At 37.6% G+C, this 133,581-nt stretch overlaps 1 protein-coding gene across 3 annotated transcripts; it reads right to left on the reverse strand.

Annotated features, from left to right (window-relative positions):
- Positions 1–51,228: 51,228 nt before the first annotated feature.
- Positions 51,229–91,073, reverse strand: Ftcdnl1 (formiminotransferase cyclodeaminase N-terminal like). Of its 3 annotated transcripts, none has more exons than XM_042667005.1 (6): positions 91,020–91,073; positions 88,395–88,516; positions 83,960–84,055; positions 82,596–82,748; positions 64,476–64,661; positions 51,229–51,958 (listed from the first exon to the last, which is right to left on the reverse strand). In XM_042667005.1, exons 2-6 carry the CDS (start codon positions 88,507–88,509, stop codon positions 51,522–51,524), a joined length of 987 nt encoding a protein of 328 aa, XP_042522939.1. In that variant the 5' UTR covers positions 88,510–88,516; positions 91,020–91,073; the 3' UTR covers positions 51,229–51,521. The 3 variants fall into 3 exon arrangements, with proteins under 3 accessions (XP_042522939.1, XP_042522940.1, XP_042522941.1); XM_042667006.1 differs by lacking the exon at positions 91,020–91,073 and adding an exon at positions 90,911–90,987; XM_042667007.1 differs by lacking the exon at positions 64,476–64,661.
- Between the last annotated feature and the right edge of the window lie 42,508 nt (positions 91,074–133,581).

Genomic DNA, 133,581 nt, shown 5'->3' on the forward strand with positions numbered 1-133,581 from the left:
GCAGGAGTCCATTCTCATTAGTGCCTTATTTGGAGCTGGACGGGTTGAAAGGACAGGTTAGGCCTCTGACAGCTTTGCTGAATGCAGACTCACCCCTGCTCCGCCTGCCTGCCCTTTCCAGACTTTTGTAGGGTGGCTCAAGCATTGTCTTCATCCCTTCTCCCTCCCTTGCAACTATAGGTACCTGGCTCCACCCCCACCCCTTAGTTAAGAGTTCACAAACTGTTCCTGCTAGTTTAGGCAAAAAATGTTCCGGGAGGGAGGTAACGGGCCACGGTAATTAATTTTGCTCCTTGACTGGAAGGTGAAAAGCTTTTTATTATGTAAATTATAAATGTCCTGAAGGGAAACTTTAGCTCTGCTCTCACCAATGAGCCCATCAGGCTGCCTGAATCAGGATTTTTTTTTTTTAATGTTTATTAGTCTAGAGGGGCCAGTTAGGATGTTTCATAGCTTCTAAGTGCTGACATTTATCTATTGCTTCCAAATAAACCTAGTGGCAGGGAGCCATGGGTGGATCGCTAAAGATGGAGGAAGGGTGAAGGGGAGGGGCCAGCACAGACAGCCAGACAGCAAAGGGGAGCAGCTCTGAACCCAAGGCCGTGTGGGACCCTGCAGTCACCCACTCCTCCATCTTTCCCCACGGTGATTCCTTCTCACCTCTTCCCACTAAGCCTTTCCTAGGACATCCTCCAGTTCTCTACACAGCTAGCCCTCCCCTTCCTCCTACCTCAACCCATCAACATTCTCTGTCATAATACCGAACTTCATTCTTGTTTCCAAAAGAGCACTGGACTTTTTCTTCCCCTGCAGAGAAAGCTTGTACATAATGATAGCTACTTTTATGTTTCTACCTGACGAGGCCAGATATCCAGATATGTGGTCAGACATTGTTGTGGATGTATCTGTGAGCATGTCTTGGGCATGAGATTCACATTCAGATTGATTGACTTTGAGTAAAGCCATCCCTAGAAGATTGCTCCCTGCCACCCCTGGTAAATTCTGCCAGCAGAGAACCTTCAGACTTCAATTAAAGCATGGATTCTACTCAGCCTGCAAACTCATTCTGCAGAGTTTGAACTTCACAGCCTCTTTAATCTGTGAGCCAGTTTCTTGAAACTAATCTCTATCTCTCTCTCCTCAATTTTCACACACACACAAAGGAAGGGGGGGTACAGGTTCTGTTTCACTGGAGAGTCCTGACTGACACACCAGAAACAAACACAATTCAATCCGGGGCCTTAAAAATTTGTCATTCTCTCCCATCTTACAGGTGTGGATGGAAGAGAAGTAGATTCTGTCTACATCCTGTTCACAGGTTGAATCCCAGGATTGTGCCCATGGTTTACAGATAGTGATTGGCATTCCATACCTTTTGTCATCATCTCCTCAGCTGCCATTTAAAAAAGAATCAATGCATATACAAAAAACTGTATTTATCTATTTTTTCTTTTTAAATAACTGTTTCAACACATTTGGGGTAGAAATGTCTAGCCAAGCATTGGAAATCTCTGCAAAAGGCATTTCTAACAAGTGGAAACTGTGAAATCCATCACACAGTGTGATTACTGAGAAAAGGACCTAAGTTTTACTACCAGCCCCACAAGTAGCATCAGAGGCTCTTTACCATGCTGAACTTCTATTTCCAGAGGAAGGATGACTACAGTTCTCCTAAGGAACCTTATGAGGACTGTGGCCTCTTAGTAGCTTAAGCAAGAAGGGCCATTCTGAACAACTGGTCCAAATTCCCATCGCATGCTTTTATTCCCTGCCTTGCTTCCTTGATTAGTACGTTTTTGTTTATTCTTCATGGAATTTATGTCTCCAGTGGTAGAGACTTGACTGTTACACTACTTAGTGTATCTGATGCATAAAGCAGTGAAGACTGGCTCAGCTAAAAATGATGCCCTTCCTCTGTCACATTGCTTTATTATGGAGGTGACATGAGGGGTGGGTAGCGTAGCAAGGGACTCTGGAGTCAGACGCATTGGGCCTTGAATTCCAGGATCACCATTTATCTGACCTTAGACCAGTGCCTTCATTCCCCCACCTGGAAATGATGGATGATAAAAACACATTGCTTGTTTTCTGTGAGAATGAAGCACATGAAAAGATGGAAGCATTTTGAACACACCTTTGTTAAGAGTAAGGTTTAAATCGTACCTTCCATTATTACCAAAGAGTACTACTTCATAATAACTTACTAAATAAAAGAGCTTGTTAGCCAAGGAGCAAACTAAACATTTGATATGTTCAAACATTTGACATGATAGGACTGACTTAGAAAAAACAAAATCAACTGTCACCTGCTTGATAAAATGGAAAAGCTCCTGCATGTGACCATTGGCTACAATGATGAAAAGATATAACTCTTTTGCTTTTCCTTCAGAAGAAACCTGCTTTTCTTGCAGTTCTTTCTCTTTTTTTCCGTACTGGGAATGGACCTCAGGGCCTAGCACTTACTAGGCAAGTGCTCTATCATTTGAACCATGACCCTAAGTCTTTCTCTAGGTTTTCACTTGGGTGATATTAGATGTCCTTGACTGGAAGCAGCAATCTAGAGAATGGGATGCAATCTGAGCAAATGAAAGTGTAGTAGGTTTCAGATTTTGACAAATATTTTATATAACAGAAAATTTTATTGAAGATTAGGGATGGGGTAAAGCTCAGTGGTAAAGCATTTGGCAGTGAGAAATCTTTAGCAGTGCAAAAGAGAAAGAAAGAAGAGGGAGGAGAAAGCAGAGGAACAAAGAGGAGCAGGCAGAGAATCTTGTCTTTACTCCAATTTTACCTAAACTGAAAACCTCAGACCAAAGAGTTAGAACACAGCAGAAAAGATTGGGACTCAGTGTACTCCAGTCTGGACCGTGTCTTCCCATCAACTAACTTGCTGATTTAAGAGTATAACTTCACAGCTATAACCCTCACTTTTCCTCAGTGCAGAATAAGGTGGTTTATTATCACTAAGAGCTATATACTTCCTTACATTCTAAGATCCTTTCTTAATTTAGATTTTATGCACATTAGCAGGCAACCAGCACTACCTACGTTTAACAATACCTTTTCTGGATTTTTACCTCCCACTTATTTTTTGCTATTAGACTATTTTATGGTAAGAACTTGCAAATGAAAGGATATTGCCTGCATCACAATATGTTCAGTTATCCTGCAGTAACAAATAATCCAACTATCACAGGGGCTTTCAACAAGTTGGTCTTACTTTAAGCAACAGTGCATGTCTATCAACATCAGGTGTAGCTTTAAACTATGTTCTCTCGATCCCAGGACCCAAGCTGACAGAGCTATCTGCACCTACCTACTGCTATTCTTCTGGCCGAGACATTTCAAATCACCATCCGCCTCTGCTAACTGCTGTGTGGAAGTCACATATATCACCTCTAATGGTCAAAATGAGTCACATGACTTCTGACTTCAACAGGAGGAGATAAATAATCAGTCCTCCCATCAAGGGAAGCATGAGAGGGAAAAGAGAATGGGATATTTAGCGAACAGTCTTACAATCTACCACAGATGTCAAGGGAGAATTTATCTCCCAATCTGGAGAAAAGAATCCCCTTTGCCAATGATGCACATCCCATAGGGATGCTTGGAACCCAGGGACACAATTTATAAGAACACTTCTAGGAAAATGTTCTCAGAGGAAGCAGTTTCTCTTTGCTATTTTGTGAGGGGGGAAAAATGTCAAACAAATAAGAAAAAAAATCCAAAGAGATAGGTGCCATTAGGATGTTGAGAGCGATTTAAAGCTGGGGAAACCCAGTCTTGGAGAGATGACACCATTTTCTTCAGCTCCAGGCGGTTCCAGCTAATGACTGTGTGCAAGCAGAATGCCAAGGATGCCAGCAAGTACATAAAAGGCAGAGGAAGAAGGATCAACATGTTTTGCTGCCATTTCCAGGAAAGGGATGGTGTCCCCAGCAGCCTCCCACAGTGGATGACCAGAAAAAAAAAGCAAAAAAAAAAAAAAAGCAAACACAAATAACACCATTGAAAAATCCACATCCTGACTACTGTGTTTCACAGTACATCTTCCCTCAAATCCTGGCTACAAACCAGCCCAGCCACTTGAAGCAGCGTTGGCAGCTTTCTCTCTCTTGGCACTGAGAATACATGGCAGCTGGATGGCTTGTAGTCGGCGTAGTTTTGCAGCTGTTGGTGGTAGCAATTGGCAAAAATGAACTGTCCAGATGGGCATTAAATTTTCTTTAATGTTTATAATATGTCAAAAGAGAATAATCCTATGTCAAAGTGGCTTAGAAGAACTTTTCCCCGAGAGCTTACAGAAATTCCATATTGACAAGGTAGCGGCTTCTTTATTTCACTACATATGTGGGCTGTATTCCTCTAAATTAGTTTGGAGTGCCCCTCCACAAAGGAATACCCTTTGGTCAAAGGGAGCTTCTCCAACATATTCCCCATTGCAGGTTCAGAAGTTCAGGCACAGGATTTGAAATAAGGTTCCAGAAGATAAAAGGAATGCTTTATTCTGGGATGGTAGCATGCAGGTGATAGTTAAAAGTTAGGAGTAAAGTAATAACTGTGTTATATAAGGGAAAGAACTGAAAAAATTCAGATTTATGAAACAGTAAGCAATTAATTTCCAAAATATATTTTTAAGTTGATATGAGTCACTGAGAAAAACTTATTTTTTAAATATGCTTAGGATGTAAACATGCAGTTTATAAAAGAGGAGAGTCAAAGGGCCTGTATAATTATGAGATGACAATGAGCTCCATTAGTAATTGGGAAAAAGAAAGAGGGGATAGTATAGCTATTTTGGAAGATAATTTCCCAGCATCTATGAACATGTGCTATGACCTAGAAAGTCCTTTGCAGTGGGGATATTCAAAATTATATATGTATGTAAATATAAATATTATATAAATCTAGGCACTGATATTCATTACAGCAATACTACTCAAAGTACAGCCGTTGACAATGAGATTAATAGTCCTGAAAGCTTGTGAGAAATATCAGAAATGGAGGGGAGGCTCCAGTGAAAATGTTTGGATTGGCATAGTGGTTCAGGAAGACTGTAGCTTTTTCTTTATCATTTGGTTGTTTTTAACAAGAACAAGTATCTTTCTCCATTAAAAAAAAAGAGGAACAGAACTACTAAGAGTAAGTGACTGGCGTCTAGACCATTGAGCTGGCTGTTCACAGACAAGTATCTATTTTCTGGCAATCACCTTCATCACCTGCTGAACAGGGTGAGATACAGTTAGTCACATCAGAGATTCTTGCTAGAGCCATACCATTGAGAACACTAGTTTGCTTACTTGCCTTCCTTCCTTCCTTTCTTTTTTCAATATTGGTGTTTTAAACTCAAGGCCTCATACTTGCTACTGGGAGCTCTTCTATATGAGTCACTTCACTAGCTGTGTATTTGTTTTTCGAAATGGGGGGTCTCACTTTTATCCTTGGATGCTGTCCTATTTATGCTTTCCTGTGTTGCTTGGATGACAGGTCCTTGCCACAACATCCAGCCATTGTTAGAGATGGCAAACCCTTTTGCTTGGGCTGACCTTGAACCACAGTCCTCTGATCTCCATCTCCCAAGTAGCTAAGCTTACAGGCCATGCCACCACACTTAGCTGAAAACTAGGTTTCCTAAAATATCTTGACAAGAGAAATAAGCAGATATATCTGTGCCCTGGAGAAACCAATAAAATAATTTATTCTACACATCAGTATGGGACAAATGACTTGCATGAGGTTTTCTGTTATTATTAAATATTGTTATTATTGAATATGAGAAGCTCTTTATTATTTTAAAGTAAAAGTTTCAAGTCCTGAGTTTTTAAAACATTCCACACATTTTCCAGGAGTTTCCATCTAAGTGACTCTAGGTCCCTGGTTTCAGTAGCATCATGTGTGAGCATGATGTGAACACAGATAATACCCCTGTCATTGCAGAATGCACTGGTACAGAGAATAGTCATATACAGGATAATAGCACAAGCATTTGGTCCAAGAACTATGGCAATGGCATTATGTTTTGACTCTTTGAAAAAGTAGCAATGAATATAATCTACAAATTCACTACAATCACCATCAACATTCCAATTTAATTCTTGATAGGAGTAGAAAAATCTATCCTAAAAAGTTATTTGGAAGTACAGAAGACACCAAATACCCAAAGAAATCTTAGGCAAGAAGAGCAATGCTGCTACAGAGCCATATTAACAAAAACAGCATTGTTCTTGCACACACACACACACACACACACACACACACACACACACACTCACCAATAGAACAGAATAAACAATCTAGAAATAATGCCATACAGTCACATCTGACTTTTTATAAAGGTTTCAAAAAACACACTTTATGTTCAATATGGTTTTGGAAAACTGGAAATCCACATGCAGAAGACTAAAACCCGACTCTTAACTCTCACTGTGTGCAAAAATTAAATACAAACGGAGTAAAGATCTTAATGTACGATTAGAAACTTTAAAACTACTAAGAGAAAACATAGGGAAAACACTTGAAAATATGGCATTGGTAACATTTGGCTGAATAGAATTCCAATTGCTCAGAAAATAAGAACTAGAATTGAAAAATGAAATAGCATCAAATTAAAAAGCTTCTGCACAGCAAATTCCAGAATCCAAAGGAAGCCTACAGAATGGGAGAAAATCTTTACAGGTATTCAGTGGATAACAGGTTGGTATCCAGAACATATAAAGACCACCAAAAAAATTAAGATCAAAAGAACAAATGATCCTATTGAAAGATAGGCAAATGAATTTGCAAGGTTTTGGAAGAAGTACAAATGGCCAAGATGTTTAACATCTTTAGTCATAAACAAAATTCAATTAAAAATATCACTGAGATTCCATCTCACCCTAGTCAGAATGGCCATCATCATGAAAACAACAAATACTGGTGAGAATTTGGAAGGAAAGAGACCTTTAATAAACTGTAAATTTAGTGTATCCACAAAAGAAAAACAGTATAGAGGTCCATTAAAAATACATATAGGATAATCTTACCAGATGAGCTGAAAAGCTCAAAAGCCATGCACATATAAGATGATGCTAAGTGAAGTGAATTCCAAGATATGGACACAAGAGGTCTGTATTTATTGTTATTGTTTTAAATGTACCATGTGATTTTATTTTTGTTGTTGTTGTTTCCTTTGTATGTTCTTTCCCCTATGGCATATCCCCTGTTGTCACTGTACTTGATTTTGGTGCCCTGTATCTTGTATACACATTTGCCTAATCTGGGGAGGGGAAGAATAACAAAACACTGCAACGAAGATACCCACATAACTTTGGGGGAGAGGTGGGGTGGGTGGTGTGGGGAGGAGTGGGGGAGGGAAGGGAATGTGGGGCAACAAGAAATGTCCTCATTGCCTTACTCATGTAACTGTAACCCCTCTATACAACAAGAAATGTCCTCATTGCCTTACTCATGTAACTGTAACCCCTCTATACAACAAGACATGTCCTCATTGCCTTACTCATGTAACTGTAACCCCTCTGTACAGCATCTTTACAATAAAATAAAAATTTTAAAAAATCTAAAGATAGAACTACCATATGATCCTGGACATAAATAGGAAGGAATACAGCACAACATAGAGTAAATATATCTGCACATCTATGTTTACAGCAGCAGTATTTATGATAGCTTAAACATGGAATTAACCTATGTACCTATCCATCGATAAGTGGATAAAGAAAATGTGGTATATATAAAATGGATTGTTTTTCATTCGTAAAGAAGAATGAAATTTGCAGGAAAATGGATGAAACTAGAGGTTATCGTGTTAAGTGAAGTATGCCAGAGTAAGAACATAAAATATTTTGTTTCTCTCCCATATGTGGAATCTAGCCTTCAAAAATGAAAGCTAAGAATGCAACAAAGGTTCTGTTTGGAGGAGAGTACTTAGGACGAAAGGAAAGGATGCTGTGGTGAGTAAGTTTCCTGTATTTTGTACATATCTGTAACAGTAGAACAATGAAACCTGATGGAACTGTTGAGAGACAGAGGAGACAAGTTTGACTGGGATGCATTGTCTGTATATATGGAGACATCACAGTGAAATGTCTATGCACACATAATATGTGCAAATAAAAAATGGAAGTAGGGATTCATATCAATCACTTTGTTTACCTTCAATATCATAAGCACCTAAAAATCAAGAAAGACAAATAGCTTGTATCATGTGTGCATCTGAAAGGGTTTTTACTTAGATATAAAAAAAAAAAAAGCCCAGAATTCCCAAAGGTTTAGATTAAAGAATGTTCATTAAAGAGGAATTAAAGAGAAAATCAAGTTTCCACTAAAAAGCAGAGTAAGGACAGGCTAATTATAAACTTTAGATGGCTTCTAGGAGAGAATGTCTCACTTTCTTTTGTTTGTCTGTTTTTTTGTTGTTGCCAGTTGTGGGGTCTGAACTCTGGACCTGGGAGCTGTCCCTCAGCTCTTCAGCTCAAGGCTAGTGCTCTACCACTTGAGCCACAGCGCCACTTCCGGCTTTTTTTTTTTCTGCTTGTGTGGTGCTGAGGAATCGAACCCAGGGCCTCATGCATGCAAGGCAAGCTCTCTACCACTGAGCTACCTTCCCAGCTGAAAGCCTCACTTTCTTGATCAAAGCAGTGTTCAAGCACAACAATGAACCCGGAAGGGCTGTAAAGAGCAGGATTTTATATCACTACTTGGTTACAAATGTGAAACTAGAACCCAGCTTTCGTCTCTTAGGCCAGTGCTACTGCAGCATGTACCCAGAACAAACACAAGTGTATGCAAGTGAAGTGTGTCAGCTCAAATTTATAACGTGATGTTTTTGAAAGACAAAGCTAAATAGGTTTCACTGTGTATCTTTACAGTGTTTAAACTAATGAATGAGGGAGCATTCTTTTATAAATGCAATTACAGTTAATCCTGTACTGGACAGGGAAAATTTGTCAATTAATCTTTAAAAAATAAGAATGACTTAATGTGGTGTGAGCACCTGTAATCTCAGAATGTGAGGTGTTGAGGGAGGAGGCTTGAGAGTTCAAAGCCAAGCTGGTAATAACTCCATGAGAACTTGACTCAAATAGGAATACAGGTGGATCCATGGCACCGATGAGATGGACAAGATGTTATGTCAAAAATGAACTTTACAACTTTGGCGTGGGGGGTGGGAGGGAAGATGGGAAGGGATGGGAAGGGGAAACAAAGGAGGAGGCAACAATGCTTGCCCATGTAATTGTAACCCCTCTGTACGATATTTTCACAATAAAAATAAATAAATATTTTTTAAACCTTTATTTTATTTATTTATTTTTTTGGGTCCGGTCATGGGGCCTAAACTCTGGGCCCGGGCGCTGTCCCTCAGCTCTTCAGCCTAAGGCTAGCACTCTACCACTTGTGCCACAACACCACTTCCGGCTTTTTGGCTCAGTGGTACAGGACTTGCCTTGCCTCCCTGAGGCCCTGGGTTTCGATTCCTCAGCACCACATAAGCAAAAAAGAAAAAAGCTGGAAGTGGCGCTGTGGCACAAGTGGTAGAGTGCTAGCCTTGAGCTGAAGAGCTGAGGGACAGCGCCCAGGCCCAGAGTTCAGGCCCCACGACCGGACCCAAAAAAATAAAAATAAAATAAAATAAAAAAATAAATAATTGAAATACAGAATGTCTAAGAGAAGTTTCTGTAGCTATTAAAATGAAAAGATTAGAATATTTATTTAACAAATACTCCTTTGGCAACATACTATATAACAGGCTAGGTCCACTGGGATGAACATGGTTAAAATATTACTCAACTGCCAGAATATTACTTTGACGAGCACAAAGCTGTTTTAAGCAACCACCAATATTTACCATGCTACACAGGAAAAAAATGAGGCAGATAGTTTAACAACACATCAAAGATTACACAAATGTGTAAACAGAAAACCTGGGTACTGAGCCCAAGCCAACTGCCTTGGGGACCATTGTCAACCCCCACTGTGGATGCACTCAAGACTACTACCCGCACCACCCTGCACCCTGAATCTTTACTATGCTGTGATGGTTAGATTCTTTTTTTTTTTTTTTCTGTCGGTCTTGGGGCTTGAACTCTGGACCTGAGAGCTGTCCCTGCACTCTTCAGCTCAAGGCAAGCCCTCTACCACTTGAGCCACAGCTCCACTTCTGGTTTTCTAGTAGTTTATCGGAGGTAAAGAGTCTCACTGCCTTTCCTGCCCAGGCTGGCTTTGAACCGTGAGCCTCAGATCTCAGCCTATTGAGTAGCTAGGATTAGAGGCGTGAGCCACCGGCACCTGGCTTGATGGTTAGGTTCTTAAATGTCCCCTAAAGTCCATGTGTTGAAGGCTTGGTCCTCAGGATGGTGCTAGGGGAGGTGATAGGCCTTTAAAAGGTAAGCCTTGTGGGAAGTCTTTTGGTCACTGGGGCATGCCCCTGAAGGAGATGTTGCAATCTCAGCCCTTCCCTCTTCTCTCTGCTCATTAGCTGATAAGTTGAGTGATTTTGCTTCAACACATGCCTCAACTCAGATTCAAACCAATAGAATCCATCCATTATGGACTAGACCCTCCAAAGCTATGAATGAACTCTCCCTCTGTGTAAGTTCATCATCTCGGGTACTGTGATAAAGTGAGGTAAAGCAAACTATTCTAGGTGCTGATATTCATGGCTGAATTCCCTCACAGCCTTAGTTTCTACCAGGTTCTAATGTATCTAATATTTGTAAAACAGGATGCTTATTTGTCTTGATTCTTCCTACTTCCACCTTAAACTCTGGGAGAAGATATGAGATACAGAGTTCTATTGTCCTAGGACATTCAAAAGTATTGAAACCTATTCCTTACGAAAGTCCAAAGAAGTCTTCCTGCAATTTTCTTTACTGGAGGACACTTTGCTATGAAGCCACAAAACAAACAAAAACTCACAGTAAAGCCTGACTCCAGATGAGCCTTTTGCAACAACACATGCATATTTTGGACCTTTAAAGACCCTATGCCAAGACATCAGCTCTTTCCCCCTCCCACTGTCTCATTCCAATTGCTAGCATTCAGACCTGCCCGTGTTCAGCCCTGAAAGGTATACAGCCATGATGCCACTGGCTTGTGTCATTTAAGTACAGATCTATGGGAGACTGGAAGACCTGATGGTATGTACAGTTGCTATTGTCATAAACAGAGCACCTTCGGGCCCTGATGCTTCTAGGCTATCCTTCTGCACCTCAAGATCAGAAAGGGGAGGTCAATCCCAAAATAGTCTGTGAAGAATAAAACTAAGAAATAGCAGAAAGGACAAATTCAGGCAGAAAGGCTTTAGAACCATGAAACCTAATTGTGTATGTTTCTATAACTGCAGTTACTATAACTATAGATATATGCCTTTATATGTTTGTCAAAACCTACAGAGCGTGTAATACCAAAAGTATTCCCCAATGTAAACCATGGACTTTGGGAATCGTGATATACCAATGAAGAGTCCTCATTGTACTCAATGGTCCAGCCTGAAGGGGATGCTGATGGCAGGGAAGGCCGTGTGTGTGTGTGTGTGTATGTGTGTGTGTGTGTGTGTGTGTGTGTGTGTGCGCACGTGCGCGCACGCACGCATATGTGCACATATGAAATACAGAGGTACACTGGAACTCTCCACTTGTATACTTTTAGTGCAAACCTAAAATTGCTATTCAAAACACAGTTTTTTTAAAAAAAATAGTAATAAACTATGATCAAAGAAGCAAAAAAAATTTTCTAGCTGTTATTGCAGTACTGATGATCAACCCCAGAGCCTTGAACATGCTAGGCTTTCCCTCTACCCTCTGTCTACTGAGATATATATTCAGCATTGGAAGACTGTATCTTGAAAGTCTAGTCAGGTAGGATCTCTTTTATGTCTTCATTCTTTTTGGACTTCAGGCCACCCATGTGGTTCTCTGGCTTCCACCCTCGACTTTCTCTGTGAGTCTCCTCATTCCCTGTCCCTCTCTGTGTTGCTCATTTTACCTCTAGGCTCATAAATAAATGCAGCTTCCACTTCTCCCTTGTACCCCCAGTGACAGCAAGTCTTTTCTCATATATGTCATTTCATTTTGCCCTTTTTTCAGTTTTGCTAATGGCCCATACCTCCATCAGCCCAACAAAGCACAGACAACCTGGGCAAGCCTTACATGAAACCATCCTTAAAATGTCAAATCACTGCAGGTTCTATTCATGCGAGAGTCGCTTTTTAAGGCAAAAATGCAAATACAAATTTGCACATGGTACAAACTGTGTGATTTCAGGGCTCCACAATTTTAGCCATATGAACAGAAGGTCACATTATACACAAATTGGCAAATAATGTGTATCTTCCATAAAGAAACAATTGTTGTTACCCATCTTACAACGATATAGCAGGATAAGTTGGACATTTAATTAAACCAATGCCCTGGCCTTACCATATTAGTCTATGAACACAAGTAGCCCACATCCTTCCATGACTGGCCTTGAACCATGCTGTGGTTGGATTGTATAAGGAATGCATCTACCAAGTATGTATCTTTTAAAGAAATGAATAGGATTATTGTTATGCTTTAAAAGTTTTTTTCTGCCTTATAAATAAATACATCAATTCACAATATCATATTAATATAAAATTCAGTATTTCCTTTTCTACTTATAGTGTTTTTCCTATAAAAAAGATAATGCATTCACAGACAAAATGATGCTTTTCAGTGTATGTGGCCTTGAATTTAAGTATCAGCTTGATGTTTAATGATGTATCTGCTAAGTGTACAGATTGTAAAGAAAGTACTTTCTATTGTTCAATAATATGTCCTATTAAATTGCTCTCTTATTGAATAAAAGCCCCTAAAGAATTTTCACTTCCAGCAATGTTTTCTGACCTTCTTTTGGTGTCTAGACAATAATGATTTACTGAAATGTTTGGGGATCAATTTAAGTAAAGGCCTTATAACATATGATATATTTGAAGTTTGGGGTAGGAGAAGAAAGAGGAAACAAAGCATTATTGTGGCCTGGAACTAAGTTTCAAGATCAAATCAATTTTATATAAATAGGATTTCATGATCAAAACATCCCAATATAAAAGAGTTATATCTCATCAAGATGACAATGTGAGCGCCAGAGGTGAGAAGCTTATAGCATCAAAATAATTTTCTATAAAGTTTCAAGGTAAAGTGATGATATTTCAGTGAGGAAAATAAAGTCATTTAAACATGAGAGTCTTTCCACAGCAAGCACCATACTTCCCATGAGTATTCATGAATGAGGTTATCAGTTTGAGTTTTGAGGTCATCCTGGAAACTTAGGCTCCACAATCTACTGGAGCCTGATCTCTGTTTCAGCATTCAAATTCTCTAAGGTTGTAATGGCCAATACCAACCAAGTCTTGACTTGAATTCCTCTAGCCACCACCAAACTCTATTTCAACAGCTTGCTTGAAACTAATAGGATTCTAGACAATGACACACTGAGGCCGAAGGAGGATGTGCATAGGAGTGGTTGACAAAGGCTCAATAACCATGTGCATATGACCATATAAAATCATATTTTATGAAATAAACTCCAAGAAAAGGAAACAAGAGATTTTTTTTTAGTTGCTGCTGTTATGGTTTTTGTTTTGTTTTTCCTTTGTCTTGTTTGTTAGTTTTGAAAGCAACCATCTCAGAAGAGGGCATGGACACAGTCACGTAGAGCAAAAGGAGTTTATTGCCAGTGGGGCTGACAAGGCCAATTCTCTCTGGGGAGAAGAAGAAACGGTGCCTGTCTTTTCTTCAGGGGCATTTTTATGCAGTCGGGGGACTAGAGGTGGGGAAATTTCTTTAGGGGATGGAAGTACTCTGTGTGTGTGTGTGTGTGTGTGTGTGTGTGTGTGTGTGTGCAGCTGAATGCACATAGCCAGTGTGGGGTTTTCTGATTGCACAATTACAGAATTCTGCTGATGCTGCTGGGAGCTAGAGAGACCTGTACTTTGGGGAATAGGGTGGAGCTGAGGGCCTAAAATGAAGACTGTCAATCCCCAAATGGAGGAGAACATACTAACAAGTTTGTATTTGGGAGGGTAAGGGGAGGGGAAAGGGTGGGGGGTAGACACAGAAAAGGTGGAACAAAGGGTGAACAAATGCAAGAGTGGATTTTCACTAGACACTACATGGCAATGAACTGTATATCTTGTGGGTGGGGACAGGAAGGAAAAACTGGTAGAGAGTGAGGGAAGGGGAGACATGGTTCAAAAAGAATTGTACTTGTTACCTGATTCATGTAACTATAACCTCTCTGTATATCACCTCTACAATAATAAAAATAAAATTGGGGGGTTGGGATGTAGCTCAGTGGCAAAGCGCTTGCCTAGTAAATGCAATGTCCTGGGTTCGATCAACAGTACCCCCAAAAAACACAGTTTAAAAAATACAGTTAAAAATTTTTAAAATAAAACCAACTTTTACCCACTAGTCTAAGTCAGTCCTGCAGGACAACAGAAAAATTACATTCATCAATGCTTTGAAGAATCCAAAATTCTTATGTTAGAACTTAAGTCCCAAAGTAATGATATTAGGAGGTGGGACTTTGGGACTTTGCCTAGGCCAGGAGGGCTCTGCCCTCATTATTAGGACTCTCATGAATGGGACTAGTGATATCACTTTGTAACAAAGTCTTCAGGGAGATTTTTTTTTTTATTCTTCTACCATGTGTGGACATGGCAGATACTCTCTAAAAGACACAGCAATCCAGGTGTCTGCTCACTAAGAAGTAGAGTAGAATGTGATCCCTGACTCACACAAAATTTGCTGGCACCCTGATTTTGTCTTTCTAGCTTCCAAAACTCTGAAAAAATTATGTTACTTCTAAATTACTCAGTCTAACATATTTTGTTAAAGTGCCAGGAGTGAACTAAAACCATTAAGTTTTGTACAATCTAACTTTCAAAACTTCCAGATAAACATTTTGAAATTTTTATCTAAAATAGCATTTACTAAGTAAGATATTTCTCAATGAGCAGCGCTGAGTCCTGTTTATCCTGTAATGTGTATTAATGTTGCATCCATTTTCTAAATTCGGCAAGCCGGCTCTCACATGGACCATGGAGGGTCTGTGTATCATTAGACATTTTTGGGGGGGGGGTCCAGTCATGGGGTCTAAACTCTGGGCCTGGGCGATATCCCTCAGCTCTTCAGCTCAAGGCTAGCACTCTACCACTTGAGCCACAGTGCCACTTCTGGCTTTTTTCTTTTTGCTTATGTGGTGCTGAGGAATCGAACCCAGGTCCTCGCATGCAAGGCAAGTGCTCTACCACTAAGCCACCTCCCCAGCCCCCATTAGACATATTTTTAACAGAATATGAATGTTTATGGTTTGGAGATTTGAAATGTGGGAATGAAAAATACTAATTCTAGGATTAGTCGAAGGTGTAAAAAAATTTTTTGGCTGTATTGAGGGTTTGAACTCAGGACCTGGTACTGGTTAGGCTGGTGTGATACTGTTGAGCCACACCAAGTGCCTTGTTTTTCTGTGATTTTTAGTGTCAGTTCTGGCTTCCTGATTCTGGTGTCCCTGAGCTGTGATCTATTTATAGGCCTTTTTTCTATCACCTCTGCTATACAATGTCATATCCAGCTTCCCTCTGTGGAGAGTAGACTTGTCTGTTCAAGCTGATCTTGAAACACGGTCCTCCCAACTTTCCAAGTAGCTAGGATTATAGGCATGAGCCACTGATGGCTGGCTATAAATTCTTAACAAAAGTTTTAAAAACTATCCTGCATAAAATATTGTGTTATTTGGCCTTATATTTGCATGTAGAAAAAACCCAATATAGCATTCTTGTGTTTCCACAACAATGCCACACAACACACCACAAACTATAGGCAAAGAGCTTAGAGCTTTTCTAAATCATTTTGCAATATGTTATTTGTGTTACATATTTTATATAAGTGCCTTTTCTTAACTATATTTTTATTGTTATTTTTAAGGTGGTGCACAGAGGAGTTATAGTTAGGAAAGTCAAGTAATGAGTACATTTCTTTTGAACACTGTGACCCTTTCCCTTGCCTTCTCCCCGTTTTCCGTCCCATCCCCACCCACAAGTTGTATAATTCATTTTCAACATAGTGTCTGCTGCATTTGTTCACCCTTGACAAAGTGCCTTTTAAAAAAGTTTTCTCAGTGGTTGTCTAAAGGAAGATTCTTAGGCTCCACTTAGTTTTTCTTGACAATGGAAACATTATGAGCAAGGTAAACTCTGTAATTGACTTTGTAATTTCTCCATTTCCTTTCTGACCGGAGTTAATTCTCTCTCTTTCCATCCCACTGGCCCCCTCTCCAAGGCCAGGTTCTCACTATGTAGAAAAGGCTGGCCCGAAACTCTCTGTAGACCAGATAGCATCAAGCTTTGTCTCCTGAGTGCTTGGATTACAGATGTGTGCCAGTAAACCTGGCTTTAGCAAAAAATATATATTGCAAAAAAGAAGATTCTTTAACAGAGGTGCTGGGAAATCTGGCTATCTACATGGAAAAGTCTGAAACTAGATTCCTGTCTATTACCCTGTACAAAATCCAACTCAAGATGGACCAAGTACCTTAATATATAAGACATGAAACTTTAAAACTACTAGAGGAATATATCAGAGAAACACTGCAAAAAAATCAGTATTCTGATTAGGTTTCTAAAAGCTCAGGATATAATAATAGTAAGAATTAATACATGGAATTCCAACTAATTAAAAAGCTTCTGCACAGCAAAGAAAACAAGAAAGTGAAAAGACAGCTTATATAACAGAAGAATATCTTTGCCAGCTATTCATTGGATGTGAGATTAATATCCAGAAAACTTAAAGAACTCAAAAAAGAGTAAAGAATCCAATCAACACATGGGCAAATGAAGTGAACACTTTCTAAATGAAGAAGTATAAATCTCCAATAATATCTGAAGCAACATTCAAGCATCGTTAGCCACCAGACAAATAAAAATCACAACTCTGTTGAGATTGATCTCACCTGAATCAGAATGCAACCATCAAGAAAAGATGTTAGCCAACGAATGCTGGTGGGGATGCAGGAGAGAAAGCACTCTTATATATTGTTAGGGGGCTGAAATCACATTAGTCACTATGGAGGCTCATCCAAAAATGAAAAGTAAGCTGGGTGCTAGTGGCTCATTTAGAAGGGTGATATCTGAGGTTCACTGCTCAAAGCCAAATTTAGTAGATATATCTGAGAGACTCTTATCTCATTTACCAGCAAGAAGCTAGACGTGGAGGTGTAGTTTCAGTAGTAGAGTGCCAGCCATGAGCAAAAAAGCCAAGCAAGACTATAACAAGGCCCTAAGTTCTATTAAAAATAGAACCACCATATGACCCAGCCATACCACTCCTGGTATATTTGTACTTGAAGGAACTAAAGATAGGATACTATAGAGATACTTTCATACCAATGTTTATCATGGCACTATCCACAACAGTGCCAATTAACAGATTAATGGATAAATAAAATATGATATATACACACTACTGGGTTTTTTTCTTTCTCTACACTTTGTCTTGTATATAAGTTTATTTTATCTGGGGAGGGGAAAGGAAAGCACAGAAATGTGGGACAAAGGGTGAACCAATTCAACAGTGAAACCCACTAGACACTATGTTGGAAATGAACTCTACAACTTTGGGGGCAGGGAAGTTGGGAGGGAACTCAGAGAGAATGAGGGAGGGGATGATGCTGTTCAAAAGGAAATGTACTCATTACCTGAATCATGTAACTGTAACCCCTCTGTACATCACCTTTACAATAAAATTTAAAATAAAAAAATATTAAATAAAAGAAAATATGGTATATACACACTATATAGTATTATTATAGTATGTGTTTTTCTGTTTGGATGGAATTAGGGATCATGTTGAGTGAAATAATCCATTCTCTCAAAGACAAATATCACATGATTTCTTCTATATTGGAATTTATGGAGGTGAATGGAGAAGGAAAGGTAGGATAATATAGGGGTGAATACAATTGAAATACATTATATACATGCATGGAAAAGTCATCATATGATCTACTACTTTACAAAGTTAATATATGCTGTACAAAAGGGAGTAATGGTCGGTATCTGGTTTGCTAGCACAAGCCCAGGGAAGGCAAGTCCCAGGTGGATGGCAAGATGTGAGCCGGGCACCAGAGACCTAACAGCTCCAGTTAATGGAAACATATGGGTTCCACTTTCATTGCTATTTGATGAGGCTTCAGAATTCCTTGTCTGCTTAGCTCATATTTGGCTCTTGAGATGAATGACAAAGGATGAACAGTTAAAATTTGCCCCTCTACAAAGCGGGTTGGCTTGGCAAAATCTCTCCCAGCAGCTAGATATGTTAGGAGTCTTTGTCAGGGTCTCTCCCAAACTCTTCCCAAACCCAAAACTCAGCAATACACTGTGGACTCACCATCAATGGATTCTGCCTTGGAAGCCAGATGTGTGCATTTTCCCTTCTCAGCTTCAGAGAGGCTGTCTTCAGAGAAACCAACACCATCCATTTTGGTTCCCACCTGTGTTTGTGAGTGTGCATGATCTCCTGTGCTGCTAGGTATCTTCCAGGTACACTTTCACCCTTTCCCACCAGTGCTGACCTTCAAGATCTTCCAGCTAGATCTAGCTAGGTATAGGCTCCCAAAGGAAATTGAAGACAGGAAGAGAGATGTGGGCGTGTCCCCAAGTTCCTGCTTTTAGATTGCAATGGAGTGATTTCCATGGAGTCACCTACCCAAGACTTTCTTCATTTCATACAGTTATAGTCATCACTCCAGCCCCTGGCTTCATTAGGCTTCAGAGGTTTTGGCTCCCCACCATTGCTAGCCTAGGTACTATACCACCTGTATTGGTTCACCTAAGCCTTTATGTGCAAAGAGACTCCATATTAAGCAATCTTCAGTTATACGATTTTAATCAACTATTTCTTGTTAGGGCTCAACTGAGTCTCCTTCCAATGAGGAACTAATCTTGATTGCACCTCCTTAAATCCTACCTATTTTCTAAAGCTCAGCCTGTGTTGTAGTCAGAACCTCCCCTTCAGACTTGCGCATCTACACTGATCTATTTCCATCTGATGGTTTTTAGCCTACACCTTACAATGTATGCTTAGCTTCAGTCTCTTTTTCACCACATATAGCATTGTGACTTTTCAACTTGTATATACCTTTACAACTTAACAATTTAATCCTTCACTGTTTGAGTATCATCCCCTCAACAACAACAACACAAACTTCATTTCTTTCCAAATACTGGGGATTGGACATGAAACAAGTTCTTTGGACTTTCCATTTGTTTTTCAGTCTCATACAGTCAATTTTCAACTCTAATCTTCCTGTCTTCTGTGTAGCTGGGCTAACAAGTATGTGCCACCATGCCCAGTCAAAAAGTCTTTCTTGAGCTGAGGGGGTCACTCCTTTCCTGAAGGAAGGTATGAGCCCATGTTCACCACAAATCCTAAGAGCATGTCTTAGGATCACAGACAACTAGACTAAAAAGGATATACAGAGATAATCTTGCACACTTTCTCAATAGTGGTAAATGAGAAAACTGACACTTATAGGTGACTTAATAGCCGCCCAAATATGTCAGTGTCACTGAGTAGGAAACCTAAACCCAAAGCTCTGTGTGTGTGTGTGTGTGTGTGTGTGTGTGTGTGTGTGTGTGTGTGTGTGTGTGTGTGTTTGTGTATGCATGTGTATGCTGGTTCTGAGGCTGGGTACTGTCCCTTAGCTTTTGTACTCAAGGCTAGTGCTCTACCACTTGGGCCACAGCTCCACTTCCAGGTTTGTCATGGTTAATTAGGAATAAGAGTCTCAAATTTCCCTGCCTCAGCTGGCTTAGAACCACGATCTTTAGATCTCAGAGCCTTGAGTAGCCAGGACTCGAGGTGTGAGCCACCAGCACCCAGCCCAAAGCTAGACTTTTTAAACAGCACTTCTTATTGCTTTTGATATTAGTTTTTACTGTTCAGTGTCTTCTTATCAAGAAATTCACTTCATCTTACTGGAGCCTATTTCCTCTTAGTGAAACATATTCTCCCCTCCCCCCACCCCGGCATTAGTAATCCATGACTCATTCCTGTACATGCCATTTAAAAAATGAACCACCATGACAAAGACTAGAGTCTATTCTTCCCTGCATATCTGGAAAGAGAAGAATAGAGCCCTTTGGCTCTTCAATATTCTTAGATAAATGCAGGCTAACACAAAGAGTATCATGGCCATTGTCTGCAGCTTCACTCATTGCTACCTGCTGAACAGAAAAGGGTTCAACTACCCACATTGGAATTAATCATCATTATAAACCCTGCCCTACAAGGTGTCACTGGCTGCCAGGCAGATGCAAAGGGAGAAGGCACAGAGATGCCAGCTCTGACTGTGCCATGGAATCCAGCCACTTCATATTAAATACTAAAGTTCTGAACATCCAAACCAGGCAGAAGGCCTCCGTATATATGTACAATGAAGGAGCATCTACCTTCTCAATCCTTTTTCTGGTAATATGTCAAAGATCCTAAATGTGCAATAATTGAATCTACCCCTTTATGTGATGGAGAACGATAGACATAAGCAGTAGTAGATTAGTTACTTTACATAGTTGCCCTATTAGATATAGATATAAAAAATAGCACTTCATGACACCATTCAGATTAGTCACAAGTCAACAGTAGAACAATAGAGAGCCTGAAGATGGTGGAGGATGAAGCTGTATGACTCAAGACTTGACTTGGAACATAGGCCTGTGAGCCTAGGGGCCAGAAAATGAATGTCCCACCCCTTCCTTTATGAGACACATCATTAAATGTCACAGTTTTATGACATTAAAGGAGGCTCTACATAAAAATATCAGCAGCATCCAGTTGACTCATTGGAATTGAGAACTGCATTAGCTGCCGATTTAAATTAATTTTGCTTCTTGAACCATGAAAAATAGTTCTTTGAACAAGAATTCATGATAAATACATATGTGTAAAAGGCCTTTAATCATAATTATTTTAAATACGTAAAACACAGTTTAAGACTCTCAGCCTCATTAATTTCTTATGGCATAAAAGGACAAAAACCAATGGTAAATGAGGAAAGTGTAAGTTACAATTTAAATGTATTATGCATGGTCATTTAGCTCATTAAATGAAAAGATTTTCTTTAAACTCTAGGCAGAAGCATATTTCTGCACTACCTAATACCTGAGCGATATTACAATTGTCTTCTAGAGAACCAGTGTTTATATTATTTAGATCTTAAAAAAAATACTACACACAATTAAAACAGCAGAATCAGAATAAGTGAAGTCACTTTACAACACCATAGACTTCCTCCTCAAAGTCCAAAGCCTAGAACATACTAAAGACTGAGTAAATACCTACTAGCCTGACACATAGGCAGACACCGTGCTATATATTTATGTACAGGCATTTGAATCCTCTCCACATTCCAGAAAACCTCCTATCACTGTTGTGTTTATGTTTCACCCTCTGGAGCATATGTGTTTTACCAAGGCTTCCAGCATACCTGCCCCTTCTTGGTCCTCTGGGTCAGTTCATAGGATACTATAAATATGGTGGTCAACATGATGATTTTCAGGGTATTTGGATGATCCAGGCTATAACTGCAGATCCTAATAGAGAGAGGCAAGCCCTGAGGCAGACTTTGAAGATGTGGTGTTACCTGTTCCATGGGAATATAAACTGCTTTTGCTCCTATTTCCCAACAAGGATTGGAAAGAGTACATTTGCCACATATGGTCAGGTACCTTGCCTTAAATAATTGGCTGTGAACTGGGCACCAGTGACTCACACCTGTAATCCCAGTTACTCAGGAGGCTGAGATCTGAGGATCACAATATGAAGCCAGCCTGGGTAGAAAAGTTCTCTTACCTTCAATTAACCAGCAAAAAATCTGGAAGTGTGGGTCAAGTGGTAGAATGTCAACCTTGAGTTTAAAAAGCTATGGGACAGCACTCAGACTCTAAATTCAGCCTCAGTGTCAAGCAGGAAACATATGTCTCTCACCTGACTCTAACAAGCACATTTTAGCCAAGGCTGAAATATGTCACAAAACAACATCTCTCAACATCTGTTTCAGGGTTAACCATACCAATTTGCTGCACTCACTTTGTCAAACCCAACAGCCTAACATCTCTGTCCCATGACTAAAAGGTAGCAAGAATGCTACCTCTCATAAAGTGGCATATATTGTCCAAAGCATTAAAAATTCTCCATCTGAATGTGGGATTTAATTAAATATCTAGGCATAATGTCCCTGTTCACTATGTTACCCAAATTTCATACAACCTATAAGTCAACAAGCACAGGAAGCTAAGAAGCAAGGGAAAATAGTCTAAAACTGAGGATTAGATAGATACTCTGAAAATACTGGGTGGATCCCACTCACTATTTGATTCAGATATTGAGGCTGATGATGTTATAGACTAGCAAAAACAGAGAAATGTATTATTCATTGTAAAAAATCAGAGTTCTCCAGGGAATAAGTAATATGTGTTATTTATTGGAGAGGGTTAGCACATACGGAGTATTGACAAAAGAGAAGAGATATGATTTATCTTAAGGAGTTGGTTTACGCAATTGTAGAAGTTGACAAGCACAAAATCTACAAGGTAGGCCAACAGGTTGGAGGTAAGAGAAGAGTGATATTGCATTCGAATTTGAAGGTAGTCTGCTAGCAGAATTCTTTCTTTCAAGGGAAGCAAGGGAGGTATTATTATTATATTATGATTGGATGAAACTCACTTATTTTATGGAGGATAATTGGCTCAGACTCAACGTCTGCTGACTTAAGTTTTATTCTTTTCTAAACAGAAACACCTAGAGTAATTTTTGACATGATATCTGGATACTGTGTTTTCAGCTTTGGTCATAGTCTTCCCAAAAACTATGTTTTCTAGGCAAATTCATGTTATAAAAATTAATCTTCAAAAGCTTCAAAACACTTTAGAAGAACTGGGCTTTTTAGGGTGGCAAGGACCTGTTCCTACACTTATAGTGGCTTGTGTGGTTCAAATCTCTTCCAGAACCCCAGAAGAGCTGGGTGCTCTAGACTGAGGCATGAGGAGAAAAGAAGAGCAGTTTAGAAGACATTATTAGCAGGCACATATCAGAACACATACAAAAGGGAATGCAGGTTTCAATGTAATGGATAAAAAATACAATAAAAGCAACAAATGAGAAAAGAAAGATTAAACAAAATAGACTTAGATGAAGACATCTATCCAAAACATCTTCATGGCTCCAACTAAAGTCATGATCATACAAGGAGAAAATAATCCCTATTTCACAGTTCACAGGTGAAATGTGGGCTAATACATTTCCAGGTCTAGGGAAGTACCAGGTTTGATCATCCAACACTACAACAATTCTTGTCCTCCATATCCTGAAGAACTTGAAAACATGGAAGAGGCATAGAAAAATGTAAACCATCTCACTGTGGGATTTCTCTAAAATCTCTTAAATGGACTCATTTTGTGCGAAACGTCTTTTGGAACTACACATGACAAAGGCAGAACTCAAATATCAAAATTTAGTGCTTCTTATTCCAGATGTCTCAGGTCACTTAAGAGAATGTTAGGCCCCTTTAAGCTATTAGGAGGCCTAACTCCTTCCAAAGAGCCAGAAGGGTGGTGGCCTTAAAAAGCCTATAAATTAAGTCATGAGTCCTTTTTTCCCAGCAAAGCAAGCTCACAATGTACCATATAATTCTCCAGGCTTGACATACTTCCATTAAAAGGGATGCCCACTGAGTGTGGGATTACAAACAGAAATTACAGATTTTCTAATAAATACCTCAAACTGCCAAGAAAATCTGGTTCTCAGGATATTTTTTTCCTTTGTGGCTGAAAATAAACATGCTCATTGCTTTATAGTTTCCTGAAATGATGACATTCTATTATAACTACAAATTCTTGTGACAGGCAAATGATATTCCCTAACTGCAATGTTCTCTAAAGGTCACAAATAATGGCTCAGGGTGGGCCTCCATCGGTGGACACCAGCAAATAAATCACTGGGAGGACCTTTCTGTTATGAAAGAGAATTTGGCCATGTGCTTCTTCCTCGGATTATAACTAGAATATCTGCTTAGCTTAAAACGTATCTCTCCAAGTTCTTAAGTGCAAGGGTTGGAAGTAAATCACTTACATAGCCTTGTCCTTATTTTTTTAAGTAAACATGAGCCCAATTAAAATATCCACTACTGTCATCTAATCAAATATACAAAGAAGTCGTAGTGTTTACATGAATTTGCTAAATCTGCTGTGTTAAAGACTTTATTAATATTTGCTCAAGTAAAAGTTTAAGGCTAGAACTAGAAAGTTGAAGAACAACATATTCTGGAAGAGTTATTTGGAGTGCCAAAAAAAGTCTGAATTTCCTAAATTTACTTGGTAATTAAGTATTCTTTCCAGTTCTCCAGGGAAGTCTGTCATCTTTCATAAAGAAGATCACCACACACAACTAGGGCAAACAAGCCATCTCAACTCCAGTTGGGGAAACACAAAGCAAAATGCAAGATTTAAGAAAGGTATATAAGAGAAGATTCTGGGAACAAACTGATCTGAATTCAGCTCCTCCCTCATCATCCATATATGTACTTAGGAATCCCATCTGTCTCTCTTAAACCAAACACCTTGCAGGAAGCCTTGAGGCCTGGTTTGCCTTTAATAGAGAGAACTACCACAAAGAAATCTTCCTCTGAGGGAAAGCAATGTTGGGGTAGGAGGGAGGTGGGGGAGCATCCTAGAGCAAGGACACAAAGGCAATTATTCTGGAAAACCATAGCCCAAGAAGATTTGCTGGCCCCAGGTGGGTCTGGGAACTGTGATAAGAAGATTGCCATCAGCTTCACACAACTGTGCTGGTTCCCTGCATCTAGGGAGGTGAATAATTTCAGTCTATGTGTTCAGGTTCATCCTGGTCTCCCAAAGGAGCTCAACAGCCAGATCTCAGCATCCCAGCCCCTGAAAGAAGAGTCAAGATGGCAGAGATGCTCTTTCCAGAGGGGTCAGCAGAGGACCCCTGTCCAAAACTGCAGAGACATTTCACTCTTCTACCTACCACTGCTTCCAATGTGCTGCCAGCCACAGATGAGGGCAATGAAAAGCAAGAAAAAGAGCAACCCACCAAATTCTCTCCAGAACTGTCTGTGATTGATACTGGTGTTCAGAATAGTCTTATGAATATTCAGAATGGGGCACAGTCACAGCAAAGGCCTCATCTAGCTCTATAAGGAGTTCTGGAACCTGGAAGGCTCCCCTTGCTGAGGTAAAGCAAAAAGTGGCTGGGCCTTTCTATCTCCACATCCACCTTGAAATGCCATCTGCCTTCTGAAGAAATTTATCTAAAACCAGTTCGGGTGTGTGTGAGGGAACTCCGTAGAAGGCTGTACTCCATCAGTACTCACAGTAGCTTGAGGAATAAGCTTCTCCTTTCCAGGGTGGCATCTGGCTGCACACAGCACCTCAGCCCATCCTTATGCCATTCAGATCCATGTGCGTCATGTAGGAAGCTCTGGAACGTGTGCTTCTAAGATCGTGGTTGATCTCTTTTCTGGCAATTTTAAAATGGGAAAGAAGGATGACTCATAGCATCTCTCCTCTTCAAGATAGTCCATATCCTTCCTCTATCAGCTACCCTGAAATAGAAAGCCTTTCTGCCAATCTAGGTGGCTTGATATGACCCATATGGCTCAGTCTTCAGCATTCTGAGCCCAAGCTTATAGTTAGCTGTTGTACTTGTCTATTTGGAATCACAATTTGGCAAGGGAAAACCAAGAGATACTACAGCAAGTCACCTGGGTGCCAAATATATTTCATTCTATGGCATTAAGTAACAGAACCCCTTGCCTTCCGTGATGACAAAGACCACCAGTGGTTGCCAGGAGAGTGACTTCTGGTTAAGAAATAATTAAACTTTCTACATTCTTAAAGAAGTGAGAAATCAAGAACTCTTAGAAATCAAGACCTCTATCTATTAGAGCCTAGAATTATGGGGAGAGAAAACACTATTTCCCAAGAGATTTACTTGGAGTCACTCTTACTTATAATCTTTGTTTCTTGGACCAGTGGTTGAGAGGTACGGCATTCAGAATCACCAACATCTCTACCAGCTTAGAAAGTGAAAAGCCATATTGTTGGGTCTACTCATTGCTTCATTTCTGTCTCCATTTCTGCCTATTGTGTAAGTGCTGGAGTGGCTGGTTTCAGAGTCTGGTTTATGGCAACTGGTAGGTCTATTGGCTTAATTTGATTTCCTCTTCATATATAGATCCTAGGAATTCAAAGATTTGTTACCTCATGTTCACTCTCATAGATCTATAGTTTGTATCTTGTTCTCAAATTATCCAACATTTCTCACAGACATTGATCAAATAGCTGATATATTTGCCACTACTTTAGACTTTTTCTTGTTTAAGAACTGTATATGATATTCTAGTGTGGAATAAAGTACCATCAGAACCGACAGAGTCTCCTCAGACACTGAGGTTCCATCTTACTGGATGGAAGGTTTATGATTTGATAATACTTCCTTGATTTTTGGAGGACATCTCCCAAACCTCTGAAGTTTTAAAATACTTACCAATATAGTAGGCTTCTGTATTGTCTATAGACATTATTTCTTGCTTCCTAGAGCCTCCAGCCTCTTTGAACTTCCATTTCATCTAGTCCAACCAGTTCAAAGTCATAATATACTGGTGTAATAAAACATTGTGATGGCAAAAGTTCAGCAGTTCATATCTTTTCAGATTATGATATGGCTAATGGTAGAGAAATTAACACAGCCCTGGAGCAAAACCATAGGTGTAATTGTTCCTTCCAAAGCTCATGGAATTCTCCTGGGTACAGGAGATTAAATTGAATACATACTAGGCTTATAACCATCACATGAGTTTATGGGACCAGTGGACCTGAACTCCATTTGTAACATGCCCCGCCCCCTCCCCACAGGCTCCTACTCGACTTTAAAACAGGACCCTGTTGATACATCGAGTCTGTTTCTATGTGCACTTTATAACTTGTACCCAATAGTTCTCAAAATAGCTGGGACTTTTTCCTTCATTGTTTCACGACAGTATACAAGATCTTACAGGCTCATTCCTTCTGAAGACCAGCCTCTCCTTCAGACAATGGCTTCTATGTCTAAAAACTGTCTCGATTCTATAAATTGGACAAGGGACTATGACTTTTTGTTACTCATCCTTGGTTCTTTCAATGACATAAAATAAGAAATGTAATTACTGACTGTCAATATTCTAGTACATCCTCCAAAGATCTCTACAGGTTTCAGTCTTGGATATCACTTTGACCTTTTTACTCCCTATGATAACTGTACTCATGTCACATTGTGTCATCCAATGTGGTTAGGGACCAAGCTCTGGAGCTCTGGGGCAGTATTACCTACTGCCCACATGATATCCATGATAGCACAATACAAAAGCTGTTGTCCCTTTCACTAACATATTTTTTTGTCAGTCGTGGGGCTTGAACTCTAGGTTTAAGCACTGTTCCTCAGCTCTTCAGCTCAAGGTTAATGCTCTACCACTTGAGCCATAGCACCATTTCCAGTTTTCTGGAGGTTTATTGGTGATAAGAATCTCACAGACTTTCCTGCCCAGGCTGGCTTTGAACTGTGATCCTCAGATCTCAGCCTCCTGAGTAGCTAGGATTACAGGGAGAAGCACTGGCACCTGGCTTTCATTAGTATTTTAAAAGTTTATTTATTTCCACTTACAAAATTTCCACAATGCTTTATTGATTTGCTGAAAAGCTGAAATTACCCAATTCCCTGTTTTCAGGATGGACTGAAGTTCCTCCGGCATCTGATGGTATCCCAGGTGTTGGTGATGAAGCAGAGGTTGATGGCCAGTTCCGTAAAGGGATCCCTCATGGTTGTTTTCAACCCCTTCTGGATGCACAACCAGTGGGGGCTACAATTCCACACCAGGTATTTGGACACTATATTTTTCCCACAAGGGAGACAAGGCTCCCGGGACTTTTCTTTTTCTTGCATGGTGATAGTGAGGATGCTGCTTGCACCCAGTGCTCTTTGCCTTTGCAAAGGGCTGGTGACTAGCACTTTTAAAAATCATACTGAAAAAAGTATTCTCTAGGTCCTGTTATATAACAGAATTAGCTTCTGGGTTTAGAGGCCTTATGTAAAAGATTCGTCCTACTACTACTTTGCACTCCCTTTTCAATTGTTTGCCATCACAGTTCTAACATTTCAACTTTATATGACATGAGTCACCATGATCTCCAACCCTCCCAAAGATTAAGTTCTTTGCAGCAATTCACATAACTAGTTTTAATGCTGCTTAGTCGTCAGCTAAACGATGGTACTGGCCTAAATTTTTGTCAATGAGGTTTCGTAATTCCTAGCATGACCTTTGTTGTAGTTCATGCCTGAGTTCAAGCAGTCTTCGGACAATAAGCAGACTCCAGAACTACACAATGTGTGATACCCATGTCCTGATTACATCATTTCATTGACTTTCATGTTCCTTCTATTTTTAAAGTACTTAAATGTATTCTCACCAAGCCGTCATCTTCCCTTCCTTTCATGTTTCTGATTTGGTAATACTGTAACATGATTTTCATGGTATCTAATTTCTTAGTATCACAAGACTCTGAGTCCACATTCCCCTTTTTAAGACTTTATTATTTAATGCCCATTTAATCAGCTTACCATATTTTTTATCAACCTTCCTGTGTTTTTCATATTTCAATGTCTCCAAAATCAGACTGTGTCCTTAAATTGTTGTCACTCATGTATCAATAATGAAAAGTTATTAATTTAGCTTGGTTAAAGTTGTAGCTCAAGTGATAAAGCACCAGTTGAGCAAGCAAGCCAAGTGAGTGTAAATACATAAATTCAAACATCAGTATCCAAAAAAAGAGAAAGTTTACAAATCTATTTCATGTAGCAAATCTTACTTTAATTAAAACCTTTAAAAGAAATACAGAAAAGAAAATGGCAAACAAATATTATTATTAATATAGGCAAATAAGCTAGTAAAAAGTTAGCGATAGCCGGGCGTCAGTGGCTCATGCCTGCAATCCTAGGTACTCAGGAGGCTGAGATCTGAGGATCATGGTTCAAAGCCAGCCCGGGCAGGAAAGTCTGTGAGACTCTTATCTCCAATAAACCACTAGAAAACCGGAAGTGGCACTGTGGCTCAAGCGGTAGAGTGCTCGCCTTGAGCTGAAGAGCACAGGGACAGCGCCCAGGCCCAGAGTTCAAGCCCCACAACTGACAAAAAAAAAAGAAGTTAGCAAGAGTAGAATAAAATGCCAAAGGATTGGCTTTACTTGCCCTCAGATGGTTTATGGAAAGTGGTTTAAAAAGGAGAAACCATATAAAACCATGGAAACCTTAGAAAACCATAGAAAAAGGAGAAAAATCACTGAAAATATTAATACCAAAATTCATTTGATAAAATTCAGTAGTCTCTAATTATTAAAACACAAGAATAATAGCAAGAGAAGAAAACAACTTTTAACAGACTATTTATATTATATGCACAAAATGCATGTTTTCCTGAATAGCAAAACAATGAACCATCTTAATTAACTACAGTTACAAATTTAGAAGGTATGCTCAGTATCTTTTCAATTGCCCCCAATTTTGAAGAAAAAATCAAATAGCTGACATAAGATGATCTCTAACTATGTTTCATCTAATGTCAATAAAAACCAACTAGTTGGAGAAAATGATAACTACATTTCATCTATTGGCAATACAAATAAGTGCTCAGGAGGTCCATCAAACATCTTACATGTTGATCTATTGCAACAATGAAATGTACAAGACGCTATGTCCAAAAACAAACTTTACAATTTATGCGGGGGGGCAGGGGGGAGGTGTAGTTGAGGAGGTGGGAGGGAAGAGATGGTAGGGGAAAAACAAAGGAGGAGGCAACAATGCTTGATAAGAAATGTACTCATTACCTTGCTCATGTAACTGTAACCCGCTGTACAGTATTTTCACAATAAAAAAACTCCCAAAATTTACTGTTTAAAAAAAAAACAATGAAAAGCATTGAAAGGTAACAAAATTAGAAAGGTAGATGGATATAAGATAAATATATAAATATCTATCTCTTTTCTCTGCTTAAGTACCTAGAGATACAAAATGGGAAACATTATTTCATAATATCAACAAGTAATAACATACTTAGAGTTAAATTTCCAATACACAAAACTTCTACCAGGGGAACATAATAAAAGGACGAATAAGTCAAAATGCCTGTCAGACTATGACTAAAAGTATTTTCTTAAAAGTGGCATTATATACATACTATTCTGATTAGAATTTCATTAAAGAAACATTAAAGAACATTAAAGAAACAATGGCTATAGAGAAATTTCATCTAATTTCATAAGATTTTATTTAATTTTCATATTTTATAGAAATTTTTCATAAAATTTAATATATAAAGGGCACATTTATAAAAAAACAGAGCAAGAATATGAATAGGCAATTTTAAGTAGATGCAGTGAAATTTTACTTTACACCTAACAGAGTGGCAAAAATTAGAGTATTATGTACAATTCCTATTGCTGCAGAAACATAGGAAAGAGATATGTTCACATGTTATTAAGTATAAATATTAAATATAACAATACTTATTGAAAGTAATATAGCATTATCTACAAAAATTTGGAACACATTTGCAATCTCAACTTCTCAAAATCTACTCCATAGAAATAAAAATAACACTCATAAGTGAAGAATTATTTATAGTAGAAAAATGGAAAGAAAGTGGCTAAATAAATTATGGTCGGTTCATAGCATGGAATATTAAAAAAATCATTAGGATGAATCAATAGAAACTATCACATATCAAATAATTTGTAAGGATTTTCCTAAAACTTATGAAAGTAATGCTTTATTTTTTGTATATATATATACATATGTCTGTTTATGATTGTATGACAACAGAGGAAAAATTAAAAGATACATATCATTTGTAAGCCTGGATTACTGAAATGGGGAAGGAACAAAGAGAGAAATAGAATGTGGAGCTGAACAAAAAGAAGAAAGAGAAAAGATTATACTTTAAGAATGTGAAATATAATCCAACTGTATATTTTGAAAAGTTACAAATGTGCATATGTACATAGACAAATTTTTTAAAGTAAGAAAATGTAAACATCACCTATTGGATTGTGATTGAAAAAACATGCAATTGAATTCAGACCCTGGGGAAAGACACCACCATAAAGCACTACCATTTAGTCACTATGGTAACTTGCAAAGTATTTTTGCAGAGCTGTTCTCACAGCTCCCACATGTACCATCAAAACAAATATGCTAAACACTAAAATTTAAAGAGAATTGGTCATTTTATGTGTTGTATTAACACATTTAATAGTGTCATTGTACATAATGTGGAATTTATGTTAAATCCATATAATATTATGCAGCCAAGGCCATCCATTTTGTTTACTTTGATGACTGGTTTCCAAAGGTCTAATAGTATGAAGAAAACATTTTTGATGCTATATTACAATGATGAGAGGGACTATAAGCAAATATAACATGTTCCTTTCAAATATATACGTGAATCAGATACGCATGCGAATCATGCTGATATGTTACATATACTGTGTTTGTATATGCCACTACCTTTTAAATATCACATAGCGTATATGATTTAATTTCCACGATGGTACTGACTTAGCTTTGTTACCACTTAATAGGTAAAAGTATATGGACAGGTATGTGGAATGTTTGCTATTAGGAATTTTGTTTTGTCTCCCTCATTCAACTTTATGTGCTAATTTTCACAGTGAATGCTTTTGAAAAGGAAAAAAACTAAAAATGTTGAGAAGTAGAACTATGGGAAAATTATATTTTTCTATCTATAGGATTCATCAAATTTCACAAATACTTGATGTGACAAGGTCTCATCAAGGTCTTTTAGTAAATTTAAAAATAATCACTACTAGATTTTAAAGTACACTGAAGCCAGGTGCCAGTCGCTTAAGCCTGTAATCATAACCAACACAAGAGGCCATTTCAAAGCCAACCAAGGTAGACAAATCTGAGCGATTCTTATCTCCAGTTAACTAACAAAAAGCCAGAAGTAGAGCTGGGACTCAATGGTAGAATGCCAGCTTTGAGTGAAAAAGCCAAGCAGGAAAACAAGGCCTCAAGCTCAACATTTTTAAAAATAATAAAATAACCTCAGATGGGATTAAATTTCTTTCAACCAATTTTAGTATTCCTTTTTTAAAGTTCTTGCATCATTCTTTTTTAGCTTAATTTTATTGTCAGGGTGATGTATGGAGGGGTTATAGTTACATATGTAAGGTAGTGAGTGCATTTCATTGTTACCCCCTCCCTCATTTTTCTCCCACTTTTCCTTCCCCCACGTTCCTCCCCCCTCCCCAGTTGTAAAGTTCATTTCTAACATACTGTCTTGTGAGCATCTCTGTTGCACTGGTTCACCCTTTGTCCTTTGTCTAACCATTTTGTTATTCCCCTTCCTTTCCCTAATTCAGATAAATGTATATACAAGACACAGGGTACCAAAATCAAATACAGTGATAACAGGGGATAAACCAAAGAAAAAGAAAGAAAAAAGAGGTAACTTCACACAGTGTATTAAAATAAACAACAAAGAAAACCCCTTTTTTCCATATCTTGAAGTTCATTTTGATTAGCATCATCTTTTTTTTTTTTTTTTTGGTCATGGGGCCTGAACTCTGGGTCTGGGCACTGTCCCTCAGCTCTTCAGCTCAAGGCTAGCGCTCTACCACGGGAGCCACAGCGCCACTTCCGGCTTTTTCTGTTTATGTGGTGCTGAGGAATCGAACCCAGGGCCTCATGCTTGCAAGGCATGCACTCTACCGCTGAGCTACCTTCCCAGCCCGATTAGCATCATCTTATATGGTCATATGTACATAGCTATTGAGCTATTATGATCCTCTGTTAGGACTATCCTAAGACCAATGGAATAGAACTGAAGACCCAGAAACGAACCCGCAGACCTATGGCCACCTAATCTTCGATAAGGGAGCCAAAAAAAATAAGAGGGAAGAAAAATAGCCTCTTCAACAAATGGTACTGGAAAAATTATTTAAATATGTGTAGAAAACTAAAGTTAGATCCTTATATATCACCCTGAACCAGAATCAATTCCAAATGGATCAAAGACATCCAGGTAAAAGCAGATACCCTGAAAACAGTATAGGAAGGAATAGGAGAAATATTAGGGCTCCTTTGCACAGGTCGAAACTTTCTTAATAAACACCAAGAAACACAACAACTCAAAGAAAGGTTGATAAGAAATTGTACTCATTACTTGCCTATGTAATTAAACACAGCAACTCAAAGAAAGGTTGATAAGAAATTGTACTCATTACTTGCCTATGTAATTGTAAGGTTGGATAAATGGGATTGTATGAAACTGTAGAGCTTCTGCCTAGCAAAGGACAAAGTGCCTCAAAATAGATGGAGTAAAAGGCATCACTGGAGGAGCAAATGAAAGAAATCTATCTCTATATATGAATATTCATTATATATATGAGTATATATGTATATATAAATATTCATCATCAATTAAAAAGTAATAATAAAGGTACCACGAAAAAATAAACTAGGGAACAAAGAGATGAAGCATGGAGCTGTGCATTTATAAAGTTTGTTCTTGGAACTCTTTACCACAAGATTTTTGTCATTCTTAAAAACTAGATTTGATCAAAAAGACAAAAATCTAAGTTAATAGAGGTATTCACATTTTAAAAAAGCATAGTTTAGTATTATAATCAATGCACAACTTTATAATATTTCAATCAGTACAAATTAATGGAAGGAATGGCCAAATGGCTATTAGCTTGATGCTTCCCCAACCCCCGAACATATGGCATTGACATCAAGAAGTCACAACCTCTTGGGCCAAACTTGAACACCATCTGCAATGTGAACCTGCTAAAGAAGTTGAGAAAATTCCTGTGTTACATTAAACCTTACCTTCTTTCCAGATACTCATTATATGTATCATTTTAACAGATACTCATTATATGCATACATCACTTCATTATTATTTTCCCTGTACAAGGTTAGTTCAAAGTGAGAAACCAAAACTTTATATAAAAAAAGAGAGATGGACACAAAGAGTAAGATCTGCATTTGCAATCACCTTCGTTGAAGATCATTTTTCCATACACCAATACTCAAATGAATCAGCATCCCTAATGGATTCAAACATGTCTTAGATGGTTAAAAATATTCAAAATTTCATCAAAGAAAATAGAGATGCCCTGAAAAATTTATAATTATTCATGAGTAGTAATGGATATTAAGATATGAAAAACTGAGAGCTAACAAAATTAAAATTTCCAGTGTTCTTCAGAGGGACTGGCTAATTTTTATTCACTGTAGTGGGCTAACTATATTTGTGTAGAAGAACCAGTATTTCCAACAAAATATACCAAAGTTTAAAAATAAAAATGTAATATGGCTTGAGCAAATACTTCTCATTTGATGGGAGAGAGGAGTCTTGGATCATACTGACCAGTGGCTTGGAGATTCCAAACGTTCCAGATAATGAGCCATGTTTCCATTTCTCTATGGTGGAAAATGTTACATCCTTCAGTGAATCTAGCTAAAGGCTGGTCATTTGTTGTTGTGATTCTTCCCAGCAGACAACTCAGCCTTTTTCATTCACTTAAAGTATTAGTATCTTTCATATATTGGAGATACTCTAATAATACATTTGTGTTGTGTTTGTCCTCTCAGATATATTTTACTTCAAGAAGTAAAAACATGTAAGGACTTTGTAACCAACCTGATTTTCATATTATGGTTCCACCACCCAAGGCTATGTGGGCCTGAGAAAGTCACTTCACTTTAGTCGAGCATCAGTACTCATATTTGAGAAAAGAAAATAATAAATGTGAACCCTGACTCAAAAACTACCCAACAAAAAAGTTGTTTTTCTAGCATGGTATTTTTCTAGGATAGGATTTAAGGGAGAGCAAGACATCCTCTGACTTGGGTAATTCTGTAAATTATCTTTTGTCCTCCTTTACCACACCAGTTATGCAGCTAGATTTAAAATGGCTTGAGGAGAGGGTTTTGCCTAAGCTATTCAGCTATTCAGGCTTCCACCCTTCTTCCAACTCATCATATTCTGATCTTTCTAGAATGTGTGTCTGTTCAAAGGGCATATTATCAACAAGACTTTTTCTTTTCTTTCTAAAATTATTTTTTATTTATTTTTATTTTTGGGTCTGGTTGTGGGGCCTGAACTCTGGGCCTGGGCGCTGTCCCTCAGCTCTTCAGCTCAAGGCTAGCGCTCTACCACTTGAGCCACAGCGCTACTTCTGGCTTTTTTCTTTTTGCTTATGTGGTGCTGAGGAATCGAACCCAGGGCCTCAAGCATGCAAGGCAAGCGCTTTACCACTGAGCCACCTTCCCAGCCCCTAAAATTATTTTTAAATAGTATACAAAAGGATTTTCCATTCATCATGGCAATTTATGACTACAGTGCATCTTGATCAATTTCCTCTTTCCTTCTTTCTCCTCATAACCTCATCTATCCTCATCCATCTCTTCAAGTCAAATCTTTTCTGACAACCTTACAAAAATACCTTCCATATTCTGTTTTATGTTCCTACATGGTACTTCGCATCACCTGAAGGTGTTTGTATTTAGTTGTATATTTGTCCACTACCTATTTCCTACCACTAGAAATCACGCTCCTAGGGGGCAGCTCTTTGTCTTGCTTATAGCTGTCTCTTAGAGCACTGCCTAGAACACAGTAGACCCTCAATAAATATCTGTTGAACCAAACGTTTCTCAAAAGAGTAATTGGCTTTCTAGCAAACCATTGTCTAGAAATATCAAAAGGTTGGTAATGCCTCCAAATCCCTGATGGATCTCCTTCAAGAAGGAAGGCTCTCTGTCTGAGCTGACCTTACAGACTAAAAATTACAAAGGGGAGTTTGAGAAATGTTCGTCCCTCTTCTATGTCTTTTGGTAATCTACATTGCAATTCACTCTTCTTTGCCTTTACTTGTTTGATAAGAGACATCTTTCCTAATAAGTGTTGAGAAAAAAAATCGTGTCTATAGAATGACCTACTACGTTTGTTTTTTGTGTGCTTGTGTCAATGCTGACAGATGATGCTTTTTGCCATGTGGAAAAGGTGTAGCCCTTTTAATTTGGGCCTTGAAAACTACTTTTCTACATTCTAGAAATGGTGCACAACAAAAGAGACTGCCTATGTTTTCCAGAGCTTTGAGCTACAAAAAAGGTATAACAGAACAAGCAGATGTGATTATGTTCTAAACATTTTAAACAAGATTTAAAATTTTTTTAACTTTTTTATATTGCTACTTTAAAATCTTATATAAATTTGTGATGATGGCAATAAAAATAATGAATACTATCAATATAATTCAAGCAGAATTTTCCCTCGATTATTTGGATTAATTGCTTCAAACTGCTATTGCTCACATATCATTAAATAATGAACTTAGAAATATTCATAGTCATCAAAATATACACATTCAATAGACTTATCTCAACTAGAACATAGTTCTCTAGCAAATAGTTCCATAATTGGAGTTAAAATATGTGAACTATTTAACACTCACATACACACTTAAAACTGACTTCATCAGATTGCAATTAAGAGACCTGGACGTTGAGTGTACTTGGTTTTAACTTTAAACAGTCAGGTCAGTCACTTCTTAAGTGCCCAGATTTTAGTGGATAATTGAAGATTTCAAATCATATACTCATAAGCTGACTAATTGTGATTGACATAGTCCCTGCTGTTAGTCTGGATCAATGGCAAATGTAGCCATATTACAAAATTTGTTCCTATAGTGATTTCCTTTTGGTAATTATTACCCTGTTTTTTCTCATTCCATTCTCTCTCTTTCTCTCTCTGTTTCTTTTTGCCCTTCCATCCTTCCTTCTTTCTTTCTTTCTTTCTTTCCTTCTTTCTTTCTTTTTTCTTTCCTCCCTCAGTGTCTCCCTCCTTTCCTTCCTTCCTTCCTCCCTCCCTCCCTCCCTTACTGCTTCCCAGTTCCTTTCTCTTTCTCGCTCTCCCAACCACTACAGCAAGAACCTCCTGGTTCAAAAAACAATAGCCTGTTAAAAGCCCAGCTTTACAAAGTAAACTACAGGACTAAGTCCTGAGTCCTCAACGAATGATTCTGAACTGGGAGAGCTAAATGTTAGTAGCTCCACTCTCTCCTTTACAGCTTTTCAAGGAACTGCCTATTGAGTAGTCCAAGAATAAATAAATAAATAAATAAACAGTAAAACATAAAGGAATCCTATGCTTGTTACTACTAAACAATATAATTACCACCACAATTATAGCATTGGGGCATTATTGATATTTTATAGTTATGCTCATAAGCTGTGCAATCATTTCTAAAGAAAAATATAATATTGAATAGTTAGAAGGATATACTTTTAATTTCTTTTTCAATCCATGTTCCTTAGCAATAGTGGAGGCTCAATCTTATTTAAATAGAAATGAATCTCAATATGCAGGATGAATGAATCAATTTATACTGTAGGTAAAATTTCATGAAATAAAAATATATTTATTCTAAATAGAAAGCTACATATTACAGTGTCTGGGTAAGAATACCTGAAATTTCATGGTTTTTTTTTTTACGGCTTTAGTTCTTTTTTTATTTATATAAAAAAATCACACACCAAAAATGCTATTTTAAAATCAAAGAAATCTGTTCTGAATCTCATTTTACTATTTAATAGAGCAGCTGAAAAATGACTTAAAGATGTGGCCATATGGTGTGAAAATCCAGAATCAAGGGGGGAAAAATGAGATACTGTAAACACATAAGAAGCAATAAAAAGAGACAACTCTGAGCTTAGTTAATGGAAAGCTGAGGATGAAGGCTGTCATTTATTTATTATATTTAAGGACACTGACTCACCGGCATTTTTCAAAACATGAATGCTGCATCTAAGTGTGTGAAAGATTTAGCTAAGTCTCTTTCCCTTAGCCTGGAATTGTTTGCACGGAAAGACTCCATAGAATAAATTACTGAGGCTCCCGCACAGCTCAATTAACTGAATGAAGGAGGGAGAGAAAAGCTCCAATCTGGTAGCCACAGAACCTGGCATAATTTTTACTTAGAGAGTTCACAAGTGGCTCATAGGGGATATTTAAAAGACTGTATGAATTGCAGACTTAGAATAACAGGAAGAGGCAGCAGGAGTTCAAACTAACACTCTGACCCCACTCACTTTGCCACAGAAAGTTAGGTGTTTACATCCTCAAGGCATTTTGTGCATGTCTTTATGAAGAATTCTGATAGCCCATTTGCCGCACATACAGCGTGAGCCCAACTTTCTGTTCCCTGGAAGTTCTAAAACATTCTTTCCTTCCCATAACTGTAACTCATAAATGTTACTCAACTTCATGTAACACAACCTCAAGTTAGTTGGTCAATTATTAAATAAGCCATACTTAACAAGAGCTGTCTCCTCATTACCCAATTCCAGAGGTCTGAAACCAGTTCTTCGTCCATTAATTTATTCAACAAAGGTTTTCTGAGGTCAGGTGCAGCATCCGTTCTCCCAGTCTAGTGAGAAACTACATGTATGATACCTGAGTGAAATACCATAGCCCGTGTGTGTACAGCTTTCAGAAAGAGCCTCTCAACTGGAGGAGTGACACTGGTTCTCCTGAGTAAAAGTATATCAGTGTTCTCAGAGCCGTTTTCCATTTAGCTTTGTAAGAAACCTGGGGACACTTTCAAGGTATCTGAGATATTTCCCTCTCTTCCTTTAAAGTGCAGTGGCTAAAGGAGGACATTCTTAGGAGGATCACAAGGTCTGTCAATAACTATGTGCCTATGATCATATAAAATGATGCTTATTGACATGAACTCCAAGGAATGGAAACACAAGAGTTTTTTAAATTGTACTGTTTTCAGTACAATCTCTTGTATGTAAGTTGATCTGATTTGGGGAGGAGAAGGAGAAGCACAGAAATGGGGGCAGGGGAGGAAACAAAGGGTGAATTAATTCAGCAGCGATACTCACTAGACACTATGCTGGAAATGAACTATACAACTTTGGGGGAGGGGGTCAGGAGGGAAAATATTGTGAGAAAATGAGGGAGGGGGTGACACTGTTCAAAAGCAAATATACTCATTACCTGACTTATGTAGCTGTAACCCTTCTGTACATCACCTTTCCAATAAAAATTAAATTAAAAAATGAAGCTCACTGGTGACCCTCCCCACCCACCCTTTGCTCTTTATTTTGGAGTGTGGAAGGCAGAGAGAGCTGGCAGAGTGGGAGGGGGGACTTTTATGAGGCTGCCTTACAGAACAAGGAATTTATATTCCCTCTGTCTCCTGATTCTCATAAGCCACTTGGTGACAGGACAACAATAAATGAGGAAGAATGCTAACCATCTTGGGGTTTGCACATTAACAACTGGTGGTTCTCTTCACTGTACTTGATCCCACCATCAGAGTCAATAGCACTGGAAGCTGAAGGAAACCACAACTTCAATGCTGAGAGCCCCATATCGTAACAATCAATAGATGACATCCTCACCCAGTAGCAAGTGCTGAAAACCATGCAAAGACTTTTGGAAAGACCAGAGGGGTGGGCCCATGAGTGAATCTTGTAGCACACAAAGAGCTCTTTAGGACAGCTGAGAGGAAATCCTGACACATCAGTCTCCACAATCACTAGGCCTCCTTTGGTCCCATGTTCCCTCCTGCCTGGGGAATTTGGCTTCATCCCAACAGCAGTGCCTTCATGTGCTATACTGAAAATCAAACAAAGGCACCATTCATCACAGTTTTCAACAACTGGTTTCTTTTCTTAAGTTTGAAAGAAAAACTTGGCAATCATAATGCTGAGAGTTTTTAAATTTTTTATACATTTTCTTCTTAGTGTCAAAATAAACTGGAAAAGAAAAAAAAAAACTGTCCAATGGGAAGCAAAGGAAAATACACAAAATCCTTCAGAGCTCAGCAGGCCACACACTGCCATTGACTGACACCAAATCATGAAATCCTTCACTCTCAAGCTCTCTCAAGCCAGAGAATCTGCTGCCTTCTGCTTCTGTAAGATGTGGCTACTTAGGGAAACTCCCAGTGTTAACTGGGCTGCATATTTACTTTAATCAAAGTGACATTTCCCAGATGGTGTCATCTAGCAAACCTCATCTAAAACGAGGAGTATAAGAGAATTTAGTTGGACATTCCAGGAAAAATTGAATACAGGTGTTCTCCCATTTTACAATAATCTGGTTTGCCAAAATACAAAACTATGGGGCAGATTCATTTATGGCTATGAGCACCTCTCCCCATGGACAGCTAGTATGTGGAAGAGGTACCAGGAAATTTGTCTGAAGGTGTGAATGCATCAGCGACAACATTGTCTCATTATCAACTGCACAATTAATTCTGTGCTCAATGTTTTGTAGTTTTCAGGCTCTTCTGCCTAGTCAAAGGAAAGTGAGAAAGTGTTTGAAGCAAGAAGCTGCTCTAAGGTGCTTCTGAAAATTAACCCATAGGAAGGAATTCACTGCATACATACATTGATAAAATATTAAATAAGTAGTTCCCTCCATGAAAGCTGAACTGTAATGATGCTACTTAGGAATTAAATACAAGTGGTAGGGGCTACAGAAGAAAGGACAGGCATGATGGAAGCGGTCACCTAACTGGAGTTCTATTTGGAGGAAATGATGTCATTTTCTCTAAAAGCGTTTTCCTAGAAACTAGACAGCAATAGGTAGACTCACAGAAAGCAAGAACAAAACAATTGACAGGAAGTCTGACCTCAAGTCAGTTACTGAACTTGTCCAAGCCTCAGCTTCTACATTTGCAGTGGGGATAATATTGACCATAGAGATACTCTATGAAGACTAAGGTAACGCCTGTGTCAAGTACCTAGCATGTGTTCAGCACAGAGCAGTAGGGGACCTAGGTTCTCTGAAGAAGCCTGAAATGTGTACAATTCCCAGCACTATCTTTTAAGGGAAACTGGACAAACATAGTTCTATAAGTGAATTTAAAATGAGGAAATAAGTCATGACAAACTATACATCTTTAAAAATGGAGAAATACTATCATTAGAGTAGATTCTAAGAAAACAACATAACTACTTCTATCATACTTATCTACAAGTATTTCTGTTATACATACTTTTTGATCACCTTTTCAAATGACAATGGTTTGTTATTTTGTCATTTGTCATTTTAAAGGGAATGTAAAGCTAATTTATCCTCTACTTAGCATTGTTGACAGATGGCTGCTTTTAACTGTTGTTGCTTGAGATACAAGTTTCCTAGTGTGCAACTTCTGACCCAGATGTACCTGGTTTTTATGGTGCTAGATGAGATTTGTTTGCAAAAAAAAAAAAAAAAAAAAACTCCAACAAAACAAAACAACACAACAAAAAACCAGGAATGTTGGTCAGGCCTATTTCACTGATTATCATGGAGGAAGGGATAACCAAATGTATTTGTAATTGTAGATTCTGCATCCACACATGAATTCTTGCAACGCCGAGCTTCTGTTTGAGGATGAAGCTCATTAAGAGCTGCATCCTTTGCTTCTAAATCTAGATGGACTTTCCACAGTCTAGGTCCTGGCTCCATACCATTTAAACCTTGTGTTTCCTCCATATCTTCCATACTTCTGGTGGTGCCTGTGTGATAACCTTCTGGATCTGCTTTGAGCATCACAACCCTAGATGAGCCAGGAACTGTGCCCAGAAGCTCTTCATATATTGAAAGGGCTGGCAAGAACTTCACTACACATGGAAGTAACTATAAACCACATAACTATATCCCACCAAATCCTAATTATCATCAACTTAACTTCCCCTTTATCTAAGTCCAAAAATGTCCAGATCCACTCTCAGAACAGCCATATAACTTGCGGGGCCCAGTGCAAAATAGAAATATGGGTCCCTTCTTTGAAAGTATTAAAATAACACACTGTTAACGGTGCCCAGGACAGTGTGTCATGGGACAGGTTTGACTCTCTAAAGCTGACCCTGGCTGTTGTAGTACCACGGGTCACAAGACAGAAGTAAAAGATAGAGTTGCAGCAGAAAAGACAACAGCGGCAACAAAGAGGATGTGCCTAGAAGATCTTTCCTTTTGCAGATTTTACAGAAATGATATAATCGATGAGTATGTTACTCTGGCTTATAACTGCGTTAGATAGGCTTTCAAGTGTTTTCATGCAAGTAGGGTACCAACAGCTGATGTGTCATGGTTACAATGCTGAATCTGCTCTGACTGAAATACAGTAGATTCTCAAAAACACCTGGTAATAAAGTTTTATCTGCAGATATTTTACAGTCCATTCAGCAAAATAAACAATAGATTGATCAAACCCTGTCACCATACAATAGGCCTAAGTAAAAAAACAAACTATAAATTGCATAAAATAAAGGAATGTGAATTCTAAGTAAAAGAAATGACCTAGCAACTGCATGGCTAGCCAGCTAGGATTTTTTCCTCCTTTAAATATTGGTGGAGATCTCTGAGTGCTAGGGCTGACTTGGTTCTTTCAGGACAGTGAGGATGGTTCCTGGAACAAATTTATGACTCATCTCAGGGAAATTCAGCTGGGATATACTTGGGGCTATGGGATTCTTCCTTCCTTCATTCCCTCACTTCATGAGATAGGGTTTTAGGTAGCAGTGCAGAAGGTACGGTCCTGCAGAGGAGGAACTGAGTCTAGGAGGAAGTCACAAATCTAGAAGCTCTTAGATCTTCTACATAGGAATAAAATGAGCAATTAATTCAAGATAAAATGATTGTATTAAAGACAGATCCGGAAGAAATTTTTAAATAAATAAAGTACAGGAGTATTAAAGAGAGTCTGAAGTCAAGTGAAGTCTTAGAAATCTGAATGGACCCTTCAATAAAAGTACCAGAGGAGGGGCAGGCCAACAAACTGAACATGCAATAATTTTTAACTAGATCACAACAGAGACAAAAGCTGTTCCAGCTTAGGAGAAAAGGCCTGAATTCCAGAGAATGTGGCCCAAAGGCATTGTTCAGGACTGAAGAAGTATAACGCTATAGGACATGGGGTATGGTGGGAGTTTCTGACTCAATTGGCTAAAAGGGTTTGGAGAACTGTGTTACTTTATGGCCACCAACCCCTGGGATGCTAAGAAAAATCACATAATCTGGAACATATTTGCTGGTCAATAAAATACCCCCAAAAAAGTGAGCTTGAGAGGACTTTGTTTTCATTCATTTTGTATTAGCATTTATTAATTGTACAAAAGAATAGGCCCTATTATGAAATTACAGTTAAATGCAAGTGTACTTGGATCACCTTCCTTTTCTGTCTCTTGTCCCCTCCCTCTGTACTCTCTCCTCTCCCAAACAACTCCCTGCCTTCTTTCATGTCTTTTGTTAAATCTGGGTGCCACGTATGAGGGAAAAACAAATATTTAATTATCTGAATCTGGCTTTTGTTTGTCAGTTGTGGAACTTGAACTCAGGACCTGGACACTGTTCTTGAGCTTCTTTGTGCTCTACCACTTGAGTCACAGCACCACTTTTGGTGTGTTGAGTAGTTAATTGGAGATAAGTCTCACAGGGACTTTTCTGCCTGGATTGGCTTCGAACTATGAACTTCAGATCTCAGCCTCCTGAGTAGCTAGGATTCCTGGTTAGTCTCTTATTTTGGGTAACAAAATGATCTCTAGTTCGATCCATTCTTCTGCAAATGACATAACTTCATTCTCTATTGCTGAATAAACTCCATTGTGTAACTAAACCACCTTTTTTTTTTACCCTATCCAATCACCTGTTGATGGGAAACAAAGCTGATTTCTTTTTTTGGTCAGTTGTGGGGCTTGAACTCTGGGCTTGGGCACTGTCCCTGCGCTCTTCAGCTTAAGGTGAGTGTTCTACCGCTTGAGCCACAGCACCACTTCGTTTTCTAGTGGTTTATTGGAGATAAGAGTCTCACAGAAACCCCTCTGTACAGTATTTTCACAATTAAAAAAAAAAAGTCTCACGGAGTTTCCTGCTCAGGCTGGCTTTGAACCGTGATCCTCAGATCTCAGCCCCCTGAGTAGCTAGGATTATAGGTGTGAGCCAGCGGTGCCAGCTGATTTTAAAACTTGGAATGAAACCAATTTGATCATGTTATAGATATTTCAACTGTGTTGTTGAATTCAGTCTGCAATTATTTTATCTATTTGCATCTGAGAAATACACCCTTTATGGTTTGTTTTTTTTGTTGTGTCCTTACTCAGTTTTGGTATCACAGTAATAATAACTTTGTAAGGTGCATTTGGAAGTACTCCTTCCCTTTTCGATCTTTTGGAATCATTTGGGGAGTATTAGTGTTAGTTTTCCTTTGACAGTCTAGAAGCATTTATCAGTGAATTTATTTTTTTTTCCTTTTGGGGGAGACTTTATTATTGCTTCAATCTCACTAGTCATTATAGATATTTAGGTTGTTTATGTTTTCTTGGGTCAATTTTTGAAGGCCATATGTGTCTAGAAATTTATCTATTTCTTATGGATTTTCCAAAACTTATACCTGGAGTCTAAATTTTCAAAATACTTGCTGCATTTCAGTTGTATTTATTGTCATATACCTATTTACATCCCAAATTTTATTAATTTGGGTACTCTTTTCTTTTGGTTAGTTTATTGTTGAGGTTGTTAACCTTGTGTATTTATTTGAGCAACCAGTTCTTTGTTTCATTGATGTTCTTTTAGGCTCTATCTTATTCATTTCTACCCACCCAAAACTTTATTTTTTTTTGCCTATTAATTTTGGATTTAACTTGGTGTTGGTTTTCTCAGGTACCACTTGAGAACTACCTTTGCTATACCCAAAAGTTCTGGTATGTTATGTTTTAATTCTCATCTAGTTTTAGGCATTTTTAAAATTCTTTCTTGATTTCTTCGATGCCCTACTGATCATTCAAATGATCATGAGTTTATGTGTTTCTGTCGCTTGCCTTGCTATTATTTCCTAATTTTCTTACATAATAACCGATAAGGTACAAGAAACTATTTCAATTTTATTGTAATTATCAAACTACTTTATGGCCTAAAATATGATTTTAGAGAAAGTATTATGGGCTGCCGAGAAGAATGGGTATTCATTCTATTGCTGTTTGATGGAATATTGTATAGTGTGCATTTAATCTAGGTGCAGTTTAACTCTGTAGTTTCTTTACTGATTTTTGTCAGGATGACATAGTTATTGATGAAAGTGGGTCCTGAATTCACCCACTATTATTATACCTGTCCTTTTATGTCCAATACTATTTATTGTATAAAATTGAGAACATTAACAATTGGTACACACATATTATATCTTCTCTATTTTGTCATAAATGAGTATGTACTCCTGCTTGCTTTTCAATTGTTTGCTTTTGATATAATTTTCCATCTTTTCTCTTACTCTCTTTTTCTCTCTTATCCACGTGAGTGTGTATGCATATGTGTGTGTGTGTGTATGTGTCTGTCTGTCTGTCTGGATGTGCTTACAATCACATGCTAGTGCCAGTAAAGAGAGTTTCTCATAGACAGAAAACAGGTAAATTTTGTTTTCTATTCACCCATTCTGTTACTTTTAGAGTTAAGACCACTTACATTTAGAATTATTATTGAAATATGTCCTCTTCTCCCTTCTTAAAGTTTTGCTGGCTTACTTACTGAACATTTGAGTCTTTCTTACTTTTCATTTGTTTCATTTGCCACTCATGGGCAGCAAACTTCCATTCCTAGGAGCATGCCTTAGGTGCGTTAGGTAGTAGAAGAAAGCAAACAGAGCACTGACTTCTATAGTAGAGGGGGGAGAAGAGTGGGGATCCAAGGCCTGGGCCATTTCCCAATTGTGTACTATGGTGGGGATGTTTCAGCAGCCCTGGTGTGCTCTTTGTTACTATGTGAGCCCAGCCTCACATAGTACTCATCTCTTCCCCTGCCTACAGAGCTCTGGATTTTGAAATCTCCAATACCAGCCTGCTATGCAGTAGGAGACACTGTCATGGTGGATTTAAGGATAATGAGAACTCTTTCTTTTCTCCTGTGAATAGGACTACAAGTGTTTTGTCACCTGGGTGGCCTGACTTACTTCAGTTTTGGCTTCAGGTTTCCCTCGCCTGTTCCCCACTGTGGGGAGCGAGTGTTGGCTCTATGGACTGTTCTCTGCTTTTGTCAATGCAGCCCTTTTATTTCTCTATGCTTTGTAGCTGCCCTGTCATCTTTTTCATGGCTCCTAGTGCTTTTCCTCTCTCTTCTCCCTTGTTATCCTAGTGAATATGTCGTTTCTCCTATCTTGCTCTTTTATATTCCTCATATCCTGGCAAAGTATTGGGGTAAATGCCATGAAGGCAGATGAACTACTAAACGTGACTTTGGGATACACAACAAAGGCACTGTATCTCTCAATTACAAAAAAATACTTTATGCTTATTAGAAATGATGGATTTATCTAACAACAGGCCATTGCTCAACTACATCAATCTCAGTTATTACTTTTCCTGAAGCAATTAGTCTACATGGAGCTACAGGTACATAAGTTAGAAAATAATGACTAGCTGTAAATGTGGCTTCTTTGGTAAAAGTTGATAGGTTCTACACAGGAAAGGCTGGAAAAGGTGTTTGGCTGAAGCCTACTACATCTAAAAAGTATCACCTACCTGGTAGATGAAGATGGCTACAAAAGGGACAACTAACTAATATAGGATTAAAAATACTTAAAAATTTCAAGTTGCAGAATTATGTTGGCTTACATTTTAAATGGAAGAAGCTATTACATGCAAAAAAATTCACTGGAAATCTCCATAAAGTAACTATCATGATATTATCCCTTTACTTAAAGTCAATACTCAGTTAAAAGAATAGCAATGTCAAAGACAGAACAAAATTTTGACAATGTGAAGACAATGAGATAGGAGAACAAAGTGTAAATGTTGAGGCCAGAGGAGATAGGCCCACACTGCGCATTCCCTGCCTTCTCTGTACCTTCTATGTTGGTCTCCGGGCTGACTTGTTTTCTTTCTGAGAGGATTCAATATGAGGCCAGTTAAGAAAACAGAAACCAGCAGGTGTGATGGTACAGACCTATAATCTCAACTACACAGAAGGGAGAGGCAAGAGGACTGTGAATTCAAAGCCAGCACAGGCAAATCAGTGAGATACTCTCTCAGAAGCAAAATAGAAAGCGCAGGGCTCACTGCCTGGATCAAGTAGCAGGGCATTCCCTTCGCATGTGTGAAGCCCTGGATTCTGTATTCAGTACCATGAGGGTATGAGGGGGGAACAGAAGGACCACCCTAAATATTTCAAGATACAATACTGAAAACTGAGCAACAGTTGCTACCAAACCTGGGCTCACAGATATATTATAGTGACAAGAAGTACTTCCCTCTAAGGCTGAAGAACAGGAGGAGGCTTAGGTTCTCAGAGGCTAACCTGACAACTACTGATGAATGGGAATGCCAGAAACAAGAGCAAACTGGAAAGAGCAAGTACCTTGGCCTCTTCAACCTGTAGCTCCTCTGTCTGGCACCTCACATTTCAAAGCCCAATAGAAAACTAGTGAAGAAGAAAAGTGATTGGCAATGTCTTTATATAAAAAACAGGCTCTTAGAAATGTGGGTGTGAAGCTGAGACAAAATCGGTAGACAACACACACTTTAAAGATGTAGAAAGAGCTTTCCTTTTCTTTTATCTTAATCTATATTAAGGCAGTTGGTTGCAGTTGGGGACAAAAGAAATCAGCAGAGTAATCCAAAGGAAGCCCAAGTTCTATCTGAGCTGTGCTCCCTAAAACATTTTCTTACACCTTCAAGATGCAGAGTAAGGCATTGCTGTTAAGTGTCCTAGCTCATACCTATGAGAAATGGACTGCTGGGAAGCCATGTGCTGACTTGCTTAAAACAATAAGCTTTTCTAAGCCCTAAGGACAACATACTCTGGGAGCATGATCTGGATGCTTATCAAACAAGTTCCTGGGCTGTTCTCTGAAGTTTCTGGGCAAGTACAAACAACAGAGTCAAATAAATGCCTTTAAAAGCAAGGCAGTGGAGCACGTACCCTGTCAGTGAGATCCTCATATTCCCACAGAGTAAACAGTAACATGAGAATATTTATATGAAACAAAACTGTATATCAAGCCTGCTTTGGCTCAGCCAGAGGGAATGATAAATTTCTTGCAGATCTCTCATAGAGTGGTCTTTTGTTGACCACGGACGCCACTTTCAAGACAGTACAAACCAATTACAGAGCATGGCTTTTCATTATATCAAGGAATGAAAATACTCCTCCCCCCATTTTGTTTTATTTCACAGTTCTGTTTTACTTACTTCCCCGTCCTTTTGTTGAAATAGTTTTAATTTATCATGAGTCAAAGTCCAAATTTAGGTTAGAAACAAATGGTAACTCCCCATCAACATCTACACCCACACATGCCAACAAACCTTATGACCCCGATAGTCTAGCTTATTGCTTCCCTTATCCCTCTTTTAGAAACTCAAAGCTGCAGTTTAAAGTTGGGTAGAATAAAAACACTGAATTGTTGACAAAAGGTAAATTCTATTTGTCCACATGGCTTTGGGCCTGTTCACATTTGGCACAACTCACGGACAAAGTCAACTAGGAGGAGCTGGTGGAGAAGTGAGCTATGATACCACATACAATCCAATGTTCAGTCTGTGGTAATATTTTTAAAAACTACTAAAGAAATGTTCACACAAAGTTGCTCTGTTTCTAAAGAGGCCAGTCTGAGAAAAGGTTAGTATTAGTATATATTAGTTAATTTTATTACATTTTCTAAATGCAATGGGATCATCCTTTTTAGTTGTTATGGAGATAGCACAGCTACTTTCACCAGCTTACACATGGAAAGAACTGAAAATATTGTATCCATCCATGGGGAAACGTTAGAAATTTGCAGCGGTTCAGATTCCGTAAAGAAGTAAGATGGAGCATGTGAGAAGGAGAAGAAAGACAAGCAAAGGAAAAGGTAAAAAGCAATTTACTTTTTTTTTTTTTTTGGTTGGTCCCGGGGCTTGAACTCCAGGCTTGGACACTGTCCCTGAGCTTCTTTGGCTCAAGGTGAGTGCTCTACCACTTGAGCCACAGTGATACATTTGGCTTTTTTGAGTAGTTTGTTGGAAATATGAGTCTCATGGAGTTTCCTGCCCATGATGGCTTCAAACAACACTCCTCAGATCTCAGCCTCCTGAGTAGCTCGGATTACAGACATGAGGTAATTTACATCTTTAATAGAAAGTTGGGTCGAAGGCCAAATTTTGATAGTGTGAAGTTAGTAAAGCTATTTTATTCATATGCTTATTTTTTATATTTCCTTGACTTTTGTGGGTGGGGTAAATACATGTGTTTTTTTAAAAAAGTGTTTAACTCATTTTTTAAACATATAATTCAGTATCATGAAGCATATTCATATTGTTGTGTAGCCATCACCACCATCCATCTCCAGAACATTTTTCTTTTTCTTTTTTATAGTTGATTTCTTTGTTGTTTTCTTTGATTTCGTTGTTACTTGTAAGTTTTTTGTATGTTTTTTATTGTAAAAATGATGTACAGAGGGGTTACAGTTACATGAGCAAGGTAATAAGTACATTTCCTATTGAGCATTGTTGCCTCCTCTGTTTTCCCCCTACCATCCCTTCCCTCCCACCTCCACAACTAGCCCCACCGCATCGTCTCCCCCCCCCCCCCCCCCCCCCCCGCTGAAGTTGTAAAATTCGTTTTCAACATAGTGTTTTGTATATCTCATTGTTACAATGGGTCAACCTGTATCCTTATTTAAGCATTTTGTCTTTTCCCTTCCCCTCCCCAAATTAGAGAAGTGTATATAGAAGATGCAGTGCACCGATATCAAATACAGGAGTTATACCATGGGGGAGGAACATACAAAGCAACAAAAAAAAAATCACATGGTACATTATAAATACATTAGAAATAATAGCAAGAAAGAAAAAAGATATTTGTGTCCCTATCTTGGGGTTCATTTTGCTTAACATCACTGAAACATTGTACCATTAAATAGATGTTTGGCTTTAAGTAAGCCTTGCCCAAAGCTATAATCTATAATGCAGTAGTAGAAACCTGGGAGGTTACTTTCAGTAACTGGCATAAAATGAATCAAGGGCATCATATGCTTTTACCTCCTCTTATCTCTTTACGGGAAACTGTAGAGTAGACTGGTAAAGACTATTAACAACTTATTGCAACTTAACCAAAAATAATGCATTCCCCCCAAAACATCCCCTAGTTCTGGTTGGAATTATTTTGCTCATGAGGAATGGAACTCTGGCTACATTGAAGGTAAGTACAAGGTACAAGGACCAGAACCCAAGCCCACCAATGCATTGCCCAATTGTCTTTCACTGAGACCATGTGGTTGCTGACGAAGTAGATCACCACTCACCATTCGTTTCTATGGCTCCTCCTCTCAGAGACTGAGAAACAGACCCACAGGGTCTAACAGGACAAACTTTTCCATTTTTACTGAAGTAACCAAAATTCTTTATGTCATAGTTTTATCTTCATTGCAGTTACATGGACAGAGAAAAGACAACCCCCATAGAATTTCAATTTTGCAGACTCAAGAAATAAATATATGTGAAAACATATTAGAATAGATCACTGGATCCTATAAATAAATCTGATTTTTATTTTTAATTCCTCAAAAGAAGCTTACATGTTCTTTTTAGAGAGGCTCAAAAGTCTTCTCTGTGTTTGATAACTAAAAAACATTTTGTATTAAAGCAGTATCAATGCTAAAGATTTAATAAATTGCCAAAATCAATGAGTAGCTTCCTACACATTTTATTTATTTCATATAAATTTTCTTTTACTAGTTCTTTTTGTTCAAAAGTAGTAGAGTCACTAAATCTTAAAAAAATTCTATTTGAATTCCAAAAAAGATAAATGCTTTCTTGAAATCCTTCCGTAAACCTCCATGTCATCTTCCTATATAAACATAAAAATTAGATAAATCTAGCTTGTGGAATATACCTTAAGTCAAAGGATAAGTTATCTAAAAAGTTGCATGCAAGACAAAAAAAGACAATGATGATTTGAATGGAAATTTTTATTTTTTACATTTCTCCCCTTTTCTTAGTTGCTTGGTACTTTATTTTTTACTCACATCTTAAATAATGATTAATCAAAGAACATTGAGAGTTGAAACAGAGTATGAAAATGAAGAGTTCAGGACAGCCAAAATCAAATCCATATTTATTTTTATTCACAAAAATCAAAGATAATTTGATCTTTCACAGTCACAGTCACCTTATCCATGTATGTCAGAATGGTATCTAATCCACTTAAACATAGAAAAAGCTTGCATGAAATTTTAATGATGACTAAAATCAGTACAAGTGATGGTGAACAATTCTAAACAAAATAAACATCTGAAGATGCTTCCTCGTTCTCTGTGTCTGCTTCTCACCCTCAATAACCAAAATGAATCTTGATAATAACTGATATTTTTGATTAAATTTTCAGTGAAGATGGGATCACATGAAAACACCTTCTCGAATCTTCCAGAATTCCCCAATATTTTCCTTTATAGCATATTCAGCACACTTCTTGCACTCTTGGGGTGTAAATCCAACCAATGCTCTTCCTATGGTACCAATTCCCCGATCATTTGCCAACTTTTTAACTTGAGCTTCTATGTAATGAGGAGACACATAAGTATACTGGTGCCCAAGGACATTGTAAGCCACATACTGAGTGTCTTCTGAGCTCTCTGTAGCTTCATGGTCTTCAAAACTCTCTACATTGCAAGCAATCTCAATTTTCCCTTCATGGGGAAAAGCCATTGCTTGGACACCCTTCAGTCCATGTGGATTTGAGCCTCGAATTGCAGTAGCAATCTCTCTTCCTGCTGACAAGTCATGGGAATCTATGGTAACGTTGCAGTTCATCACATATAGACTGGCACCAACACCTAAATCATTAGAAAAGCATCTTAATCAAGCAGAGTAAAAGCCTTGCATGTAAGCTTCTATTCTTCCACCACTTTTAATCAAAGAAATTTCTTGTATTTTCCCCTACAATAGTATAAATATTCCTCATGGTCAACTTCAGAATTTCCTAAAAATCTCTTTCGTGTTTTGTTAACAGTATTATGTAAGCTACAAGCAGGTGATGTTGGTTTCCACAAGAATTAAAGAGTCCATACATTCCAAAAGGCCATTGGAGAAAAGAAACCACATATAGAATTAAGTATCATCAACAGTAACAGACCTTTCGCTTTCATTCATCTCTAAGGTCAATCTCTTCAGAATATGGAATTCAATGTCAGGGCTACAGGTTTTAGAGACAATGATAAATCATACCTCTATATCCACCTGCTAGACTCCAAACACCTTTTTTTTGTCAGTTGTGGGGCTGGAACTCAAGGCCTGGGCACTGTCCCTGAGCTCATTTGTTCAAGGCTAGCACTTTACCACTTTGAGCCACAGCTCCACTACTAGTTTTTGAGTGGTTAACTGGCAATAAGAGTCTCACAGGACCTTTTTCTGCCCAGGCTGGCTTCAGTGTCAGCCTCAAATTCTCAGATGTGATCTGAGATGGCAGCTTTCTGAGCAGCTAGGATTACAGGCATGAGCCACCGATGCTTGGCTCTCCAAACACCTTTAATCATTGAATTAGACAAACAAACACTAGGCCAAAATGAACCTTAATACCCGTCTTGGTTAGGAAAGAAGGACATTGATATCCTTGAAATTAAGAAGAGTAGTGATGATAGGAGTTTGGCTGGGTTTTGAGTATCATGTGTTTACAAACTTCATATCTTTTTTTTTTTCACAACTTAATGGAATACCTCTTTCTTCCTTCCTTCCTTCCCTTCCTTCCTTTCTTCCCTTCCTTCCTTCCTTCCCTTCCTTCCTTCCTTCCTTCCTTCCTTCCTTCCTTCCTTCCTTCCTTCCTTCCTTCCTTCCTTCCTTCCTTCCTTCCTTCCTTCCTTCCTTGCTGGGTTTTGAGTATCATGTGTTTACAAACTTCATATCTTTTTTTTTCACAACTTAATGGAATACCTCTTTATTCCTTCCTTCTTTCCTTCCTTCCTCCCTCCCTTCCTCCCTCCCTCCCTCCCTCCATCCCTCCCTCCCTTCCTCCCTCCCTTCCTTCCTTCCTTCCTTTCTTCCTTTCTTTTTCTTTCTTTTTTGTCGGTCATGGGGCTTGAACTCTGGGCCTGGGTGCTCTCCTAAGCTCTTCAGCTCAAGGCTAGTGCTCTACCACTTGAGCCACAGCACCACTTTCAATTTTCTGGTGGTTAATTGTAGATAATTGGAGAGTGTTTAATTGGAGAGTCTCATGGACTTTCCTGCCTGGGCTGGCTTTGAACCGCGACCCTCAGATCTCAGCTTCCCGAGTAGCTAGGATTATAGGCATGAGCCACCACCAGCACCCAGACACCTCTTTCTTTTATCCTCATCTCCTCCCCATCCACCTCTTTGTTTTATCCTCATCTCCTCCAGAGACTGGGTTTGCCATTGCCAAGCAGAAAGAAGCCTGTTAGTCTAGAGCTCTGGGACAAATGTCCCAATTTCCTTTGCCTCAGGGATAGTGTAGCTCACATTACAGAAATAGCACAGCTTTAATTATAGTTTATATTACAAGATGGACAACTTGGTTAAATTAGCATTGGTATAAAAAGCTTAGGTTAGCAGTTTCCTCCTTGGGGGGAACCTAACATTTCTAAGGGAATCTAACATTTCTAAAAGCAAAGTTGACAAGGGACTAATGGGGTTAAAGGCTGACCTCATCTTCAGCATATGACAATTCCTGAGCTACTGTTTCAGCTCTGTTATTGCCATTGCTTTTTCTTGCTTCTCTCAAACTTCTTATTCATGCTGTCCATATCTAACAGAGAAGTGCTTTCTTGGTTTTCTTTTTTCTGTACTGGTAGTAGTTTGGGGCTTTGTTGCCTAAACTGACTACTCTCAAATTAATGGATATTTGAAAGTGCACAAAAAGGGCATTTCATTCTTTCTGATGGAGGCATAGAAGTCCATTGTGTATGTTATGTCGAAAATGAACTTTACAACTTTGGCATGGTGGGGGGTAAGGGGGTAAGGTGGGGAGATGGGAAGGGATGGGAAGGGGAAACAAAGGAGGAGGCAACAGTACTTGATAAGAAATGCATTCATTACCTTGCTCGTGTAATTATAACTCCTCTGTACAGTATTTTCACAATAAACAAGGGCATTTCATCTTTTTCCTACTCATGTACATACAGAAACATTTCAACTTACGAGGCTTGGCCTCTTTCTACTGGGGATTTTCAAGAATAAATTAGGTTATAATATTTTTCCATAATACTGACTTTATAAAAAGTAAATTTCTTTATAATCTCTCTCTCTCTCTTTCTTTCTCATACATGGATCACCTTAAATATCTTGGAGAATTCCATCAGTTTTAACATTTCACAGACTTTAACTAGAATTTTGTCATATAAGAACAATATCCAGAGTTGTTATTTTCCTCCTCTTCCAGGTAACACTGTGTATAGTGTCATTTAAGATCTGATCTATACATTCTCTTCTAACTCAGAAAATGGTGACATTTATACCATGACTCCAGTGAAGAGCTGGATCACACTGGGGTTTGGCTGAAGAGGATATACACATGGGTACATGGATTATAGTCAGCACACCTACTGAAAACACATGTCAAATGTATACAGCTGTATTCTTGTTCTTTGTTATTCCATAGCTCTAATATGCTCAGTCAACAGTCACACTGTCACATGTAGTTTATCAGCTTTGGGGACCAAGTCACTTTCAAGTCCACTTTGTGTGGACCAAGAGCTCTTCTTCCACATCATCATGACATGGCTCATTTAATCCCTGCAGTCATGGGATTTCTTCCTGAATTCACCCCCAGCATTCACCCAGGTGTCTTCCACTACTATGTATTTAATAACTATCCTATTACTAGTAGAATTTCCAACACTGATCTTTCTTGCTAATTAATGAACTCATTGCTAACCATGAACTCATAAGAGAAATCATGAAAGACAGAACAAATTTAGGTATTAATCCCTATCTCTAGGATTTCCATAAAGTATATACATATACTATTTCTCAACACTGATTGAGTAAAAAGAAACATTGCTTTTAAAATCCTTTCAACAGTATACATTAGTCACTGTTTTTTAGAAAAATTAAAGACAAAAAATTAGATTGTTCTTTTAAATAAAATAAAAGGCAAGTGATTAATATTAAAGAATCATTTTTCTCATAAGCCCTGGATATGTGGTTTTAAATTCTTCTATTAAACTTTATTTACACAATAATTTAATTTTCTTTTATTGCTATATCTCATTCATGGACTGAATAGGGAGATAGTCAATGACTATAGGAGAGATAGTCAATGACTCTGAAGTGTTTCTAATCAAAGTGGAAGTCTCTTCTGGGAAGGTTTTATAAGGCATGATCATTTCTTTCAGCAGAAAGGAAGGGGCAGAAGAAAGAAAAGAAAATTCCCTTCCTTTTTCGTTTTGTCCCAAATTCATGTTTTTCCAATTTCCTCCATTTAATCCTTCCAAGTCAAAGCCAATAGAGTGATGTAATTACACAGAATCATATTCTACACTTACATCCAACAGTCCCATTGACCTAATTTAAATGCCGAATTTAATTTTATATGTTAATTTAAACCTACTAAGAAGGTATTTTAAGTGAGAGATAATTAATCCCAACAAATTATATTTCTAGTTAAATGTCATTTAATGAAAGCAATTCATTTTTTAAAAAAAATTTGCTCTAAAATTAGAAGCCTGATGTGAAAGTTTGTTTCTCAGTTTGTGGTTTCACTCCTCTCCTGCTTGCCGTAGATTGGCAGCATGAATCCCTTCTCTGCAAGGCTGAAATTCCAATTTTATTCCAACACAACTGTCACAACGCCCTGAAGCAAGCTAAAAACAAGGAGGAAAAAATCTCTCATATGATTTCACTTTCCATGTGTTCTTTAATGGAAAAAATTATCATTCTAAATATTGGTGTTTACTCCTAGTTAAATACTTTTTTTAATCAAAAGGGGGAAAAAGAAACTGAGATTTAGTTGCTATTATTTCACAGGGAAATATAACAAGCCTGATGTTTGCCTGACAATTCTGCTATTTTTCTTGTGTGGAAACACTGTATTTATCATATACTCTATGTCTGGTGATTCAGATATTGTAGAGACCTTATGGTGAACTGATATAAATGTAAACCCTTTATGCCAGATTGTTTAGGCAGAAAAAAACCAAATGCACTTAATTAACATCTGATGTGTAGCTTTTACAAACACAAATGTAATATTTGTGTTTGAGCACTGACAGTAATGACTGTGAACTATGCTATTAATGTCTGGTTTAAAGATGCTTGTGGTGGGACCACGTCTGGAATAACACAAATAAAAAACTGCATTCAGACAAAACAATAGTGAAAGGCCCATTAGAAAAATGAAGAAACACATGCATGTCTTTCCCTTCAAAATCATTCTCAGAAATAGTTCCAGATACTACTGTTTGGGATCAATGAAAGGGGAAAAGATTCAATATATTTCACGTCATAGAAATGTTCCATTTTAGGTCAGGAGTTTCTCAATGATGTCTTCAGAAATTTGATTTATTTCATCTGCCACCTCTTTGGTAGCTATCCTTTACAGATGCACACAGAAGACTGTATAAATTTGACCATTTTCTGAATTTGAAAAATAAGTTCTCTCATATCTGAAGACAAAAACTTAAAATTTATGAATTATGTTACTGTTTGAATAAACAGATCCCTTCAATCAACTCCCTCATTAAATACTTTTTAAAAAATTATTTCATTGTAAAGATGCTGTACAGGGGTGTAACAGTTACATGAGTAAGGTAATGAGAACATTTCTTGTCAAACATTTGTTACCCCCTCCTTTGTTTTTCTCCTACTATCCTGTCCCTCCTCCATCTCCTGTTTCCAACACAGTGTCTTGTGATTATCATTGTTTCTAGGGGTCATTCTGTGTCCTTGTTTCAGCATTTTGTTATTCCCCTCCCCAAATTAGATAAATGCATATAGAAGATGCAGGGTACCAAAATCAAATACAGTGACAATAGGGGAATTTTTTTCACTGAAAACCTGTGGAGTGCCAGGAAACTTTCAGGTTGCTGAATATGAAAACACAAAATAAGGTAAACTCTTTCCCAAAGGTGCACTTTGTGTCAGAGTAACAAGCAGAGAAAAGCACCAGACTCAGAATGCAGGGTCAAAAATAAAGCCACTTATTTCTCCAAAAGCAATTCACTATCATTGCCTATTTGTGCTTTCAATTTTTTAGAACATGGACTAAAGAGAAACCACAGCTGAAACGATATTTAATGTCTGAAGCCATAGAACAAACGTAATTGCTAACTTCAGTGCTCCCATTGTAGGTAGGATGGATGATAGTCATTCACATAACCAAATCCATTGAAAACAAAGCTAAGTAAAAACCATGTTCCACAGTGCTGGGATTTCTTCTCCATGGGACTGAATTCATTTCAACTAAAGAAACTATTGCAGGTACTCAGCTGGTTGTGATGTTTTCCAGCTCTGGGAAGAACCAAGAACCTCAATATATTGACTTTAAATATTTTAAAGTAACAGTAACTCAGAACTAAGGCAATTGTAGAAGTGGGCAGACATTAATATGAGATGATGCCAACCTGGATGAGGAGATTCGTAGGCGACCTGGCTATTCCTACATTTTCCCACCATAAAGCAATACAGTTCCTGGGTTCATGCAAAGTCTCCAGGTTCCAAAGTTAGTTACTCATTAGCATCACAAGTCAACTTACTGCCAAGCATCAGAAAATAATAAGTTGTGGTTTTTAAAAGGCTCCTTAAGACAGAAGTCATATTAAAATTAGGAATTATTTTCCAAAGACCAGGTAAAACATCTTGGTGTGTTAAAGCTGGATTATTCTATGTCAAGAAACATGTCTGACAATACATTTCTTATTTGTAGAAAGGATTGGCAAGCACAGCACTCAATAAGCGATATAAATAACCAAACAAAAATTCCTGATTCCAAGAGGTGCCAATGACCTTCATGAATGATTCCTAAGGCATCATGTGAAACTAAAATTCAAAATAATTTCTCTGTATTTTAAGTGATGATTCATAAATCCAAGATATTCATACAGTGAAACAGAAAGCAATGTTTAAATTATCTCATAAGTGTGTAGGGTTTTAAATATATATGTACACGGTCTTTAGTTATAGACTTAAAAGTATCAACTATTACTGCTTTGCCCTTAATTCTATTCCACAGTAGCTGGCAACTGCAGACTTTTAGAAGGAACTTGCCTGAAAAAGATACTGGGTGTTTGGCACTAAGAATGTTAAGCATCTCTTGATTTCCTTTTTTTCCTCTTCTATTTATAATATTCTTTGGGAACTCCAAAACTACCTGTTCCTCTGTAGACTCTGCTTCCTATAGGTACGGTATAAATTAGTGTGTCACTGGAATGTTCACAATGGCTTTGTTAATAGCACCAATAATTTCCAGTTAATTTTTTCAGAAAAAGAAATAAACATAGACACAATACACCAAAATTTTTCTGTTTTGGTGGGAGGAATGAAAAAAAAATATGTTGGGAAATACTGACATGACACACACACCCCAAAAAAGAGGAAAAACACAAAATTAGAAAAGTATATATGGCAATTAAAAATAAAAAATAGAGAAATCATAATATTGGCAAATAAATTTATTGAAAAATTAGATGAATACCATGTCTACCCTAATGAGAGAGGAATATAAGTTTTACGTCAGTAGGTGAAATCAATTAACTCCTTTCTGGTGGAATCTTTTAAGGAATAATATGTGCCATTAAAGTTATCTAAGATTTCAATTAAAGGCATTAAACTAGAATTATTATATGGCTTGTGGAATATCTGAAACTAATTACTCCCTTAATTACTCCCTTAAGTGCTCTTTTGTAAAATCTATTAAATGAGGTATGAACAATGATTTGCTTGCAATTGGCAACTCAAAATTTTCATGTTTCCTCAACAAGCTAAGGTTCCTACTCTTTATTGACACGTATTAGTGAAGAAAAGACATCTGGAGAAAAAGTTGTATTAACCTGTCTTTTCTGTATGTCAACAATGAGAAGAATTAGGATGAAATCAGAAAAGCAACTCCTTTTGTCATAGCCCTCCCACCAAGTAAAATATCTTGCAATTAACTCAACCAAAGAAGTGAAGGACCTCTATGATGAAAACCTTAAAAACTTGAAAGAGGAAACTAAAGCTGAACTAAGGAAGTGGAAAAACCTCCCATGCTTCTGGATTGGGAGAATTAACATCATGAAAATGGCAATACTGTCAAAGGCTATCTATAAATTCAATGTAATCCCTATCAATATCCCATAATCCCTGTCAACATCCCAACATCATTCTTTAATGAAACAGAGGATGCAATCCAAAAATTCATATGGAATAATAAAAGACCCCGAATAGCAAAAACAATTCTTAGCAGAAAGAACAGTGCTGGAGAAATATCAATACCAAACTTCAAACTCTATTACAAAGCTATAGTAATAAAAACAGCTTGATACTGGCACAAGAACAGGCCTGAAGACGGATGGAATAGAACTGAAGACCCAGAAATGAACCTGCAGACCTATGACCACCTAATCTTCAAGCAAAAAAAAAATAGGATGGAAGAAAAACAGGTTAAAAACCTGTAGAAAACTAAAGTTAGATCCTTACATATCACCCTGCACCAGAATCAATTCCAAATGGATCAAAGATCTTGAGGTAAAAGCAGGAAGGAATAGGAGAAATACTAGGGCTCCTTGGCACAGGTTAAAACTTTCTTAACAAAGACCCAGAGAGACAACAAATCAAAGAAAGGTTGGACAAATGGAATTGCATGAAACTGCAGAGCTTCTGCATGGCAAAGGACATAGCTAGCAAGATCAATAGAAAGCCCACAGACTGAGAGAAGATCTTTACTAGCCATACAACTATCAAGGGCCTCATAGCTAAAATATAGTTAGAACTCAAAAAATTAAATCCCCCCAAAACAAATCCCCAAAGAAACAACCACCCCATTAATAAGTGGGCTAAAGACTTAAAGAGAGCCTTTTCTGAAGATGAAATAAGAATGGCTAATAGACACAGGAAGAAATGCTCAACATCTCTGGCCATAAATGAAATGCAAATCAAAACAATATTGAGATTCCACCTCACCCAGTTAGAATGGTCATTATCAAGAAATCTAATAACAACAGATGCTGGAGGGGATATGGCCAAAAGGGAACATTACTGCACTGTTGGTGGAAGTGTAAACTTGTTCACCCACTCTGGAAAGCAGTCAAGAGGTTCCTCAAAAAAACTACACATAGAACTCTCCTATGATCTAGCAATCCCACTTCTGGGTATTTATTCAAATGACCACAAACAAGGCCATACTAAAGCTATCAGCACAACCATGTTCATTGCAGCATTATTTACCATAGCTAAGATATGGAACCAACTCAGATGCCCCTCAGTAGATGAATGGATCAAGAAAATGTGATATATATGTATATATATAATGGAATTCTATGCTTCCATCAGAAAGAATGAGATGGCCCCATTCATAAGGAAATGGAAAGACTTGGAGAAAGTCATGTCAAGTGATAAGTCAGACCCAAAGAAACATAGGTCCCATGGTTTCCCTTATTTGTAATAATTAGTATATGTCTAATATAGACCTAGAAGAGGATCAAAATAGCTCAATTACTATGTATATATTACCATATAAGATGATATGAAGTGAAATTAACCCCAAGATATGGAAACAAGAGGTTTTTCTTTATTGTTGTTGTTTTGTACTATGTACTATGTGAAGTCATTTCTTCTTTCTTACATTGTTTTCTTTTCTCTCCCCATGGTTTATCCCTTGTTGTCACTGTATTTGGTACCCTGTGTAACATGTGTGTGTGTGTGTGTGTGTGTGTGTGTGTGTGTGTGTGTTTAGCTGAATTAGGGAAGGGAAGATGAACAATAAAATGGTGAGATAAAGGACAGAGGGCAAACCAATGCAACAGCCATAATCACAAGACAACATGTTGGAAATGAACTTTACAACTTAGGAGGGAGAATTGGGGGGAGGGAAAGTAGGAGAAAAGCAAGAGAGGGGGTAACAATGTTTGACAAGAAATGTACCCATTACCTTATGTATGTAACTGTAACCGCTCTGTATATCTTGACAACAAAATTTTTTAAAAAAACAAGCCTAACCTGGATGAATGAAGTCTAACTTGATAACGGTTACTACTGATTCAACCTTAATAACTGTCCTTCAAAAAAGATGATAGAAATAATCATAATATTGACTTAGACAAAATAAGTTAAAAGCTTTAAGACTGTTTTTCTTACATATAACATAAATAAAACATAAGCATATTCTATCTATCTATCTATCTATCTCTTATCTAATGTTAAAACACTGGATATTCCTTCTGCCTAAACTCATCCCATTCTATTCCAATGTTGCCTTTTCCATGAAGCCTAATTTGAATCATTCCACTTAAAACCACTGTTTACACCAGCACTCTTTCTGTCCTTGTTCTGTTTTTTTCCTCTTTATCTACAGCACTATTTTCTAACCCACTATGAAATTAATTTATTTATTAAGCTTGTTACCTATTGTCTATCTCTTCACTCCAACTATACAATGCAATTTCTTAGAGAATATCAAAATTCTAATTTGCCCACTGGGGATACTCCTGACAGGTTACTTAATAAATATTATTGCACTCACTAATTAAGCATAGATTCTCTCTATATTATATTTGATTATAATTTCCATGTCCAAAAATTTTAAACTTCATACTTGGGGGCATGTCACAGTTTGCTTAGTTAGTTCCAAATAATAAACATATACATTGTTTTGAGTATTTGTTATGATCAATAATATTTTCATAAGCCTACTTTTATATACAAATACATATACTAATATTTTCTCAAGATTTATCATTAAAACCACCATTCCTGAGAGGCGGTTATGCATATTTTTAATACTCCTGGTACATGTAATGAACTCACTTTCAAAGAGTTTATATCAATTTATGCTACCATTGGCAATATGAATTCCTCTAATGGCATCATTGGGAGTATTAAATATTACCTTTAAAATATCTTTATTTTTATTTATTTATTTACTTACTTATTTTTGGGTCCGGTCGAGGGGCCTGAACTCTGGGCCTGGGCGCTGGCCCTTAGCTCTTCAGCTCAAGACTAGCGTTCTACCACTTGAACCACAGTGCCATTTCTGGCTTTTTTCTTTTTGCTTATGTGGTGCTGAGGAATCGAACTCAGGGCCTCATGCATGCAAGGCAAGCGCTCTCCACTGAGCCACCTTCCCAGCCCCTAAATATCTTTAAACACTTTTGTGCCAGTTTTGGCATCTCAAAATTTTAACTTGGGATTTGCAAATTTTTATGTTATGCAGTATATAAATCACGGATCTCCATGTAAAGCAAAAGTAGAAAAAAATTTGGAAATGCCTATGGGTTGTGGATTTCAAATCAAACAATATAAGTAATGATGGACAAGTACAGAGTATCTCAACTAAAGCAAATTAATAGATGAGACTGGGGAGTGATGTTCACTTTGTTTTAAATAATTACTGACATATCAAGATTTCTCTTGAGAGACTAAATCTGATCTGTAATGATATCAGCATTTGGTCTTGTTTTTGGGGGATTTGTTTTTTGTTTTTTGTTTTTGCCAGTCATGGGGCTTGAACTCTAGGCCTGAGTGCTGCCCCTCAGCTCTTCAGCTCAAGGCTAGCACTCTACCACTTGAGCTATAGCACCACTTCCAGTTTTCTGGTGGTTTATGGGAGATAAGAGTTTCACGGACTTTCCTGCCTGGGCTGACTTTGAACCGCAATCCTCAGATCTCAGACTCCTGAGTAGCTAGGATTACAGGCGTGAGCCACCAGCACCCAGCACATTTGGTCTTTTTACCCTTTTCCTGTGGTACTGGGGAATGAAAGCAGGGCTTTGGGTATATAACTTAATGTGTCTTTTACATCCAGGTAAAGTTCTTCATAAATGTTGACCCATTTAATCTGATAGTACAGCAAAAATGAGAGCCGAATTAGTCAAGTGTTTGCTTAGCCCAATGCTCAAACCATTTCTTCCACTCCCCTCCCCTGCCAGTGTGCCTCTTCGGATGCTTGTCCACCTGGAGTTTTCGAAGCCCACCTGGCACTAAACTGATTGCATTTACAGCATAATCCCATCAGTCTTGTGGAGGCTCAAATTAGAAACCAGGAAATCAATTTCCGAAAATCCGGCATAAAACTTACACTTCTCCATTTGTGAGACAAATCATGAGAAAACCTGTCAAATTGGCTGAGAGCTATCAGTTCCTTCTTTTCTTTATAACAAAATACTGAATGAAAAACATCTATAATAACAATCTTACAAATCTCCACTTTATGGGGGAATGATCCCTTAGTACCATACTGGGCATTTTGCAGACATTATTTCAACTTTGCAATACTATAATATAATTAAGCCCATTTTATAGATAAGAAAATAGAGGGTTTGTGGATTAAGAACCTCTTCAAGGTAGAATGCCTCAAAACCTATGTACTTCCGTGTACTACTCTACATGATTACGGGTATTATCACATTCTGGAATTAGTAATCAAAGGTCAACATATAAATGACTCTGAAGGCTTTGGCAGAGCTATGCCATAAGAAACTCTATTCTGCTCTTCATCTACCTCCTATTCCTTATATTTCTGATATTTTCATAACTGCTAAGGTATTAACAGACTACCAAAAGTGTGACCTAAATCTGACTACTAGATTGTGGTTGACTTTGTACCCCTTGCAGAAGGTACTTGAGAATAACAGAAGACTCAAGCATAGTAAAGTATAGGTAACAGGTGAAGGCTTTGCCTTTTCCTGTAGGGTTAGTAGTGAGGGCTAGAGAAAGGAAATACCTTCCTCTGGTATTTGCTCTAGAAAAGAAAACCTTTGCTCCAAGGGTGCCCCTAGAGCTGACACCCAATTATGAGACCCAACTGGATGTTAATGTAGTGAAATACCTTTCTAGCAGCTAGAACAGTTCTCTACCCAAACCCCTACTCCTCCAGGCCCCAGTGATTGTCACACTCAGCATTCAGACCCACATCTGGCCTGCAAGATGTTCGCTGAGTGAGAGCTTCATCCTTTTTCCTCTTTGGTGGTCACATCATTATCTATCTTCTATGTTGCTCCTGGAAGATCCTCCAAGCATCTGATGGAGTTTCTAGACTCACTAGTTTAGCTTACAAAGGCCAGAGTAAGAGCTAGAAGGAGACCATTAGAAGGAATCACCACTGTGATTCTTCTGGCATTATGAGGGACAGAGCAAATAAGGGAACTCAGTATGCTTTATCTAGTTTAAAAAGAAAATGAAATAGAGTAGAACAAAGACCATATGCCAAACCTGTTAGACCACATCTTCTGGCAGGAGTAGCCCCCAGATCAGGCTGAAGGTCACTGAAATTTCTCCTTGTGAACCAGCCCAGCTGCTTCCGTCTCTGGACAAGACTGCGTTTCCCAGGCAGGTCAGCTTCACCAAAGAGAAACACACTACAGCCAGGTATGTGCATGACCAGACTCTGAGCAAGGCCTATGGGCAGTGGGAAATTTTAACAAAATTAGACCAAAACCAGGCCCAATAAGATAAGCACGTAAGTTTAAAATCATTATCACAAAGATAATCACCTTAACCACTTCTACATGCTGCATGAAGCCAACACCACTAAGACATATAATTTATATAATTTACATCTACGAGCCAAATATTGAGCATGGTTAATCTTCCTTTAAAATTAATCTTATAAAAAAGTTTGTATTTATGTAAGGAGGCTTGGACCTTTAATTCATTACAAATCTAATTTCTCAAGATTAGATGCATCACTAGATCAATGAACTAAGTGGCTTTGATTTTTAACAATTCTATAATAGCCTCAACAAATATATTCTTAGAGTAGATTAAAAAGTTTAGAGTCCAAGGAAGATCTTCACAATTCAATATCCCTAGTTATGTATACTATTTAATTTTTTTTTTTTTTTTGCCAGTCCTGGGCTTGAACTCTGGGCCTGGACGCTGTCCCTCAGCTCTTCAGCTCAAGGCTAGTGTTCTACCACTTGAGCTGCAGCACCACTTCCAGCCTTTTCTGTCTATCTGGTGCTGAAGAATCGAACCCAGGGCCTCATGCATGTAAGGCAAACACTGTACCACTGAGCCACCTTCCCGGCCCAATAAATTGAAATTTTAGTTTTTTGAGGAGGTACTTGATGCATTTTAAGTGCTCAGTGACCACATGGCTAGTGGTTTCCACACAGGGGAACATAGATACACACTAGTTCTACCATCACACATAGCTTTATTGGATAGCACTGGGTCATCTAAGGAAGCCTACTTCTTACATGTAAATAGAGACAATTCTAAATGATAAAACATTCTTTGTATAACTATTTGAGAAAAGAGTCAATGGCAGAACATTTTTCCATCTTCCTCTACCACTTTTTATATCTGGATTCTTGGTATCTGACTCTATCTTCTCAAGGCAAATTACAGAATTGTTTTCCTATTTCTTTTTTTGGGGGGGATGGGGGTCGGTCGTGGGGCTTGAACTCTGGGCCTGGGCACTCACCCTGATCTCTTCAGCTCAAGGCAAGCACTCGACCACTAGAGCCACAGAACCACTTCCAGTTTTCTGGTGGTTAATTAGAGATAAGAGTCTTATGGACCTTGCTGCCTGGGCTGGCTTTGAACCTCGATCCTCGGATCTCAACCTCCTAAGTAGCTAGGATTAAAGGCCACCGGTGCCCGGCTCCTATTTCTTTTAGATTACTACATCAGAGGATCTTTGCTTGCAGCTAAGCCAGCTTTCCAAGGGGTAAACTACAGCCCACATTAAGTAAATAAGGGTAGTAGCAGTATGCACTTCCCTGTTTCATGTATAAAATGCAAGTGCTTAAGGAATTTTGAAACAGGTCTGGCTTATCAGAAGGGTGGGTCTTCTTTTTTTTTTTTTTTTGTCGGTCGTGGGGCTTGAACTCTGGGCCTGGGCGCTGTCCCTCAGCTCTTCAGCTCAAGGCGAGCGCTCTACCACTTGAGCTACAGCGCCACTTCCGGTTTTCTGGTGGTTTATTGGAGGTAGGAGTCTCACGGTCTTTCCTGCCCCGGCTGGCTTTGAACCGCGATCCTCAGATCTCAGCCTCCTGAGTAGCTAGGATTACAGGCGTGAGCCACCAGCGCCCGGCTTAGGTCTTCTTTATTTGGAGGTACATCCACGGCTACATCCAGGGCCTCTGGTCACTAAACTTTCCCACTTGCAATTTTTGGGTATCTCATCTGTCCATTTATTTGTAACATAAGCGACCATATTGGTAAAAGAAGTAAAATATAGAACATTTTAAAAAATGTTGTTTTGCTGGGATATAAAACGTCATAGAAAAATGTTCCTTCTTTGAGTCAATAGTTACACAACCAAATGGGGCAAAGGAATTGCTAAAGGTTTAAGCTGTTAGCTAAATTGTTCCCTCAAATCTGGAGTGGCAGTGGGGAAGGAGACAAGAGAACTAGGAGCACTTCAGGAAAATTAAGATGTTAAGACATCTAAGCATCTGACCACTCTCCAAATTGTTCTTGTCCTGTGTATCTGATCAATCATAACTTAGAGTGACTCACACTCTGGTTGTAGTCTTAAACACAAAATAGGATGTCCAAAAGTCTCTCCCACTAAACACTCTAACACATTTTCTGGCTTTTCCCAGCTCCTTGCTTGTCCAGGCCAGCACCTCTATTTGGAGCTACTGTTCTTAGGTACTGAATGTTTACATAGTTCAGAATGCCTGCTAAGGAGTATTCTTGAGCCTCAGAGGCAAAGCATGCAGAAATGTTTATAGCTGTATTCTCTAACTGTGCACAACTAGGGGTGGTAGGGTAAAGTGCCAAGAAATACAGGATTGAATAGCATTTCAACTCCTTAATAGCTATTTTGAACCAAGAATAATTTATTTGACATCTCTGAGCCTCAACATCTCTGTCTATAAACTAAATAAAAAGAAAGAAAGTATCCCCTAAAGCTTTACTAACATCTTATCTTGAAATCTGTCAATTACAAGAAGGAAAAGGAAAGATTTATTCCCATCTCCCTATATGAATAGTATTTCAGGGCAACCAGATAACCCAATTAACAAGAGCAACAATTTTTAATATTGAAAGATAAATTAGTAACTGTGAAAATGATGATACAATCAGAAAATAAGCATCTCAAAAGAATAATTTTTAAATGGGCTGGGATATAGGTCATTTTTAAATGGGCTGGGAGTATAGGTCAATTTGTAGGGTGCTTGCCTAGCATGCATGAAGCCCTAGGTTGACTTCTTGACACAGAAAAAAAAATTAAGCCAATCTGGAATTGTATAATGGCAAAGGCAATTAATGTATATATCACCTCTCCTGAGGTGACGTGTTCTAAAACACACAGCAGACATTTGGAAAATTCTTTCCATCAGATGTGACCAATTTAGTCTCTAAAGATAAATCATTTCAAGGAAACTTGAGGAATGGGTACGGTTAAAAAGATCAAAAGGAAGAAGACAGATCTAGAAAGTGAATGTTCTATAGGACAACTGAGCCAGTATCTGCAACAAGTGAATGGAAGAGCAAAAAAAAAATGAAGTAGGACAAGCAGGGCCGGGGGGAGGGAGAGCGGGGAGTAGTCCTAGATTAGTATCACATGGGAAGCCTATGTGCCAGTTAACTTCTCATTGTTGTGACAAATACATGCAAGAAACAATTTAAAAAGAGGAAAGATTTATTTTGGCTCAGGTTTTTAGATTTTTTGGTCCATGGTGAGCTCTGATGTGTTGCTGTGGGTAGAACTCCAGCCTTGAGCAAAAAAAAGCTAACGTGGGATTGTGAGGCCCCGAGTTCAAGCTCCAATACCAGAACAAAGAGAAGGCAAAGAAGGAGGAGGAGGAGGAGGAGGAGGAGAAAGGGAGGAGGAACAGGAAGAAGAGAAGGAAGAGAAGGAAGAGGGAACACTTCAAACTCAAACTTATATCTCAGCAATCTTCAGATGCCTGGCATCATTACTTAAAGCAACAGTTTTGTGCATAATTGCTGAAAAGTCATTGCTAACTATAATTGTCTCAGCTGTCTGTTCTACTTTGCAGTAGAGTCAAAGGTTTCTAAGTTCTGACTCCACACAGTCTCAGAGAGTCTCAAGAAACAAGGGCTCCTGAACTGATCTTAATTCCCACTTAACATTTGTGCTCTCCTTCTACTGGCATTCATTTTTCCACTCTTGTGCTCATGTGCTATTTTAGAGCTTTCATTTGTTTTTATTGACACCATCAAATCTAATCTACTTGTATTGGACAGTGGATGATGGGCTTTTGCTTCCCCTTTTAGTTCACCAAGGCCCTGAGAGTAATGTCTTACAGTTTTTCACCGAAGGATTGTTGAGTAGAGTGACTTTGACTCCTAAGCACTTTGCAAACCTTGCATATCAGTGTTCACTGCCAACTTGCAAATGAGAGCAAGGATCACATTGAACAAAATGAGAACTGGGTTCAAGAATACATTGTATCCCCAGTGGGAGGCTATGGGAACAATTTTCTACCATGTGTTCACATTTGATATACTGTCCTTGAAACAGTTCCCATCTGCAAAAGTAAAGCCATATGTTCTTGGGGAGATAGTAAATGAGTTTGTCTCATGTATGTATATGTATGTGTATATGTAGACATATATGGTATATCATATAGATATATGGGATATATCTATGACATATATAGTTCTACATATTACATATTTTAAATATAGATATATAGTTAGTGTATCTATACACATATATTAAACCTTTATTGATTAAAATGATTTCTAGCAATTTTAACGCATGTATGTTGTACACTTTTACCTTAGCTTGAGACAGCTCTGTATTTAGTTATATTACTCTTTTTCTATTTTTAATTTTTATTATGTTTAAGTAGTTGTAGAGAGAAGTTTCCATTTAACAAAGCAGTTTATGAATAGAATGCATTTGATCAATGTCACCCCTTTCCACATTCTCATCCATCCCTTCCCTCACTCTTCTTAATTTTGTAAGTTAGACATTGAATTCTTGACTGTATTCTCCTCCTTTTCTCCTCTTCATTTGCTTACCTCTTGCCCCTTAACTCCACCCCATCTTTCCTGGTGTTTGTTTTATTGAACGTTGACTTTGCCTTTCTAAAGATTACACTATTTGCACTCTCCCCTGAATCTGTTATATTTCAGTCACTACATTTGTTTTTTTTTTTCACAGTTACACTTATTTATTAAGGCCAGGGAATGTGTATAATCTTTTTTTATTGTGAAAATATTGTACAGAGGGGTTACAATTACATGGGCAAGATAATGAGTTAGTGACTACATTTGTATACCTTTGCATATCACCCAAATGTATTTACTTATAAGTTTATAAGCTAAATCTAGCTTCCATATATAAGGGAAACATGAACACTTTGTGTTTCTGGGCCTGACTTACTGTTTCTCTTTGGAAAAAAAAAGAATCAATGCAATGAGGAGTTTCTTGGTGCAACAAGAACTTTTTTTTTGGGGGGGGGGGGTTGGTCATGGGGCTTAAACTCTGGGCCTGGGTGCTGTCCCTGAGCTCCACTTGAGCCACGGTGCCACTTCCAGTTTTCTGAGTGGTTTATTGGCAATAAGACTCTCAGACTTTCCTGCCCAGGCTGGCTTTGAAGCGTGATCCTCAGATCTCAGCCTCCTGAGTAGCTGGGATTACAGGTGTGAACCACCAGTGCCCAGCTGCAACAAGAACTTTAAGCTTTGTGTTCTTAACATAAATGCCTCTATTATGTCTAAATTAGCCACTATTTTGGCTGAAATATAGGACTTTAGAGAATATACAATAGTAAAAAGAGTCTGCAAATACGGTATTTCATAACCTATTTAATTAGATGTACTTGTCTGCCTTACATTAACACATGCCTTGCGCCTGTAGTGCTATTAATTTATTTAAACTTTCCTTTTTTAATTAGTTGCACAAAAGAGTAACCATTCAACAAATCAGTTTATAAGTACAATGCATCTTAATTGACCTCGCACTTTCATCCTCCTCCTCTATCCCTCCCAACCCAGACCCCTCCTCTCTCATTTCCTTCTACTTCTCTTTGTTTTAGAATCCATTTAGGACTTCTAATATAAGTGGAGTTGAAATTTCACCGAATTGTATTTCAGCAGCTCAAGAAACATAACTCATAAGCTTAGTTTTGTTACATTTTTGATAGCAGCCAAAAATGCACAACTTAGAAAAAAAATCCCTCAAGTCTATCACTCTCTTCCTCTAGGAATAAATTCTCTTTCTGCTGCTACCCCTCTCCCCATGAATGTGTGGTTTGTCATTATCATTCTTAAACCAAAACTCTAGTAATGCTCAAAAAAGTATCAAATCTTTTCATAAGCACATACCAATCAAAAAAAAGTATTTTTTCCAACTCCTAGCACCTCAGACACAAATCAAGTAGAGGGGGGATAAAAGCACAAAAATCTAAAAATTAAACTGGGTGCTAGACTTGAAATCTCATAAGCATCCTCTAGTTTTAGTATAGCTCTCTTAATATAGCCAAGTTTTTTGTTTCGTTGATTTTTTATTTATGTATTTTTTTAATGAGAAGGGGGGAAAATTCCCTACCAGAAGTGACAAAAAAATCTCTCAGATGGCAAAACAGATAGCCCCAAAAGTTTTGTCTAAATCCATGCACATACCTAAAATAAAACTGGCCGATAAATCTTGCCACACAGTACATTTTAAAAGAGTGGCTCTTGGAAATATTGGATAGCAGGGATGTTGCACTACCTCTAATTAAGTACAGACTAGGAAAAATTATTCTTAGCTTAGTCTATGAAAGGGGGTGGTGGAAATTTCTCTTTTGCAATTCAAAATTATTTTAAAGATAGAACATTTCTTTTCAATGTCTTCATTAAACAGAGCTGTTAAGAATTGTCTCCCAACCATCCCCAAAAGAGTACAAAGCTAACCAGGATTCACCCCATATGCTCAGCTTTGAAGTGTGAAGCTGTGACCATCCCACTAGAGTCTTACACCACCATCAAAGCCATCTCATTACGCCCAGCGCTGAGAGTTAAAGCATCGGGCCTTACCCACTCCAACACAAACACTGCATTAACAAAGCAACCGCAATATTTCTCCCCCACATGGCTAGGACTTGAAGAAATTTCTACCATATGTACATATGCACGAGATACAAAATTTATTGTGCTAGAACATCATTGAGAAGTACATTAAACATGCTGACTAGAACGGGATGTTATTCTAAGGGACTGGAAAAAATAAAAGGCAGCTGATCTTCCTGATGAAAGAACAGGAACATTAGGTTGAAAAATGAGATCAAGAACAATTCCTAAATTGCATTTTGACTGACACATTCCATTGCTTGTTCTTTCTTGAGGTAACAGAAAAATAATTTGAGATGAAAGGAAATTCTATTGCATATCACTAGATGCTACTGTATGATCTCTCAGGTTTTATTCCAACAGAGCAAATAGATGTACAGATCATGATAGGAAGATAGAAACAATACTTCAAAATGAACACAATGGAATTTCACTTGCATCTCTGAATTGTCTACAATTTGCATGGTAGTAAAAAAAAAATAATAAAATGCAAACAAGAATGTATCCAAGAAAGAAAATCGGATCAGTACTCAATTGGTTCTCATGTAAAAAATTATTCATGATATTAAAATGTTTGAACCTAACAATTTTATTCCTTTGTATTTTCTTTAGGGAAGTCCCTGATTTTGTATATGAGACAATTCAAAAACTTCGTTGCACATTATTTGTAATATGGGAAAAGGGGTAATAATCTGAATATTCACAAATAGAGGAATAAATAAAATGAGGCACTGTGGTAACTACTTAAAAGGTTTGAGCTAGGTGTCTATGTAATTCCATAGTTAGAGCTCCATACTGGATGAATAAGCTATAGTAAGATAATGCTTTTAATACAAACACATACAACCAATACAATATAGATTTAGGGGCACATGCTATACCCTCCATATTCATAGGCTCTACACCCACAGATCCAATCAACTAGAAAACAAAAATAATTACATTTGTACTGACCATGTACAAATTACTTTTTTGTCATTATTCCATAAACAATACCATGCAACATTATTTATTTTATTAAATATTGTATATAGTCTATGTATGGTTTAAAGTATACAGGACAATATGCCTAAATTGGGTGCTATATTGTAAGATGTTATGTAAAGGAAATGAACATCCATAGACTTTGTTATATGTGAAGGATCCTAGAACCAACCTCTAATGGACACTGAGAGACAATTGTACATAGATATATAAATAAAATCATGGAGAATTTCTGGATTGGGATATATCATAACCTGGCAGGAAATAAAAAATCAAAGTGCTTATCAGAGGTCACTTTAGTTTTATCTACAGTGTGTAAAGTTTTATATTTAAAAAAGAATTAAGAAAAAAATTGGGGCAAGGCCTAAGAAATAGATGGTTGTAAGAATCCTTTGTACTTCTGCTGTCCTGATGGACAAATATGAGTGTTCTCTTTCATGTTTCTATACAATTTTTTAAAAAGTTGTTCACTTGAAGAATGACACTTTGCTGACTTAATGACACTTATTTTAACTTGCCAATTAGAACTATGTTCTAATTGTTTCATAGACAAATTTCATGGCTCTAGTTTTCTTGGGAAAATATACTCTATTATAATTTAATAGACAAAATATCAGAAATGGGCTGGGTCCTAGTGGCCCACATCTGTAATTCTAGCTACTCAGGATGCTGAGATCTGAAGATATGGCTCAAAGTCATCTCCAAAAGACAAATCTGAGACTCTTATCTCCAATTAATCAGCAAAAGGCTGGAAGTGGAAGTACAGCTCAAGTGGTAGAGGACCATAACTTGAGTGAAAAAGGTAAGGAAAAATATGGCATAGGGAATACAAACAAAAATACTCCAAAAATATTCAGACTTCTTCCATTTTCTTCATCCTATTTCTCTAAAATAGGTACTATATATAATTTTGCAAATAAATGATAATGGAAAAGCCATTTGCGTCTTCCTTGAAAGTGTTGGGCCTGTCAGTTCCAAACTTAGAATTCTAGTACACATCTTTTCTCAAACCTTATTTGGAATCTTGATACATACAATAGGGGAAAGGGATCCATGTCTTTATAATGGAAGAAACTATCTTGGGTCCTAATGGCTCAGAACTCCATCCATAGACCTTTAGAATGACTACCACAGACCATAAAGAATGACTAACAGTGATGATGGTCCGTAGGAGGCAAAGTTCTAGTCTCATAGGATACTATGTCCCATATTATAGAGGCAAATCCTAGACTAAAAAATTGATTCAAAACATTTCCTGAAGTCAACTGACAGGGAATCTGTGCTCATGTTCACCCCCAAATTCTTATTTTCCCCTTTTCCTCTTTTGTTTCTTCTCCACTGTTCCATATGATATCAGCAGTTAGTTCAGGTTGATCAGAAATGTAAAGGCAGATATACATTAATATGTAATATATGGATGAGATTGGTGTTGAGCCTGTCATTTCCAAATACTGCTCAGGCCACTGACAATCTTATACTCTTTCAGAGAATAGCTGAATGCCCCAAACGGTCATTCAGGTTGGACTTGGCAAAACCATGGGAGTGGTCAGGAATCCTGCTGCCGATCCTGTGCGTGGATTCAGCTTACCAGGACTACAGTCAACTTGAATGGTGACCATTACATTTGCTTCAAAGGAGCCTGAGTCCATTTTTTCCTGCATAATTTCCCAGAAAACTATAAATAGGCAAAACTGACACAGTGATATGTGGAACTTAACAATGAAATCCTAGTGGTGAGGAATGTGGCAGATTTACTGATCTTAGCTTAAGATAAACCAAAATGATCCATTTGGTCTAGCTGCCACTCAGGACCACACTTCTATTGGTAAGCCTCCCCAATAAATTTCCATCTGTGCCATGCTAACTCTATCCACGTCACTTTCTTGTGTCTCACAGCACCTTGTGGCCAGTTTCCAGGCTGCATGTAGGATCAAGTTATAGAACAACATTCTGTGTCAACATAAAGCCCACTCCCCACAGCAACCAACGGCTATGAACAAATGGTGCTCCTCAAAATGGCAAACAAGTGGTTTGCAGGAGTTAGTTTTCTTGTGTGTGTGTGCAGCTTTTAACCCTCTTCCTGGCTACTGGCCATCAACAGTACTCAGCAATCTCGCTGGTCTCAAATCCCCACTCCAAAGTCAAGTCCCGCCATCTTCTTTTCCCAAAGTCCCTCCTTTCTTCACCAATTCTCAGCAATGTCCATTTACATGAATCATACTTCTCCTTCTTTCAATCACCTCTGGGAGAAAAATGCTTCTTGCCCATGGCTGATGTTTCCTTCCTCATTGAGACAGTTCTAGTCTTGCTGTCTATTATAGGTTGAATTGTCTCTCCCTGCCCCACCTGCAAAAAGGCACATGTTGAACCCCCTACTCCCAGAACATGACCTTATTTGGAAAAAGAACCACTGCAAATATATCTGGTTAAGATGAGGTCATGCTGGAGTAAGTTGAACCCCTAATCCTATATGATCAGTGTCCTCATAAAAATGGGAAATTTGGACACACACAGTAAACAGGAAGAATGTCACGTGAACATGAGGTGGATCATGCTTGAGGCAAGACAGAACAGGTCCTTCTGCATAGCTCTCCTCAGGAACCAACCCTTCTAACACCCTGATCTCAGACTTCTAGCTCCAGCATTATAAGACAATAAATTATTGTTATTTAAATCACCTAATCAGTGGCATTTTTGTCACAACTGCCCTAACAATATATTAGCTTTGCTCCTTCCCAACTTTTATTTTCTAGTAGGGTATTTGAGAGAGAAGCTGGCTATATATAGACTTGCTTCAACTTCTACCTTCTTCCTGGCCCTAAAGCCGTCCAGCAGTTGGTCTGTGCTATCTGTCTACTGCTATCTGAGCCTGGCTGGATAAGTCTGTCTAGTTCTCCAGCTGAGTAAGCCCAGACACCAATGTTAGTCTTAATAGTAATAGAGGTAGTATTTCCATCTCTCATCTGCCTTTCTCTTCTATGGGACTGGTTCAAAATTTGGGGAAGAATGGACTACTTGTGCCTTCTACTTGATCCCGGCCTTAGACTTCTTATCTCCCTGGGGACAGGGAATGGGAAGCCTCTTTCCTCTGCTTTCTAATTCTATTATCATGGTATAAACCTTATTCTCTTTCTTCCCACAGCCTTTTATTTATTTTAACAATTTTTAAAAATTTAATCCAGCATATCCCCAAAGACTATCAAATCCTTTTCCAAATATCAGTGAGATCTTTTACATTCTTTTTTTCCCACACAAGCTTTGTGTCGGTGTTTGCTTCATGCACTTAAGGCCTAGGATTTGCACTAGTAACCACCATATTGGATAGTATGGTATTAGATTAGGGACTGGGAGTGAAGTAAACAGACCAACTTACTAGGTAACTTTTCTGTTCTTTGTTTTTGTTTGTTTTCATTGCTTTTGTTTTTGCCAACACCTTTACTTTTATCTGTCAGAAATTCAAACATGTACACATACTGCTACTTCCATGTTGTCATTATGATCATCTTGAGAAATATACCTTCCTCCACTGAGAGAGACCAGGTAAATGTATTGGTATGTACACGAGAGTATGCAGAGTCTTGGGTTTATGCAGTTAATCTTACTGGCCCATATAGCTACTAACAATATTATGCCAGTGCTTTTGAACTTTCTAATTCTACTAACCTTGACATTGGAAGTCACTGTAAATGCTAGGAAGGAAAAGTCACAAAGATCAAGGAATTCAGAAAGAGATCACTAAGATATTGTAACCTTGGCTTTAAAAACAGCATGATATTCAGTTACCTGTTAGAAACCCCCTATTCAGTCCACATTCGCTGAAGCATCATCAACTGAATAATGTATCAATCAATATCTACCAAAAATCAAAAATGTAAAGCCCCTGAACTATAAGGTCCCCCAGAGCTGCTTTTACTAAGGGATGAATGTTTAATGTTTGCTACAGTGACCTGTTGTCTTCATTCTGAGTATTCCAAGATGAAGTGACATGTTTGTGTTCTCTAGACTAGGTAAATAATTAGAAAAAGTGTACATACACTCTCCCTATTCATCCTAATTAGAATATCCATATAGGACATTTATTCTTGTTCATATTTTAATAAATCTCATTCAATATAACTAAAGAATGAGACAGGAAATGAGAAAAGGCCAATGCTGGTGACAGCTGTGATCAACTAAGGATTTAATCCTGCTGAGATGGGACTCAGAAGAGGACAGCATTTATCTAATAACTCTGGCCCTTCCACTAGCCCAGGGTTGCCCAATGGGGTGTTAAATTGCTAGTAAGAACCCAGGTAAGAGAAGAGAGTATAGCTATTTCAAGTATAATTGGGCAGATCCATAATTTTTGATTGGTGATTATTGTTAGTTGATACCAAGTCTCCCATTTGTCATTTTTCTTCCTCTCTAGTACCTCTGTTTTGCTGTAGTTCTTATAACTCTCCTGCATTTATTAAGCCTGTAGTGATAAACATTTGTGAATAACCAGGTAACTTTCCTTCATAGTTAAAATGTACTGAAATCACAGGACATCAACCTTCATAGTTTTAATTACTTTTCCAATGCACAATCTTACCTTGTTTTCTGGCTTTTTATACGGTGGCAGTATCCTGTGATTCTCAAATGCTATATATATCATGTATGTTTACATATCTGTAAGATCGACTGAATTTTACAGAATGGCAATGAAAAGTGGTGCTGATGGTGGTAAGAACTAGGTTAGAATCCAGGGCTTAAGTAGCCTCATCTCAACCAAATCCAATGCTGCTTTGTAAGACCATCTCCATAGTAACCCAAGAATCACAGTAGAAAAGCCTTGATGTGAAAGGTTGCTCCTGATTTTCCAGATCAGCCCATGTTTTCACAGTGTGCAATGAGGTCATCAGAGGGTCTCAAAATGCTCATTGTTGCTGTCCTCTGAATCTTTACTGGCACAAGTCCTACAAGTCATAAGAATCCTTCAAGAATACTTCTGAGGCTAGTAATTCAAACCAAGTTCATTAACATTTTATATATATATATATATATACATATATATGTATAAACCATACAAGAGCTATTTTTTTCATTTATACATTTTACTTAACTTATCTTTCCTGCCTCGTAAATAATTGCCTTGATTTATATAGCATGTCATTCAATGTTACTTTACTTGATCAAATATAAAACAAAAAAAAAACCCTCTCTATATCACTTTACAAAGTCCATAACTATGTTCAACACTATTTTTCTCCTTTTGTAATTCGGGGCCTCATGCTGGGATAAGGAAGTCCTCTACCACTTGAGCCATGTCCATAGTCCTATACGTGTTTGAAGTTTAATATTTTGATCCTACAAGGTAGGTAGATACTTTTTTATAGACAAATCATTAGGCAACTTTGCCTGAAGGGCCCTCTGCCCTTAGTTCCACTCAAATCCTTAGGAAAGTTTGTGGGGATTTGGAGGGTGAGGGCAGACAACAGGATCATAGGACAGGGTTACTGGCTCTTGTATGGGAAAATAGAAAAGGAGAGGTAGAAAATACCAAGAAAGCATGATGGTCCACAAAAATCATGTAGATAAAGTATATCAAGTTTACAGGAGTCCCAACATGCAGATTAACTGTGCTCAGTATTGAGGTAGAAGTAGGTTTATCCAAGTGTTCTTGTAAATTTACCAGAGATTCCAAATTAGGTAAACTTATTGAAGGATCCAAGGTAATTCAAAATCCCTAAGAATTAGAGAAGACTTCAGGTAAAGATGACACTGTGGATCCATATGCATACTTCCACTTCTACCAAAAATATCAAGAAAAATATGATAAAGAGATTATGTTTAGAGGATTAACTCCACTCAGACAGATACAGAAGAGCAAACAACATTAAAAGTTATAGAAGAGATACCCAGGTGGTAATTTACCAAATCCTTGCTGGCAAAAGGGACAGTAGATAAGTAACCTCATTTGTACCACGGATACTTGAAAATGGTGAGAACTAGCAGCATCACAGAGGGAGGGAAAGGTAAAGTGAAAGTCAAAATAGGGAGTAAGTCATCTGGCTGGGGAATACTGGGCCCAGCTAAAGAGAAAGAGGGGAATTATGAAAATATTACAAAGTGCGGAGTCTTTTTAGCCCTGTTCCTCAACACTAGACTTTGCATTTAAACTTCTGGTTGAAGATTTTGCCCAGAATAAAGACTGAAAGAGATTCTCAAAAAGAGACAAGTTGGCTAGCTCAAATTACATCTGGTAAGCACACTCAAGAATTTCTACTGAGCCTTTTAGTGTCCTCTCGGAGCAAACAGCTAGCCAGGGATCAAAAAATATCTAAGAAAAGCAAGCAAAAAAAAAAAAAAGCAACTATATTGTAGGGATGGGAAAAAGAAGGATACAGCAAACAACTATGCGGAGAGAAGAAAATGCCAGAATTAGTCTTTGATAATGCATTTGTTAGGTATGGCCAGGATATTGTGGTAAAAAATAAATATAAGGAACACCCAGAGAGTTAATAAGGATATGGTATAGAGGAAATACATTAAGGAAGTGTTATAAAATAAAATATAAAGTATTATAAAAATGTAAACTAATGTAAAATAAGAAAGAAAAACAATTCATTGGGAATGTTTGCATAGCTATCATATAACCATTAAATGTTAGTACAAATTTTAATATTAAAAGGAAGGAGAGCCAGGTGCTGGTGGCTCAGGACTGTAATCTTAGTTATTCAGGGAGCCGAGATACAAGGATCACGATTTGAAGCCAGCCTGTGTGGTGGTTATCACCAATTAACCACCAAAAAGACAAAAGTAAAGGTGTGACTCAAGTAGTAGAACACCAGCACCGAGAAAAAAAAAAAGCAAAGGGACAGTGCCCAAGCCAAGTTGAAGTTCCAGTACTGGCACAAAGAAAGAAGGGAGTATGAGGAAGTAGGGAACGGGATAAGGAAGCCAAATTCTTATCTTCCCCAGTGAGAAGTAAACAAAAAGTGTCTAACACTGAACAACTAAAAATAATCAATAGAAGTACAATATTTACATACATGGAATCAAATCTTAAGTAACAAGATAAAGAGTTGAAAGTAGTTTGTTCTGAAAGAGTGACGTATGTGTATGAGAGAGGTAAGGGTTAGAAAGGTGCGTAAGAGTTTTTGGAATAAATTCTATAGAATATGTAACATATCCACATATATCATTTTAATTAAAATAAAAGAAAGAAAGAGGAGGAAGAATAAAGAGAGAGGGAGGAAAAAGAAAACTTTCAGAGACATGATAGAGGTATTAAGGCATAGCCTACTAGATCAAACTTGGGATTTCTGTAGAAAATGAAAGCAAAAAAGTCTACAGTAGTGAAAAATATCTACAATCTTTAAAGAAACATAGACAAGTTATCTATTTCCAGGGCTCAAACGACAAATGCAACCACTAAACGATAGCATGTAGAAAATGTATTCATGCTTTTTCTCCTCAATTTCTCATTCTCAAATCATTTCTGAGTGATGACAATATTATACCAGGCTTTGTTCCCTTTCCTTGCAGCATCCTACAGCATCTATTTATATAGGCCACCATCATCTTCCCAAACGTGTCCACCTCTCATTCCCTATTACGCAGGCAAGAAGACATTTCTGAATTCAAAGGCAATTGTACCACTTTTTTGCTTAAAATATTGAAGTGGTTTCTACTGCCTTTGGATAAGGTTTGAACTCTTGAGCCATCTAAAGCTTCATAACCTAGCCCTTGACATCCCCTTGGGCTCTTAAAATTTCCAGGAAAGTTGTCCCATCCTACCCTATCTCTAAATTTCAGCAGGCCATACTGAAGTCCTATGTACTTCATCTCTGACATCTGTCCTGTGATCTCCTCTATTCTAAAATGTCTCCATTAAAATTATATGCAAAATTAGGTGTGTATTTCTATTATGTACCTATGAAAGAACACGTGCAGAAGCATACACATGATGTTGACAGTGTCTATAAATCCCCACAACACCAATATGGGAACTACTTTAACAATGTCTTAAACTAGGCACGGCCGGCTCAAACCTGTAAGTCCTAGCTACTCAGAGGCTGAGGTTTGAGAATCATGGGTCAGTGGCAGCCTGGGCAGGAAAGTCTGTGAGTTTCATCTCCAATTAAGCCCCCAAAAGCCAGAAGTGGAGATGTGACTCAAGTGGTAGAGTGGTAGCCTTAAGTGAAAAAGTCAAAGAACAAGCACCCAGACCATGAGTTTGAACCCCAGTACCAGAACAGATAACAACAACAAAATGCATCCCTTAAGATGTAAGACTACAGTTGAACCAAAAAGTGGTAGAATTTTTGCATGAAAAGCATATATGAATTACATATGTCAATATTAACTATTTTTTGGTTTGTTATGGGGCTTGAACTCAGTGCTGAGGCACCGTTCCTGAGCTCTTTTTGCTTAAGGCTAGTGCCCTATCACTTTCAGCCACAGCTCCACTTTCTCTGTTTTTGAGTGGTTAACTGGAGATAAGAATCTCACAGGGACTTTTCTGCCCAGGCTGGCTTCAAACTGGGACATTCAGATCTTAACCTCTTGAGGAGCTAGGATTACAGGTGTAAGCCACCAGCACCTGGCTTTAATTATGTTTTTATGTTACCAGCATGTCCTACATTGCCTTTTGTCCCCAAAAAAGTTAACTAAATTGTTTGAAAGTCGTATTCCCTGGAAATGAGTTACTCTGGTGAAAAACATCTCTTTACTGTTCTGAAAACAGTGGTATCTTAGGATGTGAATACTTCTGCCTCATAAGAATGCCTGAGCATGCTGTTACCAAAAAAAAAATCTTTAAAAAATTTGGATGATATTAGATGAACAGCTGTGTAGGAAAGGGAATGTAAAAATAAAAACTGCATGTTGAAGCATCAAAATAGTAACCGTGTACAGTATATGGCTGTTTTTAATCAGATGAAGATTGAAGCTATTACATTTCAAATCAAATGTTATAAATTAGCTCAAGAATGCAGCTGAGCTCTCATTTAATTAGAAATGTCCATGTTTAAATCATGAGGTACAGTAGCTGCCAATGAAGCAAAAGGGCACAGGAAGGGAGAAATGCTGTGTGTTGGCCCTCCGGTTCTCAGCCGTCTCCTGCACAGAAGGAACATCTGGAGTGGACTAGTCCTGGATGTAAAGAACTTCATGTACTAGCTAATTTGAGAGTTAATGTAATTGTCCATAATTGTTTTGAGGACAATTAAAATCATTATTCTGGTCTGCATAGTTCTAAACCCTTTGTGTGTGTGTGTGTGTGTGTGTGTGTGTGTGTGTGTGTGTGTGTGTGTGTGAAATGTATTTTCCTCTGTGCTGAATTTTGTGTGTGTGTGTGAGAAATGTATTTTCCTCTGTGCTGAATTTTGTGTGGTGTGTGTGTGTGTGTGTGTGTGTGTGTGTGTAATGTATTTTCCTCTGTGCTGAATTTTAACTCTTGCTTGAATCAAAAGTAAAGCAAATTTTGGGCCAAAATGTCCTTGGTCAAATAACCTACAGCTGTCAGGTCACATTAAAAGGCAGCACAACCAGGAAGGTTACTCCTTTGGAAACAAGGCTGATTTCCTATTTCTGCTGCTTGGTTGGAGCTGAGCTAAAGCCCAAATCTATATCCCAAATGTTGGATAATGCACTATTAAAGAAAAATGAGGCAACATCATAGAGGGATTTTTGAGGTCATATGGAGAGGAATGTAATTACACTTAGGCAAGCTTTTCCCCAAAGGTTATGAGCCTCTCCATCTTATAATTAGCCATGGTACAGCTAGATGGTCCAGGCAAAAGGTCTTTCTTTTCTCCCAATTTGCCTAATTCAAAAACACCTCAAGTGACGTGGTTCAAGTTTTCCAAATTAAACATACCCTTGGGGTTGAAACCATACATGTGACAGATCAGCTCTAAAGAAAATCTTTGATTTGTGCATAGAGGGGTGGGGGTGGGGGAGAAAAAAGGCAGAGGAGAAAGGGGATGGAGTTAACATTTAAGTGGTTTCTCAACCTCATCATTACCCCTGCTCAAGAAAATAGAACACAGATGGCAAAACATGCCATCATTCTGCCCAAAAGAGTCCAAGGAACTCATTAGAAATCACTGTTGTTTCCTCAGGATCTATTTGAATTTTTAAAGGACAAAATTATTAACGATCTTTTTCACACCCCAAAACATTTAGTTAACTATAGTGCCATGGTGTGGCAAGTGAATAGATGTGTCACAAAGGCACAAAGTGCCATTGCAAACTACACACACTTACTATGTATGATACAATTCCTCAAGATCAACCTTTCCCAGAAAGCTGAGGAGGGAGTAGATGGTCACAGGCTGTTTGGGCTGGTAAAAACAAGTTTCCAATAAGAAATAACAACCTTAAACTCTCGCTTACTTCTGGCCAGTGCTCCACACTCTTCTATCCGGACACCGGTGAGAGGGTAGATGGGGATGAGGTCGACTGCACCCAGGCATGGGTGGATCCCTTGTTGAGCCTCCATATCTATAGCTTGGAAGGCTTCCAAGCAAGCAGCCAGAACGGAGCTGCCTAAAATTGTGAAAAACAACCATTAAATTGCAATCATATCTAAAGAAGTTATGGTTTTGTTGTCCCACGAGTTTCTTTTCTTTTGCCATCTGTATAAAAGATTGTTTTCTCATCCAAAATAATGAGAAACAAGAGTCAACATTTCTCCTTACCCCACCTCCCAACAGTCATAAAATTTTACATTTCTTCCAACTTTTTTCTCCCCTAAGTGGGGAGAATTATGCAATGTTTATTGGCCTTAAACTACTTTGTTCCTTAACAATTGTTTATTTTTAATTTTGTCAATTTTCTCCAATTAATCTGATATAATTCCTCACTACCAAAATAGCTTATGAATAATAATGTTAAAATACATGAACACTATTTTTTTGTTTGGCTTTTATCTGGTGGCCGATCAACATTTTTCATTGAACTACTCTGTAGAAATAAATTTTATAAACACCTAGAGTTTTGTGTTATTACTCAGTTTCCATTAGCAGTTTAGAACAACCATTTCCACAACTGAATAAAGGTAGGGTCTATATTTCATGTTATGATTAGCACTCAAGATGGTTGTCCTATGCTTGAGAGGAATTAAAACTCAATGCTTCCATCTCAAAACAAAGCTTTTTTCTGAATAAGAAGTCAATCTTCAAATTCAAAAACAAGTTTATTTAAAAATATTTTGGATCCTTATATAATTTTGGTTTATAAAATTCTGCTTATTCTTCAAATTTGAGTCTTTTGATTTGAAACCTGACATCTCTGTGAGGCATGGAGCCCATTTCATTTCAATCTATGTTCCAACTGAGATTTCAGGCAACCAACACAAATCACAACTGCTTTTACATGTTCAAATTCATGCCAATTTAATGACAAAAGTCAAGGTGGACTTCACAAGTTAAATTCTGAACATGTTTTTCCTGACGATGAAGGACAGGTAATCATTTTGGGCAAAAGAATGTTAGTGTATCTTAGACCCCAAAGTTTAATGACAATAAGTGGGAAATTGGTAATGTTTAAGATGTGTATGCCTTCAGAAAAAAAAATGAAATGCAATTTGGGAGTAGACTACTGAGTGAAGGGGAGTACTCACACTTATAAAATATCAATAGTTAAAGAGCATTGCACTTTATCTAAAACCTATTATTTACCAAAGAAGGGTAGGGTTCAGATAGAGTGTAATAAATCACATAAATTTATGTAATTGCAAAGACAAACTTAACTCTTACCCAGCTTCTCAACAGAAGCCACTATTGTAATAACTGATCTGTTGTAGTCTTGATCAGAAAATATATTGAGCACCGATACTTCAGGATGGTTCAACCCTGTAAAGAAAAATCACAGAAAGGCAAGAATATTTTTCTGTAGTGGAATTTTAATGCTTAATTTCTTCTGGTATAAAATTTAATTCAATATAAGAAATTCCAGAGTGTGAATTTTGCAAATGACACTGTCTCTAAGTCTGAAATTCATAAGTAGTAATTCCTAGAGAATCTTATTATATAACCAGATGGCTCAGTTCAAACACAAGAGTTTGGAATCTGAGACCTTCTCGTGGACTTGCTGAATTTGACACAGTTCTCTTAATTCAGTCTAAGATAGTAGCCCATATTTCAATGATCATCTTGTATTAGTCAAAGCCAGATAAATGATCTCCACAATGAAAAAAATGAAAGAAATTGATGAGTACACAAATATAACTACTAATGTTCATGGATTCAAAGTATTAATATTGTTAAGATGTCCATACTCCATAAAGTAACCCTCAGATTCAGTACGATTCCTATAAAATACCAAAGATATTCTTCAGAGAAGTAAATAAGGCAATTCAAAACTTTGGCATCCCAAAAGATTCCAAATAACCAAAACAATCCTGAATCTAAAGCACAAAGCTAGTGAATACCTGACTTCAAAACATTCTTCAAAACTACAATAAACAAAGCATCATAGTACTCACATAAAAACAAGACCTAGCAACTTTTGAACAGAATAAGGAGCCCAGAATAAGTCTATACACTCTTTCACAAAAGCATTAAAAACATGTCCTAGAAGAAGTTTGATGTCTTCACGAAATGATGCTGAAGAAATAGGTACCATTACGTAGCAAGTGAACCACTGTAACTTACCACATACAAAAATGGGTCAAAGAGTTGTTCCTACTTAAAAAATAGGAAATTTCACATCAGAAAAATTAGTATGGGCAAATGTTATTTTGGATAAGATCCCTAAATCATAAGGTATAAAGGTAAAAATAGGCAAGTGGGATTCTATCAAACCAAAAAGCTTCTGCTAAGTAGAGAAAGCTATCAACAGAGGGAAAACTTACAGAATGGAGGACAATATTTGTAATTTACACATCTGACAGAGGCTTAAAAATCTCAAATATCTAACTAATAAAAAGCTATTCAATAATTTGATTTTGAAACAAAAAATAAACCAGAATAAGAAAGACAAGTATCATATTTAAACAAAACAAACCAACCTCTCTCCTCTCTACCAAATGTAGGAAAATGGTAACAGGAAAAAGGTCAGCAGGAAGGAAGTGGGACAATTACAAGTAGGGAGTGGGAAGGGGTGGGAAAAATTCAAAGTACATTATACCTACTATGAAAAGTGATAGCAAAAACTACTCTTTTGCATAATTAGTATGCTCTAATTAAACACAGAACAATCACATAAGAATAGAAAAAGTGTCACTCCAAATTTTATAGCCTTATCAATCTCATCTCCTATCAATCAACTAATAAAAAGAGCCTTATTAATATTTCCTTACAGAAAACCAGAAATCAAATTGCCTGGGTCAAGATCTGAACTCTGCATAGCAGAGGTTTCTGATGCTTGCACCTGTGCATTAGAAATGTTAGACTCCACATCTCCCTTTTGGAGACCACGAACAGCCTTCTGATCTTAACAACTTCCAGCTTTGGTGGCTTATGACTCACTTGAATTTGTAACCAGGAAGAGAATGCCGCCTTCCTTGTTATGGCAGGCATATATAAACCCAAAGTTATTTTTGAAGTTTACAAGTCTAGTCCTACCTCAACAGCCCCCTTCAAGCCTACAAAGCAAATTCAGAGTGAAAGACAAATGTTTTCAGGCAATAATTAAACCTTTAACTAAGCTATTATATCTTACTGACTGCCTTGTCCCCTGGCAGCTTAACAACTACTCTTTTCAGAGGAAAAGGAAAAAAGAAGGTACATTTAGGAACTACAGACCTTATGGTGGTCCTACACTATTAATTTTAATAACATGAAAGACAAACATGTCACTCACTCATAGTCAAGTGAACATCCATAAAGCCCTGACCTCATGTAGGTCTCAAATTTATAACTCAGGTTCTGTTACTGAAGTTCTTTACCATATGCTTACATTGCTTAATTAGGAAAAAAAATTAAGTTTATATTCTACTCACTTAAAAATAAATGCCTAGGGCTGGGAAAGTGGCTTAGTGGTAGAGTGCTTGCCTATCATTCATGAAGCCCTGGGTTTGATTCCTCAGTACCACATAAAGAGAAAAAGCTGGAAGTGGTGCTGTAGTTCAAGTGGTAGCATGCTAGCCTTGAGAAAAAGAAGACAGGACAGTGCCCAGGGCCTGAGTTCAAGCCCAGGAGTGGTACAAAAATATAAAATAAAATGAAATAAATGCCTTTGCTGAGACCTGGTGGCTTATGCCTATAATGAATCCTAGCTACTCTTGAGGCTGAGATCTGAAGATTGAGATTCAAAGCCAGGAAGGTAAGTCCATGAGACTCTTATCTCAATTAACCACCAAAAAGCCAGAATTAGAGCTGTGGCTCAGGTGGTAGGGCACTAGCCTTGAGCAAGAAAAGCTCAGGGATAGCACGTAGGCCCTGAGTTCAAGCTCTGCAAGTGGCACAAAAAAATTAATTAATGCCTTTCAATTATTTGCAAAGTAATAGGTTCACTTTCTTAACAAATGAAATCCTTCCCAGAATTTTTAAAACTAGAGAAGATAAAGCAAAAACAAGAACAGAAAGCCTATTTTATCTAGTTTTTCAATGTACTCTATCTCCTGCAAGAAAAAGATGTGATTTGTTTTTTGTCTTTTAAATCTGAAGCTGAAAAGCTTTTTCTCTCAGTTTCATATGATTCAATTGAATGAAACACTCTCTACTGCAATTTCTTAAGCATGCATATAGAAAAATAAAATGAGGGTTGGCGGGAGGAGCTGTCAGGATGAATCTCTGTGGAAGTAAATTGTTTGGAATTTGTAATGGAGTATAATAGCTATAATGCCATTTGAGTGGCTGCTAATAAGCTGATAAAAAACCTGTGAGTTTAACCCAGTGTCCATCAGTGTGTGCCTTCCACACGTGTCTGCACATTGACTCAACCGCAGACATAGGTAACCAAATCCCACTGGATGAACTGTTATTGACAATGAGAAGCCCAAACTAGGGGGGGGGGGGAGTGCTGTACACTGACACCAAAGGTTTGTTTTTTTTACTCAGCAATTACCAAGAATCTTCAGCTCTTCAAAGTTACAAGGACACTAACATAAATATGTTCCTAGTTAGAGATGAAATGAAGGTGCCAGTGGCTCATGCCTGTAATTCTACCTGCTCCAGAGGCTGCAATCTGAGGGTCACAGTTCCAAGCCAGTCTAGGCAAGAAAGTCTGTGAGACCCTTTTCTCCAATTAAGTAGCAAAAAGCCAGAAGTGGAGCTATGGCTTAAGTGGTAGAGCACTAGCCTTGAGCTAGTGCTCGAGCCCAAGAACAGAGGTCAAGTTCCAAAACCAGTGCAAGCACGTTCTCTCTCTCTCTCTCTCACTCTCTCTCCCCCCTCCCTTTTTCTCTCCCTCCTTTCTCCCTTCCCTCTATCTCATACTAAGAGCAATCAGAAGTAAAAATGTACCATCCCAAACACTTTAAGGTTGTAATCCTAATGCTCACCTGTTGTCAAAAAGCTATTGACTCAATAGGAAATCATTTCTATGTAAACAATTTCAAGACTGCAAATACTGTGTGTGCTTCCATGCGTATGCATGTGTGTTTAAGTAAAAACAAATGGTACCTAAACAAAGTAATGTTTTTTGAAGGATGTAAGAGTGGAATAGCTTCTCTCCCTAATATTTGCCAAGGTAGGAAGGAGGCTTGAGTTCCAGCCTCTGTCATTGAATTGCTGAGTGCTTACGTACAGCACTTGAATACAATTTACCTGGCCATCTTTATACAGAGAAACACGGAGTAGAAGTAATACTACTGTCATAATAGCTGGCAGGAGTATTTTAAAATAAAAGTGATTGGTATTTGGCAAGTTTATTTTTCATTTAATCTGCTGAATTAAAAGCATATTTCACTATTATTTTATTCTATTAACGGTTGAATAAATGGCCCACAAAAGAAAACATTAAACTTTTATGTAAATATGTCTATTCAAGGAGCCTGCCAATAGTCTGAACAGTCCACATCTCAGAGACTCACGGGCAAATGTGAAGAACTGCTCTGCTGAGCCAATGTAGGCCCTTGCATAGAGCACATGTGAACATCTGAAGAAGTGATCCATCACAGCATCTTTTTGTCAGTCTCTGCAGAGGAAACAGCTCAAGGTAATCTAGGGGGAAGCATTCTATACATAGCATGCAGAGAGTGCAAAAATTACTGTCTCATCACAACACTGCATTGTCTGTTGTTACTACCATTTTTGTCAAGAAGAGCCGCTTTTGCTATGTTCTCAACAATGTGTTTTCTTCTGCCTTCGGAAACATTTAGTAAGCAGCCAGCCAAACGGAGCCCCAGTCTGGAGGAAGACATGGTTTTTCTAGAATACAAGAAAAATGATTCTTTCATTCTCTGTATTTTATTGCTATGGTCACATTCATTAACCCACAAAAATCCAAAATTTCTGGACCCAATGTGACTACTTTACTATTTTGTTCCTAGAGAATGTTTATTGAAATCATCCTCAAGAATGACTCAAATAGATTAGCATGGAAAAGTGGTAATGTACATTTGGACACATGAACACAGGAACAACCCTACAAAACACCTTGCAAGTTATTCAACATGCACTGTCATGTATGTGAATTACACCATTAAATATGTTATTCCACTTAAGCATGTTCTTCGTTAAATATCTGTTTTTCCAGGTCTGTACTGTGTAAAAAATATGCATAGTCCTTTTGTTAGATTTCTTGGGGAAAGTCTGGAAGAAAAATGAGACAGACTATTTGAAATGCTGATTTTTATTTTTAAAAAAGTATTCTTGTAGATGCCGGGCACCAGTGGCTCACGCCTGTAATCCTACTACTCAGGAGGCTGAGATCTGAGGATCATGGTTCTAAGCCAGCCTGGGCAGGAAAAGTCCATGCATGAGACTCTTATCTCCAATAAATCACTCAGAAAATTGGAAGTGGGGCTGTGGCTCAAGTGGTAGAGCGCTAGCCTTGAGCTGAAGAGCTGAGAGACAGCTCCCAGGCCCAGAGTTCAAACCCTACAACCAACCAAAAAGAAAATTATTCAAATTATTCTTGTAGAAACAAAAATAGAAAGGAAGGAAGGAGAGAAAAAAGAAAAGAATGAAAAATGAAACAAAGGAAAGAAAAAGGAAAAAAAAAAAAAGGAAGGAAGGACTGGACACTGGTGGCCCATACCTGTAATCCTAGCTACTTGGGAGGCTGAGATCTGAGGATCATGGTTCAAAGCCAGCCCAGGCACAAAAGTCTGTGCAACTCTTATCTCCAATGAACCACCAGAAAACCGGAAGTGGCGCTGTAGCTCAAGTGGTAGCGCCCTAGCCTTTAGCTGAAGAGCTGAGGGACAGCACCCAAGCCAAAGAGTTCAAGCTTCACGACCGACCAAAAAAAAAAAAAAAAAAAAACAAAACGAAGGAAGGAAGGAAGGAAGGAAGGAAGGAAGGAAGGGAGGGAGGGAGGGAGACACGGTAACAGGCTGCCCAGGCACATAGTGCCTGGCACTATACAATAAAGCCTGCTGGATCTTTTTAAATGATAACTAAATTTGTTCGACAGAGCTCCACCTTCTACTTTTGATCTCCAAAGTTTCTGAATCAGTTTTAAATCACTTCACAGGACTATGCCCTGAACTGAAAGACGACACATATTTTTCTAGATGTTATTCAATAAGGCCAAAAATGTGATTGTTTTATCTAAAATGAATTAACTCCACAAGTTTTGGAAGTTGCCTTTTATTTTGTAGAATGACATTTGTCAACCCATCTTTCTATACATCAAATGTCATTATTATCCAAAGGAATTAAAACATACAGACATTCTACTTCTCAAAACCAGGAAGCCATAATGTTAGCCTCTGGAATATCATAACCAAAAATGAAAGTAGCTTCATAAATTCATTCATTCAATGAACATTTGATAAGGTTCATCTCTGTCTGGAAACGTTTTCCATATGGAGGATACTGTAGTGAACTGGACTCCAACTGTGAGACAAACTTAAAAATTGAAGCTAAATTGGCTTTGGTGCAAATCATGATGCTCTGGACAAATAAATCCATCCCTTCTGTTCAAAGCTTCGCTGATAGAACTATCAGCGTTTTCTATGCAGGATTTTCTAACATGGCCCTCATCTCATCATTGAAAACCCCTAAAAGAAAATGTGGTCATTAGGTTTTTCTGGACATTACTAACGTGGTCGTAATAAAGCAGCCCAGACCTCTCTCTTTTCTATGTAAACAAGGAAAAATCACTCTACACAAGGGGTGTGGGCGTCTTCTGGTTTTCATTTGTTTGCAGTGTGTTTATGTCGCTTAATTGTCTCATCAGGCACTTTCCCAACATAATTATGCTTTTTAACAAATGGTGTTTATGGCAACCCCTAACAGTGCAAAAGAAAGGATTAGTTTCCTCCTCTCATTCCACATTTGATTCCCTGTGGACAGCTAAATCACACAAAGATGGTGCTAGCAACAATCTACCTTCCCAGCGAAAGCTGACCCAGAGACGGCTCGCTTCCCCCCCCAAAGTGACCCAGCGCAAGCGCACCACCACTCTTGGTTTGGGACCGGGAGGCCCGGCGGAACTCGGCCTTTCAGCCACCCTCCAGTGCCTTGGGGGGGGCGGGGCAGATCAACAGGTCAAGGGCCAAGGGGCGCCCCTCCCCGCCCCGCTCCGCGTCGCCGCTCCCGAGAAGCACCCCGCACACCCAGGACCGGAGCCCGGAGGCCCACGCGCTCTCCCACCTGCCGGACGACAAGCCACCTGGACAGAAGGGTCACCCACCCCGGTGACCCCGCGCCCCCAGCGGACACCGCCCGGCTTCCCCTGCCCCGCGTTCCCGGCACCACCGACCTGAGCGCCCAGGACCCGCGGGGACCTGGCCGCCCAGCGGGCCTCACCGCGCGTGCCCCGTGCGCCGATTTCCTCCCCCCCCCCCGCCCCCCCCCCGCCCCCCCCCCCCCGCCCCCCCCCACGACGCCCTGCGGCGGCGGCTCCGCCTCCCTTGCGCCCAAGGCAGGGCACGCCCCGCCCAGTCCACCTGACGTGCCCCGCCCCGCCTGCCAGGCCCCGCCCCGCCCGCAGCGCCCCGCCCACCCCACTTGTCAAGCCTCCTCCCCGCCTCACCTGCCGAGCTCCGCCCTGCCCTACCTACCGAGCTCGGCGCGCCGCCCGCGCCCCCCCCCCCCCGCCCCCATTCCCCTCCCTCCACCCCGCCGTCCAAGACCCTTGCGTCCCCCGGAGCATCGGAGCATCCTAGCGCTCTGTCGCGGAATTCTGCATGTAATCTGCGTGCTTTTTAAAGCAAGCATTGGCACGTGAGGATGAGGGCTTCACCCAGGGGTCCTGCACCAGCAGGGGGCTCCTCTCCGCTTCCACACACAGACACACAGAGACACACAGGCACACACCACCTTCCTTCTCTCCGGAGAAATACCGTCCTGAACGCCCAGCCCAGGCTAAATCGATTCCCGGACCGGAGCATCACTTGCGCACCCACACCCTAAACCAGTAGGATCAATGTTTACCAATCCCCCCCCCCCCCCCCCACCCCCGGCCTCCCTCCCAGGCCAGTCAATCCGGACAAGGCATTTCTCTTTCAAAGAGGAAAAAAAGAAAATTCAGGATTTGGCTTTGGTTGTTGTTGGCTTTATTTTTTTTTTAAGGATTAAATGTCACCATTCTGATGCAGTTTCTCTTCTTGAAGGGAAATGATCACTAAATAACTACTTTGACGGGATAAATTAATTTCTAAATCTATTTTTTAAATTTTCTAATTATAATTTTTGAACACAGACTTGAGGAAATTAACATTTATGTGGACATTTGGTTTCTAGCCTAATGTGGCATAAAAATAAGTAACATAATGAGTGTTAAAAAAAATCAGGTTCATGATGCTTCTCACATCATCATCATTGTACTTAGATGTCACAACAGTATTATGTGCGATTATGTCAGACCCAGCCTTCTCCATCTCGGAGTGCTGGCAGGTAGGAGGGTTGTTGGCAAGAGGAGGGGTGTTAACCTCAGGATCCTGGATCCATTCCAATGCTGGTAATTACATTCTGCCAGCCAAAATTCATCCCATAATTTTAATTGGATAAATCCTTTCTGGCCTAAGTTACTGCTATGCCTGTCAAACTGTTGCCACGTTTCACCCCAGAGGTGTCTGTGTTTTAGTTGCAAGAATCAGTCCCTTTGAGGTTGGCTTATCAGTGTAAACCCTCAAAGTGCTTTGGGATCCTATGGAATTAAATGTATATTTATATGTATTTTTATACTGAATCCACAAAAATACAAGAAATAAGACATATACCCATGTTAACGCCTAAAGATCAATATCCATGTAATGTCAGAATTTACTAGGAAATTCTGAGGGTGGTTTTAGCCAGATTTTGGTCCATCACTTACTTCATCTTTCCTCGAGAGCTTTGTTCTCAATAGCGTTAGCTGGTATTTTTCCCAAAAAATATCCTTCCAGGGTAGGAGAAAGAACTGATGCCACTGCATTTCACCTTGGCAAACAATGGTCTGATGAGCTTACTTGGAAGAAGTAGACAGCATGGCAACGTGACGTGTGGTCCTCTCATGTCTGTCCACACAAAACATTGTGACAGCGAGAGGCTTCCTCGACTGGCCCTAGCAACTGCCAAGAGGAAAGCTGTTTCCCAAATCTCTGAACTCTCTCCCCTGAGGATTTCTGTCTTACAGAGCAATTTGTGTGTTATATAACATTCTGTAAGCACCGCTCAACACCTTACTCACTTCAAACACAAAAGAACCTAGAGGCCCTGCTAGGCCCATGCCTGTAATCCTTGATACTCAGAAGGCTGAGATCTGAGGATTGCAGTTTGAAGTCCATGACACTCATCTCCAACTAACCACCAAAAAGCCATAGAGCGCAAGGCCTTGAGCACAAAAGCTCAGGGACAGTACCTAGGCCTTCAGTTCCAGCAGCCCCATAACCAGAACACACACACACACACACACACACACACACACACACACACACACACACACACACACACACACACACACAAGGTTGGGAGGGTGGGAGCAGGACCCCTATGTGTGTTTGGGAAAGGCAAAGGACAGATACAAATAAGTAAGACAAAAAAAATTGCATTTAAAATTGAATGTGTTGGTTTATTGTCTTCAATAATGGAAAGCTACCTGGTGATTCTACATGTAATCCTGCCCATTTCTTTATTTACAAGAGCTTTGTCACTTTATAACCAAACCTCATTTTTGTTTTTCTTTTATAAGTTAGAATTCTTTGGAGGGACAGTTGTAGTTTTTGTGTTAATGAAGTATTTAAACTCGGTTCTCTTGTTCAGTCCACTTTCGGAACATTAGAACTGTTTGTTCATTATGCTTCCATTCCAGAAACCAGTAAGCACTAGAACAGAGAACAGCTCAAACTCCTAAGCATCGCTGGGGATGTAGCTCAGTGGTAGAGCACTTGGCTTGCATGCCTGAGACTCTGGGTTTGGCCCTTAGCACAGAAACAGACAAGTTCCTCCAAGGACAGCTGCTCTTTCCTCCCACTCCTTAGACAAGGATATTTTACTCTTTTTCCCTCTGGGAAGTGGGGAAAACTGAGGTCTTGTAGCACACTTCCCAGCCTGTGTGAGCTGAAGAGAACAAAGGAGAGAGAGATTGTCTTCTATTGGAGCCCAGAGCCATGCCACTGGTCACACAGGACCAGGACAAGGGTGAAGCTGGGTACAAATTTTGCCCTCAGTGCCAACATTAAATGCATGTCAAAAAACTGGATGAAACGCAATGTTTTCAAAAAATCATAATTCAAAATAAGAAATCCACGGTAAACAAAATATCAAACTTTTAAATAAAGACAGGATGTTATCTACCTTTGTTCCTTCACTTGGCCTCATCTTAATCTCAGTCCCGTGGCTGCAGTCCTCCTTTGTGTCAGATTAATTCAGATTGTAGAACTGAGAAGAAATCACACCACTCTGCCCTGACGGCATCCTGGATCTCCCCCAACCCCCAGAATTGTCAAAGGCAGAAATTTTCAGGCCAGTGGAGATGTATAATGTATAGTCTATTCAAGAGTTGCTACACTCCTATATATAGGAGGTGGTTATCTTATTTCAAAAGAAGGAGACCTTTATTAGAAAAAGCAGAAGAGTAAATTTATTTATATGATTCATGCCAGAATGCAATGAGTAGGCTTTCTCTGTCCTGAGGAATTTTGAAACTGTTTAAAGAACATCTTTATACTCTGTGTGTGTGTGTGTGTATTCTGTTTTCAGATTTTCTGAATTAAGAAAATCTGAATAGATAATTTCCTTTTGAAAGATAGAAGTCTAATTTATATCTAGCCTTTCATATTTCACTTTTACCTTTTCCTTTTATTTTTATATGAAAATTCCATTTTGCTTTCTTACTACCTCACAGAATATGAAAACATTTCATCTATCATTTGATTGTAATTCCAGGACAAATGTTTTAAATTACTTTTGAGTTTTTAAATTATCTCTATCATGTGGTATTATGAAATGTGTTCCGTAAGTTTTCAGCTAAACAGAAAATGGGATTTGCTGCTGTAGTAGTGGAAGTTATGCTATTTATTTATTTTAAAAGAAGAAATCTGATATCCAGATTGAAGGTATAAAAGCTAACAGAAATGTATCCATTGCCCCACTCATCTGTGCCTTAATCATATAAAATTATATCTGGCTACTTTGTGTCTTAATAAAGAAGCATGAAAAGCCCCACAAAATCTGCAGAACTATTTTTTCATTCTATTTTGGAAATATTCTTCCCTTTATACAATATAGAATGGAGTCTTCCTTTCTGGTTGCTGATCTCTTTATCATGAAAGACCAGTAGGCCAGATTAAAAGTCAGTATAGTTATTTTTTAAGTTGAAATTGCTTGTTATGCATCCTATGCACTTAGAGCCAGAATCTCTCATGCAGCTAGCTGGGAAGTCTAAAGCACCGGCGCAGTTCACTCCTTGCCTTTTTATGTCTCCTATGTAGGATTCAGTTGTGCTTTTACTATGGAACTCACAATACGGAATGAAAGGAAGTATTTTCTGGGGACTCTCACTAACTTTTCATTACCATTAGTTATATGACAAATGAAAAGTGATTCCCAACATAGACTTTAAACTTTTGCTGAAATTTTGTTTTTAACTTGTAGGACTGCATTAAGATGATTTCTTAACTGAACACCAATCACTCAATATTTACTTAAAAATTCCAACTAGTGGGGGTGGTTGGATGTCAGCTTTCATTGAAAATGATGTCCAGGAGTGGGCAGTCGTGCCTTGCACTTGCAGGCTGTATTATCCTTGTTCAATGTCCTCAGGTATGTACAAATGAATAACAACCCTTATTACCACCCACAAGGTCAGGGTTGGTATATACAGGAATCAGGGACCCTAAACAGAAGCACTAATGGTGTGAGGCGATGTTTGCCGTGGCCTGACCAGATATGTGTTCCAGAGGTAGCCCTCTTTGACAAGGGAACTTTTTAGAGAGAACTAGCTCTCTTGCTCTTGGAATTATTTCCTGTTTGTAGGGAGGAAAACTGAAGGTCCATCATTTTCCTCCTGGTTTGTCTTTTACTATAGAGCTTGGTGTTTCTCTCTCTCCCTCTGTCTCTCTCTCTCTCTCTGTGTCTCTCTCTCTGTCTCTGTCTCTCTCTTTCTCCCCCTCCCTCTCTCCTTACTCCTGTTCCTCCTTATCCTCCTCCTCCTCTTTCTCCTCCATCTCTGTATTATCTTTCTACCCGGTGTTTTGAGATAGGGTCTTTACTGCCAAGGCTGGCGTGAAATTTATTATATAGCCCTCAAATTCAAGGCCCTCCAGCCTCAGCCTCCCAAGTGCAGCATTTCCTGGCTCTGATTTACTTGTCTTAAATATGCCTTTTCATTGGATGTAAATAGAAAATGTCTAATTTCTTAGGAAGAAGTGGAAAAAGACAACATTTTGGTGCTATTGTTTGAAATGTTTCCTCTATTCTACCAGTCATTATTCAACTCTTTTACATTGGAAGTCTAAGCCCATGGGAAATTTTTGTTTGTGGTTTTGTTGTGGTTCATTTGTTTGTTTCCTCCCTTTAGACAGGATCTCACTACATAGCCCAGGCTACCTTGGCACTCACAGTCCACCTGCTTCATAACTGCTGGGATTACAGGCCAATGCCACCACACTTGGCTTGTGGAAAACATTTGAAAATTCCTTGGCTCTCAGAGCAGGACTCTTAAAAGTCATCTGGCAAGCTGGGTGCCAGTAATCCTTGCCTGAAATCCTTGCTACTCACAGGGCTGATATCTAAGAATTCAGGTTCAAAGCCAGCAAGGGAAGGAAAGTACATGAGATTCTTACCTCCAATGAACCACCAGAAAACTGGAAATGGTGCTGTGGCTCAAAGTGGTAGATCACTAGCCTTGAGTGAAAAAGCCTAGGGACAGCTTCCAGGCCCTGAGTTCAAGCCCCACAACTGATGAAAACAAACAAGAAGTCAAGACACTATGTTGAAAACGAATCTTACAACTTTTTTTTGGAGGGGGAGGAGAAGCTGGGGTGGTTGGGAGGGAAGGAATGGTAGGGGAAAACAAAAGAGGGGGTAACAATGCTTGATACCTTACTCATGTAACTGTAACTGTAAAAATAAAAAAAATCTTAAAACAAACAAAAAAAGTCATCTGGCATTTCCTGAAAACCCATAGTTCAATAATGGCCTAGAAGGAGAGGTGGAAGCAGAGCTTCTAGGGATCAGGCTGTGAGGAGAGCAGTGGAACAGTTGAGGTTTCCCCCCCTTTTACTCCTCCACATCCCCTCCTGAACATTAAGATGCTTTTGAGAATAGCTAGACTAGTTCATTAGTTCACTTAGGCTTGAAACTCTTCCCCTCACATACAGAGCTCTCTTCTTGAAGATTAATCTAGGAAGGAAGCTTTGGAAAATCCATATTGCTTTGTAAATTATTGGATGAGCTTAGCAATTGATATGGAGGAAAATACATTTGAATGGATATTTAATATGAACTGGTCCATCAAAGATTTTAATTAGCATTCAAAGAAATGTGGTACAGAAACCAGAAGGATAAAGATCTGGGGAAGGAGGAAGAAGAATTCAAACAGAATGGACAATTATAGTTCAGATATACACAAGGATGAATGTAGCTTAGCTACTCTAACATTAACTGGTTGAAAAGACTGCAGTGAAGCCCTGCCCTTCCAAGAGTCTTGGTCCCTTTTAACATTGGTGTTCCCTGTGGGAGATTTCCAGAGTTTCTGTTTTGTTTAGAGATGGGGTTCATTTTTCTTTTCTGCATTCCTATCCATATTTTTTCAATTTTAGTTCCTATTACTCCACCTGATCTGAGATGGATAATAAATTCTACAGATCAGTCAGGAGCGGTGGTTTCTTCTATTCTAAATTTAACTCTAAATTTAAATTACAAAAATGCAAAAATATGTAATGGCAAATGGATAATAAAATATTTCCTATAAATAAAAAATAAATTATATCAAATATTCATTTGATTTCTACTAATTTTACTCAAAATTCTTATCATTATTAATATTGAGATCTTCCCTCTTCTTTATTAATGGAAGACACAAAGACTCTCCAAACTTTTCTTTAACATTTTGGAAGCAATTATTCAAATTATAAAAGATAAATTAAACTACTTAGATCCATTAAATTGTCTAAAACTTAATGAAACAGGTACAAAATAACAGAAGTTGAGAGAAAAAAATATATTTTTACAATTAATCCCCAAAGCAGTTTCAATTAGTTAAAGACATTGTAATAATCAAAGAAAAACTTAATCTTAAGTATGGACAACCTTAAAACAAACAGTAACAATAACAATAGAATCTGGTCATTAAAATAGAAGTCTCTGTGATAATATAAATTCTGTGCATTGAAAAAGCTATTTTATAGATGTGATTTTTTTTACTAATAGTTGTAATATGAATCAAATATACAGTATTTAATGAATACAATTGTATTGACTTTATCATTTGAAAAAAACGTTTTTCTTAACAGAAAATGAGTTTGTTGTTGTTGCTTTGTGGGGAGAATTTTGCAGTACTGGAGTTTGAACTCCGGACCTGGCAGTTGTTAGGCAGACACTCTATGGCTTAAGCCATTTCTCTAGCCCTTTGCTCTGATTATTTCTGAGATGAAGTCTCACTTTTACCCTGGCCAGACTGGATTATGATCCTCCTATTTATACTTCCTGCTACAGCTGAGATGACAGGCACAAGCCATCCCATCCAGCTTTTTCGGTTAAAATGAACTTTCATGAACTTTTCCCCAGAGTGATCCTCCCTAGAATTACAAAAGTGAGCCACTATGCTGAACATGAAATAAAGTTTAAAAGCTAAATCAGACATGATCTCGTCAGATACTTTATGGGTGTGAAAACCAAACCTTTAAGAAGTTGACTGATTGTCACGTGGCAAATATCTCTGTTCTATTTTAAAACTTAGATGTCTGAAGGATGAAGTCCAAAGCTGTTCCTAGATTGGTTCCTGTTCTACATTTTGAAGAATTTTGTTTCCTTTTCGCAATTTTACTCATCATGCACATTTGCCACACTAGCAGTATATTCTCACTACACACATTTCTATTATTTGCTCTGGCTTTGTATTTTGTCCAAAACGCATTCTCTGAGTTCACCATCTTTGCAATGAACAATCCTTACTCTTTATTCCTGAGTTCCAATCTCTTCATCAGGATTCTTCATATAGTTTCCTTGTTCTGTCTTCCACCTAGAAGTAATGTAATGTGATGATTAGTATAAGACATTACATTGATCACATTGTATCATCGTTAGATTATTCCATAAGCATCTTTTCTCTTGTTATTTAGTGTAAGAATAGAAAAGTCTTACTAGAGCCCAATATTAGAGCTTAGTTCAGAATAGGGAAGAAATTAATCAACTATAATGGATGGATAAAAACATGCATAAGTAATGTGTGATAGGATAGATGAATAAACCTACCTATAAGGAAGTGAACAAACAAGTCAGATTTCTCAACCTTAGCATTATTGATATTCTGGATCAGGATACTTCTTTCACTGTGGACAACGTCTCATGCTTATGTAAAATATTTAGCAGTCTCTCAGACTTCAACCTGCCTAATTCAAGTACCAGCTGCCTCACCCATCCATCCACCCAATTGTGACATTAATAATGTATCCAAACAGTAAAAAACATACCCCTTATACCAAGTATAAAATCACCCTGGGTTGAAACTCTCTGACATACACAGAAAGATGATTGGGTGCAACAATTCAGAGGAAAAGCAGGAATTAAAATTTTGGTCTCTATTTCATCCAGTGATTTTTCCATTATTACTTAGCTTTTCTAAGATTTAAATTCAATTCTTAGTTTTCCCACAAAGTAATATTAAAAACAGATAATAACAAAGCCAAAAAAGGTATAATTTATGACATAAAGTACTCAGAGCAGTGTTAGGAGTAAAGTATGCCTTCCTTTTATACACTTATATAGTTTGCCCTTTGCCTTTAAAAAATACTCAACTGTAGACCAAACTATTAAAGCCTAGATTTTGGCTGAAAATTTGTTCCCAGAAGCGCTAGGGTTTAAATTTTTTCCTAACTGCCACTACATAGCACCATCTTGTGGTTCTTAGAGGAATTCATCAATTTCAGCTTAAAATGTCCTGTTATTTCTCAGAAAACAAGAGAATACAGAGCTATTTTTTTAAATTTGCTTATGGAAATATTCTACTAAATTCTGAATTAGGGCCTTAGTAAAATTTGCCTTTGATTATAGAATATGATCAAGATTTTATTACTTGACTGTGACTACAGTTTCCCCTTTGGCCTTAGGAAAGGCAGATAATCACCTACCTATTGATTACCATCACATCTGCAATTGTGTAAATTACCATTATGTACAGTAGGTAAAGCAATGGCCTGGCAACAAGGAAGGCTATCTAATGCACTATTTGATATTTGAATGCACTTAGAATTAAATTTACTTATGGGTTGGAAGTACTGGAAGAGCAAAGTGTTACAAGATTGGGGAAGACTGTGAGAAAGCTGGTAATGTTTCATTGGAAATACAAGAATTGTTAAAAGCGATAAATTCAGAAATAGGGATGTAGATAATCATGTGAATATTTGTTCATATGCCGTGTTGTCAAACTTCTACAGCTTTTTCGTTAATATTTTTAGTGGAAGAGTATGATTGCAATTATATTTCTCATTTCTTATTCCAGGAAGTTTATTCTAGATGATACCTGGTTGGGGGGGAGGGGGGGGGGAAACCTGTTGATCTAGTATTCAGCCATTTAAAATTGGACCTAAACATGTATTTGATATAGCTTTTTTCCTAAATTTTAAAGGGAAGTACCATGAAAAGGAAATGGAGCATTCTCTTTTTGAAATGTTCTGAATGAAAATACCACAAAATGCCAATAGCAGCAAATGTTAAAGGCAATGTGCAACGCTTGTATGAGATTTCCTGGTATGAGGAAAATATCCAATTAAAGTCTAATTTGAAAGAGAAAATATTTAATGGATTAAAATTCTTGTGTTTTCATCCTGGTATATAATTTGTCTTCTCCATAAGATGAACTTTTCAGAGACTCAAATATAAAGATTCAACTAAGATTTGCCCCTTGATAATCCTTTGTTCATCTTTTCAAATATATCAAGAACTGCTATCAATCCGGATGCCGGTGGCCCATGCCTGTAATCCTAGCTAATCAGGAGGCTGAGATCTGAGGATCACAGTTCAAAGCTGGCCCTGGCAGGAAAGTCCATGAGACTCATCTCCAGTAAACCACTAGAAAGCCGGAAGTGGTGCTGTGGCTCAAGCGGTAGTTTTCTCCTTGATCTGAAGAGTGCAGGGACAGTGCCCAAGCCCAGAGTTCAAGCCCCACGACTGACCAAAAAAACTGCTATCAGCTTGGAACATCTGTGTCTAAGCTCTATTATTCCCTAAGGTAAGGTTCCACTGCTTTAGGAAATGGTTAAAGTTCAAGGGTATCAAAAAGAGAACTTATCCTGCAGGAAATTTAACATAACTGTTTGACCCCAAAGTTAATTTTTTTATGATATAAGACAATGGACTCTTTTACCTACTTATGTGGTTGAAATTAAGAGTTCCAGAATGTGGATCAAGCTGTTAAGACCTAACCACAATAACAATAGTTGTTAATGACATCAAACCCTATTTAACCCACATTGCTTCTTCTACAAAAAGGCAAATAATTGGTTTGGCTTTGAGCAAACCTGGAAATGCCTGTGATTGTCTAAATTCCACCATAGTAGAAGGAATTCAGGCCAGAAATCAGGAAATTATACTTCTACTCCAGTCTGTTTCCAAACTCATAACATGGGCCAAATGACTCTATCCCTCTGTGCCTTAGTACCTTTATCTATAAATTGAGGGGAGTTGAACTAGATGGTTATTAACATCTTTTCCAGGTTAATAAAATAAGATGCTACAAAGCCAAATGTGATGATGATACATTCCTGTCATTGAGGATTGAGGTCAGCCCCAATAAAAGCAAAAGTGTGAGACTGTATCTATAAAACAGAACAAAAGCTAAAGGACCAGGAGAATGGTTCAACAAGTGGAGTGCTTATTAAGCTTGAGTCTCTGAGTTCAAACCCCAAGAATCTCTTCCCTCTACAAAAGGTGATAATTACGTGTCCTCTTGGATAAGAATATAACTCAGTTCCAGTATCCTCATGCTAAAGGTGGCATCAAGGAATGATTTGAGAACTGTGACCCTTCAGAATCCAAGGATTTAACAAGGCCATCTCAGACTTCTCCTCCAGGTGATCAGAGAGAGATATACTTTTTAGAATTTTAAAATTTTTCCTAATAGTGTTTTTCACATATATCAGATTTCATTTTACTTGTAAATATTTTCTTCAAATTTCAGATGTCTAATTCTGCTGTTCTAAAATCAAGGTTCTAATTCTCTGCATCTTTTGTAATATATAGATAGTAACAATTCATACTTGAAGAGTCTCTTCCTGAAGTGGGCCTGTAGAACATTTATTCTTGTCAGTGCTCCAAATAAGACCTGGTCTTTCTACATGGTATATTGTCTTGTTGAATAATCAAATGATTATTATGATGTTATGATTTTTAAAAAATTTCATTTTGACTAACCAAAGGGTTGTATCCCTCCAGGAACTAATTTTAACTATCCTTCTAAACCTAAGGTTTATTCTGTTCTGACAGTGAAGCTATTTCTGGAAAGATCAGGTACATCTGATTATGTTTCCCATTCATTTGTTTTACTGAACTTATTTTCTCCTAGTAAACAATTAGGACCTGGGATCTTCTTTTTAACATTTGGCTGACCATTTATTAGATACACAACCTAATACACAGCCTAATAATTACTTTCAACCATTCAATAATCTCATTTCATTATGCTGTCTTCCATTTTAATAGCTAGTACTTAAAATTTCCAGGTAAACTAAACATATTTTTAGAGTTAAGTGGGTTATCTTGAGCTACCCTGGCCAAACATGGTTTTATAATGTTAGTTATATTCAACAATTAATCAGCACCCAAGAGGGTGAAGCAGAAAGGTTGAAAAAATAACACAAACCAGTGGAATCAAAAGTAGTTGCGTGTGAGGATTAAAATTTCTATGTATGTGTGTGTGTGTGTGTGTGTGTGTGTGTGTGTGTGTTATGCCATCTACTTAGAAGTAATGAGAAAAGGAGCAAGAGTGAGAAAGGATACATTTATACTAATCTGCCACCTACTGAATTTGACACCAACTTTTGTAAAACTGGAATTTTACTCTCTTACATTTAATATATCAAACAAATTGTGTCACAAGTGAATAGTTCTTTAATATCAGAGTCACGATCATGACTTTATCCTATGGAATACTATAATAAGCAGTGTTGGGGTGAGCAATATAATTTATTAGAATTAAACATAATCACAATATCAGATATTTTAATAAAACACTCAGAATATTTTCTGTACTAGATTATCTACCATTTGTACATCTTCATTAATTCCACAATATGAAGTCATGTATGTCATTAACTGATAGCAACTGTTTTTATTGATATTTAATGAAAAGGTTTTATATAATTGTTTTTTCTTTTAAAGTTATCCACATTCATGTTATTTTTATCTTACTTGTAAATTAAGCTCATTTAAATTACTAATCTACATTTAAATTCTATTTGAGATGTTTTTAAAAAGTAGGAATTAGACATATTGTGTGCAAAATATTGAAAAAACATAATCCCTTTAAAAATATCCACCATCTCTCTCCTCCCTTTCCTTTTAATTCAAGCTAGTTTCTTTTGAAGCAGTCTTGCCAATGTTTCTGCAAACTATTTTTGTTTGAAAATTTCAGGGTGGAATAGTTGTTTTAGATGAAGGAAACTGTATTTGCAATTACAGCTTATAAAACGAAGAAAACCATAAATTCCGTTTGGCATAAATTTGAGTCAAGGTCAAAATTAGATTTCCTCTTCCTATAACATTTGAATTAGAAACTCCTCTTTCTGTAAGTAAATAGATGCAGGCAGGGGGCAAGGAGGGTCAGCTGGAAACTACAAAATATACTGCATGAACACTACAGTTAAAATATAATTTTAAGTGAACAGCTCACTTACTTTTGACCTTGTATATTACAGGAAATTGTTTTGGGTCTTAGTACACATATCATTTAATGTATCTTAACTCGATAAAGACATTGGCTTTAAAATTTCCAGATTAACACTATTAAAATGCTGAAGTCATTTATTTTTACATCAAGCTGTGTGACAAATAATAGAAATAACTGCAAAGAAAGGTACTGGGGTCTATTATTCAATCTAATTAATTATTAAGTGCTATGAGAGAATGAAACAAGAACTTCCAGAGAGATATTGACAGCCACTAAATGCTGCAATATTAAATTGTTCTTTTAAAAAAGTTTTCATGACAAACATTCACAAAGCAGTCTTAAAGTTGTCCTTTGAATGGGAGAATAGAGGGTTTGGGCTGGAAAAAATTGCCACCTTTACTTTTTTTTTTTTTGTGGTCGGTTGTGGGGCTTGAGCTCTGGGTTTGGGCGCTGTCCCTCAGCTCTTCAGCTCAAGGCGAGCGCTCTACCACTTGAGCTACAGCGCCACTTCCAGTTTTCTGGTGGTTTATTGGAGATAGGTATCTCGTGGTCTCTCCTGCCCGGGCTGGCTTTGAACCACGATCCTCAGATCTCAGCCTCCTGAGTAGCTAGGATTACAGGCGTGAGCCACCAGCACCCGGCTGCCACCTTTACTTTTATCCACTCCTAATTGAATGCACCACTTTACTTGTGATGATACTATGATGATATTATGATGATACTAAGATTCCATCTCATTTCACACTAGTTACATGGAACATGTTATGCTAATATTTGTGTGTATGAACTCACAAATCACTGAGTTGAAAAAGGCTCCCCAAAGTCCCCCAAACGACACAAATATGAATTATAAGGTAAAATATAAGGGAAAATCATGAAAGAGTTGCTCAGCCAGAATTGAATTTTCTCTATACACCTATTATAAGAAGGGCTAAGATTAGACTACGCATTAGGCAGCATTAAATTTCCATGCTAAGTTCTTAGGAGTGTGTTATTTGTTATGTATTATATATAACTTCAAAGTAGAAAGAGTAGTGTAATCCTATATGCTTCACTTCAACAATTACTAATGTGTAGCCAGTTTCTTTTTCATCTCTATCCCAACCATTTGTTTCTTTCCTCTTCACTCTGCCCTTCAAGTATGTTTTTTTTGGGGGCTTCAGTCGTCGGGCCTGAACTCTGGGCCTGGGTGCTGTCCCTCAGCTCACCAGCTCAAGGCTAGCGCTCTACCACTTGAGCCACAGCACCACTTCCAGCTTTTTTCTTTTTGCTTATGTGGAATCAAACCCAGGACCTCATGCAATGCAAGGCAAGCTCTCTACCACTGAGCCACCTTCCCAGCCCTTCAAGTATGGTTTTTAAAGGAAAGCCCAACTATCATATTCATAAAGAGGAGGTGTTGAAAGGAATGGGTAACTGGCTTTTCCATGTTTGTTGGGGAAAAGGTTAGATTCCCAAGTAAATATCAAAGTGCCATTTGCCCCAGGAATCTCATCCTGCCTCTGTGCTCTCTGGGGCAGTGGAATTACCTTCAGTCTATCCATGACTGTTAATTTGAATCTTGTAACATGACTTAAAAGTTTAATATTCACTTATTTATTCCCTCCCTCATTTGCTATTGTCTAGACATGGAAGGTGGTATGTTAACAAGTTAGACAAGGAACTCTGTCTTCCAACTCATTCACTAGCGTTGTGGCCCAGAGACTTACTGCTTTGAAGATGACCTGTTAGAATGGGGATTGTTGTTCCAGACCCCACCCCTTCTCCTGCTGAGAAAGTCTTTCTCTGCTCCTAAAAAGCCTATACTAGGTAACTACACAAACATGGAAATCAATAATTTTGAAGGCCACACTTCTATAGGAACTAACAAGACTCATGTGTGCTACCTGTCCTAACTTCCCCCAAATTGCACTCTCCATTCTACAGATTACCTAAGGTAGGTCCAAGAAAATGTGAATGATCAATTTTCACCTCAAATTAAAATATTATAAAAATACCCCATGTTGAAAACTTATTACTTTCAGATTACATTTCTAAATTAGATGACAACACGAAGAAAATATGTATAAATATCTGTATAAAACTACTATATAATTTAGTAACTCTCATGTACTATTATCTTAAAATGAATAATGATTATGCAGAATTAGCTCCCTTATATATCAATCTCTAATTTAAAAACTGATGTTTAGAGCTATAAAAAGATATTATTGTTTTTTGGCAACATTGAGTGCCATGTAATTCAAATTCTTTTGGAAGCCATCTGTGGCACTTTGAAATTTTGATGCTTCAAAACTGTCTTTTATCTTGACAGATACTTGTTAGAAATTAATTCAGTACTTAAGTCACACAGTATATACCTGCAATGAAAAGATAGAAGGTAATAGAAAAAAGTCTTAGACAAATCATAAAAGGTTTCTTTCATAGTTGAAATCGAACTGGTTTTAACTCTCTTCATTTCCTCAATAAAAAAAATTAAGTTGTATTCTAATAAACTAGAGTACAAAGCATTTTCTGCCTTTGCTACTTTGAGGATTCAGAATAAAAAAGGTTTCTAATTTTAAGATTCAAAAGATCTACTAGCTGGATGAATTATATTTTAAAATTCCCATTAATTTATTTTCAAATGAGGAAAACCCACAACTCAGAGAAACTGATAATTATGGAGAAAAAGGCCTTGATTTGTAATTGTACCCAAATATGTAAGCCTACATTTTGTAAGCGCTGTAAAGATTATATTCTCTTCAAAAGATTTGCAAATTCTCATAGGCACATAACTCAGAGAATGAGAAGATTGTAATTTGAAAAATTACAGATCTCATTGTTTTTTGATGTGTGAAACCTACAAACAAATATCAGGAGATTGTATTGCAAAACTGAAAATCTCTTGTTTAGTTTTATAAAGGATAGTGTCCTATGTGGCTTACAACCCTGATTTAAAAGAAAAATGCAGAGTAATGCAAAAGACACTCTAATCACTGCATCTAATTACAAAGAAGAATAACTCAGTAAAAAATTTTAAGTATTCTTGGGCAGGCATGTGGTCTAGTGGTCAGAGCATGGGATTGCAGCTCTATTTCTATTTCTGTTTTAAACACTACTTGAAGATTTCTCCATGACTTTAAGCATGACATTAACTTTAGTTTTAAATAAGGATCCATGATCTGTTCTTAATAATTAAAAAGCAGTTTTGTGATTCTAACTTTGTAAATCTAATACCCCCTTCATTTTTTAAAAAATAAGTTTTTTATTGTGAAAATACTGTACGGAGGGGTTACAACCACATGAGCAAGGTAATGAGTACATTTCTTATCAAGCATTGTTGCCTCCTCCTTTGTTTTTCCCCTACCATCCCTTCCCTCCCACCTCCACAACTACATTCCACACCCCTTGCCTAAATTATAAAATTTGTTTCTTGACATAGCACCTTGTATATTTCATTGTTGCAGTGGGTCAACCTGTATCCCTATTTAAAAAATTTGTTTTTTCCCTTCCCCTCCCTAAATTATACCAACATCAAACACTGTGAAAACAGGGTTAATACCATGGGGGAGGGACATACAAAGCAAAAAAAAATCACGTAATACCTTAAAAATATGTTAGAAACAATAGCAAAAAAGAGCATCCTTATCTTAGGTCTCATATCGCTTAACATCATCTTATCTGACCTTTTTTGCTTGTCTCAGGCATATATTAGTTATTGTAAATAAGGGAAACCATGGGATCTATGTTTCTTTGTGCCTGGCTTACTTCACTTACTTCACATTTTTTCCAAGTCTCTCCATTTCCTAACAAATGGGGCAATGCCATTCTTTCTGATGGAGGCATAGAATTCCATTGTGTATATATACCACATTTTCTTAATCCATTCATCTACTGAGGGGCATCTGGGTTGGTTCCATATCTTGGCTATGGTAAATAATGCTGCAATAAATATAGTTGTGCTGGTAGCTTTAGTGTGGTCTTGTTTGTGATCATTTGGGTAAATGCCCAAAGGTGGGATTGCTGGGTCATGGGGAAGCTCTATGTGGAGTCTTTTGAGGAACCTCCACACTATTTTCCAAAGTGGTTGAACAAGTTTACACTCCCACCCACAATGCAGTAGGGTTCCCTTCTGTCCACATCCCCTCCAGCATCTGTTGTTTATTAGAGTTCTTGATTATTGCTATTCTAACTAGGGTGAGGTGGTATCTCAATATTTCTTTCATCGCTAGAGAGGTTGAGCTTTTCTTCATGTGTCTATTGGCCATTCTTATTTCCTCTTCAAATAAGTTTCTCTTTGTCTTTAGCCCACTTATTTATTGGGCAGTTGTTTCTTTGAGGATTTGTTGTTGGGGGATTTAATTTTTTGAGTTCCAGGTATATTTTAGATATGAGACCTTTGTTCATTCTGTGGCTAGTGATCTTCCAATCCATGGGCTTTCTATTGATCTTGCTAGCTATCTCCTTTGCCATGCAAAAGCTCTGCAACTTCATGCAACCTCATGCAACTTCATGTCCAACCTTTCTTTGATTTGTTGTGTTTTTGGGTTTCTATTAAGAAAAATTTGGCCTGTGTCTAGGAGACCTAGGGTTTCTCCTATTCCATCCTGTAATGTTTTCAGGGTATCTGCTTTGACTCTGAGGTCTTTGATCCATTTGGAGTTGATTCTGGTGCTTTAGTTTTCTACAAGTGATTAACCAATTTTGCCAGCACCATTTGCTGAAGAGGTTATCTTTCTTCCATTCTATTTTTGTAGCTCCCTTATTGAAGATTAGGTGGCTATAGGTCTGTGGGTTCATTTCTGGGTTTTCAATTCTATTCCATTGGTCCTGAGGTCTGTTCTTGTGCCAGTACCAAGCTGTTTTGATTACAATGGCTTTATAGTTGAGTTTGAAATTTGGATAATACCCCCTTTCTTGCTTTCTTGACTCCTTGTTATTAAAGAACATCTTGGCAAGGATATTTGAGCATTAAAACAAAACTAGTATATATTCTTTATACATAGTAAGCAGTTTCACTGTGACATTATCATATCATGTATATCACTATTTCTGTATCATGCATGTCATGTACTTTGCTCATATTCCCTCATTACTCCCCCTACCAATTCCTTCCTTCTCCTTTTTCCTTCCACCTTCCTAGGAGTCTGTTTTAAGAACAATCAGTTCCAGTCATTTACCAGTAGTAGCTTTGCTATGCCCATGTGTTATTTCAAAGCCAATCCAGAGCATTATTTAACAGTCAACTCACTGGTAGGATGACTAATTTCGATAACTTTCCTCTAAATTGCTCTTTTGCTTCTGAGGAAATGACAGTTCTCAATGGAGCCAAAAACCCCTTTCTTCATACTAATTGTTACTGTCACTCTACGGAACTTGTACACCCCAGTGATGTGCCTGCTTTGCGTTTTGTTTATGCGTATGCAGTGTTTTTCAAGTGTTCCTCCAAGTGTAATAAGTACAGACAAATTACCATGTAAGTTTCTTTAAACTACTGCTAGATTTCCAGGGAAGAATCTAGGTAAGTGATTCAAATTCTAACATACATCTATAAATCAATTACCATGGTAATTTTCACTGGGAATTGTTAACATTTGAATTCAAGGAATGTAACCTAATTTACAGGCTGCTTTTCTTTTTCTCTTTTCCTTCCTTCTTTTTCTCCTTTTTCTTTCTTAATTCCTTCCTTTCTCTTTCCCTTTTCTCTTTCTTCCTTTCCCTTTCTTTCTCACACTTTCTCCTTCCTTCCCTGTCCTTTCCTTCCTTTTCTCCCTTTCTTTGAAACGTCTGTTCATTTCTTCTTTCTTCTTCCTCATTTGACTGCATACTTTCAAAAGTATCAGTATCACTACTGTAGCTCTGAGTGACAACATTCTTGTTTGTGTTTAGTCTTCGTTTAGTGTGCTTTATTGTTGGGAGAGTTCATCCAGTTCTAATTTGCTAAAATATGCAGTATGCAAATTAGAAACGAGAAATCAGGACAGTGTGGGCTATTGAAATAACACGTAATGGATTGTGCAAATCTGGCCCAAATCTAAACCTTAGCAAGAACACTAGGTGCCTATTCTATTGCATACTTTCCATGTAAAAAGTGAACTTTTAAAACAGTCATTTATCTAGATAATGCTGCAAGAAGAAAATGGAGACCATTCTAAAGGAGAGTAAAACAATTTAAGAAAAGGTCTTGCTTTATGTTTCTCTAATCAGAACTGCAGTGTAAGAATGCCTTGCTAAAGTACTTAAAGCACTATCCAATGCTTGAAGCCTCAGATGAGGAATCACTGAGTTAAAGGATCAGATCCCAAAGGGGTTAGTTTGGTCTTGTGGCTTTATGTGGGAAGAAAATTAGTATTGAGCTTTCACTAAATTTGTCCTCTAGGGAAGATATTAAAATGAAATTATTGTGTGGCTCAAACAGCTTCAGAGAGTGCTTTGGATTCTCTGGGGGGCAGGGGTGGGGGAAAGAGGTTATGTTAAATAAAAAAGAAATACAACTTATTAAGTTTGTAAAACTAAAAATAAATTCATTTATTGAAACCCGAGCAAATATAGGTAGAATCTATTCTAAATGTAGAAATTTAGTACTGTATTTACTTCATTGAAGTTCATTTTTTAGTTTTCTGATTGGGCTGTTCATTCAAAGTATTGACAAGAAAGAAAATAATCCCTTACAATTTGTTATTCTTCGTTATAAATAACACTCCTTAAAAAAAAAATCTTTTTGGTTCTTTCTGTTCTCTATGGCTTCCCAAACACAGCTTCCTTTTACTTCCTCACTACCTTGAAATAGAATGCAAATTAAAATCAACAAGAACACCACCTACAACTGTGATACTCTACTTCTGAGGGAGAAAATATTTAAAATGTGGGAATAAATTCTGCTCTAACATAACTAAGTGTAATGGGGCAACTTTTAAAAGTATATATAAAAAGTATATAAACTGCCATTCTATGATGAGTTTCATTCATACCTAAATTTCCTTTAAATTCATATTTCCTTTAATTAGCTCCAGTTGTATCCCATATAACACAAGTTCTTCATTCTAATCTTAAATCTGATAGAGTACTTTATGACTTAATATACATATGGGACATTTAGCTCAATGCAATGTCAAAAACTGGGTTGGAACTCTGAGAAAGAGTGAGTCATTCTGCTTTCTCTATGTATTACTTGTCCTGGAAAACCTGAATTTTACTTACAACAGAGCTATACTCTTTCTCAACTATTAGCAGAGAATCAGATGGATCTGTACCTTCACCTCTTTTCATTTTCAAGTTGAAATTAATTTAAAAATTTAAATTTGCATAATTATATTAGATTGCTAAGCACAAAATAAACTTTTAATTGTAATGAAGACCCTATAAAAGTGGCAAGATATATCATTATAATACAATATTATTTTTGTTGGATTCCAGACATAAGCTCATGAACTATCATTAATATTTATCTTTAGAGTTTTGTTACAGAAGAAATTACTGTGTAGGATTAGGTTCAGTTGTGAGGAACAGAAAATTTCAAATTACAGGTTTAAGCAGGATAGAAGTGCTTATTGTTGAATCAAATCTAGAAAGCAGCTCAGGATTTCCAGAAAGCATGTTCCTAGTTAAGCTCTTGTTACCATGCTCAATATCCACTGCCAACTCAGGATTGAAAGTAGTTGCTCTAGCTGTTGTATTCGTAGGCCAGGTGGCAGGAAGGAGGGACATACACCACTCAGAGCATATCAATGCAATTTTTGTGATCAGCCTGTGATCCTGACTGTGGAGCAGAATGAGTATATTCATAATTTAATTTTTTCATTATGTTTTATTATATACTTATTACTAGTAGAAGAGTGTTTTCACAAGAAGATAAAATTGTAGCTCTCATAGAGATGTTAAAATGGGCATATGTTAAAGGTTTTGTTTTACTCTTATTATATAAAGAAACTAGGCAGACTGTTACCAGTTCAAAGTAGAATACAGAAGTGGCGCTGTGGCTCAAGTGGTAGAGCGCTCTCCTTGTGCTGAAGAGCGCAGGGCCAGCACCCAAGCCCAGAGTTCAAGCCCCACGATGACCAAACAAACAAACAAACAAAAAAACCCTCCCTCAAAGGAGAATACAAACAGCATAAATTTGTAAGGACTAAAGAAATTTGAGATGAATTGTAAACCAAGATAAGAATATTTTGTTGAAAGGGAGAGAAAGCAAATTAAATTAATATAAGACAGGATACAATTTACATATTTATCAGTTATCAATAATTAACAAAGAGTTGCTAAACAATTCAAACACAATGAAGAACTAGAATCTGATACCTCAGAGTGGTGTGCTACAAAGGATGGTTAGTTTTCCATTAAAACACATTTTCTCTACAATATTCCCTTTTTGGTGAAGAAACATTATTCTGGGTTACAAAATAGGATCAGGGGCTGGGAAGGTGGCTCAGTGGTAGAGCGCTTGCCTTGCATGCATGAGGCCCTGGGTTCGATTCCTCTGCAACCACATAAGCAAAAAGAAAAAAGCCAGAAGGGGCCCTGTGGCTCAAGTGGTAGAGCACTAGCCTTGAGCTGAAGAGCTGAGGGACAGCGCCCAGGCCCAGAGTTCAGGCTCCATGACCGGACCCCCCCAAAAATAAGATTAGTTTAATTATATTTGGCCTGATTATTTACAAAGGTACAACACATCTACTGGTTTCCCATCCAAGCCTTCTTAAATTTGTTTGTTGATAGTTTTCATAAGAAATCTGGGATTAAACTCTTGAGGCTAGAGAAACAAGCACAACAACAACAAAACAAAAACCTTACAAGCAGATTTCTCCTTCAGTACTTTTAAGTTCAGGTGCATTTTTCTACTCTCAAAGTCCTCACAATATCCTAAGATTTCTGAACTTGCCAGAAAGTAACCTTCCTAATCACCTGTAAGGCTGGGAATTCTTTAAGGATAGGGATTCTGCACATCTGGGAATCTCATAGGCCAGGTACTTTTCTCAAAGGGATTTTGTAAGGGTTGACATTATAAAATCAGCATTAGTTTCTTAAAGGTATCTGGTTGTGTAGGATTAAACAAACATCATTCTCAAACATGACATCCTAGCCAAAGCTTTCATTCTATAACTATTGTTTTCAAGTATTCTCATTGCTTCTAATCATTTATTACTTTCAATATGTTCTTATTGAACATTTTCTGAAGTGATATATGCCTGTTTAACTGGAGTGGCCTATTCAAGTTCAAAGAAACACAGGATGAGATCTTTCCTACATTTTTGTCCTATCTTATGTTTCTCTTACCCTTTAGAGATGACTTACCACACAACTCTTAACCCAACTCTCACTCCAATTTAGCCTTTAATATGGAAAACTTTTTTATTTTTGAGACAGTACTGGGGCTTGAACTCAAGAATTCATGTTTCACTTGACCCTTTCCACTCATGGTGGGTGAACTAGCACTTGAGCCATACTTCTTCCAGGTTTTTGCTGGTTAATTGTAGATAAGAGCCTCACAGACTTTTCTGACTGGGCTAGCTTTGAACTGTGATCCTTACTTCTCAGCCTCCCGAATAGGTGTTCACTGGTGCCCAGCATGTAAACTTGCTTATACTCTCAAATAGAAAAATGAAAGGGTTCAGGGGATCCGCCCCCCCTGCAAATATACTATTATGCATCACAATTATTTGAGTTGAAGGCAGCTTAAGAATAACAGAACCAAGATAAGCTTTGTACTTTCCTCATGTCTACCTGGACCAGAACAAAATTCACCTTGTGGACCTTCACAAGAAAATGGATAAAAGTTTCTTCCTTTCGTACACTATACTTCCATGAAAATAAGAATATCAAGTAAGTTTCTGAATTTCACAGGGATGACATGAAGAGAATATCACGTAAAGTTTAGTTTCAATTTACAAAAGTATACAGTGCTTTCAGAGGTTATAACTATCTTGTGTATCTGGAAAATAGAACATTAAAACAACATGAACAACATTTCAGACAAAATCTATAATCATCCCTCATCAGTTCAATATACCTATAAATAGCTCTTGCTCCACGTCATCTTGGGTTAGTAGTTTCACAAACCCATCTAATTCTAAGACAGTCCTTATTGAATATAAGCACACTGCCTGTAACTGACTGAGCTTTCAGAAAAAAATTTAATCCAGTCCAACAAACAAGCAAGAGGACTATAGGGGGAAAATGACTTAAAACTCTGATAATTTTAAAAAATGAAAAATCTCATGTAAGTTCATTACAAGAAAAATGTAACAGAAATTCATGTCTGTTGTATGGAAAATCAATAGTCAAGCCAAAAGTTTACAAGAATAAACATGGTATTTTCATAGTAAAAAAGATGAACATAAATCATTACAGATAAAAAATCATTAGAGATTAAAAATCTTGATATAAAACAATTTTGAGACATAGTATATCATGAATGTCAAGAGTATGTTAATAATATGTCATGAGGATATAAGAATATCAAGTGAAAAGACTTGATAAATCTAATGCTGATCCCAAACATCTGTGTAATAATAAAAATCTATGGGAAAGTGATGTGAATACCTATTGAAAAACTAGTAGGCTAGAAGGTACTAGATTCAAATTAAAGAGGTACCTTGGTTAAAAATTTAAAATAATTGAAATTATTCATATTTATAAGATGATTTCTTTGTTGCTTTGTATGTCCCTCCCCAATGGTATAACCTCTGTTTCCACTGTATTTGATGTTGGTATAATTTGGGGAGGGGAAGGGAAAAAACAAATTGTTTAAAATAAGGATACAGGTGGACCCATTGCAACAATGAGATGTACAAGTCATTATGTGAAAAATGAACTTTACAACTTTGGGGGTGGGGTGGGGAAATGGGGGGGGGGGTGGAGAAGGAACGGGGAAGGGCAAGGAGAGATGGGAAGGAGAAACAAAGGAGGAAGAAACAATGCTTGATAAGAAATATACTCATTACCTTGCTCCTGTAATTGTAACCCTCTGTACAGTACTTTCATAATAAAAATGGGGAAAAAAGAAATTATTACTGATGGCCCATACTATCTAATTAAAATACCAGGCAGTATGATGAGTCCAACTGATAGAAACATCATGAACATGATGACATTGAAAACTTTCTAGAAACATAATTTATGAAGTATTTATACTAATGTCATTTTATTCATACAAATTTTATTTAAGGAAAGACTAAGTGAATTGTAGGCTTCACTTAGACTAAGACTATAATTCTTCTGCTTTGAAAACGTTTTGCTAGTGATTTCTAGCCTCTTTTTACAAGGCAGATTTAAAAAAATCTATGCATTTTTTCCAGGATTCTTATAGAAAATTTCTAACATAGTTTCAGGTATAAAAGAAGAAGGTTTGGCTTGTTTCATTTCATTTATCATTTGATTTTTGAAATCTAAAAATTAAAAATAGAAGACTTTTTAACATTTAAGAATCAAATCATAAGTGCTTGAGAGATAATACTTCTGTCTTCACTTTTAAAGATGTAAAACATATAAAAGATAAACAGTAACATGACTGCAAAGATTCCTCTTTCCTAACAAGCCTTTGTTTTTTATATAATTCAGAACACAGTAAACATAAAACAAGCTTTACAAGAGCCAAGGAAACCAAAAACTAACTCCTTTAGGAGAAAAATAGTTTTTTCCTTGACGAACAGAAGTAAAAAGTTGTATTTCTTTGAAACTATTGTTCCAAAGTAGGGTCTCATCTAACTATGCTAATGTTAATTTTTACCCAATGTAAATTCTATTTCACAGAGAAAAATGGGAGATATGAGACTAGGGGATTAAAGGTTGAGGAAGTTGACCACTGTGAATGATATTTACTAGAACCTTAACAGTCTTACAAAGCTCATGAATACACAAAATAGAACTTTCTACAGCCATACCTTAATATGACTTTTCAAGGAAGCAAAAATGGCCATGTTAACAGACCCCAAGGTATTGTCTTCTCATAGCATATAAAAATAAGAAGCAAAAACATAATCTTAAAAATGTGTCTACTAATCAGTATTTCAGTATTCAAACTTAGAAATGATTTGAACATCCAATATCAGTTGAAATTTTTAATTATTTGTAGATGTTTGAAATAACCTCCAAGTTGTATAAAATAAAACATAATTACTGCTGAAATACAATTTTATCATAGTAAGCAATTTAATTAAGTATAAATTTACATGTATTAAAACCTTAAACATTAACAAGTAATGCCAACTAATTAAATCAATAAACTACAATGATTAGAAAGAATATATCCAAGTACAATTTTTAAAAAGCTATGTTTATAACTTAATCTTAGAATATACATATCTTTCACTAAACCAAAATTATTAAACTAGTCTTGCTTGACAAAGATTTATCGAAATTCTGAAAGTTTTTGAAACATGTTGCTAATTTCCCTAAGAATACTTTTTAAACTAGAATACTAAAATATTAGAAGCTGAATTTCTTATTTTGCAAGATTTTCATAATATTCCATTTATTTTTAAAATTTTACCTACATGCCAATCAGAAGATACTATAATCTTTTTTATTAATACAACTCAGAGGAAAAATTATTATATTCTCACACAAGGACTCATTTCTAAAGTTGGAGAGAGATAAACAGACACAGATAGTTTATAGCTTTTGTTCTAAACTTTCATTCATAGCATGTATAATAGAATTACAAAACTCACCAGTTTGGATTAAATTGCAGTCCTCTGTCTACGAGTACAAATTCTTGATTTGAGTTTAAAATAGACCAGTGCACAGAAAAGTCTAGAGATTTTGCAAATTCTGACCCAACAGACAGGCGATCTCTGTAAACACTGTAGCCTGTTTACAGAGATCAATACACCTAACTATGAAACCAAAGTTCCAATGGGAAAGAAGTTATTGGCCACAAACAAACCAAAACCAAAGTCAAGCTAGAGCAAAATTTAAATTACAAAACCAAAATCAACACAGTTATCTTGTTAATGTGGATTCATCTCCTGGAGTCAGGTAAAAATATACCTAGGATTTTTGCTCAGGAGGTGCACTTCTTAGGCAATCATCAGCAAAAGATAAAAGTTATGACCCTAAGATATAGAAATAAACATATCAAACATAATAAAGATTTCATCACACAGAACATGAGTATAGAGTTATATCATTTTGAAAGGAGAGTCAATCAGTACACATTTATTGAAAAGTTCAGGAATATTAAGATGAATTGTAAATGGGTAGAAAACTAGGATGTTTGTAAAAAGATAAAGTAAATCAGTATAATGCAAGATAAATTTACAAACATAGCAGTTGTCCAAAAAAAAAAAGAGTTATAAAATATCTCAAATTCAACAAACAGGCCTAGAGTCTGGTAATAATATCAAGAGGTATGCAAATATAATGCAGTTTTCCAATGAAATATAACTCATGTTTTAATCATTCTTAACATTTGTTTTTATCAACATGCATCAAAATAACTAAATAAGATTTACTCCAATAATCTTATAAGCATATTTAGAAAACAACAGTTCTTATTAGTTGACATTGAATACTTTGAAAACTACCTAAGTATGGTTGAAATGTGAAAGTTAGAAATGTGATAGTATTATTCCATTCTCCTTTGACATCCGTACATCATTTTCCACTTGGATGATTTGACAAACCATGAAATATAAATAGCAGTTAGAAGGAAAGAAGAAAATCATAAGTTCTGTACAGAAAGAATAGACTAATATACATACCAAATTTGGGGAAAATATAGTTTTATAACATTTTCACAGAAGGCATCCCATACATTTTATATACAGGGTAGCATATAAAAAGTATAAAAAGTTTGGATGAATTTCTTAATCAATATAAGATAAAGAAAACTCGTCTTGTTTCATATGATTATGACACTAGCAAGTAGCATTATTTTGACATTAAGAAAAGCCTGATTGACTCAAAATAATAGTAGCTAAAATAACAGTGCTTCATTTTTTTAATCTGAGAGACTGAGAGCACAGAATGAGTATATACGATCAACTGCCTTGCTACACGGAAATTAGCTTTATAGAAAAGCATATTAAATATCAATTTTAACCCATATTTTAAATTGTATTTTAATAAAATATATCATTACCATTTACCAGACACACCAGCTTGAGTTAAATAATTTTTGTTCCCTAATTTGTAATACATTATGCAATGAGTATAATCCTATATATAATAGTGCTTATTATAGCTAATTTCTATTTAAAACATATGTCATGACAGAGTTCTTGAAATCCAGGATGGTGAAGTCAGATTAGTATTCTTTCAAACTCTCTCTTCTAGCAACCAGCTGAGTGATCCTTACTCAAACTTGAATTTTTCTGCCATATGACATATATAATAATGCCTATTCCAACGGCTTTTTATAGGATGAAATCAACTAAACACGTACATGTAAGTGTAAAATAGAGCACTTTTTAATGTACGTACATAGCATATTTACCACAAACATATAAAAAGGATCAGTTTCTTCATTTATCTTAAAAAGCAGAGCTAGATTGGTGGCTTTCCATTCTTTACTGTCCCTGTGAATAACTTTGGAAACTGTTTTAAAATAATTGGGATTCCTTGTTCTCATCTCCTAAATGGGTCTGGAATAGCAAAATGGATAATCCCTAGATCCTTATCCAAAAACAACTGGTCCAGGTGATGAAGCACCAGGTTGTGGTAGATATAAGGCTGGTAGTGCTCTGCTCTAGTTTGCCTTTCTAATAGATGGTTTCAGGCAAGACATTTCCTTTGTATATCTTTTTTGGCCAACTGTAAAATGTGAATAATAATTATTTCTTACCATAAAGTACTAAATGAGAATGCAGAGATCAAGTTCACTGTCTTTCCTAAGTGACATTTTTGTAACAGATGATCGAAAGGAAAAAATATATAGAGTCAAAGTTTAAAAATCAATAAAACCAAAAGAATGTGACTGGCAAGAAGAATAAAGTTATGTTCAGAATGAGGCAAGATGTGGACAAATAAGTTGGAAAGTGTTAGAGACAGCAAAGCAAAGATGCAGCAGAAATATGGGGCAGAAAGTCAAACAAATACAAAATGTCATGTTTATTTCAGGAACTAGAAGATGAAAGATTATACACTCAGAAAAGGGAAAGGGTTAAAAGGAAAAGTAGCAAAAGGCCTTGAGAGCAAAAGCCACAAGAGGAACACTGTTACATTCAGGAAAAGGAAGGCAAAAACAGGGTTCTGGAATTTGTATCTTGCCTAATGACTCCCGTAAGATCCACAAGCAATCTAAGCAAAACTAAGTAGAATTTCTGAAGGGAAAAAGCACAGAATCCAGAACCTAAGGAGCAATTTGTATTTGGGAGATTTTTCTTTTAAGACAGAAAATATTCACACAAGGATTTTGTTAAGGGAAATTTGATTATGGAGTCACTAGGGATGATTTAAGACTTTTTCTCTGACTCAGATACCAGGATGAAAGATTGATTTTCAGGAAAAAACCAATTCAAAACAAACTTTAAGCAAAGATTTATGAGGGAAGAAACTGTTCTATTGATGCTAGTAAAATGGGGCATGGAATTTTAAGATGAATGTCTGTTTATAATGAACTAATAAAAAGAAGTCACGTAAGTGCAGAAAATTCTGAAGTAGACTATGGAAAGGAAATTTATAAAAATATAAGAAAATAATTACAGTAGGTTAATTAGTCCTCAGTTTCTGCTTATTTCTCCATATTTCCCTGTATATTTCTCAACCAGGCAGTCACACTTAGAATTCTATCAATCAAATCATGTACCTTACATATCCTAAATATAAAAGTTGCTTACACTCCACAAACCCTTTTTGAAAAAGCCAGAATTCATCAGACATATTACAAAGGAGCCTCTAGTGGGGAAAGGAGGAAGGTCAGCCAGAAAAAAGTATCCATTAGGCCCATTTTCAGGTTTGTTGTTTTCCTTGTGCAGGTCCGGGGAGCTGTCCCTTAGCTTTTCTTGTTCAAGGCTATCACTCTACCACTTGACCCACAGCTCCACTTCTGGCTTTTTTGAGGTTTATTGGAGAAAAGAGTCACACAAACTTTCCTTCTCTGTCTGGCTACAATCTGTGATCCTCAGCTCTCAGCCTCCTGAGTAGCTAGGATTATAAGCATGAGCTACTTACTAGTGCCCAGCTCAGATGTTCTTAAAGAGTTGCAAAGGTGAAAAGTGTGATTTTAATAACATCTAATTTATTCAAGTTATAAATGCCAAATTGATTTTTTTTCCTTAAGCTGTTAAACATCATTTCAAAATACAATTTATTTGTTTTTATTATAGATTTTTAAAACTATGAAATAGTTCACACATATAAAAGAATATTTGCTATGTATTACACATACATACACAGATATATATATATATAATTATATGTATAGAGCAAGGTGCTGGTGGCTCATACCTGTAATACTAGCTACTCTGGAGGCTGAGATCTGAAGATTTGAGTTCAAGGCCAGCCTTGGGCAGAAAAGCCAGTGAAACTCTTATCTCCAGTTAACTAGAAAACAAACAAACAAAAAACAGTTGGAAATGGAGCTCTGGCTGAAAGTGGTAGAGCCCTAGCCTTGAGCATAAATGCTCAGGGACAGCTCTCAGGCTCTCAGTTCAAGCCCCAGGACCCAAATAATATTTGCAATTATTGGATTCAAAGAAAAATTGAAACAAAGAGAAATTGAGAAAAGATAGGATGTATCTGAGTGTTTCACTTATGAAGACAGAGAAGTATCTTTTACATCTAGCAGGATGGACACCATTGGTAACTGATAAGAACAATGCCTGTGGAAGGAGTAAAAGTAATGAGTATTTGACTGGACTGAGTCAAAGAATTAGTAAGTGAGAGACAATGTTAGCTATTTATGAGTTTTATTGGGAAAGGATTCAGGCAAACAATGGTAGGTAGATGACATGTAGTTGTGGAAAGGAGAGAACAGGGAAGGGGTAACTGAAAAGGTTAAGTCCTTAAAAAAGAGCAAATAGAATATAAATGGCAGGGAGAACACAAATAATGGATGATTATTTCTTCTGTTATAGCAGAGGGAAGGAAAAATGACATATAGGATTAGGTTTACAAACTACTGATGTGAAAATAAGAATACTTCTGGCTGATGAATTACATTTTCTCTATTGACATATGAGATACTGTCATCAGTTGAGAGGGAGAAAATAAGTGATTCAAAGTAAGAAACTACACTTGTAGTTAAAATAAGATTAACCAAGACAATCAACAGAGTGCCTCAACTGAGTGTAGTTATGAATTTAATCATACTTGTATGAGCAAAGAGATACTATATAATATATATGTATAGTATCAGTTGTAATATTGTTTGCATTGTCCAACGACAGAAAACCAAAATGTTCTGTGATAGAGTAGTTACATATTTGAAACACAATTACAAATTTAAAAGAAATAAGTCAACTTATAAGAAATAATGGAAAAATTCTAAGTATTACTGAGTGAGAAGAATAAGGAGCAGAAAATGCAAATAATATTTTTCATTTTATATTAACAATAGAGAGAAGAGTAGATGGAAATTTATGAACGTTTAGGTCTTTAAGGAAACCAAACAAAAGTATCACCTTGATTAAGCTGATGGAGAAACAACTACACTTTCTATAAATGGCTGATTTCCTAACCTTGACTCTCACATGCAGCTGTTCACGGTGCAGCACTAGGAGAGATCATAGAGAAGTATGTGCTCTAGAATTCTGGTTCTGATAAGTCTGGGAAGTGGCTATGGGAGTGTGCTTGGAGTGCAATGGGGAAAAGGATATCAGAGGCAAGAAGATCAAAGGAACTGAGAAGAGAGGTACAGAATAGGTTACCACATGGACAATAGATTCTGAAGGATGGTGAAGGATGGAAGTAGGAAAAAAAAACTGTAAAGCAAACCCTAAAATCATCAGTATATGGGAAAGGAGAAAAGACACTAGCATTAGCGATGAGGGAAGAAGAAAGAGATTTGTTGTTCCTTGGTACAACAATATTACCTCTGTACATGGGACAAAAAGATATATATGTTTTAAAGACAGAGAGAAGCTATAAAAGAAATGTGAAATGGTGTGAAAGCAGCAACAGGACACCACAACTACATTCCACCATTTGATCCTGAGGTCTTCTGAGCATAGAGGGGTAAAACACACACACACACACACACACACACACACACACACACACACACACACACACACACACACACACACACACACACAAATCTAGCTTCCACAGGCAAAGGCTGTAAGGGAAGTAAGGCCATCAGAGCACAGGCAGATTTCAGTTAACGGAAGGAACCATTTAGAAAACAGGTGTAGGCCATACGGCGATTTGCCAATCAATAAGTGAGCATAGAGGGGTAAAACACACACACACACACACACACACACACACACACACACACACACACACACACACACACACACACACAAATCTAGCTTCCACAGGCAAAGGCTGTAAGGGAAGTAAGGCCATCAGAGCACAGGCAGATTTCAGTTAACGGAAGGAACCATTTAGAAAACAGGTGTAGGCCATACGGCGATTTGCCAATCAATAAGTGAGCATAGAGGGGTAAAACACACACACACACACACACACACACACACACACACACACACACACACACACACACACACACACACACACACACACACACACACACACACACACAAATCTAGCTTCCACAGGCAAAGGCTGTAAGGGAAGCAAGGCCATCAGAGCACAGGCAGATTTCAGTTAAAAGGAAGGAACCATTTAGAAAACAGGTGTAGGCCATACGGTGATTTGCCAATCAATAAGTGAGGCATTCCGGGGGATATGTTGAAATGACTGTGAAAAGTTGTGGAAGTTAGGAAGGGGTAAGCAGGGCCTCACTTACCTGCACACTATGTACAATTCCCCCAGCAATCTAATGACTTTTAAGAGCAGTTCATATAGAATGAACAGAGCTCCTTTGGGTTACTCAACATGAGCACTCTAGAGACAGTTAAGTGGAGCAAAATGAGCATAAGGGAATTTTTAGAGAAGTTTGTCCCAAACAGAGAAAAACAGAGGTAAACCGAAATGCCAAGACATCACAGAACTATTCTGTAGAATCTCTTAAGGAAGAGTTGAATTTTGATTCTAATTTTAAGTTACCATTCTGTTGGTTTGTTGACAATAACATTTACCCTGGCTTTTTCAAGGGCTTTGTCAAGAAGTACTAAGTCCTGAGATTTGGGGTTGAGGTGTAGCTTAGTGACCGAGCACTTGCCCTGCATGCTTGATATCCTGGATTTGATCCTAGCACTGCAAAATAAAAAGTCTTTAAGTTTGTAGGTTTTAATTATTTAGTTAATTATCTTCTCCTTCTCCCACTATTGCTACTTTAGTTCTAGGCTGATCTTCTTTTCCCTGGACTTGTGCAGAAATCTGATGTCATTCATCAAGCCTGCACCTCTCACACCCTTCTTTTCCCCCTTTGTCCATTTACAGGGCATTTTCTACCCTTGCCACATTTTCTCACCGTCACATGCATTTGTACTTGGTCCCTCCTTCTGCACTGCCATCTCCTCCTTGACGACCAGGTAATAACTAATCCTATGCATCCAAATCTTAATTTCATTGCCATTTTTAAATGTCTCTAATGACCATCTCAACCATTTTTGGCTTCACAAACATTACAATTCTACTCCTGTGGCTGCATATTTGTCTTTCTGATCAGCTATAAATTCTTTGGTCCTAGGGTTATTTCTTGTACACTTATCTCCATAGTACTCTGTATGCATCAGTTCTCACAAAGACTATGTTGAAAAAAAGATATAATACATCAAATGGCATGTGCATCTATATATTTTTCAACAAGAAAGTATCTCTCCCTGTTTTCTTCTTTTCTTAGTATTATAGCAAAGGAATATGGTCCTCCGGTTTCCTTTCATGATCAATCACAAAGCTCTTATAAGCTTCAAGGTGTTTTATCCATGCATGGGACTTTATTATTTCCTTATTTATCTCATTTACCCTCTTCCACTACCTCACCACCTTGACACTATTGCTCCTTGTAGACACTATATAATTTGTGCAAGGCCTCTGATCAATGTGAGATACAAAAACATCTCATTCTGATTTAACAGGTAAACAAGTCACACAAATACATGCACACACGCACACAAACAGAAAAAAAGCCTTCTAGAAGAAAGCAAATACATATATATGTATACACACACACACACACACACACACACACACACACACACACACACACATACACATTTTTTTTTTTGGGTCCGGTCATGGGGCCTGAACTTTGGGCCTGAGCACTGTCCCTCAGCTCAAGACTAGTGCTCTACCACTTGAGCCATAGCGCCACTTCCGGCTTTTTTTTCTGCTTATGTGGTGCTGAGGAATTGAACCCAGGGCCTCATGCATGCAAGGCGAGCACTCTACCACTGAGCCACTTTCTCAGCCTCAGACATACACATATATTTAACATTCATAATTTTGCAAGATCACTGCATCAATCCTAGTCCACAGTTAAGAAACAACCACTTGTTTGGGTCTTTTTATATTTTAAGCAAAGGTAATTTTCCTTCTCAAGTTGTAATTTGTAGCCAGTAGTATCTTTGTTCTTCCAGTCACATAGTTGACATACAGAGCATATAGTTATTAATTTTTTCATAATAACCCTTGAGAAATTGGTGAAAAGTAAATAAGCCCTTATCCTAGAAAAGTGTACATTGTCACTTTTGCTTAATTTCAGGGGCTGGTGTATCATAAGGCCCAATCAAGGATCTAGAATTTTAAATCTCGCAATTTAAGATTTTAGCCATTTTTAGGGGTGACTTAAAGATTCTATTCTAGCTTTCTAATTTTCCTTAAATAAAAATAGTGTATTTTTCAGAAACAATATTCTATGACATGCTTAAAGGATCTTGTAACATAAACCCATTACGTTGTAAACTTAGCAAAAACTGACTTACATTGGATTGGAAATTATGATACAAGGCACTCAGTTTTCCCATCTGTAGAATGGAGTAATTAATATTAATCACTCATTATTCTGTGTAGATGAATACTTGCAAGACTGTTACAAGTGGTGAATTTTCTATGACCCCTCTGGGTAGCCTGTTATTGAAGTTGTCATATTCTTCCTTAGTTATGAAGCAGAAATAATGCCACAGCTGTTTCTTCAACTATTCTATTTTCTGAGAGAGAACACCTGCTTAGAATGTACCTAAGGAATTATTTCTTTGTTTTTTGATAATTAAAGCAGTGTGATGGTGATGGCTGACATCTGGATTTACTTTTAAAGACTTCATTGTGTTTTTCGGGCTCCTGGGAGACTCATGAAGTCTAATGCATTAGATGGAAATCTGGTGATGTGCTTCACTTTACAATAGCAATTTTACTCCTGCTTTGTTGTTTCCCCACTGCAGTGAGTGAGAGCTGCCACTCTGTAGCGGCTGCTAAGAGATTAGGGGAGTTGAGCTGAGCTCCAGAAATTTAATAGGCCATACAATGCTTGATTAATTTTGGTGCTGGTTTTGACTTGAATGCACAATACTCACTTGGGACTGCTGTGAAGAATCAATATCCAGGGACTACACTTTTTCTTTTTTCTTTCTTTAAAGTAACCAGTTTCATGGGGACTGTGAATGTCTTAGGTCTCTTAATTATTTCTAATATTAACAGAGCAAGAGAAACTTGGGAAGGCATTCTAACAGTACACATAATTTCCTTAAAAGCTACATCCCTGTTTCCACTTGGTAATGCTAACTAAACTTTCATAGAGTGTGCTTTCCAGCATGATGTCCCTTTGTTTCAGCTGATTTTTTCCTTAAGTCTGTCGTAGGTACCAAACAATACCAAACAGGGCCTGGTTCTGTGTGAGCAGAAATTTATTTAAACAAAGTGAGGAAACTCAAGAGACTCCCTAGAAGGATAGAGACAGGAAAGGAACCAAAGTTTAAAACTACTGGCCTTAAAAGACACTGTCACTACTCACTACGTAGGACTATTGAGTAACTGCTATACGCACTACGTATGACTATTGAGTAGATGCTACACTAAGTGTAACAGCTGCTACTCTTGCTGCTCAGCAAGGCCACTGCTGCACTGGAGATTTAATCTTCTAAATACTGACACTCCAAATGTTAGATGCCTTTATCTGCAAACCCTTCCTTCTTCTAGCTACTAACTTCCAAATCCACATTATCTGTTAAAAGTGAAGTGTAGGTCACAGGTCCGTGCCTTTGCTTTGAACATCTGGAAACATTTTCAGAGCTTACATTGGAGAATCAGTACCTGCTGTGTAAAAATGGAGATTCCTTAAATAAAGCAACTATATTTTAAAATTTCCCAGGCTAGTAGCAGATATAAAAATGCTTTTTATTGGAAAGAATTGGTAGTATTATGTGTTAAACATGGGCTCTTTAAATTACATTATATGATCCCCACCCAAAATAAATAGTTTATTTCAATGGGAAAAAGAAACGAGAGCACAGATTTGTATTCAGACCCCTATAAGAAAAGATCAACCTTAAAAAAGACAAATTTAATTAGCTTTAAGTTTTACATGACACAGAAATCTCCAGAAATGAAAACTTGGAGAACATGCACAAACCTGTGTCCTACGCTGTCTGATGAAGTGGAGAGTAGGAGGAAAGTATTATTGGACAAGAAAAATATAATCTAATAGTACCAAACTGGACAATTTAGGTTTTTGTTCAGGTTCTTCTCTGTGACTCTGTGTTTTTAGCACTAAGGATGTTCTTTCTGTCTGGGAATAGAGAGGGCACCTTCATATAAAAGACTTACTTCAGGGTAAGGTCAGAAAATATTACGTTTTATGGTCTTCAGGAAGAAAAGCTAAGGGAAGCAAGAAAAGTGAAAGTGGTCTTCCTGCTTCTGCTGTTTTTCAAATGCCAAAGTGCCATATTGGGGGCATGTCCAAAACTTCATTATTAAGTGATGTGAATAACTGCTGTCAGGTAGATTCTAATAATTATTTACATGATCATAATTCCCTATGCTTGTCTTTATGTACTTTGCAATTTGATGCTTCAGTTTCTCCCATTAAAAGGTATAATCTAATTCTATATGCCCTGAATTGGGCTGACTTTGGTTTGTTTCACTTATGGAATGGCAGAAATGATACCAGGCAACTCCAACTCTAGGCTTTGCTTTCCCTCACTCTCTTAGGTACTATCATAAAGTTAACAAGCCTAGTTCTCTGGGTGATAAGATACATATCACATCCTCAACTCTATTACTTTAATCAATAGTTAGCCATTTTCCAGATATGAAAGTAAAGCTATAAACGAATCAGCCTCTACTTCCAGATGAATAAAGGACCTTGTCAAGATAAGTTGACATTGACCCAGATCAGCTAACTGCCCAGAAGACCAGCAGACTCATGAGTAATGACTCATGAGTAATGATAAATGCTGTTGTTTAAACCACTGAGTTTTAGTTTTTTTTCCTAATAGTATTTTTGGGATAACAATAGGTATTTATGTAGTAGATGTCCACTGGCTTTGCTTAACTCTGTTTCTGCTCTCTTCAACTTTCTTCTCCCTACCATGTACCAATGGTCTTTCTAAAGAGAAAATATGATCCTAAGTTTCCTTATTTAAAATTATTCAGTACCTTCCCAATTCTTCCAGGATAAGGGCTATCATACAATAATTTAGACTTAGCCAAGCTTACTTCATCTCTTATTCACCTTATTTATCTCTTGACTAGTTAATGTTCATGGATTGTTTATGCTTTGAGGATAAGAATAATAATGGAATAGGGGCTGGGAAGGTGGCTCAGTGGTAGAGTGCTTGCCTTGCATGCCTGAGGCCCTGGGTTCGATTCCTCAGCACCACATAAGGAAAAAGAAAAAAGCCGGAAGTGGTGCTGTGGTTCAAGTGGTAGAGCGCTAGCCTTGAGCTGAAGAGCTGAGGGACAGCACCCAGACCCAGAATTCAGACCCATGACTGGACCCCTCCACAAAAAAAGAATAATAATGGAATAAATATTTATAAGTAATTTGTTACACTGATTTGTTTTCATTTTCAAATATAGCCCTAGTAGACAGCATTTTAAAGCTTTTAGTATACAATTTCATCAGCTTTCATTAAATTTACTCCTGCTATTGTAAATGGAATTTTTTCTTTATTTTTTGATTATTTATTGACAGTTTACAGAAACATAATTGATAAATATATATTGTTTTGTATCTTCCAACTTGCTAAAATAATTTATTATCTCTAATAGTTTGTGAGTGGATTCTTATTTTCTATACACATTATCATGTCATCTTCATGGATTTACCTTTTCCTTTCCAAACTGGATGTCTTTTGCCCTAGAACTTCTACAATGTTAAGTAGAATTGGCAAGTAGACATCTTTATCTTGTTTCTGTTCTAGGAAAAAATATTCTGTCTTCTAACCACTAAGAATGATATTACATGTAGATTTTTAATACTTTCTTCTATTAGATTGAGGGAGTTTCTTTCTGTTAGCAGTTTGTTGAGTTTTTAACCAGGAAAGGATGCTAGGTTTTGTCAGATTGTTTTTTCCTATGCCTATTCAAATAATTAAAACACTTTTTAGTTTTTATGTTTTTGGTATGGAAAACAATATTAATTGATTTTCAGATGTAAATCAATCATATACTCCTTGAAAGGCAAATTCTACTTGGTCATGGTATATAACTTGTTTTAAATGGCACTAGATTTGGCTTGATACTATTTCACTGAGGATGAAGTTTTTGTCAGTCACGGAGTTTGAACTCAAGGCCTGAGTGCTGGTCCCTGAGCTTTTAATTCAAAGCTAGCACTATTATCACTTGGAGTCACTGAGCCATGTCTGAATTTCTGGTGGTTAACTGGAGTTAAGAGTCTCACAGATTTTCCTGCTTAGGCTGGCTTCAAACTTTGATCCTCAGATTTCAGCCTCCTGATTAGCTAGGATTACAGGCATTGACACCCAGCAAATTTTTTAATCGATTCTTTTTCCTACTCCTTAATAGTAAGTAAAGTACAGTGTATGCAAGAACTCTTAGTTAATGATTATAGTTGAGGAATCATTGAGTGCTAATGATAATATATATACACACACACACACACACACACACACGCACACGCGCACACATACGCACGCGCACACACACACACTAACATTCAGTGAATTACATTTTGCTGAAGCATTTGTTTAAATCACATACTACAGAACAGTATAAAAGATATTATCTAACTAGTGGAATTAGTCAAAAAATCACCCTTAATTGGCTTTATTCTCTAATTTTAACATATCATGGATGATGGAGACAAAATTATATGCTAGAGTTGCATACCTCTTTTGAGATACCTGTTCCTCTTAAGGCTCAGTTTTAGAATAGAGCTTTATTAAAAAACATACACACACACACACACACACACACACACACAAATCAAGAATAAGGGAAGAATTAAAGTACTTGGTAGAATATCTTAACAAACATTAACATGCAATTCAAATCCTCTGGAAGAACTTAAAAATACCCCCAACTTCCTCATATTTTTCCCTCTATCTCTTAGAGGAAGCCATATTTAGAGCTTTTCTTTTTCCATAGTTTCCCTCAAACTCCCACTTCCCCATATCCACTTTTACTTTTTAATAGTAAGTTGCACTTATTGCTTACAGACAAAATCTTAACTATGTGTATTAAATTTGATATTTATTTCAAATAAGCTTAACAAGCTGCTATTTCTAAGCTGATAAATGACACATAAAATCTGTTTATCAATTTCTCTTGAGAAATAAGAGTTGGTAAAAATGTCCCTCCACTTTACAAGTGGCTAGTGGAGACTAGCGATTTCTTTCTTCCAATATGACATATACCTTTAGATTGCCAGTTTTCAACTACTTATGATAAAGACTTGACCTCTGTTGGTGTTGGAATTTGTGGTTTTAATGTTGTCTTTTCCAATGTAAATTGGTCTTTCTCAGATTCCTCCCAAATTTGCAACTTTTTCTACCTGTTATATTGAATATCATAACAAAAATTCTGATAACCCACTAAGAAACCCATCAGAACTGTCAAGAAGCAAGACTGAGCAGGCACCATTGGCTCGCACCTGTAATTCTAGCTGAGATCTAAGGATTGTGGTCCAAAGCCAGCCCTGGCAGGAAAGGCTGTGAAACTCAGCACTCAGGCCCAGAGTTCAAGCCCCATGACTAAAAAAAAGAAGAAGAAGAAGAAGAAGCAGAAGCAGCAAGACTGTAGCCTTTTGGACAAGATAAACAATAAAAATCACTGCAGAGATTCTTATCAGTTAGGAAAGGGAAAATTTCACTCAACTGGTTACAGAAACTTGGGATATGTACAAAACTTGGGATATGTACAAAATTTGTACAAGTATGTACATTTTGCTGGGATGGAAATCCCAGCTCTGCAAGAGGGTAAAAGGGGCAAAGTGGTAGTCTATGAGTGCCCTTGTTCCTGGGAAAAGAGAGATTAAACAATACTGGTCTCTTAGAAGAAGCCTTAGGGGATTCACAGAGAAAAATACTTTAGTAACACAAAGTGCATCTATGAGAAAGAATTGCAGTATCAATATCACATTGCATATAACACATCTCAAATCATGAAATGAGAGTGCTGTTACTTTGGGAAATGCCTTATCTAAAGTTGTACAAAATTTTGACTGGGGAAATTTTTTTTAACCTACTTTAGTCTGTTTCTTTGTTCTATTCTTGAAACCTTTACTTGTATTTCTCAATGACCTCAATTATTTTAGAGCTACCAGGACAATTTTGTATTTAATATTTGCTACAATTTTCTTTCCAAACACAAGAACTCCCTGCCTCCTCAAAACAAAGAAATTTCATTAAAGGGTCAACTAGGAAAACAAGACTTGAAGCCAGGCACTAGTGGCTCATGCCTGTAATCCTAGCTATTCAGGAGGCTGAGATCTGAGGATCGCAGCTCAAAGCCAGCCCGGGCAGGAAAGTCTGTGAGAGTCTTATCTCCAATTAACTACCAGAAAACCAGAAGTGGCTCAAGTGGTAGAGTGATTGCCTTGAGCTGAAGAGCTCAGGGACAGCACTCAGGCCCAGAGTTCAAGCCCCACAACTGACAAAAAAGAAAAAAAGAAAAGACTTGAAAACTCCAAAGTTGCTTTAACAATATATGTACATGCTTGAACTTTTAGAAATCTAAAAGTGAAAACTGGCTGCCTAATGTCATTATATTCTTATTATTGTTCAATTATATTATATTTTTCAACCTGTTATTAAAGCAGATCTACTTAGTAACAGTAACTGAATAATTTTTAGTGGTTATACTAATATGTCAGATGGAATTCAATAATTTAGATCAAAACATATTATGCATCTATGAAGCCAACTAAGAAAATACAGAAGGCAATTACATTTTTTTATTTGCTTGTGTTCCTACTCAAAGTTATTAATATATGTGTATGTAAAGAAAACAGCATGTAGGGGCTGGGAAGGTGGCTCAGTGGTAGAGCGCTTGCCTTGCATGCCTGAGACCCTGGGTTCAATTCCTCAGCACCACATAAGCAAAAAAAAAAAAAAAAAAAAGAAAAGAAAAAAGCCGGAAGTGGCGCTGTGGCTCAAGTTTAGAGTGCTAGCCTTGAGCTGAAGAGCTGAGGGACAGCACCCAAGCCCAGAGTTCAGACCCCATGACCGGACCCAAAAAAAAAAAGAAAAGAAAAGAAAAGAAAACAGCAGGTAGGATTAAATACTTATGATTTTGAACAGTTAAATATAAAAGGCTTAGATTTCTAGCCCGTAGTAAACCCTCAATCAATGTTGGCTTTAATTTTTATAATTGTAATATTTTCTCCCAAGTGGTTCTTTATAATGCCTTGTCTTTTAAAACTCTCAAAGTCCGAATAATGGCTCCTCCCTTCCTTCTGTATATGTAGAATGTATCATGTCAAATTCTGTTTCTACACAAGTAGCTCTAAAATAGTTCTTGAATATCTATGATTTTTCTATACTGTTCATATTTGTTTTGAAAACACTAAAATGGCAAATTCCATTGGCTGCAAACAGTATCCAGAACAAATGTGTTAATAAGTTATGCTTTACCCCATCTTTTCTGTCCTAGGTCATTTACTCTGCCAACCAGGGCCAACCATTATCTAACAAGAATCTAGAAATCGGAACTTCAAATTGTTCTTGTGAAACTAAAGGTAAAGATTCATGTAGAAGACTTCTTATGAGTTTCTCTACAGAACAGAATTAGTTATGTCTTTAACTAAATAAGGGGTAATTAGAAAGGTGAACCTACTCAAATGGAAATTCTACATGGCACACTCAAAACTTTATATAGTATGGGAAAATTGTGAGAAAGGACAGCATGAGAAACAGGAGCCAGGAATTTAGAGACAAACACTTTAATGAACAGGCTGATTAAAAACATGTAAAAGTGGGCTGGGAAGGTGGCTCAGTGGTAGAGCGCTTGCCTTGCATGCATGAGGCCCTGGGTTCGATTCCTCAGCACCACATAAGCAAAAAAAAAAAAAAAAAAAGCTGGAAGTGGGCGCTGTGGCTCAAGTGGTAGAGCGCTAGCCTTGAACTGAAGAGCTGAGGGACAGCGCCCAGGCCCAGAGTTCAGGCCTCATGACTGGACCCCCCCCCCCCAAAAAAAAAACATGTAAAAGTGTAATATCTAAGTTGCTATATACTGGCAGAAAGTTCCTCCTGTCTGGCCTCAGGCCCTCCTGCTGTTGGAAATTTACTCTCTCCCCTGAACCCCCTTTTCCCTGGGAAAAGAATATCCATGGGAACAAAAATGTGAAAGCAGAAAACAGAACAAAATATTGATAAAGGCCAAAAACCTCTGGGAAAAGAAAAACCCCAGACAAAGGCTGACCATTAGTCAGCCTTTGCTCCTTCTACATCCTTGCCAAAAAGCAAAAGAACATCTCTCCCTTACTTAAGTTTACCAAGCTAGCAGCTTTGCAGAAAGCTACTGACAACCTTGAGGCTTATCACCAGCTGCACTGAGTTGCTGTATTAGTCAGGAGCTTGTAATGAAAATAATTTCTGTAATAGTGTCAATAGCATTGATAGTATTAGTCATGCTGACCAAGTCAAGATTATGTTTTGCCTATGCTCTGTGACTCAAGGCTATGTTTTTGCTACGTTTTGCTTCTGTAACCTTGCTTGCTTGCCTCAATAACAGAGCCTTAAGCCCACCAATTAAAGACCATCACCAAGTGGTCCCACTATGGGTAGCCTATTACAAATTATTACGTATGATATCTACCATAAAGAACAAATAGATTTAAAGTTCATTTAACTATAACAAATGAAAATCTGCCAAACTTCCCTTGCATGGCTCATCTATGTAACTTTATGTAATCTACCCTGAGCTCAAGGCCATTCTCCTACTTTCCTCGTAGTAGGAAGCCATCCCTGTGGGGTGGTAATAAAGTTCCTAGCTCCTTTAACTTAGTGTCTTGGAGTCTCTTTTGGATCCGAGATATTATAAAAGAATCTTAACTCTCACATTCCTGCATAAGCGCAACATTAATAAAGGGAAAAAGAGAGTAGCTATCTTTTCTGATCTTGTCTGTTTGACCAAATAATGAGTGTATTTTGGGAACTGAACAAGGATAGCCTAAAGAAAAAAAAATTCTTAAAAAACTGTCCTGAAAAAAATGACTACTCTAGCATGAAAAGTATTTACAAATGAAAATATCTACTTGAAGGCCTAACACCTATTTTTAAAGGAATATCTGGAAAAGCCATCTTTTGTTTAGAGGTATGTTCAAACATCCATGTCACAATTACCCAAAGTTAATGGCCCCACCAACAGGAATATCTCTGCTGCTCAACTGGAAAAACAAGTGTAGTCG

This window comes from Dipodomys spectabilis, unplaced genomic scaffold (assembly GCF_019054845.1).
Source record: "Dipodomys spectabilis isolate Male_0828 unplaced genomic scaffold, ASM1905484v1 ptg000373l, whole genome shotgun sequence".
Taxonomy (NCBI): domain Eukaryota; kingdom Metazoa; phylum Chordata; class Mammalia; order Rodentia; family Heteromyidae; genus Dipodomys; species Dipodomys spectabilis.

What these genes read in the sequence shown, in the direction of transcription:
- Ftcdnl1 (XM_042667005.1), bottom strand. Translation starts at nt 88,509, where the DNA reads ATGTCTTCCTCCAGACTGGGGCTCCGTTTGGCTGGCTGCTTACTAAAT. An exon ending in GGCTTCTGTTGAGAAGCTGG is followed by an intron (nt 82,749 to 83,959) that starts GTAAGAGTTAAG and finishes TCACAATTTTAG; the next exon opens with GCAGCTCCGTTCTGGCTGCT. An exon ending in CAGAAGATGTGGTCTAACAG is followed by an intron (nt 51,959 to 64,475) that starts GTTTGGCATATG and finishes CTAATGATTTAG; the next exon opens with GTGTTGGTGCCAGTCTATAT.